The sequence below is a fragment of the Trichosurus vulpecula genome, chromosome 2 (assembly GCF_011100635.1).
Source record: "Trichosurus vulpecula isolate mTriVul1 chromosome 2, mTriVul1.pri, whole genome shotgun sequence".
Classification (NCBI taxonomy): domain Eukaryota; kingdom Metazoa; phylum Chordata; class Mammalia; order Diprotodontia; family Phalangeridae; genus Trichosurus; species Trichosurus vulpecula.
The window spans coordinates 432,347,369-432,491,547 of NC_050574.1; the positions used below are offsets into that span (position 1 = coordinate 432,347,369).

Genomic DNA, 144,179 nt, shown 5'->3' on the forward strand with positions numbered 1-144,179 from the left:
TTCACATTAAAGCACTTGTTGAATCTTTGCTATCCTTACTATGATCTCTCCTCCAGAGATCTGTACGATCTCAGTGACTTATGGCTCAAAAGGGAGAGAGATTCTATTGGGATTTGCTTCCCCAAATCCATGTTCCCCTGCACTCTTTTGTCTCTGCTCTGTCTTGATGTCCTCTTGCAGCTCCCTTCCCATTCCCCAATTATGCCACCAGACCCTCGTCCCTTCTGACGCCCCTTCCCCATCCCTTTTACTCTTCTACTCCTCTCATGCAGTTCTCCTCTGATCCCAGCAGGTGGCAGTCCTCTGGGTACCACTGCTGTCCTTCCCAGCCCCTTTTCCCTGGCATTACGCACGCTAGGCTCTTGCTTTCACTCTGTTGCTCTTCGAAATTCAGCTCTGGGGAAAAATAAAATACTCAATAAAAAAGAAAGAAAGAAAGAAAGAAACTCAGCTCTCTTCCAGCAGATGGCGCTGGGTTCTTCAAATTACTCAGGAAGCTGTTTCTAGAGGAGATAAGGCAGAGAGCATCCATCTGCTCCTCCTATGGTGAAGGGAGAAGGAAGTGTAGACATATAGACACACGAAAAAAATGGTTTTTCAAATTGGGATGAGTTCAAGCAGGGAGGAGGAAAAGGGTAGAGGAAAGGAGTTCCTTTGAAAACACATTTCTAATATACCCCAGTTAGCAGACAAAAAAGAACATGCTAAGAATGCGGATTAAATGAAATAAGGAAAAAGAGTTAACCTCATTCAGTGGATAATTTTCAGTGTCCAACAGCAGTAAGGGGCAGCTAGGTGGCTTAGAGCGCTGGTTCTAGAGTCAGGAAGACTCATCTTCAGAGTTTAAATCTAGCTTCAGACCTTTGCAAGTTCTGTGACCTTGGGCGAGTGACTCAACCCCGGTTGCTTCAGTTTTCTCATCTGTAAAATGAGCCAGAGAAGGAAATGGCAAACCACTCCAGCATCTTTGCCAAGAAAACCCCCAATGGGGTCATGAAGACTCAGACACAACTGAACAACAAATATACCCCCAGGCCCCATTTTTAGCAAACTTTTGTGGGTTATCTTTCTCCATTAGAATGTAAATTCCTTGAGGTAAAGGATTTTCTGTTAGTTTCTATTCCCAGTACTAAGAACAACAGCTAGCAAGTAGTAAGTGCTTGACAAATGTTTTCCAGGGGCGGGGAACCTGCTGCCTCAAGACCACATGTGACCCTCTGGGTCCTCAAATGCTGCCCTTTGACTAAATCCAAACTTCACAGAACAAATCCCTTTCGTAAAAGGATTTGTTCTGTAAAACTTGGACTCAGTCTAAAGGCCCCACCAAGGACCTAGAAAGCCACATGTGACATCCAGACCATTTGTTCCCCACCCATGGATTTATCTGTCTAGGGCAGTGAGGAATTCTCTCTGACCTGGAGGTTTTAGCAACAGAAGAAATATAAAGTACACACCAAACTGTAAGACCAAGCTTGGACTTTTGTCCAAGATGTTATAGGCTCTTAGCATCATAGATATAGAGCTAGAAGAGATCAGAGAGGCATCAGGAGAGGGGAACCTGTGGCCTTCTAGGTCCTTGGGTGCTGCCTTTTGACTGAGTAAGTTTTACAGAACGAATCCTTTTATTAAGGAGATTCTTTCTGTGAAGTTTGGATTCAGTTAAAGGGCCACACTTGAGGACTTAGAGGGTCACAAGTGGCCTCAAGGCCGCAGGTTCCTCAACCCCTGAGTCTAATCCAACCTCTTCATTATATATGATGAAGGAATTGAGGCCTAGTGATTTTAAATAAGTTGCCCAAGGTCATGCTAGCAAAATTAGGACCTGAACTGTGGTCCTCTGATTCTGTATATAGTGGTATTTAGTACAATTGGCAAGGTGGCCCCCAAGGCTGGACACGCTCACCTTGAGAACAATGTTCAAGGGTCTAGTTAGGAAAGTAAACAACGTTTAAAGGGAGTCAGGGGGTCAGGAGCAAGCTCATTGTTGAATTCATGAGCCCATCCTCTGAGCATAACCCTTCCTTCCACTGCCTCTATGAGAAGTCTAGAGAAAGTAGGTATCACTTGCCATCTGGAAGTGGAAGGAAGCAAGAGACTGTGTGGGAAGTTGCCTCTTCTTTTAACTAACACAGCACCCCAGCCCAATGCTGCTGAACCACAAATAAAGTTCTTCTCAGATCAGAAGAGCTGTCTGTCTCTGAATTTAGGACCATCCCTTCAAATAGGCTTGATTTTGCTTGATTTAAGAGATCCACCGGTTCCTCCTGGCTTCCAAGGAGCCCTCTTGTCCATCATGATGCCTGAAATTCTCACTAGGAGGGGGAAGGACCAAAGGTACACTCAGGGTTTGCCATTTCATTCCAAAACCTTTACAAGGCTTTGCCACTATACATCCAAGAGTGCCCAGTTACACGTATTATCTGTTTGTGAGCAAGTTGCTTAACTTACTTGATCCTCACTTTCCTTATCTGTTAGATGAGATGGGCAGACTTGCTGCCCTCTGAGATCCTTTCTAGAACTATGGTCCTGTGAATTCAAATCCAACTCAAGCAAACCTTCCCTGGGGATTATAAGACTAGGACTGCTTATAAGTTTGAACTGTTGGGATTTTCTTATTTGCACTGGACTTTTTTGCTTTGTCAATAACATTCCTGTTGACAGTGTTTGGCAATCATGCTCGTAAGAGGAGGAGCTGGGGTCTGCCTACCAATGTGTCCAATGGAGAGCTTTCTCCAGATTTCTGGGTGGGACCTCTAACCGATAGATAGGTGCCATCTTTCAAAAGCAGCCTAGTCCTTCAAGGCAGACATGTTGTTGATACAGGGATTATACTATACCCTCCCTCTTTCCCACCCTACCAGATGAAGAACTAGGTGGTACAATGTACCCTAAGAATGTTAGACTTGGATTTAGGAAGTCCTGAATTTGAATTCTACCTCAGATACTTAGTGTCTATGTGCCTCTGGACAAATTATTTAATCTCAACTGCAATTTTCTTACCTGTGAAATCAGGATGATAATAGCACCTATCCCAAGGCTGTTATGAGGTTCAAATGACATAAGGTTTGCAAAGCACTTTGCAAACCTTAAAGTACTATAAATGCTTATTATTATTATTATTATTATTATGGTACATGTCCTAATTCTATCTCTCCATACTCATCTTACCACCCCAAAGTATAGAAATACTTGACATAAAAATCTGTGAGGTTTTCCCTTATTTACTCTCCAGTAAGTTTGGGAACTATGCTTAAGATCAATAACTCCCGAAATTGTGTGACTTTAAACATATATGCTAAGGAAATGATTAGCAAAAGAATAATTTTAAATTGATGTAACAGAAGAAAATAGAAGTTTCACTTGTATGTGATGATACAGTATTTATCTTTAAGTCTTAGGCACTATATGGTACAGGAAAGAGCTAAGGCACATGCCCTGTCTGCCTTTTCAGAACACTGCCAACGAAAACAGGCCATGCAAATAAGAATTAATACAGTGGGGACAGAACATCCTTGAGAGAGAACCTATAACCTCCAACAAAGTTGGTAATGCTGAGATCAGTATTATCATTGGAATGAAGACAACATTAGCTGTGTTAAATCCATACAGGTCTTCTTAGATCAGAAAAGCTGTCTTTGAATTTGGGGCCAGCTCTACCAGTAGGGCATTTATCCTGTTTGATTTAAGGCACAATTCCCTCTAGCTTCTATCATTCCTATCCACTGTGGTGCCTGAAATCCTCACTATTAGTCACCCAATTCAATTCAATCCAGTTCAACAAACAGTAATTAATCATAAGATTGAGGAGCTGGAAGGGACCTTAAACATCACCTCTCCATGAAGAGCCCTTTTCTTTACAGATAAGGAAAGTGAGTCCTAGAGAGGAAGCACAAATTTGCCCAAGATGACAAAATATTAAATGTCAGAACTAAGATCTGAACCCAGGTCTGATGATATAGTTGTCAAAATTACTTCACCTTTGGAAGCCTCAATTTCCTCATTTGTAAAAGAGGGACTTGAACTCATCTTCCCATTCTAGAATCCAATGAAGGAATACTCATATTTAACCTAAGAGTCTTTGGGATAATAGATATACCAGAGGGGCTAGGACTGAGTTGGTGGCATTTAACACGGGATTCTTTATTCTGTAGAGAGAGCAGGTCTGGCAACCCAACTGGCACTACTTTTTTCGTTGGTACAGTTCCTGGTGAAATTCTTACAAAAATAAACACCTTTCCAAATATCCTATATTAGAGGAGTTGCTTGGTTGGATTATATTTTTATGAAAGGAGAAAATGCAAATAATTGGCATTAATGTCTCTCTAGAACTCTAACTCACTCTCTACTCTTTCTAATTTTTCCACAGAGACCCAAACTACATCATCATCATCATCATCCTCACAGATATTTATATAGTTCTCTAAAGTTTGCATGCTTTATTTTGCCTACACTATTTCATTTTTGCATTATATCATACCTCACATGAGCACCGAAAGTTCGATATCGATTATCTTGTCTTTAGCCCTTAGAGGGTGTAAGTGAGAGTGTATACTGCATGCAAAGGTAGTGAGCTTTGAGATCTTTTTAGTTTGTTTTGTCTGGACTTGTGATTTTATCACTATGGGGAACTTTCCGTGTGGATACTCCTTTCACCAGTGCAGATCAGCAATTCATCTTTAGCTTAAAGGTTTAGAGGGTTTCTTGGGATCCTGAAAGATTAAATAGCATGCTGGCAGTCACACAGTTAGTCCATGTCAGATTCAGGACTTGAAATCATGTCTTTCTAATGCCAAAGCTCAGGCCTGTATCCACTACACTTGCTCTCTTAGAAGTTCTAACCCTCCATATATAGGAACTGTTGAGTTTCATTTTAGAGCCCAGGCTACTACATTTTTTCCATTTGTTTATGTTAACACAAAATTATACACAGTCATTCAACAAATATTGATTATCTAATGTGTGCAAGATAGGAAGAAGTGAGATAATGTATAGAAAGCTTCTACTAATCAAAAACAGTTCTTTACATGTACATTGGCATGCGTGTTCTTATAAAAAAACCACGGAGATCCAAAAAAACTCTCTAAGTCAGAAAATGAGCAAGAGAATGAAAAAGTACACCGTGTATATGCTACATTTATGGAATTAGTAGAACTTTGAGGGAGGTAGAAGGCTCCCATTGTAGCTGCTATATTGTGACTTCCAAGGGTGGCAAGAGATCCTTCAGCTATAGGTACCTAAACCCATCAAGAATTCCTTGGGCCATAACTGGGACTATATGATCTTTCTCATTCATTGTAATATTAGTTAAGGTGGGACTTTTTTTTTTTTTTACTGCTTTCTCTTTTAGAATGCTAAAGTAATCAAATGCCTTTGATTGAACCTTACTAGGTGCAAAACCCCAGGCTGGTTAGCAAACTAGTTCTCTAGTTTGAGAGAGGTGGGAAGCCCCCAGGGCCCTAAGGGGAGTTGCTAAGACCAGGGCCAATAGTAGGCGCCTGCGTTCTGGTCGCTCAGATGATGTTTGATGACGTCTAAAGACTGTATAAAAAGAGAGAACAGAGTTGTTTGCTTGAGGCTCTCACTCTTGGAGGAGTGTTGATGTGGAAACTCTGGGCAGCTATAGTTAGGAGCCCTCCAGCTTGTGAACCCAGATGTTGATGGTTTCTTGGTAGCCATGAATTATAATCTGGTCTGTTTATATTGTGTATGTTTGTAATTTATTTGTATTTGCTCTGAAGTTCAGGTTGTTGGCTTTTCCTCCTGAACTAAGTGAATGATTGTTTTAACAACCCAGCTAGCAACTTCGGTGGGGGCGTAAGATCCCTCCCCCACAGCCGGCACCCAGGGGGCTGCCGGAACCCAGGAGGCTGCCGGGATGCCGGGAAAGCACAGGTTCTTTTTATCTGCTTAAACAAGGAAAGCACGGTGAAGGGGTTGACCAGCTTACTTTAATCCAGCATTCAGTTAGCATACAGACAACATTCATTTAGTTCAGGGGAAAACGCCAGCATTCAGTTAGCATTCAGTTAGCATTCAGTTAGTTCAGGGGAGCATACAGACAAGCATCAAGAGACAGACCAAATACAAATTCATTGACTTACTTCAGGGGAAAAAACCAGCACCCTGAGGTTCAAAACATTCATTTAGTTCGGGGGAAAACAAACCAGGACCCCGAACCTCAAAACCAAAATACAAACAAATTACAAATATCAACAGACAGATACAATTCATAGTTGCCAATACAATTCATAGTTACCAACATCTGGGCTCGGCCCGAGAGCAAGTGCTGGCCCAGAGTCATGTGCCCCACTTGCTCCCACACCAACCGGAAAAGGAAAGAGAGAGCTTCAAGCTGTCCTCTCCCCTCTTATAGAGTTTTTGACATCATCAAGCGCCACCTGAATGACCAGGGCCGATTGGTTCTTGACTTGGCCCCTCCCCCTAGCGTAGACCAGGTTCTGGAGCTAACACCTCCCCTCAGCCAGCCCCATGACTCATCACACAGGAAGTTCTCTGATTCCTGGCACGGTCGCTGGGCTTCCTGCCCCGGAAGAGCAAGCCCCAGCGTCCAGCGAGGCTCCATGAGGTAAGCTGAGTCATTCAAAGAAAACAAAGGCCACTCTGACTACAATGATATTTATATGTGGGATTAAAGTAAGACTGTTAACCCCTTAATATTGCTTTCCTTAGTAAAGCAGATCAAAAGAACCCATGATAGCAGCATTCTTGTTGTTGGGCTTGTGTTGGTCTTTCACCCCCACAACCGCTGTTAGCCGAATTGTTGTTACATTCATTCGTTTATATATTTACTCATAAAATATTATTATGTAACTACTGTGTTCAGAAGACACTGCTTGAATTGCATTGGGGAAGCAGATGAATGAAATGTAACGTACAATGTTTGTAAGTGTGTAAGATTAGAGAACTAACCCTGGCTATATTCTTTGTATGGCCATTAGATATTATAGATTCCAAAATCAGATAATGCCTATGGGCCCTTAAATTATATTATGAGAGCCAGTGTATAGGGTATGCTTCAGTCTCTACCCTGATGATAGCCCTTGCCAGGGCTACCATAATCATTAATTCATGTAAGAAATATGTATTGATCTCAAAATGTATTGTTATTAAGTTATTATTAAATATTAGCACTGAGCTACATGCTTAAGGAGGTATAAAGATAAGACATGGACAGAACCTGCCATGAAGTTGCTTACAAAATACCATAGTGTGGTGAGATGACATTTACAGAGATAAATAAAATAATACAGGATAGGCCATTATAAATGGAATGAGTGGAATATAAAGAGCTGTGAAATCAAATGGTCAGATGACAATGTACTTCCATCTTTGGGGGGCTAGGAATTATTTATTGAGTACACACTGTGAGTAAGTTTCAATGAGGAATATAGGACTGGTTGAGTCTTATTGGGATAGAGGGTATTCTCAAATTCGAAGATCACAAAGTATCATCAATTCCCTGTTGAACACGCTAAACTGATGTCCTAGAGGCATCTCATATTTAATATATTCAAAACAGAACTCATCCCTCCCCATCTCCCAAACCTATCCCTCTTTTAAGCCTCCCTATTCCTGCTGAACCCACCACCCCCATTCTCCCAATCTCCCAGGAACAAAAGCTAGGCATTATGCTTGACTCCTCACTCTCTGTCACTCCATATGTGTGCTTGGTTGACAAATTTTGCTGCTTCTACCTTTAGAATATCTCTGCCATTTGATCCCTTCTCTATATTCACCTGGCCACCACCTTAAGTGCAGGTTCTTAACACTTCTCGCCTAGGTTATTGAAAGGGTCTCCTCGTCAGTCTCCCTGCCTCAGATCTCTTCCCTTTCAGGTCAATTTTCCATACTGATGCCAATGTGATTCTCCTTAAGCTGATACATAACTATATCACTCCTTTTCTGAATAAATTCCAGTAGTTCCCTATTACCTATAAGATAAAATACAAACTCTTCTGTTGAGCTTTTTAAAACTCTCCACAGTTTGGCCTCAACCTGTCTTTTCAACCTACCTGTACATTACCCATCCTCCCTCACTCTGAGATCCAGTCAAACTGTCCTTCCTTCTAATCTTTATATATGACCTTCCATGTTCCATTTCCTCACCTTCGCGATAGGTGCCTCTCAAGACTGGAAGGCAAGCCCTCGTTACCTCTTTCTCATAGAATCCTCTTTTCTAAAGATTCAGCTAAAGCACCATTTTCTACACGAAGCTTTTGCTAATTCTCAACTGCTAGTTCTCTCCCTTCCAAACTACCTTCTATTTAAATAATTTCTATTTATTCTGTACATGCATACATGCATAGTGTATATATATATATTCATGTGTACTTATTGTCTCCCCACCTTTAATAATAACAATAACTCGTATTTATGTAGTGCCTTCTATGTGCCAAACTCTGTGCTAAATGCTTTACAAATATTATCTCGTTGGATCTTTGCAACAACCCTGGGAGGTAGATACTATTATTATCTTTATTTTATATTTAAAGAAAATAGAATGACTTGCCCAGGGTCACACAACTAGTAAGTATCTGAAACTGGATTTGAACTGGAGTCTTCCTGACTCTAGGCTTAGAGCTCTATCTACTTCCAAGCTCTCACCAGATGCCTTAGAATGTGAACTCCTCAAAGGTAGAGATTGTTCCAGTTTTTTTGAACTTGTATCCCCAGCACCTGGAAGATAGTAGGCACTTAATGAACGCTTGTTGATTTATCTAGTTCTCTTTATTCTAGGTCTTTACCTCCCTCTGTCTTCGCCTACAGAGGAGTGCTTATTCCCAGTTTTCCTGTGTTAAGAGTGATACTGGCTGTTTGTTAAATATTATATTTTGGAAGCATTTCTGAGCCTCCAAAATTTTGGAAGCTTATATTCCGCCATTCCCTTTCTCATGTTCTGACTTAATTATTTTTGTATCTCCTGTAGTGATGTAATATTTTTAATACTTAGTGTTGCATAGGAAATAGAGGGGGCCCTCCTTAGGAATAGGGCAGCTAGGTGGTACATTGGATAGAGCACCAGGCCTGAAGTCAGGTAGATGCATCTTCCTGAGTTAAAATCTAGCCTCAGATACTTACTAGTTGTGTGACCCTGGGTAAGTCACTTAACCCTATTTGCCTCAATCTGTAAAATGAGCTGGAGAAGGAAATGGCAAATCACTCCTGTATCTTGGCCAAGAAAACCCTAAATGTGGTCATGAAAAGCTGGACATGACTGAACAACAAAGAAGACCTTGAAATTAGCAAGATTAGCACTAAAATTGTGCCTCTGAAATTCACTTTGTTACAATGGGAAACTCACTCACTCTTTCTGTGTCCAAGTAACTTTCTATGGACAGATTGTTGATCTACAGCAGTGGAATGAATTCCCATACCGGATTTCCCTATACCAATGAAATCATAGGTCCCAATGCACCAACCATCAAAAACTAAGTTTTGTAGCTATTAAGTCTTTTATGTGTGCTATCTCACTTGATCTCATTTCACTCTACCTTGACCACAGTAGGCAGGCAATAAATATTTGTTAATTGATGGTAGCTTAATCTATCATTGTGTGGTTCAATCAATAGATTGAGGAAAACCCTCTCCTGGCTTGGCTCTGAAATGGGAACCAAGAGTTAATATCTCTTTAAAAATACACATTAGTGCAAGTTGGATTAAAGTACACCTGCCCCTTAACCCTGAACAGCATGGATCCTAACCAGGAAGGCTAGATAAGGTGGTTGAAAGGTGATATTACCTTTGCTCCCTCATTCAAATAGAAGGTCCTCTCTTTAACCAAGGTGCTTCTGCTTGCTGACTTTGTGCAGAGGAATCCTTCAATACCTGCAGCTGTCCTTCCCATTATCAGCCAAAGATGCTATTTAATCTGAAGACCTTGCTGAGGAGTGCAGCTCTCCGACAAGGAAGCCGGCTGGCAGTTCGAAATTTCCAGTAAGTGTTTGATATGGACCTTCTCTTACCTTGGGAATTTGAACAGTTCTGGTGATGACAGAAATGATTTTCTGTTCACAATGCAGCAAGAAAATTGCCTCCTCTAGGCGTTAGAGTTGGGTCCTCTTTTTTTGAGAGGGTCGTAGCTAATTAAACTGACCAGTATTTGAGTTGTTCTTTCTTTTCCTGTTTCTGCACTGATCACATTTCATTTTGTGCCTACTGTGGCAGGTACAATTGTCTGATTTTCATTTCTACCATAGCTTTGGAGCTAGAAGAGACCTTAGAAGTTCTCTGGTCCAGCCCTTTCACTTTACAAATGAGGAAACTGAAGTCCAGACAAAAATAGTGACTTGCCCATCCCATTCCAGCCATATCCAGTCCAGGCCATTCCATTCAGGTCCTTAAAATTCTAAACAACCACCTATCTCGAGAAAATTAAAGGACCCAACTTATATTGAGCTATTACCTAATATCCAAGAGGTAAGGTAGATAGCTGGCCAATTTCAAAGCCAAGGACAATGGAGTTTGTGTCCTACTTCTGACACCTATTTGCTATGGGGTCTTGAATATGTCACTTAACCTCTGAATCAATTGGTCTACTAATCAATAAACATTTATTAAGCACCTGCTATCTGCCAAGGCAATTCTAATTTGCACCTGTGGAGGGAGTTTCCACACTGGGCAAGTCACCTACAGCAATGAAATCATTGGTCCAGACCAGGGAGAAAAATCAGTTAATATTTGCTGAATAAAAGCATAGAAAGAACTATCTGATAATATACCTTTCTCAACCAACTCTAATGACTTTCTATTGTCTCTAAGGGAAAAATATGAAGTCCTCTATGTAGCTTTTGAAGTCGTACACAACCTGGACCCAGCCTATCTTTTCAGCCTCATTGGCATGATTTCTCTTCCCACTTTCTTTGATCTAGTCAAAATAGTTTCTTCTCTGTTCCTCACACATGGTACTCTGCTGGCCATCCCCCAAGCATAGAACACATTCCTTTCTTACCTTCACCTCCTAGAGTCTTTCTCTTCCTTTAAGATGCTGCTCAATGTCAGTTATGACACTAACCCAATACATGGCATATTTCCCAGGCATAATCAGTGATCTAGTATTTTTAATAGAACGTAGTTATATCACATGTATATCCTACATTATAAATTATATTGTAAAACACAATATATGTAAATATAATTTATCTCAATCTTAAAAAAAATGCTGCTCAAGTACCATGTTTTGAATGAAGCCTTTTCTGATTTCCCAAACTGCTAGCATCCTCCCCCTCAAATTTTATACCTCCCAAATACCAAGAGCTTGTATTTAATTATTTTGAGTAGATTTATATTTATTAATTTTATTTTCATTCTATGCACATTTTACATTCACTTCTTATCTCCCCCATTAGAATGGTAAGCTCATTGGGAGTAGGGATTTTTTCATTTTTTTTTACTCTGTGCTTGGCACTTGGTAGGCTTTCAATTGATACTTCATGATTGATTGATCTCACTTTAGGGATACCGATGTTCATCTAATCTTTGGATAGACTTAAAATTCTACACTAAAGGATTTAGAGATACATATTTTAAGAGGTCATATGAAGAAAACTTTCTGCCTAAAGGGAATAACATGATTTGTTTCTCATTTACATTTGAAAACTCATTCCTTAAGACTCTGGATTGTATGGCCTATATCCTTTCATATTTTCCCTGAAGTGGCTATTTCTTGATTCTGAATATTGAGCTACCAGTTGGAAGAAAGATGCTTTAAAGCAAGAATAGAAGTCATTTGGAGGAAAACTATAGTTGATATCAGAAAGATATATTTGTTGTAGGCACAATGAACCTCGAAACTGATTTTCTCTTTCTTTTTTTCATTATAAACATAATTTAGATATTTGATCTCGTCAATGTGAGTGTGATCTCTAACAATATAGATAGCAAGCCATGCATACTCCATCCTGTTCATTTTGTTCCAATCCTCCTATAACACCACAGGTCCACCCAAAACCCTGGGGACATTCTTAATAACCATAAACCAATTAAGTAAAGAAGCACAATAAGGATTAAAATCAGGTACACAAACCATAAACCCCAAACTATTTACAGTATGCCCATTCAATTCTATTCAACAAGCAGGCATTAAGAACCTATTATGGACCAGGCATTGGGAGGAGGTTGGAAGAAGTTAGGAAGTTGGAAGGGGATACAAAGTGAAAAAATATTAAAAATTCTCTGCCCTCGAGCTTACATTTTATTGGGGGATATACACAGATAAAGGAATAAAAAAGTACATACAAAGTAAATACAGATTAATTTCTGAGTGCTGAAGCATGAGAACAGCACTAGGCTTAAGGATCAGAAAAGGTCTCTTGTAGGAAGGAGATGGGACCTGAGGCACTCTTTGAAGGGAGCCAGGTTTTAAAGAGGGGAGATTAAGAAGGCAAAGGCAAACAGGCAGGAGATAGAACTTCAGAAACCACCCATGAGCTGGTTCTGTTGGAACATAGAGTACATGAGGGTGAGTCATTTGAAATCAGCTGGGAAGACAGGCAGGAACATGAATTTGGCAACTGCATGAGGGGTGAATGGGAGAGGGGAGACATTGGAAACAGGGAGACCAATTAGAAGGCTACTGTCAGGGTGCAGGAGAGAAATTATAAGAGTCTGAACTTTGGTGGCGGATTATGAGATAGAAGGGGACAGATGTCAGAAGTGGGGAGGCAGTAGCAAAAGGGCTCGGCAAAATATAGTGCTGTTGTGTTGTTAAAGTTCATACGCATGAATTTTAATGACAGAAATAACATCTTATTTATTCAGTGCCACCTTCTGATTTCCTTTTTCTTTTTTTTTTTTGTCTGTGTCCATGGCAGATTTTAAAACAACGTTTCTGTGATCAACTTAGGGAGGCAGTGGGGTGTCATTGAAAGAACAGTGGACTGAAAAATCTTTAGACCTAGAGTCTAGATTGAGCTCCACAACTGATTCACCATGTGACCTTGGAAGTGTCACGACCCCTCTAGAACTGTTTCCTCACTGATACAATGAAGGGGCAAAGACTAGGGGGTCTCTGAGGTCCTTCACAGATCTAGAATTCTATGCTTCTGGCTCAGATATCTTCAAGCAGACATCAGGAAGACCAACAGGATGTGCTGCCATTCCATATTCCTCCTCTCCCCCCCTCATTGCTTCCTCTACACACACACACACACACACACACACACACACACACACACACACACACAGAGCCACACATGCACAGACACACACAGACACAGGCACAGACAGACACACAGACATACACACACAGAGCCACACATGCACAGAGACACACACACACAGATATACAAGACACACACAGACACAGACACACACACACACAGACACACACAGAGCCACACATGCACAGACACACAAAACGATGCATGCACAGACACACACACACACACACACACACACACACACACACACACACACACACCCCAAGCCCAGCTACTGGATGACATCCAGCTAAATAAACTGAGAGCAGTTCTGTTTCAGTGAGGTCTCTGACCTTTGACATTCTCCTCATGAGAGGAAAGCTATTTCACTCTTATTTGTTAAGTGTTACATTTTAACTTCGTTTACAATCTTCAGCAAAGTGGATTTTGGCAGGAGGCTGAGAGGGTATGTTAACTTTTAATTTGATGTGTCCTCTACCTTGAAACAATAGTACTTAAAAATGTTTTTTAATTCTGAACTGGACAAACACCAAATAACTTAAACTTTCTATATATAAAAGTTACAAAGAATGATTTTTAAAGAGCTATAGGGAAAAAAAATTTAATTACATACAGCTTTGTTTTTTCAAGTATTTACCAAATTCAGCATGTTAGTACCAAAAGCATCCTGCTTTCCCATTTCTCTCCAAACTGCCTTCTGCTCTCTTCTGTGAACTAAACACCAACAAAAAAGCAGTTTTTCTTTCTTTCTTTCTTTTTCTTTCTTCTTTTCTCAAAATTCAGCTTTGATCTTCCTCCCTCCCTCTTTCCTTCCCTACCTCTCTCCTCTCCTCTCCTCTCCTCTCTCCTCTCCTCTCCTGTCCTCCTTCTCTCCTTCTTCTTCTCCCTCCCTCCTTCTCTCTCTCCCTCCTTCCCTCCTTCTCTCTCTCCCTCCTTCCCTCCTTCTCTCTCTCTCTCTCTCTCTCTCTCTCTCTCTCTCTCTCTCTCTCTCTTTCTCCTTTCACTACCTTACCCTCACTTTCTCCCCCCTCCCAGTTTTTTCCTAACCCTCCCTTGTAACAAGTTACACAAAACAAATCGATATACTGGTCATATCTAAAAATATGTTTCTCATTCTATACCTCTAACCCATTGCCTCTCTACCAAGGGGTGGAAAAGTTACTTCAGTCATTGAATTAATTCGAGTTCTTAAGTCTTGCAAAATAGTTTTTCTTTACAATGTTATGATCATTTTGTTCTCTTGGTTCTACTCACTGCACTCTGCATCAGTTCATATACTTTCTTCCCACTTTCTTTGAATCTGTTTCTTTCATCACTTCAAACAGATCAGTAAGCACTTCTTGCTTTCATATTCTTTATGTTCAGCCATTCTCCAATTTACAGACATCCCTTTAGTTTTCCGTTGCTTGCTATAACAAAAAAACACTACGATTAGTATTTTGGTATATATATGGATTTTTTCCCTATGATTTGAACACCAAACAGAGGATTTTTACATTTGATCATGGAGGTGCTAGGGAGCCACTGGAGTCTATTGAGTATAGGGGTGCCATGGTTGGACCCCCTGCTTTAGGAAAATAGTTTTGGTGATTAAATGGAGGAAAGATTTGTAACAGGCCAACTAACCAGCAGGCTAGTGCAACAGTACAGGGATGAGATGATGAGGGTTTGAACCAGGTTGGTGGCAATACCCAAAGATAGAAAGGGCCATATTTGAGAGGTGTTGCAAGGGTGAGATGGACAAACTTTGGCAACAGATTGGATGTGGGGCATGAGAGATAGTGAGTAATCAAGGATGACAACCAGGTTGTGAGCCTGGAAGACCTGGAGTATTGTGGTACCTTACACAGTACGGCGGGGATTATAAGAAGGGAAGATATAGAGAGAAAGATATTAAGTTCAGTTTTGGAAATGTTGAGTTTAAGATGTCTGTTGAGTATCCTGTTAGAGATGCTTGAAAGACAGTTAGATATGTGAGTCTGGTGGTGAGCAGAGAGGTAAGGGCTGAAGAAATAGGTGTGAGAATCCTCAGCATAGCTTGTAGATGGTCTTCTTGTAGATAGTCTTCTTCAGAAATCCACAGGATTGACTGATCCAGCAAAGATGTAGTGTTCTATGAGGGCCAAATCCAACTGAGTCATCTGTTTATTAGAAACACTACCCAGTGGGAAGCATGTCCCTAACTGATGCTGTTCTGCACCAGAGTGAACTTCATGAGGACTCTCCAGGGAAGGAAAGGAAATCAAAGTCTGAGTCCCAACTCTTGCTATTCACTGGCTGTGTGAAATTGTGGAAGGTTCTTAACTTCTTGGGCATTCAATTTCCTCAACTCTGAAATGGTAGCGATAATAATAACTGCCTTGCCTGATTCAGAGGGTTATTCTGAGAATCAAGTGATGTAGGCAAACTGCTTTGCAAACCACAAAGTCCTGTAGAAACGTGAGGGATTGTTTTGTGTTTGTCCTTCACTCTCAAAAGAGGACCATGATATCAGGGAAATGATGACATGACTTGCAGTTGACTTTGATTTGAGTGAGGGAGGGCTGTGCAAGGTCACCAGCCTCACTCTCTCCTCCAGACCCACCTGGGTCCAGTGGCCTGATATTCATCAGGACGACTGGAAAGAAGTGACTTGGAGAGTCCTGGATGATTTGATTCAGACTGAATTCATCTTAGCCTAAAGGTCTAAAATTGATGGATCAGATGATCTGAAGGAGGCCATAGAAATTATTTTGCCTCTTTCTCAGATTAAAGTAGGTTGTATTTTCCATCCTCTCTCTATGCTCCCCCCGCAACCCTTCCCCACAGTGAACATCCAGAAAAGGGGTGCTTCCTTATGAGAAGCAGACTGCAAGACCATCCCCTTCAGGGGCCCCAGAACAATAGTAATGAAGACCTAGTTGAGTAAGAAAGGCAAAAGTTAAGGCTTCAAGTCAACAATAATTTAAACTTTCTTGGTATGGTATTATCAGAGCTTTTAGGGGAAAATGGATGAGGCTTGGCTCTAAGGTCTCATTATCCAGGGGCATTTTCCCCAAGTAATGCCTCTTCTCTTATAGGCAGCCTGGGCAATATCTTCCCTCTTCAACCTCTCACAAGGGCGAGCCACATTGCCTTCTCCCCTATTAACCGTATCCACCATCACACTTAGTACCACTCACTGCTGCTCCCTCACCCCCATCTGGTTTGCCTTAGATGAGAATATTCCTCATTTACACCTCAGGGTGTGCGGAGAACTATTAGTCCAGAGGTTATGTGTCTTTTTCCTGCATTCCTTGATACTTCCTCTGGCTTGCTTTTCAGCCTGGTTCATGTTAGCTTATTGAAGGAAGTGCTGAGTTGTGGAATGTTAATGTGCTATTCTTATGGTCTTGAAAATAGAAGGTTCATTTTATGTGACTCCCTATTGCTTGGAAATTATCTTTGGAGAATCAATGATTTTTAAGCTTGTTCTCACAATGAATAGGTACAAAACCCCCACCAGGCTCCACCGAAAGCCAGATATTGTAAACAACAATGTCCACCAATAGTGAGCATATTTGATTCCCGAATAGTGAGCGCTTACGTGAGTTTCCTTTCCCTAGGCAGGTGTGTGCTGCAGCCAGCTCAAACTGCTCAAGAGAACTAATTGTTAAATTTTCAAAGTGAGCGTTTATACTTTGGAAACTGGCAAATCACAGGTGAGGGTTTGATTTGTTGTTTTGTTCAATGTCTATATTTAAGAAAATGATGGAGAAAATCTTAATAAATTCAGATTACACTTCAAAGTGTGTTGTTAGTCATTTTTTTTGAGATCCAGTTGTTAAACACCTACTACCACACTGCTGCTTGGATAGTAGTAGTGATGGAGAAAGAGAGGGAGCCATGAACAGTAATCTATTTGCCAGAACCATACAGACAACATGACCTTAACAATGCCAAGAACTATAAGACCAGATTCTTTTAAATATGACGTGTCTAAATGTTGGGCAACTGAGGTCACCCTCCAGCTTTCTAATTCCAAAGGAGAGTGTCCTAGGAGATACAGGACAACCTAACATCTGGATTCTATTCCCAGATCTACTATTTACTAGCTATGTGATTTTGGGGAAATCATTTATTCTCTTTGGGCCTCAGTTTTCTCATATGTAAAGCGGGGTCAATGATATTTACAGTACCTACTTCACAAGTTTCCAAAGTATAAATGCTTCTACTGAAAATTTGACAATCAGTTCTCTTGATCAGGTTGAGCTGGCTCCAGCACACATCTGCATAGGGAAAGGAAAGTCATGGCCAGGTCTACTTGTTGGAACCTTTTGCTCTCAATTCACATTGCCCTGTGGCTCTGAGAGTTCTTAGTGTTGTGTCCTCCCAAGCCCACTCTCGGCCCATGACTGAAATTCTCACTCAACACAGCCACTACCTCACCTTCCACACTTCTCTGTTTCTAGAACTCCTAGGCTGACTTTCAACCTCCCTGATATAGGGGGCCATCTCTAGTCATCCTGATCTACATCTTGCCACTGGACCCAGATGGCTCTGGAGGAGAAAGTGAGGCTGGTGACTTTGCACAGCTCTCCCTCACTTAAATCCAAGTCACTTGCAAGTTATGGCATCACCTTCCCAATGTCATGGTCCTCTTCCAGAATGGACAAACAACAACCCTGATATAAGAGTGATTCAAAACCCATTTCCAAAAAGCTCTCTCAGTTTATGGAGATTGATTACTCAATGCTCCCTGAATTTGTGAGGAGCAGAGTTGATGAGAGATTAGGAGAAAAAAGATCCTAGTCTTTTCATTTCTAGTTTCCAGAGAGAAGACACAGTGCCAGATTCCCTTTAGGTCCCTAAAAGGAAGGAAATTGTAAGCACCTCAATCATATCCCTGTCCCCTGCCAAGGACACTAGAGATTTGGGGGAATTTCTCCTTGGGCAAGAGATTCTTTGATGTGTTTGCTATTGACTTGGATAATGGATTTATTCACTACTCCCTATATGTATACGTCATGAAAGTGACATTTGGTGGGAAGGGAGTTAGGCCTTTAGGCCTTGGATACATAGCTTGGGGTGCTCCTTCTCAGTCAAGGGATAATGATCAGAAGCCCAATTTGAACCTAAGTATTGTTTTCCCTAGACTAACAACATCTAAGGGAGCAGATAGCTATAATTCTAATACAGCATTACCTTTCATTGAGAGGAGCAGAGTGACCAGTTTCTAGCCCCAACCTCCTGCTTTCCTTCCTGGCATGAATCAAGGTCTTCTTTGGAGAAAGGTTGAGAGATGGAGTCTCTAGGGTAAACTGTATCTCTCAGAACAATTTAGACTGATATTCATTTTGGACTATGAATATTTCTTTTAAAATAAAGTTCTATTCTATGTGAAAAGATTAAAAAAGCATTCTTAACTGATGGGTCACAGTTTTCCAACTCTGACTCTAGAGATAGATATTGTCATCTCTCTGTGAGTCATATCTACACAGACCCATGGTTCTGCACAAAACCTACCTTTGTGAACAAAAGACCGAGCAGCACACGGCTCAGTCAGTAAGCGTTTGATGAGTGCCCACTATGTGCTAGGCACTGTGCTAAATGCTAGGGAAACAGAGAAAGGCAAAAGACAGTCCCTGTCCTTGTGAGGAACTCACAGTCTAGTGGAGGAGATGACTCATAAGCAAATAAATACAAACAAGCTGTATACAGGATAAGTGAGAAATAATAAACAGAAGGGAGATTTGGAGAGGATCTTAGAGAAGAGATTTGAGTTGTGATTTGAAGGAAGCCAGGAGAGAGAAGTCAGGAAGAAGAACATTCCAGGCATGGGGGACAGCCAGTGAAAATGCTGGGAGCTAGGGATTTCTTGACAGTAAGGAGGCCAGTATCAGTAGATCCCAGAGTATTCGGTGGGTGTGGGATAGATAGCCTGGGGAGGTTATGAAGGTCTTTGAAATCCAAACAGAATTTTTTATGCGATCCTTGAAGCAATTAAGGAGCCACTAGTGTTTGATTAGGGGAATGACATAGTCACATCTGCACTTTACGAAAGTCATTTTGGTGGCTGAATGGAAGATGAACTGGGGTAGGGAAAGATTCATGTCAGGGAGACCAAGCAGCATGAGGAGAAGAGGGCTGGCACCAGGGTGGTGGCAGTAATAGGAGAGAAGAGGGCACATTGGAGAGATGGTCCAAAGGTGAAAGCTACAGGTATTTGGCCACAGATTGGATGTGGTGAGTGGGGGTGAGAGAGTCAAGAATAACTAAGTTCTAAGTCTGGTGGATTGGTGAGGTGGTGGTACCCTCGACATAATAAGGAGGTTTGGAAGCAGGGAGGGTTTGGGGAAAAAGATAGTACGTTCAGTTTTGGATGTGTTGAGTTTAAAATGTCTATACAAGGCATCCTATAATTGAATTGGTGGGAAGTAATGAGACCATTAAATGAAGTAGAATAGAGGGAGAAAAAAGAGAGAGCCCAAGACAGAGGCCTGGGGACACCTGGGGCTTTACCCAGATTAATATCATGTAAAAGATACTGAAAAGGAATGGTTGGATAGGTAGGAGAACCAGGAGGAACTTTTACATATAGGAGCCAGTCTAGAAGAATATTGATACAATTCCTGGCCACTCATTTTTTGGCAAGAAGTTGGATTAAAAATTTTTTTTTCTAAAAACTTTGTACAATTTTTTTTTCTACCTGTAGTTTCCACTGTATTTTGCCTTATGTATTTATATATGTATATATACATGTATGTATATACGCATACATACATATGTATATGTATGTACATATATTATATATGTGGGTATGGGTGTGTGGGTGTGTATACATATATGTATGTGTATATATATATATGTATGTATGTACTCATATACATACAATGAATTTTTTTAACCTAAATTGCCCTAGACTTGTATTGAGTGGCCCTTGAAATATCCAGCATTCAATTCTATGAGGCACATTATGTTTGCTTATACTTTTGCTAGCCTAGAATAAGTATTGAGGGATTTTTCCCCCTGCAAACAGCTCAATTTACAATGTGAATAACTTTGAAGGATTTCTTTTCCAAACATTGTTTTTGCTACTGGTGAATCCTGAGGACATCTGTTGTCTCATTTCCTTATCTAGCCCTTTGAACTTGAATGGGTGTTGTCTCAGGGTAATAGTCTAAGTGGCAGGAAACTCTTTTGACTTCATTTTGACAGCATTTTTTTTTTTTGCTGTGGTCATTTTTTTTGTCTCCAAAAGGGATTTTGTCTTTCCATTCTGAACAACACATTCTTGTTTGCATTTTGCAAACATTTTGCATTTTTTCTTTTATTTTCTTGCCATAGGAACCTAATTCTATTGTTCTTGATTGTACCCTGGAATGATTTTTTATGGTAACTTTTATTTTTGTTTTATGGTTTTTTTAGACATGTAATAAGGTTATCCAAACTGATTTCGCTTCATCCTAACCTGATGTTAGTGTGAAAATAATGTTGCGCAATTGCTGAATATATTGATATAGTGAATGGTAAATAGTAAAGAAAAAAATAAATAGCAAAAAGTCTGAATACTACTATCTGCATAATTAATTGCTATATATTGATTGTTGGGGAATTCCTGAAGCCAGAGGTCCCATTCCTCCTTATGAATTCTTCCCATCTTAGACTGGAGATCATTAAATCCTGAGGCAAAGCTAGAAAATAAAAATTGTACTTAGTATCAGTCGATGGGAAATTGACAATTGGATTGCCAAAGTAATAAACCAAGGGAGATACACATACATAGGATTTCACACGGCCTTAGTGCAGACATTAAATGCAGCAGAACTCCAGAGACTCTGGTGAGGCTGCTTGGCCACTTTTGTTTGGGGGACGTTTATAATAGGGATAGGACTTCAGGTAATTTTGGGAGAATGCGTTAACCTCGGGGGTGTCAGAGGCTGACAAACATCAAGTTTGTTCCAGTGGGTATGCTGTCTGTAGTTGGTCTCATCAGAATCTACTGGTGAGGCAGGAAATTTCTAAGAGAGCGGGGGTCTCCTTCAAGACAGAAATCAGCAAGGCTCATCCTGTCTTTGCTGACCTGAGCGTCTCTAGTTACACAACCTTCTAGCTTTACTTCTTTGATTTCTAAGTTACTTTTTTCTGGGGAGAAGATTTTCTCCCAAAATTTGAAGGTTACCTTCTCCAGACTGATACATGAAAAAGTCGTTGGAACTGTTTTCATGATTTGAATTCATGCCTTTTGCTTGTACTACTGTCTTGTATTGTATACACTGATTCCACAACCGTTAGTGGATGGGCAGAAACATTTACATAGCTCCTACTATGTGCCTGGCATTGTGTTAAGTGCTTTACAAATATCACCTCATTTGATTTTCACAGCATCCCTAGGAGGTAGGTGCTCATATTATGCCCATTTTACAGTTGGGAAAACTGAGACAAACAGAAATTAAGTGGCTTGCCCAAGACCACACAGCTAGTAAGTATCTAAGGCTGCATTTGAACTCGAGTCTTCCTGACTCCAGGCCCAGCACTCCATCCGCTGTTCTACCTAGCTGCCTCTAGGTGCTAGGCCACTCTTGACTTCCTGACATCCCTAAACATCCTAGAATCATCAATTTTGCCTTCTGCAATTGCCTTCATGATGGAGAGAGCCAGGGAAGCAATATTCCCATAAAAGGGTCAAAACTTGTCTCCTCCTTCTATCACACCTTCAGCATCCCTATCATCTGACACTGGATCCAAGTCTGGCGTTCTTTTCACTTCTTCATAATGATGAAAGAGTCTTTAAATTGTCTGAGCCTCCAGGGGTATTTCTGTATTTGTCTCTGTTTTCTTAGCTTTCTGAAAGGCCTCACTAGATCTATGACCTCACCAATGTGGGTATTTTCTCCCATGTGGCAGATCACAACCCATTGTTATGGGAATTTCCCAGCCTGAGTTCCATCAGAGCTTAGGGATCTCATCCACTGTGAAGTCTGCGTTACTGGGGATCAAAAAGTGAGTAGCCAAACTGAAAGGAAAATAAGTTTATGATTACATTAAGGAAGATGCTTGGGCTAGGAGTAATGTTAGCTTATTGGGATATAGATTGGGTTTGCATTGTAGCATTGTAGGCCCACTTGAAGTATACATACAATCAGCAACATTCAATCAATCAATAAACATTTATTAAGCACCTACTATGTGCCAGGTACTGTGCTAACACCTAGAATATAAGAAGAGACAAAAGATACTCCCTGTCCTCAAGAAGCTTATGATCTAATAGAGGGAGACAACATACAAACAAATATATACAAAGCAAGCTACATATAGGATAAATAGGAAACATTCGACAACGGAATGGAAATGAGGGAAGTATGCAAACTTTAGCATTGTAGGAATTGTGAAAGGTCAGGCTTGTTCCTGTGGGAAATGCATTTCTCTGAGGTTAATCTTATCAGAATTCACTGTGCTGGCAGGAAATCTCCAAGATGTTTGAGGCCCCTTTTAAAATAGAATAATTCTCACTCATCCTGTTGTTGTCAATAGGGAGGGAAGTACAGAGCAAACTCTAAAGTTCTATTTCCTTGGTCTCATAAGTTATATTATCTGGGGAGGAGATATTTCCTTACCCCAAAATTCACTAAGATAGAGTTATTCTATAATATTCTATATTCTATATCATCCATGCCTTCCCATCCCCTAAGACTCTTGTTCCTGTCCTTTCATAAAACTTCCATCCAGAGGATCTAATCAGTATGATAGCAGTCTATCTTTTGTCCTTATGTGGATACCAATGGAGTTCACAAGGTCTCCATCCCATCTGTTACCTCTCGCTTTTTTGCTATGTGAACCACCCACCTCCACATCAAGTCCTGTATCTTTGATGGCAACTTTTATGCCACTTCTGATATAATCACATCATTATATATAATGCTTCATTGATAATATGTTGAAGCCTATTTTTAGCCATCATGCATTTTTACAGTGCCTTGATAGGGACCCACATCGTGAATTCTTCCAAGACTATGAAATTCCATGATTCATAACATCACTGGAAGTGTATTGTATTAAAAGAGTGCCACTTTATTTCAGGGAGAAGCTTAGGGTCATTAAAAGAACTATCCAATCCCCAAAATGCAAGCAAACCTCTAATTCAGATCTGGGTCTAGTTCATTATCAATCCATAGTGTCTTTCTAATATATATGTACTTATTGGTCAGCTTTATGGGTTGCCCATCTAACTGAATATCATAGAAACCTTTTTTTATCAGCTTGGTTTATCTTATGTGTGTAAGTGAGGTCAAACATCTGAGTAAGGATCTCATTTAGGAGTCTCTGTAACTCTCAAGGTTTGATAAAAATCATGTCATTTACAAACAAGACCATCTGGGTTCCCACTTCTATCTGGAGTTTGCACTGGGAATCTTCCACATTAGCGGTAGGGAATTCCTCAATTTAGAAGTCCGAAGATGCTCCTTGTGAGTAATTCCTCCTACATTAGTCCATTTGACTGGAGGTCACTAAATCAGGAATCAAGGCTAGAAGATTAAAAAAAGTTGATTAGTATCAGCTGACAGGCAGTTGAAAGATGGACAGTAAGGCATTGAACCAGAGGAGATACACAGATATAGGATTTTATATAGCCTTAGGGCTGACATTAAATGCAGCAGAACTTCAGAGACTATCAGGTGAGCCTGCTCATCTTTTTCCTTATTGGAGAGGTTGAATACTAAAAACAGGATGGCAGGTGATTTGGGGGAGAATGTGTAAGCCTTGGGGTCTCAGGAGTTGCGGAAGATCAAATTCTTACAGTGGTTATGTTTTCTGTGTGATTAATCTCATCAAAATCTACTGGTAGGGCTGGAGACATCTAAGGGAGTGGAGGTCTCCTAAGATAGAGATCTGTAAGACATCCTGTCCTTGCTGGCTTGAGGGTCTCTATTTATATAATCCTCTAACTGTTTCTTGCTTTTCTAAAATTACTTTTTCTGCTTCCCTAAGACTCATGTGATGTATAAAAAGTTCTAGAAACATAGTTTCTGGGTAATTAATCATTTTATTAGTCATGCTAGCATATAGTTAATAAAAAGGGTCAGTGAGCCTCTTGAATGCCAATGACCCTTCATGGAACCCATTTAACCCTTATATGCCCTTGGAAGACTGGGTGTCCCTGAGGGTGGCAATTGACTCTGATTGGTTAAGAAGTAATGAGAAGAATGAATATTATAATGAGAGGTGGACTTATTCTAATGAGGGGATGGGGGAATGTGACATTTACTTCCAAACCACTCCCATCCTAGGGTAATCTAATCAAAGAATTTATCCCCACTTAAACAAGAGTAGAACACCAAGGCTTGTGTTCTGGGTGGAGTCTGAACAAGACTAAGGAGAAAGTTAATGCAATCTCATTAGCAGCAATGTTCTTTAGATGCTGGCTTGGCCTAGTAGAGAGTCAGATTTCAGAAAGGGATAAATCTTCTCTCCCCAATATTGATAATTAGTTATTTAATAGTCATTTCTACCCCTCACAATCTATTTTCTCCACAATGGTAAGCAACTGGGAATAACATATATCTGTTGTATGCCTTGCTTGATATTGATAATAAGAAGACATTAATAATAAATTACCTCTTGTTATAAGATTTAAGAAATCTTAGATGATTTTAATATACGCACCTTTTTGGAAGATGGCTTTTAAAGAAGCATTTTGCTCTTTGGAACCACAATTTTTTTAAGCACCAGGAAAAGGCATATTATTGTATGTTGTATGACAGGAAATTGTGGTTTTTCAGACTTCATTGTTGTTGTTTGTCCTTTATTCTTGAAAAGGACCATGACATCAGGAAAATGATGCTGTGACTTGCATGAATTGAATTTGAGTGATGGAGGACTATGCAGAATCACCAGCCTTACTTTCTCCTCCAGAGCCATCTGGGTCCAGTGGTGGGATTCAAATGAATTAACAACCAGTTATCCACCAAACCAACCTGAGGTGCTGCCTCCATTAACAACCTATTCGAAGAACTAAACCTAAAATTAGGTATGGGTTCTACCGAACCAGTGTGAACTGGCGAAATCCCACCACTGGATAAAGATCAGGAAAAGTGGAGATAGCCCCTTTTTTTTCGGACCTAGCCTTTGTCTGCCAGACTGTATATACTGTAGACCTGCCCCCACCATCCCCCCAACCTCATTTCTCCTTCCTAATGGCCCCTCCATTCTGCCCTACACCTTTAAGAACCCACTGTATCTGAGATCTTTTATGTCTGAAATCTTCTGGCTACAAAATTCCAGATTCCTATGTGAATGCCCCCACCTTTTCCCCACCCCAATCAGAGGTAGGAAATCAGTTAGATGCACCTCTTTATAAAAACACTTGCCACTTTTATGGATGTGCCTTTGTCCCAGAGCTGCCCTGACCCACAAGCTGCCCTGATGCATGGAGTGAAGGCAGACTCAGGAGCACCATTATTCTTGGCATAATGATGTGGCAAATCACAGGAACAACCTGTCTCAGGATCATCATAGGCTTCTTCCTCTTGTTTTGGCCTAAAGGCCATCATGTTCAAAACTCTCTGGAGACAGCCATGACTATATCTTTTCCCTGAACTGTTATTAGTCCTCTGTGTGTGTGTGTGTGTGTGTGTGTCTGTGTGTGTCTGTGTGTGTCTGTGTGTCTGTGTGTGTCTGTGTCTGTGTGTGTCTGTGTGTGTTTGTGTGTGTAGTGGGGTCAGTAGATTGCCTTAGTTTGAAGGGGTTAACTACTGCCCCAGCTTCAGGGATGCATGCCATCCCTGGAGGATTCACCCTTCCGTCACTTCTCCTGCCTCTTACTGGGTTCCCTTGCATGTCTTCAGTTAAGCCACATGGCTTTCTCTTCAATGTGCCCAATTAAAGGGCCTATTGCTTCCAGCATCTGGCTTTTCTGTAAAGCTCTCCCTTTAAGACCCAGCAACAGAAGCCAACAATAGTTAATATACAATAAGCACAGTGGAATTTTGTACTCTTTTAGTCAATTACTTGATTGTAAAGATATGGTCTACTATGGAATATTCTTTGGGAAAGCCTACTTGTTTTTTTTTTTTCTTACCCCTTTACTGAGGCTGACTTTGATATGTTGTTGTTACTGTTTGGTCATTTCTGACTCTCTATCCATTTGGGGTTTTCTCGGCAGAGATGCTGAAGTGGTTTGCCTTTTTCTTCTCCAGCTCATTTTGCTGATGACGAGACTTAGGCATACTGGGTTAAATGTCTTGCCCACGGTCACACAGTTAGTAAGTGTGTGAGGCCAGATTTGAACTCACAAAGATGAGTCTTCCTGACTTCAGGGTCAGTACTCTATGCACTGCACCACCTGGCTGCCTGACTTTGATTTATGTGTAGATTTGGGAAAAATAGGCATATAAGCCAGTAGTTATTAATTTTTTCTTCATTACCTTTCTTAAAGGTGATCATGTCTATTATTTTCCCCCAAGTATTTGATATCTGTTCTCTCAAATTTTTTTGAGAATAGATTCCTTCAACATCCTTATGTTTATTGTGTTACCTCCATCACAAACCTGGGTCTGAGCCTTACAGGATCATAGATCTAGAGCTGAAAGGGAGGGACTTTGGAGACCACCTAATCCAATTTTCTCTTTTTACAGATGAAAAAACAGAGGCCCAAAGAGATTCGTGCAAGGGCTCAGAAGTAGTAAGAATACTCTGTGTTTATTTGACTTATTCTAGCTGTTCTTCAGGGGCAGCTAGGTGGCATGGTGGGATAGAGTGCCTGGCCTAGAGTCAGGAATATTCATCTTCATGAGTTCAAATCTGGCCTTAGACACTTACTAGCTGTATGACCCTGGGTAAGTCACTTTAACTCCACTTGCCTCAGTTTCCTCATCTGTAAAATGAGCTGGAGAAGGAAATGGCAAACCTGCAGTATCTTTGCCGACAAAACCCCAAATGGGGTCTCAGAGAGTCAGATGAGACTGAACAACTATGACAGCTGCTCTCCTCATCTTTGCTTTCTTTAATGCCCCTCCTGGACTAGTTCCTTGTCATGCTGTTCACGCTCATCTCCTCCCACTGCTACTTTGGACTTCAACCCTGGTTCCCCAGCTTCTAACAAGGAAACTTTCATCTTATCTTTCCAGGAAAAAAGACCTTTGTACCACTTCCTTCCTACCATCTCTAAATCATGCTGCCATGCATGTACCCAAGCCCAGATCACTTTCCAGCTTCCCTTTATATGTTGTCTCCCTTCATTAGCACATAAGCTCCTTTAGAGTAGGAAATGTCTTGCTTGTTTCTATTTGTATCCCTGACACTTAGCACAGTGTCTGGCACGTAGCAACTAGTATGTCTGTCTATCTATCTATCCATCCATCTATTTCCACCTACTTCCCTACAGTGCATTGGAGACTATGATGTCAGAGTCCAAATGTGGAAGCTGTATTGTGTTTGATGGAAAAAATAATTTATTATAGAATTTTTTTCAACTTTTCATCTGTTGATTGCCTTCCTTTCAGATTTATCTTTTAAATGTCCTTGTGATGTTCTTGCTTAAATGTGTCCCTTGACAAGCTTTCTGTAAATGTTTTTTTTCCTCTACCACTTTTCACTCTTTATGAGATTATGCTCATAACCTAGCACTATGCTTCAAAAGATTTTATAAACGGTTTTCTATCCTAAACAATTTTCTCGCTTTTCCCCCTAATTTTAGCTGCATTGGTTTTGTTTGTGCTACAACTTTTAAAATTTTATATAATCAAAATTATCCATCTTATCTCCTGCAGAACTCTCTGTCTTTTGGTTGGTCATGAACTCTTCCCTTATCCAGAAATCTGACAGGCAATTGCTTCCATGATCCACCCATTTTCTAATGATATTATCTTATGTAACTAAATGATGTACCCATTTTCTGTAATATATCTTGCTTCATGGCATGAGATGTTCTATGACTTGTTTCTGCTAGTCTGCTCTTCAGTTTTCATGGCAGTTTTTGTCAAATAGTGAATTCTTGCCCCAATAGCTTGGATCTTTGGGTTCCTCAAACAGTAGTTTACTGTGCTCATTACTCCTGTATACTGTATACCTAATCTGTCCCTCTGATCAACCACTCTATTTCCTACCCAGTTCCAAATTATTTTGACAATTTCATCTTTATAGCATTTGAGATCCAGTATTGCTAAGCCCCCTTCCTTCCAATTTTTTTTCCACTGATTCCTTTGGTATGCTGGTCCTTTGTTCCTCCAGATGACTTTTGTCATTTTTTTCTAGCTTTATAAAGTAATTCTTTAGTATTTTGATTGGTATGGCACTGAATAAATAAATTAATTTAGGTAGTACTGTCATTTTTATTATTGACTTGGCCTATCCATAAGCAATTAATATTTCTCCATTTATTTGAGTCTGTCTTTATTTAGATGAAGAATGTTTTATAATTGTGTTTATATAGTTCCTGTGTGGGTCTTGACAGGTCAACTCAAAAGTATTTTATACTATCTAGTTATTTTAAATGGAATTTTTCCATCTATTCCTGCTGGTTTTTTTTAATAATATATAGGGATGCCGATGACATGTGAGGGCTTATTTTCCATACTGCAACTTTACTGAATTTTTAAATTGTTTTAAATTTGTTTTAAATTGTTTTTAGTTGATTCTTTGGGTTCTCTAAGTAAACCATCATATCATCTGCCAAAATTGATAGTTTTATTTCTTCTTTGTTTATTCTTATTCTTTAATTTCCTTCTCTTATTGTTATGGCTAGATATTGAATAGTAATGGTGATAACAAATATCCTTACTTAACCCCTGATCTTATTGGAAAGGCTTCTAGTTTATCCCTATTATAGATAATGCTTGCTCTTGGTTTTAAATAGATACCACTTATCATTTTAAAGAAAGCTCTATTTATTTCTGTGCTTTCTTGGGTTTTTGACAGATATAGGTGTTATATTTTGTCCAAAGCTTTTTCTGCAGCTTTTGAAATAATCATGTTTTCCTTGTTGTTTTTGTTATCAATATGATGAATTATACTTAGAATTTCCTAATATTGAATTAGTCCTGCATTCCTGGTATAAATTTGGACTAGTCATAATGTATGATCTTAGGAATATATTGCTGTAATCTCCTTGCAAGTATTTTATTGGAAATATTTGTATTAATATTCATTAAGGAAATTGATCTATAGTTTTCTTTCTCTGTTTTAAATCTTCCTGGTTAAGGTATCTGTATCAACAATCTTGCTAGCAGCTACTGTGGCTGTGTAAAACCAGCAACAACCAGCACACAGAAGGGCATTAACAGGTTCTTTGATCTGCTTTACTAAAGAAAGCAACATTAAGGGGTTAACAGTCTTACACATATCATTCACTTAGTTCAAGAGGAAAAGCCAGCACCTTGAACTTCAGAGCAAATACAAACAAATTACAAACATACACAATATTAACTGACCAAATCACATTTCATAGTTACCAGGAAAGCATCAACAGCTGGGTTTACAAGCTGGGGGCTCTTAAAATGGCTGGCCAGAGTCCCACACCACTCTTCCAGTGACCGAGAGCCCCAAGGGAGAATGCCAACCTCTGGGTTTATATATCTTATTCAGGGTCAAAGAACCTCATAATGTGCGACTCAAACCCACATGACCTAAAAGCTGTCACAAACCTGGGACTCAAACCCACGTGGCCTAAAAGACTCTGGCATCACAAACCTGTCACTCAAATTCATGCAAACCAGGCTTTCCCTTGAGGCATGGAGGTCATCAGAGACTCCTAATTTAATCAAAGAAACAAAGGCTGGACTCATCAAGGGTGCTTGATTAAATGAGTACTCCAAAAAAGAAAACAGTAAAAAAAAAGTCCCACCTTAATTAATATTACAGTATCCAAACCATATTTGTGCCATAGAAGGAGTTTGACAGGCCTCCTTCTTTATTTTTTTCTGAATAGTTGTATTAGAACTAATTGTTTTTAAATATTTGGTAGAATTTGCTTATAAATCCATCTGTTCCTAGATTTTTTTCTAAGGAAGTTTTTTATGGCTTTTTCAATTTCTTATTTTCTAAGAAAAAGTTACATAAGTATTCTGCTCCCTGTTGTATTAATCTGGGCATTTATATTTTTGTAAATGTTCAGTCAATCAATCAACATTTATTAGGCACCACTATGTGCCAGGCACTGTTCTAATTGCTAGGGATACAAGAAGAGTCAAACATTAAAGAACCAACCAATTTTTCAAATTAACAATAATTTAGTCAACAAATTGGTTAATATGGTGATAAAATAGGTCAAAATGGCATTCTCACTTCTTAAGGACAAAGCAAGCGAATGAACTTTTTATTTTTCTGGTGGACTGGGTGAAAGCAGTGCAAGTTCTTAAAAGCCCAATCAAAGACTTTGCCATCGGCAGAGGTAGCTTGTGCTTCCCACTGGGGCCAGGGGTTAATAGTTAGCCTTTATGAGTGCCATTAATATACAAATTTTAGTAGATGTGATTTGCCTTAGTTATGCTTAATTTTCATTGACAAGCGATAGCAATCACTGTCAAATGGGAGCTACAATGTAACAAAGGAATAAATTTTCCCAATTAATAGATGTTGCCCTATTAGCAGCATAATTATTCACTCTCTCCTTCACATTCTTCCTTTTCTTAACTAAAGGAAATATTAGTTCATTTAAATTCCAAACCATAGCTCTGCTAATTATATTTAAATACATTAACTTCACAAAATCAAAGGACAATCACTCTAATTTATTGTGTTGCTTCTCAAAAAAAACAAGGGATAAATCACTAAGGTTTTTTTAAAGCATTTTTTCCTTTTTTTTTCCGTGCAGATGTGGAAAATCAGTCCAAAGTAATGTCCAGTTGAAAGGACGTCATCTCTTAACTCTAAAAGATTTTACAGGAGAAGAAATCAAGTATTTGCTCTGGCTATCAGCAGATCTAAAGTACAGAATAAAACAGAAAGGAGAGGTATGTCAAACTTTCAGCTTACTGACAAAAAGATTACTCAATAGCAGCCTTCGCAGTAAACCCTGGGAATCAAATTCCCTCTATTATATAGCCAAGGAATGAAACCACTCAGATAAGATGATTGGTTACTTTAGAATGGAAAATCAATACCCTGTGGGCAGCAAAATGAGTGACTTAATGATAGATTACAGGATTTCATTTGTGTGAAATATTCAAGTTCATTTTTAGAAACTAGATCAGAACCTAAGGAAATCATTTGTGGTGAAACATTTTCTTTTTTCTTACATTAGCTGTCTTCTCTCATATCCACCTGCATCCTACCAAATGAAAACAAGAAATATCCATTTCTTTCATTCTCTATATTTCATTTTCAGATTGTATATAACACATATGAATATATTGCTACACACACACACACACAGACAAACACACACAGTCTACTCGACTTCCGTATAGATCTCCCTGTTTAGAAGTTATTCTTTACATCAAAAAGAAATTTGCCTTCTTTCCACTTCCACCTATTACTTCCCTTGGGACCAAATAGAACAAGTGTAACCCTTCTTCCATAGGATAGTCTTTCAAGATAATGTATCTAAAATGATCTGTAAACATTAAAGTACCGTATTTCCCTGCATTTCACTTTCAAATCGTATACATACAGATGTGTATATATTTGCAATTATATATGTCTACCTACACACACATAAATGTATGTATATATATATACATATATATGTGTACACAACACACACACACATATACTTATTATACCTGTCTGCACTTTGTCAAATTATTTAAACTCCATAGGCCCCAATTTCCTCTGTAAAATAGGGATAGTAGCACTTACTTCACAGAACTGTTATGAGAACCACAGAAGCACTGAATTTCTTTTTTATAAAGGTTTTTATTTAACTTTTGTTTTTCATATCTTCATAGTTTTCCCCAATATCCTTTCCCCTCCCCTTCCCAGAGAGCCATCCTATATTAAAGACAAAGGAGGGGAGATAGAGAGAGGGAAAAGGGGGAGAGATAGAGGGAAGGAGAGAGAGAAAAAAGAAGAAGAACAGGAAAAACTGATCAATACATTGAAAAAGTCTGCAAATATGTACAACACATAATGCCTCTGGACATCCCACCTCCATGAAGGTGGCAGGGGAGGGGGTGGTTTAGAGGTGTCCTCTTTATCTCTTATTTTGAGTCATGTTAGAGCTTTTGCTACGTTATTTTTTGTTATTTTTGTACGTGGTTCTTTCTATTTGCATTGTTGTAGTCATTGCATATATTGTTTTTTGGGGCTCTGCTTACTTTACTTTTATCTTTATCAATTCATGTGAATCTTTCCACGCTTCTCAGTATTTATCATATACATAATTTCTTACAGCACAGTAATATTTCATCACATTTGTGCATTATAATTTATTTAGTCATTTCCTAATTGATGAATATCTACTTTGCTTCCAATTCTTTGCTATCACAAAAAGTGCTATAGATATTTTGGTGTATATGAGGACTTTTCTTCTTATCAATGGCTCCCTTGGGATATAAGCCCAGTAATGGAATCTGTGGGTTAAAGAATATGGACATTTCAGTCACCTTAGTGGCATAATTCTAACTTGCTTTACAAAATGGTTGTGCCAATTCACAGCTTCAACAATATATTAATGTGCCTATCATCCCACACGACTCCAGAATTGAGTATTGCCATTTTTTGTCATCTCTGATAATCTGTAGGGTCTGAAAAGAAACACTGGAGTTGTTTTGATGAGCATTTCTTCTATTAGCAATTTGGAGCATTCTTTCATGTGGTTGTAAACACTTTGTAATTCTTTCGAGAACTGTTTATTCATATCCCTTGACCACTTACCTATTGGAAAATTGCTATTTGTGTGTGTGTGTGCACATATATACATACATATACATATACATGTACACACACATATATGTACATATATAATTACTAATTATTTATATATCTTGGATATGAAACACTTATCAGAGAAATTTGATACAAAGATTTTTCCTCATTCATGTAATCAAAGTTATTTTATCTTTTATAATTGCCTCTCTCTCTTGTTTGTTTAAGAATATATCTCCTACCCATAACTATGAAAGGTATATAATCTGCTCCTCTTTTAGTTTTTTTAATAGTATGATCTTTAGTATTAAGGTTGCGTATTCATTTAAAATGAATTGTGGAATGTGATATAAGATGTTGAACTAAGTCTAATTTCTGCCAGACTACTTTCTAGTTTTCCCAACAGTTTTAATCAAATAGAGAGTTTTTGTAGGTAGGTTGGATTTATATCAGGGATGCATGGATGGTTCAACACGAGGAAAATGTTATCATATTAAAAACAAAAACATCGAAACTAGACTATCTCGACAAATACCAAAAAAGCCTTTGACAAAGTACAAGGCACTCTTTATGCTAAAAAAAAAATAGCCTGTAAAATATAGGCATAGTGGGATCTTTTTTAATATCATAAAAAACACCTGTTTAAAACCAAAAGCAAACTTCATGTGCAATAGGGATACACTAGATCCATTTCCAATAAATATGGGAGTAGAGCAATGATATCCATTCTGTCCATTATTATTTGATATAGTTCTGGAAATACTAACAACAACAATAAAACAAGAGAAATGAACTAAAGGCATAAAGATATATAAAGAGGAGACAAAGCTATCCCTATTTACTCAGCATACTTATAAAACCCTAGGGAATAAGCAAACACACTAATGGAGAGAGCAGTTTCTGTAAAGTTACAGGCTGTAAAATAAGCCCTCAAAAATCAACCACACTTCTAAATAGGAACAAAACACCACAAGAAATGATAGAAAAGGAAATTCCCATTTTAAATAGCTACAATATGCATAAAGTATCTGGGAATGGATCTACTAAAGTACACAAAAGACTTGCATAGATTAAATTACAAAGTTCTTCTTAAAGAAATAAAAAAAAAACTTGAATAGTTGAAGAAATGTTCAGTGTTCATGTCTGGGCCTTGCCAATATAATAAAAAAAGACAATACTACCAAAGTTAATTTGCACTTTTAATGCTTTACCAAGGGGATACTTTATAGAATTTGATTTAAAAAAAAAGAATAATTCATTTGGAAAAACAAAAGATCTGGAATATGAAAAAGAATGAAGAGAAGGAGGGAGAAAGGAAGAATAGCACTTCCAGACCTCAAACTATATCATAAAGTAGGTGTCATCAAAACCATCTGGTATTGGTTAAAAAAATAAGGAGAGCGATCAATACAACAGACTAGACAAATGAGAATCAGAAACAGTTAAACTCAATAACTAACTGTTTGATAAGTAAAAACACTGAACGTCAGAGTCGTAAGGAACTTTGGCAGCCATGCAGTCCAATCCATACACTATAAAATTCTCGCTACATTTATGGGAGTAGTTATTAATATTATTGTTATTAATATTATATTCTGATATTTATTACACATACAATTAATTCAGAAGAAAGCTGGAAAAAAAAGGCCAGTATTGCCACATGCATCCAAAAAGAAAGAGAAAGAAGTGGGAAGAAGTGGAACTGGGTGCTTAACAATTATCTTTATTTGGAATTTACATAACCCTTTATGTTTGAAAAGCATTTTAGGCAATCTTTACTCACAACTGTGGCTTGACAGTCTACAGTTAGGGCTTTTTGACTTGGAATCTGGGGACTGTCCCCAATGACTCCATGGGGAGATTTCAGAAGGTCTGTGAACTTGGATAGAAGCCAGGGAGAGGGGGCAGGAAGGGAGGGGCAGGGAATCATATCTTTATTTTCACTAACCTCTAACTAAAATTTAGCATTTCTTTCAAGTATGAATGTAGGCAAAAAACATTCTGAAAAGGGATCTGTAGGTTACATCAGACTGCTAAAGGGATCCATGACAACTAAAGTGTTAAGAATCCCTGGTCTAAATAATAGCAAAAGCATTATCTATTCCAAGCCTAATTAATTCCAAGTGTTTGAAATATTTTTTAAAAGGGTTCCTGAATGAAAAACAAAAGTTTAATGGCAATATACCATGTCATTAAACAATATGTGTGTGTGTGTGTTTGTGTAGAGAGAGATACACACACACACAGACAGAGAGACAAAGACAGAGAGGGGAGAGGGAGTGTTTACTCCTAAATCTTTCAATTCAAGTTTCAGAGACCAGAAGCAGAGCAAACTTTTGTGGGTTGGGTTTCTCATGTAGGTCAAGATGCACGGAGGTCAAGAACCTTGGCAAGTGTTGGCATTGATACCTTATCCTTTTTATAAGTGGCAGACTAGTAGACTGGTAGTGCTCTTGGGTAGTCTTCCCCAGAAAGGATCTTAAAAGGGAAAAAGAAAAAAAAGAGAGAAAAGAAAAAGCAGAGGCTATTATCTATGCATAGAACAGGAAGGAGGAGCCCCTCCTATCTCCCAAACAGTTCTTTCCAAACACATGTAAACAAGCCCTTTCCCATCCCAAGTTAAGGTTTATACAAAGTTTATCTGAAACTCTGTAGTTTAGACATTGACGTAAATAAGAGTCTGAGCTTGTTTCCTGAGCTATAGAGAAGGCCTACAAATGAGAAAACACTAGCCCATTAAGTCATATTACCTTTTTAGGGCAGCTCCAGGAGTGGGATATCAATAGGATGGGCAGTAAAGATCGCTTATTCTGAGGACTTCAATCTATAAAGCACTGTGTTTAAAATGCAACTGATAATTTTGTAATTCACTTTCTTATCATTGGTTTTCAGTATTTGCCTTTGTTACAAGGGAAATCCCTCAGCATGATTTTTGAGAAAAGAAGCACAAGAACAAGATTGTCAACAGAAACAGGTGAGTCTCACTGCGAAGGACAGTCCATTGTCTAAGGCTCCTGTGGGGGAGAACACAGGCCATCATTCTAAGAAAGTCGTGGAAATGTCAGCATCCCTATTCTGCGTGGCGGGTGGAAGGATGCGCAAGGACCATTCTCAACACAATGTTTTCTGTTGGAGATGAATGTCACTGGGAATTCCTCTCTTCAGAGAAGACTGTACCTGCTCACCGTCCATATCATTTCCTCTTTGTCAATAGAAGTGTCCAAGCCTTCTGTCATACATAGTTTGCCAGCTATGGGGATTGGGGAGTTTTGTCTTATAATGTACTGATATGATAGATGAGGTCATGTCAGTCTTCTGCTCAAGATCCTTCAATGGTTCCCTATTACTGACCGAAAAAGTCCATATTCTTTAGGCTGACATTTAAAGCCTCCCATAGTATGTTACCAAACTTTCTTTCCAGACATATTTCACCTTATTCCACAACACCTGAGCCATAACCAGCATGGCTCCATCAGGGCTTACCCTATGGTGTAGAACTTAGAGGGTACTGGATACAAAATCTGAAGATACGCTTTCTTGGCCAGCAGCTGCCTGACTTTCCAAGTGGTCGCTTTGAACTGTGAAATAGTTTTTCCTCTGTACAGATGGGAAATTCAGAGGGCACAGGTAGGAACATTATGGGTTTCTTCTCCCCCAGGTCCCTGAAGCTGTCCCTCCACTCCCCACTCCCAGCCAAAGACATTTCCTACCCTTCCTTGCCCCCAACCATACTCCCTTCTGCCCCTCACTCCCCAGAAGTGATTGGTCTTTTAGTAATTCAACCTCATGGTGTCCTGGGCGGGGGTGCTTCTATTCCCAGGAAGTCCAGCTGTACCCCAAATGAGCATCTTCCACACTACACCTTGACCCGTGCACAAAATGGACTACTTACAACTTTACATCATATCCTTGAAACCCTAGTCAAATGGCACCGTTAAACATTCCACATGTCCCCACTGTGCCTGAAATATCTGTCTTCACCTCCATTCATCAAGCAAGCAAGCATTCATTAAGCACCTGTTACGTTCCAGGTACTGTGCTAATGCCCGTATTTCTGCCTACTTCTTTTTAAGAGCCTGTTCAAATACCACCTCTTCAATTAAGCCTTCCCAGATTCCTCCAATCAAAAATTAATCTTTCTTTATTTGGTCCTCACATAGCACATTGTTGTTTTTTTTCTTTCATGTATTTATTATGCTTTATTTTACATGATGCTTATTTCTATATGGATATCTCTTCTGCTAGATTATAAGCAAATTGACGGAGGAAGCCATATCTTCTTATCTCACATTTTTATCTGTTCCAGAAATTAGCAAAATATTCAGTTTTTGGTGCATACTAAGCATTTAATAAATATTTGCTGAATTGAAATAAGTAAGTGTTGAATCGTCATAATCAGCCATGGAGTCATGGGTTAAAAGTTGGAAGGGACTTTGAGAGGCAGGACCATTTTGTTTGTGTCTTTGTATCTCCAGGAACTGTAGGAGGTGCTTTCTAAATTAAATGATTAGGCTAGTCTAACCCCCTCACTTTGCAGACACAGAAACTGAGGCCCAGAGAAATTAAATGATTTCCTAAGGTCGTATAGATAAAGCATAGCAAAAGCAGAATCTGAACCAGGATCCTGCAGCCCCAAGCCCAATATTTTTATCCTTGTACCAAACCCTGAAGTTATACTTGACACTTCATAGAAAAATTTAGACAGATAATACTCTGAGTTATGTCTTAACCTCTAAGCCTGGTTTTGAGACATCTCTAATTATCAAGGCTCATCAATGCAGTTCTCAAAACAAAATTATTTTCAGTTCATTTGGGGGTAAAAATTTAAATATGCCATATGGTAATTTCAAATATTACCATTTTGGCAAGTAGATTGGAAGGAATTAAGAAATAAATCACCCAAAAAGGTGTTTTAATTAATTTTAATTTCTAAATCCTCACCTATATTAACAAAGACAACATTATAAGGATTTTAAATGACTAACTGCTTTGAGTTTCTTGGAACAAAATCTGTTTAGGATGGCTTGTTAATATCTCATGTAAAAAAAAAAAAGACATCTCAAACTTGATAGTCATTTGATTTGAAAAGGCCATTTGGATTAAAGCTCTGGCCCTAATAAAGTTTGAATGGGCTGACTGTCAACATTCATTTAATCAATCATTCTCTGGGGGGAAAAAAAGGGTTGGAAAATGCATTTCACTAAAAAAAGAAAGAATGCTGCAGTGAAATCCGTTCTTCAGTGTTGTTCTCATGTGACAGTCAGTCAGCACTGAAAACCTAGAAGCCAAATTAGATGGATAGCATTAGAAATATAATGGAGATATTATTGAATTTATTTAGAGAAGGAACACAAAACTGTATTTTTGGAGGAGAAATTTTTCTCCTCCAAAAGAAGAAGTTTGAGGGAGGGAAACTTACCAGCATTAAAGGAAAGGGGTAATGGGTTGTCATTGACAGGGTCAGGAAATTTAAAAAGAGAAACTTGTGGAGGGTAAGGAGGAGATGATTAGTTCAGTTTGCATCTGAAATGACTTTAGGTCCTTCAAATGGAAATATCCAGCACGCATAAGTGTAAACTTAAGATCTAGACTAAAGAGACAGATTATCAAACTATCTGCACAGTGGTGAAAGAGGAAGCCGTATGAATCAATAACCTGTGAAATAAACTAGAGAGAGTGAAAATGCCTGCCACTGTGGTTGGATACAAAGAAGTATTTGATGAAGTCTGTTGTCCTCAAGACATGTACATGGTTAATCAAACTTTATTTTATCACACCTATCAAGTCTCTGCAGACTCCATAGCCCACTTGATTAGAGATTTATACTGAACTATATCAGGAAGTCCATTGTATAGAACTTTCCAGTTTTTAGCATATATGCTGCAGCCAAAATCGAGAATATGACCCCTCTGAATAATATTGTTGATTTAGTCCATCTTGTCAACAAGTCCTAATTATAAAGCCCACCCAAATTACTTACCAGGGTACAGAAGGAACTAGTGAAGGTGACTGCTGATCCATTGCCAGTGAATCTACTATTTATTACCTGTGTGACCTGGGAAGTCATTAAGTTTCACAGGGCTTCACATTCCTTGTCTATAAAATGAGTGACTTTTTTCCCTCCCTAACTCCCTTGGTGATCTCTGTGGACCCTCCTAGTTCTAAATCTATAATTACTATGCTTTTAGTTGATATTTTAAAATAGTAATTTGCTCATTGGTAGTTTAGCAGCTAGATGACTCAATGGATAGATCACAGGGCCTGGAGTCAGGAAGATCTGAGTTCAAATATGACCCCAGACACCCGCTAGCCATGTGACCTTGGACAAGTCACTTAACTTCTTTGCAAAGGAGGCAGCTAGGTAGCTTACTAGCTGTGTGACCTTGGGCAAGTCACTTAACCCCTGCTTTCCTTAATCCACTGGAGAAGGAAATGGCAAACTACTCTAGCGTCTTTACCAAGTAAATCTCATGGACAGTATGGTCTTTGAGCATCATGGTCCGTGGGGTCATGAAGAGTAGGGACAGGACTGGACAACAACTGTTTAGCATACTAAGAAAGTTAATCACTGCCTCCACCCCTCAAAAATGACATCTAGATCGGAAGGATAAAACTCTTAGGATTTTAATCCATTTCTGGCTGACCTACTAGGAGCATATGCACCTAGTAGGTACTCAATTGCTGTTGTTTGTCTTTCGTTCTCAAAGAGGATCGTGACATCAGGGAGGTGATGCCATGACATGCAATCAATTGGATTCAAGTGAGGGAGGGCTGTGCAAAGACACCAGCCTCGCTTTCTCCCCTGGAACTATCTGGGTCCAGTGGCAAGATATAGATCAGGACGACTGGAGATGTTGAATGGATGATTGGATAAGATAATCAAGGTAGCTGCCAACTGGGCAGAGCACAGGCCTCTAATGGATCTTCATCTCAGCACCATTTTATCAAGTTTAAATTTTGTTTTGAATGCTCGTTTGGCTCAGTAATAAAGATTAAAGGGTTTGGTATTGGAAAGGACCTCAGAAATCGTCTAGTTCAGGGGTTGGCAAGCTATTCCCTGAGTGGCCCAGCGCTTGATTTTTATACAGCTGAGGATGATTTTTATATTTTAAAATACAATGGCCCACAAGCACTTCATCTGCTGACCTCTGATCGACTCTAATGCTCTCATTTTGCAGAAGAGGAAATGGGAGGTTAAGTGAGTTGTCCAAGGTTACACAGGTAGGCTGTAGCAGAGAAGGGCAAGATCTTCTGGCTCTGAATCTATTTATTTAAGAAATCCCTATTTTTTCCACACCCACTAAATTTATTACCATCATTAGTTCTTTCCTGGCAGTTATTTTTGCCTTATTCTCATCAAGATCGAAGGCATAGTTGGGGGAAGGGGGGAAGAACATATTGTTCAAGGAGAAAAGAAAAAAAAAAACCACATTTTGTGCATCCATAGACTGAATGACTCCTTTCAAGTGATTACAAAGGTGATGACCAAGATACATTTTCACATCAATTCTGCCTTCCATAATTAAGGGGGGAAGTGGCCCCACTTAGATGTCAGCAAACTAATGCTTCCAAGTGTTGGCCTGCGTGCATCAGTTGAAATATGAACGGGGCCTCTCTGACTAGGGATTGTAAAAGGTGCCAGAAGCAATTTTCAAAGGAAGAATAATTCCATTTCCTTTCTCGCTCAATGCCCAGCTGGCTAAGTACAGCGGGAAGAAGCCTCCTGTGTGCCGGCCTGCCAATGATTACAGCCTTTTTACTTGAGACTAATTGAGTGGATTCAGGACACATTTGGTGTTGACAAAAAAGTACAGGAGCTGATAGAAAAGGGGAGGAGAATCCTGAGAGAGTCTGTTCATTTAGCACTTGTGCTCCGCTTTCAAGTGCTTCACAAGCTTTTCAACATACTTAGGCATCAATTTAATCACTCCTTACAGTACCCACATCAAGTAAATTAGTGCTTCGCTCTCACCCTGCAGGTGCGGGAAAACAAAGCACAAATAGGATGAACCTCCTGCCTGGGTTCACCTAATACGGAAAATCAGCCACAAAATTTAAGGCCCTTAAGTCTCATGTTAATGATATATACTTATTTATATTGGTTCTTCTAAGGCATGATTTACACACATTTGTAAAATTTGTTTAGCCAATATCCTTGTGAGGAACAACGAGAAGAGGGCACAGATGTTATTTATGTTTATACAGGTAGGGAAGTGAAAGATTTAGGGACCTTTTGAATGTCGTGTAACAAGAGAATTTGATTTCATCTCTCCCCTGATGAAGTCCACTTGGATCTGGAATCAGAAGACTTGGGCCCTTCAGCTAGTTCTGTAATTTACTAAGTATCTCATCTTGATTGATTGTCGTCCTTCATTCTCGAAGAGGACCAAAATGACATCACCGTGCTTGAGTCAAGTTTCAATGTGTCCGACTGTGGCTGATCAGACCAATACGAGCTTGGAATACTCTACCACAGGTCGGGCACAGAGAGTCCCTGTGAACATTGGGATGGCTAGGTGACACAGTCTGGGCTAGAGTCAGGAAGACTCAGCTTCAGGGGTTCAAATCCAGCCTCAGGCATGTACTAATTGTGTGACCCTGGGCAAGTCACTTAACCCTGTTTGCCTCAGTCTCCTCATTTGTAAAATGAGCTAAAGAAGGAAATGGTGATGGGTACTATCTGAGCTTACCCAGAGGTCAAGGGAGGTACTTCCCTTACCCATAAAATGAGGGGGTTAACTTTTATAATCAGGGTATTCCCTTCCCATTCCAGTTGTCATGATTCTATACTGCTTTTTCTTTTTACTAGAATAATTGTGGTAATTAAACTGGACCCAAGGGACCAAGATTAGCTAGCTGCATGACTGGACAAGATTACAACCTCTAAGCTCCAGCTTTCTAACATGTAAACTGAGAATAATGATACCTGTACTACCTCCTCAGAGAGTTGAAGGAGAAATTATATATAAAGCTTAAAGTCATATACAATTCTGGGTTATTGTCAGAGCTGTAACTAGGGTGAGGTAACTGGGCTTTCTGTCAGGATGCCAAAATTTAGAGGGCTCTGAAAACACTTTTATAAGTTCATCATGTAGAGACAATTAAGTTTAGCACCTAATGGGCTGTTTTTCAGTCATGTCCAACTCTTAGTGACCTCATTTGGGGTTTTCTTGTCAAATACACTGGAGTGGTTTGCCATTTCCTTCTCCAGGTTTGTTTTACAGATGAGGAACTGAGGCAAACAGTTGACTTGACCAGGGTCACACAGCTAGGAGGTGTCTGAGGCCAGATTTGAGCTCACCAAGATGAATCTTCCTGATTCCAAGCCTAGTGTGCTCTCTGCTGCTCCACCTTGCTGCCCTAGGGAGCACCTAATTAGCATGGATAATTAGTTAAAATAGGAAGCTACTAGGTGGTGTGTTTCTTCCTCCAGCAGCAACCTGGACCAGAATCTTGGATAGTTTCCTGAGTAATGTTCAAAGAGCTGGAGAAAAGAAGGCAGGGTCTGGTGTTCCAAGGTCTGAGGTTTATCTTGAAATATTGATCTGAGGGTGTTGTTAATGCCACTTGCTTCTGAGACTTTTGCTCTGGCAATTTCCCTCTCTCGTGACAATAGGTTTTCCTTTTACCAGTTCTTGCAATGATGTTTACCAGGAAAACTTTTATTAGAGTTTATTAGCTTTTTTGTTTCTTACTTATTTTTTAATTTATTTTTATTTTATTTATTAGCCTTTAAGATTAGCCCATCCTCTTAGCTTCTTGCTGCTTCTTCCAAAGTGTATCTGATGAAGACTACTCTCTCTGATTTGCTGTCACCATCCAATTTTTTCTCTCTTCATATTTGTTCCCACTGCTTGGTTTTCCATTTACTATTCCCCATTTGAACTAGCCTTCGTACTCTGAATCATAATAGCTTACATTTACATAATGCTCCTCGCTTTCCAAATTGCATTTCTATCCTTTATCTCCTTTGATTTTCGAATATCCCTGTGAAGAAAGTTAGGTCTGATTATGCCTTCTCCAGTTGAAAAATCTGAAGTGACTCATTATTGCTTTGGGAATCAAATACAAACTCTTTAACCTACCATTTAAAGCCCGCCACAATCTGGTTCCAACCTACCTTTCCAGACTTATTTCATATTATTCTCCTTCATACTGTCTACATTTCAAAGTGGCCCAACTTCTGTTCCTAAGCTTGATACTCCTGCTCCTGTGTCCATGCTTTTGTAAAAGTTGTCCCCCATTCCTGCAATGGACCCCTTCTACATCCTCGCCAGTGACAACCTCTACTTCTTTCAAGGCTCAAGCCAGGTACCACCTTCCACATGAAGCTTTTCCAGTATTAGGCTCTCTCTCTTCTCCTTTTCCTCCTCTCCCTCTTCCATTTCTTCTCCCTCCTCTCCCTCTCCTTCTCCCTCTGTCTCCTTTCTTCTCTCTGTCTCTGTCTTTGTCTCTCTGTCTTTCTCTCTGTGTCTCTGTCTGTCTGTCTCTCTCTCTCTCTCCCTCTCCCCCTCTCTTTTCTCTCCCTCTCCCCCTCTCGTTTCTCTCCCTCTCCCCCTCCCCTTCTCCTTATATCTGTTAGTCTGTTTACATTCTGTACCCCACCCCCACCAATCGAATGTAAAAACCTTGAGAACAGAGACTCTGGTTTCTGTCTGTTTCCCTTGTACCTAGAACACAGAAGTTTCTTAGTAAACATTTGTTGAACCAAATTGAAAGTCACACAAGGTATTATAACACACATTTGATACATGAGGAAACAGACACAGAGAAGTTACTGACTTCCTAGTTAATGTCCGAGCCAGAACCAACATCTAGGTCTCAGATTCCCATGAACCTAAATATTCATAAGATACTTATCTAAGAGGCTATTTAAATTTTTTAAGTAATTAATTTATTGGTACTGATATATTTTGTTTTTTACTTTACTTCGACTTGTGAATAATTTCCTTCCCCCTTTCTTTCCCCCGGTAAGCCATCCCTTGTAACAAAGAATAAACAATAAGGAAAAATTTTAAATGGCCTTTCAGCAAAACTAACCTCCATACTGACTTTGATAGTATATGCAATTCCCCACAGCCATAGCCCTCCAGCTTTCTGATGAAGGGCGAAAGGAACATTTTTTCACCAATAATTTTGTGTCAAAAACAATGTGTTCTCTTTGTGAAAGAATTTTCTTTGTAATGGAGATACAGTACAGTGGAAAATAAAAGTCTCTGAATCAGAGAACCCAGGTTCAAATCTCAGCCCAATTTTAAAAGGCCTGTGACCTTGGACAAAGACACTTAACTCTAAGCTTCTCTTTTCTCATCTATAAACTGGGGATAATAAAATTTGTACCCTGTATACTTCTTAGGGTTTTTGTGCTCATTTATGTACTCAGCGACACTGTAGTGATCCTGTAAGGAGAAACGTTTGGCTCCATGATAGTCTATTTACATTTGTAAGCAAACAACTAATATGATCTAGGTGGTTGAAGTGTTCTGAACTTTGACCCATGGTTCCAATGCTTGATGATCCCTTTACTACAGAAAAATTGGAAAAGATCAGTGTTATTAGAGGCTTTAGAAATGGAACCCAGGAAATAGAGTTGTTGAGATAACTTAGCTTAAAAAGGAAAGATTTAAAAAAAAGTAATTTCCTGGTCTATGTATGAAGAGATATAAAAATAAGCAATGGAAAGATGTTTTACGGTAACAGCTACTGAGTTCATAAGTTTTAAGAAAAAAAATTGATCTCCTTTCTATTGTTTTGGTAATTTGTTGTACAGTAGGGAGAGAGCCAGCCTCTGAGTCAGGAAGACCAGACACGCACTGACTGTGTTACCTGACAAAGTTACCTCAGTGCCCCAGGTTGCTTCCTTATTCAATCCTCACAACAGTCCTGGAGAAGTAGGTGCTAAGACTATCATCTCCCTTTTACAGAGGAGGAAACTGAGGCAAGCAGGTTAAGTGACTTGCCCAAGATCACACAGCTAACAAGTGTCTGAGGCTGGCATTTAAACTTAGGTTTTCCTGACTCCCGGCCCAGATCTCTATCCACTGTGCCAACTAGCTGCCCAGCCAGATTATTTTCTGAGATAATAAATTTCAGAACAGATCTTCATGGATAGAGGGAGTCTCTTCACTGGGGAAGTCCCTATAGCAATGAAATCATAAAGCTATACTAAAGAATAATACCTGACATTTTTATGCATAGCACATTTAGGATACAATGTGCTTTATGTATATTATCATTGAGCCTCATAGCAGCCCCGTGAGGCAGACACCACAAATAATAGAACACTGGGGCTCCGAGGGGTTAAAGAACTTGACCACAGTCGCCCAACTAATAAATGTGAAAGGTAAGATTTGAACTCAAGTCTTCTAACAGCAGTGCAGAGAGACAGAAAACTCTCTTGGAATCCTAGGGCCTAACCCTAAGTATTTTATGGTTTAAATTAAATATATTGAATTGAACTTGACATAAATTGCAAACCACTTAGCATCATCCTTCATGTGAAAGAATATCAACGCTTCCTACATCAATAATTTAAATACATTCCCTTAGGAGTAAGAACTCATTAGATTATTACCGCATCCCTCCTCTCAAAAATTGTATATTTCATTGATATAGACACATGAATTATATATCAAGATTATTTTTGGAGAAATTCAGTCATCATAAGACGTATGAATAGCTAATAATGAGTTATAAGTTTGAAAGATAAGTTCTGAAGATTTTTTCATTTCATTTTTACTTTAAGTATTTTAGGGATATAAACGTCCCTCATGTGAACCAATCATAGTACCCCCAAACTCAATGGAGCAGTTAGGGGACATACTTGTAAAGTGATTACAGAAAAGCAATTGTAAGGGAAAAATTGAGTAGGTAAAAAATATTAGAAATGTTGGTGTGTAATTGAATACAATCAACAAATATTTAAATGTCTAATGTGTACCAAGCATTGTTAGGTTCTAGGAATACAAAAAAAGAAGTAAAACAATTCCTGCCCTCAAGGCACTTATGTTCTAATAGGGAAAACAATATGTACGTATATATAGAATATATACAAAATATACATGTGTAACAGTGGATGAGGGTTAGAGATGTCTGGCTAAAGAGGAAACCCACAGAGGAAATTATTAGGAAAGTAGGGCAGCTAGGTGGTGCCATAGTGCATAGAGTGCCAGACCTAGAGTCATGAAGACTCACCTTCCTTGGTTCAAATCTGGACTCAGATGCTTACTAGCTGTGTGATCCTAGGCAAGTCACTTCACCCTGTTTGCCTCCGTTTCCTTATCTGTAAAATGAGCTGGAGAAGAACATGGTAAACCACTCCAGTATCTCTGCCAAGGAGACCCCAAATGGGGACACAAAGAGTCAGATAGGATTAAAAACAACAGCAACAACAAAGACAACAAACAAGCTCTGTCAGGGTTCTGTGAAGATAGGGTGTGGGTTAGGAACCTGAGGTCAGCAATTTGAGGTGTTGGCAGGAAAAGTATTGGAAGAGGCAGAAAATTTCCCAAGGCAGGATAGTTACTTGGTCAAAGAAGTTCTGAGGGTTTTGGTCTTGGTTTCCTGGCCAGGTGAGAGTTACCTAGTCACTCTAAGCCATCACCAAACAGAATCTTCATGTCCTAATGACAGCTGGGATGCCTTCCATTTCCTTCAGGGTTCCTCATCTGTAGTCATAGAACCTGAGTTGAAAGAATCCTCTGCGTCATCTGGTCCAAGCCGGAACTGAAGAGGAATCCTTTCTACAAGATTCCTGAAAAACGGTCATCAAACGTCCAGTTGAGAGATGAAAGTTTGTGGTGGAGAACCCAAGAAGGGTGGCTCTAATTCTAAGGCAGCTTTTCCTTAGGGGAGTGGAAATCTGCCTCTCTATAACGTTCACCTACTGCTACTGCCCCCGGGACAGTGTTATTGTTCAGTCATGCCTGACTCTTAGTTACTTCATTTGTAAAGATATTGGAGTGGTTTGCCATTTCCTTCTCCAACTCATTTTACAGATGAGGAATCTGAGGCAAACAGGGTTAAGTGACTTTCCAGGGGTCACACAGGAAGCCAAACTTGAACTCAGGTCTTCCTGACTCCATTCCCAGCACTCTGTCTACTGTTCCACCTAGCTGCCCCAAATTTATCTTAGTGTCACCCATATTCTATGCAGTTTTTAAAATTTAATATATTTAGTTTTTTCAGCATTGCTTTTCACAAGAGTTTGAATTACAAATTTTCTCCCCATTTCTACCCTCCCCCCCCCACTCCAGGATGGGATATATTCTGGTTGCCCTGTTCCCCAGTCAGCCCTCCCTTCTGTCACCCCATTCCCCTCCCATCCCCCTTTCCCTTCCTTTCTTGTAGGGCAAGATAAATTTCTATGCCCCATTGCCTGTGTATCTTATTTTCTAGTTGCATGCAAAAACTGTTTTTTTTGAACATCTGTTTTTAAAACTTTGACTTCCAAATTCTCTCCCCTCTTCCCTTCCCACCTGCCCTCCCTAAGAAGCCAAGCAATTCAACATAGACCACATGCATATCATTATGTATAACCCTTCCACAATACTCATGTTGTGAAAGACTCACTATATTTTGCTCCTTCCTAACCTATCCCCCTTTATTGAATTTTCTCCCTTGACCCTGTCCTCTTTCGAAAGTGCTTGTTTTTGATTACTTCCACCCCCATCTGCCTTCCCTTCTAACATCCCCCCCTTTTTTATCTTCTTCCTCCTGTTTTCCTCTTGGGTAAGATACCCAATTGAGTATGTATGGTATTCCCTCCTCAGGTCAAATCTGATGAGAGCAAGATTCACTCATTCCCCCTCACCTGCCTTGTCTTCCTACAGAACTGCTTTTTCTTGCCACTTTTGTGTGAGATAATCCACCCCATTCTATCTCTCCCTATCTCCCTCTCTCAATATATTCCTCTCTCATCCCTTAATTTGATTTTATTTCTTTTAGATATCTTCCCTTCATCTTCAACTCACCCTGTGCCCACTCTCTCTCTCTCTGTATATATACACATGCATATATATATACATACACACTCACATATACATATATATATATATATATATATATATATATATATATATATATATATATATATATATGCCTATTCCCTTCAGCTACCCTAATACTGAGGTCTCATGAATCATACACATCATCTTTCCATGTAGGAATGTAAAAAAACAGTTCAACTTTAGGAAGTCCCTTGCAATTTCTGTTTCTTGATTACCTTTTCATGCTTCTCTTGATTCTTGTGTTTGAAAGTCAAATTTTCTATTCGGCTCTGGTCTTTTCACTGAGAAACCTTGAAAGTCCTCTATTTTATTGAAAATCCATATTTTGCCTCGGAACATGATACTCAGTTTTGCTGGGTAGGTGACTCTTGGTTTTAATCCTAGCTCCATTGACCTCCAGAATATTGTATTCTAAGCACTTCGATCTCTTAATGTAGAAGCTGCTAGATTTGGAGTTATTCTGATTGTGTTTCCACATTATTCAAATTGTTTCTTTCTGGCTGCTTGCAATATTTTCTCCTTGATCTGGGAGCTCTGGAATTTGGCAACAGTATTCCTAGGAGATTTCTTTTTGGGATCTATTTGAGGAGGCGATCTGTGAATTCTTTAAATTTCTATTTTACCCTGTGGCTCTAGAAAATCAGGGCAGTTCTCCTTGATAATTTCTTGAAAGATGATATCTAGGCTCTTTTTTTGATTCTGGCTTTCAGGTAGTCCAATAATTTTTACATTCTCTCTCCTGGATCTATTTTCCAGGTCAGTGGTTTTTCCAATGAGATGTTTTACATTGTCTTCCATTTTTTCATTCCTTTGGTTCTGTTTTAGAATATCTTGATTTCTCATAAAGTCACTAGCTTCCACTTGCTCCAATCTAATTTTTAAGGTAGTATTTTCTTCAGTGGTCTTTTGGATCTCCTTTTCCATTTGGCTAATTCTGCCTTTCAAGGCATTCTTCTCCTCATTGGCTTTTTGGAACTCTTTTGCCATTTGAGTTAGTCTATTTTTTAAAGTGTCGTTTTCTTCAGTGAATTTTTCAGTATTTTTTTGGGTCTCCTTTAGTAAGTCATTGACTTGTTTTTCATGGTTTTCTCACATCCTTCTTGTTTCTCTTCCCAATTTTTCCTCTACTTCTCTAACTTGCTTTTCCAAATCCTTTTTGAGCTCTTCCATGGCCTGGGACCAGTTCATGTTTTTCTTGGAGGCTTTTGTTGTAGGCTCTTTGACTTTGTTGACTTCTTCTGGCTGTATGTTTTGGTCTTCTTTGTCACCAAAGTAAGATTCCAAAGTCTGAGACTGAATCTGGGTGCGTTTTCGCTGCCTGGCCATATTCCCAGCCAACTAACTTGACCCTTGAGTTTTTCAGTGGGGTATGAATGCTTGTAGAGAACCATGTTCCAAGCTTGGGGGATGCACCAGCTCTGCCACACCAGCACTCCTCCTTCCCCAAGAACCCCCAACCTGGACTGGACTTAGATCTTCAGCAGGCTCTTCACTCCTGCTCTGATCTGCCACTTAATTCCTCCCACCAGGTGGGCCTGGGGCCGGAAGGAACTGCAGCTGTAGTTCTGTAGCTGCCCCACCTCCACTGCCCCTGGGGTGGTAGCCGAACTGTGAACTCCTTCCACTCCCACAGCTTTTCCCACTGACTTTCTCTGTTGTCTTTGGTGTTTGTGGGTTGAGAAGTCTGGTAACTGCTGCAGCTCACTGATTCAGGGCGCTAGGGCATGCTCTGCCCGGCTCCTGGTCTGGTTGGTCCGCGCCACCCATGCTGGGCTCTGCTCCACTCAGCTCTGCTCCCAGGTCCGTGCGGGATAGACCTCACCCAGAGACCATCCAGGCTGTCCTGGGCTGGAGCCCTGCTTCCCTCTGCTGTTTTGTGGGTTCTGCAGTTCTAGAATTGGTTCAGAGCCACTTTTTATAGGTTTTTAGAGGGACTCGGTGCGGAGTTCATGCTAGTCCCTGCTTTCCAGCCGCCATCTTGGCTCCGCCTCCCCTGTGCAGTTTTTTCAAGTCCATTGAAGACTTTACAATTATCTCCATTAACTTTCACCAGGTAATGTGGAAGAGTGGATAGCAAGCTGGCCTTAGAACCAGGAAGACCTGAGTTCTATTCCAGTCTCTGAGGGATATGTGTATATATGTGTATGTGTATGTGTATGTATGTGTATGTGAGTGTATATATGTATGTGTCTATGTGTGTGTGTATATATCTATCTATATCTATATCTATATATATATGTATGTATGTGTGTATGTATGTATATATATACACACCAACTGTATGACCCTGGGCAGGTGACAGAAGTTTTCAGTTCCCTACATAGCTCTCTAAGGTGTTTAAGTGGCAGAGAAGGTGCTGGCCAATATTGGTAATGAGATTATTTTTCATCTGGGGGCTCTTATGCCAATGGAATCATGGGTACGGTCTCTATCCCTGCCCCTACTGCCCTAAATTTGACCTATGGTAAATAGGACCTGTCCTTCTGGTTTTGGTCAAGGGCTTTTGGGTTACTGATTTTGTGGCCAATGTTAGATATTCCTCCCAATTTTATGTATCTGCAGATTTGATATATGCTCCCTTCCTATTCTGTAGGAGCATTCATGTAGGCATCTGAAGACAGAGTGACATTGTTTGGTGAGGCTTGGGTGAGACCCATGCTATGTCCATGTGTGGAACCCACAGATTGTTGTGGTTGTTTGTACTTCATTCTTGAAGAGTGTATCAGGAGGGCAGAGTTTATAATCTCAAAAAGGATCATAAACATGTCTGAAAGGTTCGGAACCGCCGGATATAAGAAACTCTCAAAGTAGAAGGCAGAAGAATCAAAACATTTATTTAGGCTCCACAGTAACCAACCCATGAACCAGAAGCCCCATTTTGATATGTTGATCAAAATCTTCCAGGCCCAATAAGTACGCCTTGCAAGAGTAACCAGGAGGCTACAGAGAAGCATGATTGCGTAAAGCAAAATCATGCTTCCCCCTCGATGGTAATAAGATTACCCACTGGCCTGAAGTCTTTGTTCAGCTTCCTCCCGTAGATCAGCTCTGCTACTGGCAGCTCCTGCTTCAGCTGTGGCTGTAACTGACGTAACTGTCGTAACTGCCTCTGTAACTGCCTCTGGCTCCAACTGTCGCTGTAACTGTCGCTGTAATGGCCTGAAGTCTTTGTTCAGCTTTCTCCCGTAGGTTAGCTCTGCTACTGGCAGCTCCTGCTTCAGCTGTGGCTGTAACTGACGTAACTGTCGTAACTGCCTCTGTAACTGTCGTTGTAACTGTCGCTGGCTCCAACCGGAAAAGGAAGAGAGAGAGGATCTTCAAGCTGTCCTCTCCCCTCTTATAGGGTCTTTGACATCATCAAGCTCCGCCTGAATGACCAGGGCTGATTGGTTCTTGAGTTGGCCCCTCCCCCTAGCATAGACATTAACACCTCCCCTCAGCCAGCCCCATGACTCATCACACAGGAAGTTCTGGTCCTGCCCCGGAAGAGCAAGCCCCAGCGTCCAGGGACTCAATGAGGTAAGCTGAGTCATTCAAAGAAAACAAAGGCCATTCTGGCTACAAAGAGGAAAATAATATCAGGAGGAAGGACATTCCAGGCATGGAGGGTAGCTTGTGTGAATTCAAGGCAAGGAGAGATGGAACTTCAAATTTGTGGAATGGCTGGTAGTCTAGTTTTACTGAAACATAGAGTATATGAAGTAAAGTAATATGACATAGCACTGAAAAGATAAGTGGGGGCCAGCTTGTGCAGACATCTAAATTTGAGGTTGAGTTCTCTGTATTTTATCCTAGAGGAAATAGTGAGCTATGGAAGAATTCTGAGCATGGTCAGACTTGGGCCTTAGTAAGATATTTTTAGCAACTGAGGATAGAACAGAGAAGATGCTAGAAGAAGAGTGACCAATTAGAAGCTTCTAATAGCAGTAGAGGCAAGAGGTGACAAAGGCCTGTGGCCTTTAGAGTGAGGAGAAGGTATTCTTCACTCAGCTGCCTTCCCAGGCCTCCCCCTAAAATCCACTGAGGAGGAATCCGAGGCTGCAGCAACTTGACATAGCCAGGCCTTACAGAATACCCACCTTCCTGTGTACCCCGCCAAAAAAGGTTTTGTGAAGTCGTGGTTAAAATAATAAAGTGAAGGAGACACAATGGACAAAAAGCGATTATTCTATTTTGCAGGATAGCAGGAAGAAACACAGACTTCGTATGAAAAATAAGCAGAATGCCAAGCTACTATCTGAATTTCTCATTTTGTTTTGCCGGTGGTGACAAGAGTGATAGGATGAATTTGCTGGTAGTATTGTCTTTCTCATAGATGGAAACATATCTTAAATTGTGACTTTGCCAAGGTTGGCAGTTTTATTTCCTCTACAGGCTTCTTATTCCTTTTTATGTGTCTCCGTCATGTTTGTGCCTGATTTTTTAAAATTTCTTCCTAGGGTTTGCTCTGCTCGGAGGTCATCCTAGTTTCCTGACAACCCAAGATATTCATTTGGGAGTGAACGAAAGTCTCACAGACACTGCACGGTTTGTAAACAAATCTTTACTAATCTTTTCCAAATGTGGATTTAGAATATATGTCTGGATCATACTCATGAAACAAAATTATTGATGCCTTTGTAAGCAATTTTGACAAGGTGGTTTTGTTTATGCCAGAGTTTCAATCGGTTGACAAGCATTTATTAAGTTCCTACCATAGCACTGTGCCACGCTGAGAGATATAAGAAACAAAGTCAAATATTTTCTGTCCTCAAGAAGCTTATATTCTATCAGGACAAGCAACATATACATACATAAGGCATACAAGACACAGTTTGAATCAAATGAGAGATTCAGGCAAGGCTTTGTATAGCAGAGGTGTTCTCTCAACTCTGCCTGTAGGTAATATCAAAACTGAGTAGCAGCTAATTGCAAAAGCTCTTCCACTGGAATAGAGGAGTCAAATAGTGGGGAGGAGGCTGGTATACACTATGATGAATATTTAATGGAAGTGTTGCCGGAGAGACTGTTTGATGCAGGCCATTCTACTTTTGGACAGCTCTAATTGTTAGGAGAGGTGTATGGAGTGTTCAGGAAAACTAGCACTCCCGGTGTGAGACCTTGCCCAGCCCTCTTCAGGGCCACTCACCCACTTTTGGTGTCCATCTTTCACACAACTCTCACCTGTGGCTCCAGGAAGCTGTAGCATGAGCAGCAGCCATGCTCTGGTAAACTGTCTCAGCAGATGGGCTAAACCATGTTGAGGGTAACCAACAGGCTTCCAACCCATCAGTGAGTTAGAGGGATGTCTACCTCAAGTACGTGAAGATTTTTCCTGCCAGAATGGGTGTATGAGGACAATTTGTTCCAATGGCCCTCAAGGTGGCTGAAGGAGCCACTGGGAAGCACTTAAAGCTTGGTAAGACATTGAAAGGTCTTCCTTTCAAGGTCATCCACTGCATCCCGGACCATTGCCAGTCATCTTGACTTTTGTCCTGCCACTGGACTTAAATGTCTCTGGAGTAGAGAGCAAGGCTGACAACTTTGTACAACTCCGCCTCACTTAAATCCAATTCGTGCACAAGTCAAGGCATCACATGGTGATGTCATGGGTCCCCTTCAAAAACGAAGGATTAACAATAATTGTTAGGAAATTTCTTCTGATGTGAGGCCTGAATTTGCTTCTTTGCAACTTCCATTCATTGCTTTTGGCTATGCCCTTTGGGGTCAAACAGAACAAATGGAATTCTCCCTCCATGACAACCCTTCAAGTAGTTGAAATCAGTTATACTAAATCCTGAGTCTTTTTTTTTTTTCCAGGCTAACCATGCCCAGTTCTTTAAATTGGTTCTCATATGATACAAACTCAAAGCCCTTCCTCATTCTGGTAGCTTTTCTGTAGACATTCTTCAGTTTATCAATATCTTTTTTAAACAGTGATGCCCCAAATAGGACATTCCAGAAGAGGTCTAATGAAAGCAGAGAACAGTGAGATCATTATCTTCCTGCTCCCTCTAAATGCATGTCGTATTAATTTTTTAGCTACCTCATCACACTGCCGACTCATGTCTAGCTTGCAGTTTATTAAAATCTCTAGGTTGTTTTGTTCTTGGCAGAAGGGGGGGTATGATTGCTGGCTAGATATGCCTCCATCATTTCATACTTGTGAAGTGTGGTTTTTTTTTTGTATGACTACATTTTTGGAGTTCATCTTATTATATTCAGCCCAATGTTCTATCGTACTGAGATCCTTTTGGATCTTGACTCTTTCATCCAGTGGGTTAGACTGCCCTCCTAACTTTGGGTAACTGCAGATTCAAAGAACATAATATCTATGTCTTGCTAAGTGTGTTAAACAGCACAGGGCCAATATGGATAGAAGCCTGGGTACTCCACTGGAGACTTCTTGCCATATTTATACTAGATACCTCCTCTAGCCATCCGACCCAGCTCTGAATCCATCAAATTATTACTACCTAACCCCTATCTTCTCCACAAAAACAGCAGGAGATACTTTACCAAAAGCATTGCTAAAATCTAGCTTGGGTCAGGTTGTTGTTGCTTGTCCTTCGTTCCTGAAGAGGACCACGACATCAGAGAGGTGACGCCATGACATGCGAGTGAATTGGTTTTAAGTGAGGGAGGGCTGAACTTAGGACAGGTAAAGAATTTATAAAGGACTTATGTGCTAGCCACTGTACAAATACAAACAAAATGAAAGACAGTTTCTGCCTTCAAGTTTATGTTATATTGGGGGGAGGGAGGGGAATAACCTAAAAAAGAGAGCTGGAAAGCAAGGAGGCAGAACAAGACACCAGGGTGGGGACACGATGTAAACATTCGTGACCACCAGATTAGAAGTGAGCATGGCCCAGTCTCTCAAATGACAGTCCCAGGCAAGAACTCATCAGTTAAGAGAGGAAGCAACTGAAGGGGTCAAGGCATCTCCAAATAAGAAGGGAAGATGGATGGGGTGGGTGTATAAAAGTCAGGAGAGTCCAGAGCAGAGTCAGATTAGAGATCAACAAACTGTTTCCACAGAATTCCCCTCATTTGCTAGTTTTCTCTTAGAACAAAAAGTGAGGCTAGGCTGGAGGAAGATGAGAATTCCTGAAAACAGAAAGAATAATAAGAAAGGTTTGAGAACCTAAATAACATGTCACAGAGAAGAGATGTCCAGAAAGGAGAGAATTTCAAGGTCAACAGCAACAATAAGACAAGAAGATTGAGAATAAAAAAAAAAATAGTAGTTTTTTTTTTTTAATATTACATGGAATGTCCCGGCATGCACTCTGTTCCACCTTTGCTCTTCCTCAGTCTCTGCCTATTGGCATTTTGAGCCACCTTCTCAGAAGGCTTGCAGGATAGAAAATAGCTCTGCTGCAGCCTTTAGCTTCCTCTTCGGGGAGTCGAAAGACCTTGTGGCATTTCCACCAGACAGGAATTCCACTTGCTGATGATTAGAAAAACCCTGAGGCTAGGGGAAAGGTAATCCCCTCCTGTGGCTAAAGTGGAGCAAGCATAAACTGAGACACTAGGCTGCCTTCAGACCAGGATGTTTGTGGAACATAAAGATCCGGTGCTGACAGATGACGGAGTTGGCTGTCTACAAGAGACAGAGCTCTGAGAGTTCATAGGGGAGCAGGAAATTAAATTGCAGGTGGTGCGAGGTAGATTAATTCAACCCAATTCCCCAGATTTTTGTCTTCTTATTGTGATAGCCTAGATCCCCACCTCTTCCTGACATCTCCAGAAACACTAATTGCCTTTGCTGGATGAGTCTGGGAGAAATCTGATTCAGCTACCCCAAGCTGGTCCAAAGACACATTGTACTTAAATGGTCAAACTTACAAAGATGGGGATTTGTTCATTCATTACACTTAGCCTTACCTTTTCACCTGTCGGGTTGACCCCTCCTACAGACCTACACTTTAATTTTCCACATCTTTTCCCGAGAAAAAAGAAAGAAAAAAGCATGATGCACTCATTTTTCACCAGTACTTTGAAGACTCATTTTACATAATTTTCAGGTTTTCTTACTCATTTGTGTCAATAAAAAGCCTACTCTGGGGTGCAGAGGATAGAAAAGTGCCTTTGGAGTCAGGAAGGCCATAAAATCATAGATTTAGAGCTAGGAGGGACCTTAGAGCCCTCCCCTCCCTGTTCTCCCTTCCCTTCCCTTCCCTTCCCTTCCCTTCCCTTCCCTTCCCTTCCCTTCCCTTCCCTTCCCTTCCCTTCCCTTCCCTTCCCTTCCCTTCCCTTCCCTTCCCTTCCCTTCCCTTCCCTTCCCTTCCCTCCCCTCTCCTCCTGCTGCCATTTCACAGATGGAAAACCCAAGGTCCGAGAAGGTTAAGTAAATTGTCAAGGTCACCCAGGTAATGTCAGAAATGATTTTTGAAAAACCAAAGTTTTTTGATTCTTAAGTCAGTGACCTTTTATTGGCTTCAAATCCAAGCTCTCTGACATTCTGGTTGTGTCATCCTGGGCAATTGTGGGCCCCAGGTGATATGTTAATACTGTAAGTTACCAACCAATCTACATTGGTAAATGGGAGTTTCCTCATTTGACTTAATGAAATCGCAGATCTCACCTAAAACCAAACAAATCATTCTCTTTTCTGTGCTTACGCAGCTCTTCTTACCTGAACTCGGATACAACCTGTTGTTTTTTTTTAAAGGTTGGCAGCTTCTTCAAAGTGCCAGGAAGTGTTCTAAGCAACCAAAGCGAGTTGCCCATTATTCTGCCACACTATATTAGGGAGCAGGATGGGCACTAGGTGAGCTTTTAAGGCCGCTGAATGGAGTTTTCAAACACAGTGCTTAAAGCCCTTGCCTTGAAGACAGGGAGATCTGAGTTCCGATTTTACTACTACTTACTGGCTGTGACCCTGGGCAAGTCAATGAACTTCCGTTTGTCTCCATTTCCCCATCTATAAACTGGAGATGATAATAGGACCTAGCTCACAGGGTTGTTGTGAGCCTCAAATGAGACATTTATGAAAGCATTTAGTATGATTCCTGGCACACGGTAGGCACTATATAACTGCTTATTTCCTACTCCTTCACCTTCCCTTTCAATTCAGTGGAGTGGCAGCATTTTTGACCTGACTGTCGACAATTTGGCTCTGAACACAGAGACAGAACCCTCAGTTTCTAAGCTGTTCAGTCAGGTCCAGGACATATGTCGATCTTATATACAATAAAAGGAATATAAAAAAGAAGAAATAGAATGCTTATACCTTGTGAAATCTTTTAGCATTGAAGGAAGATAAGATTAATACTATCTGTCCTTGTTCCCCTTATGAACTCATTCATCTAAGCCTGAGACCATAACACTTTGTAATAACCATGCTGTGCAAATTATTCTGTAGTTCTATATTTGGGTTAGGAGGGATAATGCAAATGCAATAAACATAAGCAATGAGACCTAGTTTTGCTAGTGCTGGTGAAAGATGGCCATGATCACCTGAAGGTGGGTGTTGCCCCATGGGCAAACAGATTCTCATTCTCTCTCCCTCTCCCTCTCCCTCTCCCTTCCTCTCTCCCTCTCTTTCTCCCTCTCTCTCTCCCTCCCTCTTTCAACAAAAATGAAAGTAAACAGAAGTAAGGGCATCACGAGGAGGGGGAGGGGGAACGGAGTATTTAAGCATGTACAACCTCTCATTTGTAGCACTTATGAAAAAAGAAGCTTTCACAGCCTTTAAGAGTTGTGTTTTAAATTGATGGGAGATTATATAAAATCCAGATGACTTTTAATGTTTCCAGAGCCCTGCTGTAGTTACGTTTGTCAGTGTTTCCTATAAAAGGTCATTAAAAAAAATCTTTAATAGTCCCTACTCCAAATTCTCAATGATTTATAGCATCTTTGAGTGAAATAAAATTAAAATGCATTTCTGCTGACAACACAATAAAGTAGTACTTAGCATTTAAACCTCTGCTGCTAGTTAATGAGTCTCATTTATTGCGGGAAAACAACTTGAGGGCTACCCCATGCTCTTCATAAGCCCCCAAGATCTCATTTTCATATCAGCAGTATATTGGAACAGAGAAAACATTGTCACATGCTTCAGTGGCAAAGATAGAGTGATAAGATTGTGAGAAACGTGGTTTTGGGGATCACTGGGGATCACTGGACTTCCCCAAATTGTGAGAACATGCGGCTTAGGGGATCATGCGACTTCCTAGGCAGGGCCAAAGTCCTGAGGAAGAACCTTGTGATAATCCCTAGGGAAGGTTGTACAGACCACAGGACTCCCAGAGGAAGACCAAGTGGTAGCCCCCCCCTTAATCTGTGGGGATCACAGGGCCTCCTAGGGGTCAGACCCTAAGGAGGACCCAAGTGATGGCCCCTTAGGACAGCGGTAAGATCACAAGGCTCCCAAGACAGGGCCGGAAGTCCCAAGTGATGTCCCCTTAAGAAGGCTATGCAGACCACAGGGTTCCCCAAGGGAATCTGGAGTGGTAGCCCTCCTAACACCGCAGTGGGGAATTACAGGACACCCCAAGACAAGATCGGGGAGTAAGCCCAGCGAGCTTCCACTGCCTATTGCTTCCCTTCACTTGACCTTAGGAAGATCCATGTGATTTGCCCATTCTCACTCAAAGAACTCAAGACCAGAGTGGGCAGAGGAAGGCATTTTATTACACTTCTCCAGAGAGTGGGTGTAGTGCTCCCTGGAACCCTCACACTGATACAGCTTCAGGAGCAAGGGTAACCATTCCCTCCACTCCTGCTAGAGTTAACGGTTAGTTTACAATCTTTATTTTTACATAGTTTTCCTAGGTTATACAGTTTGTATAGGTAGGATAATAAGGATACAGAAGCAAAAGTGAAGTTAATTAGATTTTCCTTGTCTTAGTTTAGGATTAAACTACATTCTTTTACTTCCCCTACTTTCCCTCTTTAACATATGCTAATTATGCAAATCAGTAGGCCTGGATTCTGGACCAAGACCAGACCCTAGATAAGCTTGAACTGGTTCAAGTGGTTTGGCTTCTCTAATTCCCCTGACTGCCTTCTCAAAAAGTATGCACATGCGTACAAGCCTCTGACCTCTCACCTGACCGACCTTGAGGCCTGGTCTCTGCTAAAGCTGGGGTGGGGGAGGGCGGGGAAGCACACCTTTAGTTCTGTGGGAACAAAACTCCTCCTCCCGTTTCTTACAAGATGGTCTGGGACTTCGTCACCCTGGACTTAGACTCAAGCTCTGTAACCAACACCCTGGAAGACTTTGAGATCTTACTAGGGATAGTTTTATTTCTCTTCCCACTCTAACTAGAAGACCAGTCATTTCACCATCTGGCTCTGTCACCAACTACGTTTACAACCTTCTGATTTGGAATTTTCTACTCTTTCCACAACAATCTGTTTTTTATGATGTTAGTGAGAGTTATTTGATAAACATGAAGCACAATTTAAATGAATGGTAGGAACCTACATTTGTATATATGAACTTGGTGTTCATATACCGCTATAAAATTTCCAGATCACTTTCACATATGATCTTCATAAAAGCCCTTTGAGGGGGAGGCAAACATATATTCCTATTCCTGTTTTATAGATGAGGAAAGAGAGAATACAAATTGGTCAAGGGCCTTGTCCAAGTTCACCTGGAAAGTATATAGCAGGTCTAAGACTAGTAATAGCATCTATGCATAATATATAATACAAATATACATAAATATTATACATAATAATATAAATATAAAAATACAAAATAATTTGCATTTATCTTTAGATCTTCACATATAAGGTAAGAAGTAAAAATATTATTCCCATTTTATGGTTGGGGAAACTGAGGATCAGTGAGGTAGAGTGATTTTTTTAAGGTCATGCAGCCTCAAACCCCACTTTTCATTCAACCTTCAATCAACAAACACCTGTTAAATGTGAATGCAAAGAAGGAACAAATAAAGATGTTTTCCGAGAATAGGATCATTATGGACTAGTTGAGAATAGAGATATAATGACAACAAAATAAAGGAAAACTTCTTGGGAAAGAGTGCAGCAAATGAATGTTACTTAAAATAGGATGTTAGAGGGGAGTGGGAAGAGAAAATTTTGAAATACATTCCCAAATAAGCAGGAAAAGAAGGAGGTCAAAAGAAAGAGGAAAGATAGTTGATTAAGTAAATTTTAAAAAATTTAAATATAATATCAAGAACTAGATACAATGTTCTAGATTTAAACTGACTACTGCAGAATGTAGACCATCTTATTTTCTGCGATCTGGATAGCATGATTGTTTTAAGGTGCATTTTTATCAGTGATGTTACACTCATGACGTATGACTGGCTCAATTAAACAATCCCATCTTTTTCATATGCAGAGCCAGAACCAGCACGGGTTGAACAAGGCTTTGCCTCAGGTGCCAACACGAGGCTAGTGCTTTTTCCCTGGGAGAGCACACTTTCATGTTTCCTCATATATATACCCGCACCTTGCCTCATATTCCTTCCTTGAAGCATGAGACATAATTGATCTACAATACTCTCTGAGGGTATTCTGTCCCACCCAACAGCGGGACCTTCCTATACGCTGTCATACCTATGCCACCTGGTGGCTCTCTGCCATCATTTTTCCTCCGCTGTTCATTGTTACCATCCCCTTCCTTCCACCTAAATTTGCCTCAGGCATGTTCAGTATTCAGTCATGTCCAACTCTTCATGACCCCGTGGACCACAGCTCGGCAGGCCCTTCTGTCCTCCACCGTCTTTTGAAGTCTATTCAAGCTCAGGCTCCTTGTTTCCATCTCATCCTCTGTCATCCCCTTCTGCTTTTGCCTTCAGTCTTTCCTATCATCAGGGTCTTTTCCAGTGAGTCCCATCTTCTCATTATGTGGCCAAAGTATTTAAACTTCAGCTTCACTGTTTGATCTTCCAGTGCTTCAGGTGTAATTTTGGCTAATTATGGCTGTAGCTGTATGCACTGATGCTAAACCAAGTCTATTCATGCCCTGCATTTGTATATTCTTCCTTCCTTCCTTCCTTCCTTCCTTCCTTCCTTCCTTCCTTCCTTCCTTCCTTCCTTCCTTCCTTCCTTCCTTCCTTCTTTCTTTTTTCTTTCTTCCTTCCTTCCTTCCTTCCTTCCTTCCTTCCTTCCTTCCTCTCTCTGTCTCTCTCTCTCTCTCTCTGTTTCTTTCTCCTAAATGGTGGCCTGGAGATCATAGAGCTACAAGGGACTTTCTAGATCCATTTAGCACCTATTCCTTGCTACATTGCCCCTTTCCCCACTTAGCTCTGTTCAATATGAAGATCTGAAGGTCAATGAAAGGTTAGTTAATATCCCTATGGCACATGGTAGCATGGCTGCGAAACAACAACTACAATGAAATAAACAAGCCTCTAGATTTCCACTGCATTTAGTTCCCAATTCACCCTCTTACATGCATCTCTGTTGAGTCCACATTGTTGATATCTAACCAGAATTCTATCCTGTCAAGATCGTTTGGGATCTTGATTTTGTAATCTGCGATATTGGCTGTGCCTTCCAAGTTTGTGTCAGCTGCAGACCTCATGAGCATCCTTCTAGGTTGGAACACTATTGCTTTTGGACAAAAGCCATTGTAAAATTTTCAGATCTAGAAAAAGGTTCATTGTATTCCTTAGGAAAAGGTTACAAAACTCCCAGAGAGGACGATGATAAAGTTTCTGAGTGTGGTGATATTTATGTCGAGGTGGATGTTTGTGAGTAAAATAATCCACATGTCACAGTGGCAAGGGTACTGGATGGAGTCGGAAGAATTGGCTCACATCCTTCTTCTGTCATTTGCTACCTGTGTGACTGGGGAAGTCATCTAACTGCTTTGGGTCCAAGTTTCCTCTTCTGCAAAACGAGCAGGTTAGATTAGATGGTCTTTTTACTTCTAATTTTATGAGCCCATGGATCATATCCCAAATTCAACGCAGTATCTAAAGTCACATTAGAGGCTAGAATGAGCTTTGTTGTTGTTGTTCAGTTGTTTCAGTTGTCAGACTCTTCGTGACCCTTTTTGGGGTTTTCTTGACAAAGATACTGGAGCGGTTTGCCATTTCCTTCCCCAGTTCATTTTGCAGTTGAGGAAACTGAGGCAAACAGAGTTAAGCGACTTGCCCAAGGTCACACAGTTAGAAAGTGTCTAAGCTAAGGAGGACAACAAAAAGGGCTTTTAAAAAGGTTTGTTAGGAATAAAAGTTGAGGATCATAAACAGGTTAGGACTGCTGCTTGGGAAGGATAATAATAGATGACTGTGAGGAGATTGACATACTTAAATCATTCTGCTTCTGGCTTCTCTGCCAAGAAAAGCAATCTTTTGGACTCTGAAGACTAGAACAAAAATAGTTGAGAGGTCAAACCCAAGAAAAAAGAGGTGGTATGAAATCACCCAGTTGCGTTCAATGCATTCAAGTCACCAGCATGAACTATATCTTTGGGTACTGAATAAACTAACAGATGAAATTATTGAGGCTCTGGTACTGATCTCTGAAAGATCCTGGGAACTGAGGGAGGCCTATACCATAGTCCTGGAGAAGGATAAATGTCATGAAGGGAAGAAAGTAGAATCTTGACAAAATTCTATAACATATTGTTAAAAGGAATGTTTGCGAACATTTAGAAGCGGAAGCAATGATCACTAAAAGCTGGCCTGACTTCATTTGAAGTATGAACTTCATCACCTTTTTAAAAAAAATCCACTTATTTATTTTTAGTTTTCAATATTCACTTCCATAAGTTTTAAATTTTCTCCCCCTCTCTCACCAAGGTGGAGTGCAATCTGATATGGGCTCTACACATACATTTCTATTAAAAACATTTTCACATTAGTCATGTTGCATAGAACAATTATAATGAATGGGAGAAATCATAAGAAAGAAAAACAAAACAAAACAGAAAATAGTCTGCTTCACTCTGCATTCTGACTCCATAGTTCTTTCCCTGGATGTAGATGGCATTTTCCATCTTGAGTCCTTTGAAATTGTTTTAGGTCCTTGCATTGCTGAGAAGGGCTAAGTCTATCAAAATCAGTCATCTCACACTGTGTCTGCTACTGTGTACAATGTTCTTCTGGTTCTGCTCACTTCACTCAGTTCATATAAGTCTTTAAAGGTTTTCCCAAAGTCTACCTGCTCCTCATTTCTTACAGCACTATAGTATTCCATTACTTCCATGTATCGCAACTTGTTCAGCCTTTCACCAACTGATGGGCATCCCCTCAATTTCCAGTTCTTGGCCACCACAAAAACAGCTGCTATAAATATTTTTGTACATGTGTGTCCTTTCCCCATTTTTATGATCTCTTTAGGATACAGCCCTAGAAGTGGTATTGCTAGGTCAAAGGTATGCACATTTCTATAGCCCTTTGGGCGTAGTTCCAAATTACTCTCCAGGATGATTAAATCAGCCCATAGCTCCACCAATTAGTGTTCCAACTCTCCCACATCTTCTCCAACATTTACATTTTCTTGTTTTGTCATGTCGGCCAATCTGATAGGTGTGATGTGGTACCTCAAAGTTATTTTGATTTGCATCTCTCTAATCAATAGTGATTTAGAGCATTTTTCATATGACTATATAGATAGCTTTAATTTCTTCCTCTGAAAACTGCCTGTTCATATCCTTTGACCATTTATTAATTGGGGAATGGTTTGTATTCTTATAAATTTGACTCAGTTCTCTATATATTTTAGAAATGAGGCCTTTGTCAGAGACACTAGTTGGAAAAATTCTTTCCCAGTTTTCTGCTTCCCTATTAATCTTGGTTGCATTGGCTTTGTTTATGCAAAAACTTTTCAATTTAATGTAATCAAAATTATCCATTTTGCATCTCATAATGTTCTCTGTCTCTTGTTTGATAATAAATTCCTCCATTCTCCATAAACCTGATAAATAAACTATTCCTTGTTCCTCTAATTTGTTTATAGTATTAACCTTTATACCTAAATTGTGTGCTCATCTGGACTTTATTTTGGTATATGCTCTCATTGCCTTTTTTGACATGGTAACTGGACTGGTAAATCAGTTGAATGCTGTAGGCATATTGTGCTTAGAATATGTATGGTTTTGTGGAAAGAGCTCTGTATTCAAAACTAACTTCTACCCCTGCTACTTGTTGGCCTTTGTGATTTTGATCAAGTGTTTGTGCCACAAGCAGGTGTTTGTTGGTCTACAGGAATAGGGTGCTATGGAAAGTCGGTATTAGGTGGTGGAAAGTGGCTATGTTTATACATCACCTCTGACACTTACTGTCTCTGTGACCCTGGGCAGTTACTTCACTTCTCAGAGATATTGTCCACTCATCTATCTATGTTGTCTATATACAAATATATATTTGTTAAGTCATTTCAATTGTGTCCAACACTTTGTGAGCACATTTGGGGTTTTCTTGGCAAAGATAGTGGAGTAGTTTGCCATTTCCTTCTCTAGCTCATTTTACAGATGAGGAACTGAGGCAAATAGGGTTAAACAACTTGCCCAAGGTCACATAGCTAGTGTCTGAGACCAAATATGAACTCGGAAAGATGAGTCTTTCTGATTCCAAGCCCAATGTTCTATCCACTGTGCCACCTAGCTGCCCTGTCATAAATGTATGTATTTATGTATATTTATACATATGTATACTCTGTAGAGGGGTGTGTGTATATAAATAAACTATACCCTTCCAAAATCGTATCCTGGCCATGGGTCTCATTCCACCAATGTTACCTATGAGGTCACATTTATCTGCTTTTAATGGGGTCTCTAGTTCATTTTGCTTCTTATTCATACTTTATACATTTTTTTATATACATCTAAAGTAATAGATTTTGTTACTGGCTCCTTTCTTTACGTCTTTATCTCTTGTGAATTTCTGTGCATCTCTTCTATCAAATGTGACGACACTTGTTAAGGTGCTATGTAAATGGTCTCATTATTATGGTGACTAATAATGATACTATTATTATTATTATTATTCTGCAGTCCTTCTCCCTACATAATAGTTGCTATTTTTGATATCTATCTCAGTAGTTACAAGTACTTTTCTTTCTTCTCTGTCTTTTTGGCTTAAAGCTGCTTTGATTAAAGTTGCAAAATTCCAGGCAAATTTATTTTTCTAGCCCTTGTTAAGAGCACTTCATTCCTGGGTAAGAGACTGTCATTCCTACATTCTTAGACCTTAGTCTGGGAGCACAAATTCCATTCTCAAATATCATCTTCTTATATTCTTTGTTCACTTTCAAAATCTGTCTTTCTCTTTGGAAGTTCTTGCCTTCGTTTTTCAGCAACAGTGAAAACACGTCCTTACTTTAGTTTTTTGTCTTGATTTCAGTCCTTGTGTGAATGTATGAAGCAAAACTTTCTAGATTCTTCCTGAAAATATCATTTGTCCACATGTGGATAAGTGGAAGTGAATAGGAATCATCAAGTTTCTTTTTGCAGGAGATAATCAAGCATATCCCGGATGCAGTGTGCCTCTATTATATAGAGTAGACGATACATAAACACAGTATTATTAATTTTAGATAGTGTGAAAATCACCAAATGACCATTTGGCTGTAGTTGGGGAGGGTATCCATTTACTCATAACAGACCTTTTTTCTGGAGGGGGGGGTCTGAGAGGTAAATGTTAAAGCATTTTAGGAAACTGGTTCTGGATCTTTTCCAAATTGGTGATTTGTTGTCTATCAACTCAGTCCTATACCACTGCTTCATAGACTTTGAGTCATGGATGTACAATGGAAAAGCTTCAGAATAGGAGAGATTGAAGTGGCCACTTTTCATGTGGCGGAGTTTCTATATGGGAACTATAGTTTTAGTGGCTATAGTGTTTGTTATTTCATTGAAAGTTGTGTGGAAAGTGTTTTATTGATATAATTCCTAGGGACCCTAGCAGAAACAGAATGGAATTACTGGGAAGTCTGGCAAGATAGCGAACAGCTCATTTGTAAGTTTCTATTAGTTTGTTGTCCTCTTCATCAGATCATAAGCTCCTTGAGGGCAGGGACTGTCTTTTGAATCTTGTTTGCATCCCTAGTGCTTAGCACAAGGCCAGGATCATAGTAACTAAATAAATGTTTATTGATTAGCTGGTTATTTCTTGGGGTATATACAAAGAGGAACTTTTGATTCCCCTTAGTTCCTCAACTTTTGACCCCCTAGAATGGTAATTACTACTACTTCCTTGGGTTGGGATAGTTCCCCATTTCCACTGCTTGGCAGATGAATGATAAGGGAAGAAAGGTGTCTCCAGGCAGGGCCATGTATTCTTGGCATTCCAAGATGCAATCCCAAGTTCATTTCCATCAGGATCAGTATTAAATATGGCACTTAGATTCTGTGGTAGTACTACTATGCTTCAAAGTGCTTAATGAATTAAATAGGCTTTTGAGGGTTGGCCTGAGACTTTGTGTTATCTAGAAGATTGTTATTTGCTAGTGTGTGTGTGTGTGTGTGTGTGTGTGTGTGTAAGAAAAAAGTGAGATTTCCCATGGCTTTTGCGAACAATGGAGATAGATTTTTGTTCAGCTTTCCTGACAGGCTGTATTTATGGCCATGCTTCAATTAAAGTGCATTTTCATTATTTCTCTAGCCTTTCCAGAAGGAACCTTTGGTGCTAATAGTTATTCTGTCTGCGGGAATTAGAAGAGAGACTGCTTCCATATTCAGCAGCAGTCCTAGTTTTCTTTTTTTTATCCTTTTTTTCCTCTTTTTTTATTTAATATATTTAGTTTTCAGCATTGATTTTCACAAGATTGATTTTCACATTACAAATTTTCTCTCCATTTCTACCCTCCCCCCCCACTCCAAGATGATGTATATTCTGGTTGCCCTGTTCCCCAGTCAGCCCTCCCTTCTGTCATCCCACTCCCCTCCCATCCCCTTTTCCCTTCCTTTCTTGTAGGGCAAGATAAATTTCTATGCCCCATTGCCTGTGTAACTTATTTTCTAGTTGCATGCAAAAACTTTTTTTTTTTGTTTTTGAACATCTGTTCCCTCCTCAGGTCAAATCTGATGAGAGCAAGATTTGCTCATTCCCCCTCACCTGACTTCTCTTCTCTTCCTACAGAACTGCTTTTTCTTGACACTTTTATGCGAGATAATTAATCTCATTCTATCTCTCCCTATCTCCCTCTCTCAATATATTCCTCTCTCATCCTTTAATTTGATTTTATTTCTTTTAGATATCTTCCCTTCATCTTCAACTCACCCTGTGCCTGCTCTCTCTCTCTCTCTCTCTCTCTCTCTCTCTCTCTCTCTCTCTCCATATATACACACACATACATATACACTCACATATACATATATATACATAAACATCTATTTTATATAAATATATATATATATATATATATATATACACACATATGCATATTCCCTTCAGCTACCCTAATACTGAGGTCTCATGAATCATACTCATCATCTTTCCATGTAGGAATGTAAACAAAACAGTTCAACTTTAGTAAGTCCCTTGCAATTTCTTTTTCTTGATTACCTTTTCATGCTTCTCTTGATTCTTGTGTTTGAAAGTCAAATTTTCTATTCAGCTCTGGTCTTTTCACTGAGAAAGCCTGAAAGTCTTCTATTTTATTGAAAGTCAATATTTTGCCTTGGAGCATGATACTCACTTTTGCTGGGTAGGTGATTCTTGCTTTTAATCCTAGCTCCATTGACCTGCGGAATATCATATTCCAAGCCCTTCAATCTCTTAATGTAGAAGCTGCTAGATCTTTGGTTATTCTGATTATGTTTCCACAATACCCAAATTGTTTCTTTCTGGATGCTTGCAATACTTTCTCCTTGATCTGGGAGCTCTGGAATTTGGTGACAATATTCCTAGAAGTTTTCTTTTTGGGATCTATTTGAGGAGGCGATTGATGGATTCTTTCAATTTCTATTTTGCCCTGTGGCTCTAGAATATCAGGGCAGTTCTCCTTGATAATTTCTTGAAAGATGATATCTAGGCTCTTTTTTTGATCATGGCTTTCAGGTAGTCCAACAATTTTTAAATTATCTGTCCTGGATCTATTTTCCAGGTCAGTGGTTTTTCCAATGAGATATTTCACATTGTCTTCCATTTTTTCATTCCTTTGGTTCTGTTTTATAATATCTTGATTTCTCATCAAGTCACTAGCTTCCACTTGCTCCAATCCCATTTTTAAGGTAGTATTTTCTTCAGTGATCTTTTGGACCTCCTTTTCCATTTGGCTAATTCTGCCTTTCAAGGCATTCTTCTCCTCATTGGGTTTTTGGAACTCTTTTACCATTTGAGTTAGTCTATGTTTTAAGGTGTTGTTTTCTTCAGTATATTTTTCAGATTTTTTTTGGGTCTCCTTTAGTAAGTCATTGACTTGTTTTTCATGGTTTTCTCGTATCCTTCTCATTTCTCTTCCCAATTTTTCCTCTACTTCTCTCACTTGCTTTTCCAAATCCTTTTTGAGCTCTTCCATGGCCTGAGACCAGTTCATATATTTCTTGGAGGCTTTTGTTGTAGGCTCTTTGACTTTGTTGACTTCTTTAGGCTGTATGTTTTGGTCTTCTTTGTCACCAAAGAACGATTCCAAAGTCTGAGACTGAATCTGGGTGCGTTTTCGCTGCCTGGCCATGTTCCCAGCCAGCTAACTTGACCCTTGAGTTTTTCAGCAGGGTATGACTGCTTGTAGAGTTAAGAGAACTATGTTCCAAGCTTGGGGGAATGCGTCAGCTCTGCCACACCAGCACTGCTCCTTCCCCAAGAACCCCGAACCCGGCCTGGACTTAGATTTTCAGCAGGCTCTTTACTTCTGCTCTGATCCGCCACTTAATTCCTCTCACCAGGTGGGCCTGCGGCCGGAAGTAACTGCAGCTGTACTTTTGTAGCTGCCCCACCTCCGCTGCCCCCAGGGTGGTAGCCAAACCGTGAACTCCTTCCACTCCCACACCTTTTTCCACTAACCTTCTCTGTTGTCTTTGGTGTTTGTGGGTTGAGAAGTCTGGTAACTGCTGCAGCTCACTGATTCAGGGTGCTAGGGCACTCTCCGCCCGGCTCCTGGTCTGGTAGGTCTGCACTGCCCACGCTGGGCTCTGCTCCGCTGGGCTCTGCTCTGCTCCGCTCCCAACTCTGTGCAGAATAGACCTCACCCAGAGACCATCCAGGCTGTCCTGGGCTGGAGCCCTGCTTCCCTCTGCTATTTTGTGGGTTCTGCAGTTCTAGAATTGGTTCAGAGTCATTTTTTTTATAGGTTTTTGGAGGGACTCGGCAGGGAGCTCATGCTAGTTCCTGCTTTCCAGACGCCATCTTGGCTCCCCAGCCCTAGTTTTCATTTGAAGTAGAATTAAATATTCATTTGTGTGGTTACTTAAATCAAAAGTAGCTGCTGTATATCAGTACAGCAACATTCAATGTTCCTCTTTTTTATTTATTTTTTTTTTGTTTTTTTTTTGTTTTTTTTTTTCTACTGTTCAAAGGTTGCACCTTCTAGCTCTTCAAATTCCTTGGCTTTGTTGATGACTGAATGTTCCTTCTCTTTTATAAGGGATCGATTCTTATCTTGTTTGCAGTGCCAACAATCTACTTTAATCTACTTTACAGCCACATATCAGAACAAAATCATGTTCTGTTGAACAAAATGAGGCTGTTCCTCTAGTAAGTCCCCTTTTATCCTTGCAACTTTTAAACATCATCTTAAGATAGTTCTTGCTGCTGCCCTGTTAAGTGGCACATCTGGTTCTCATTATTCAGTATTCCTTATGTATTCAGAATATCTTTCATTTATTTAACTTTTATATTTGCTACCTACAGGGTGCTGTCAAGCATGACAGATGCCATACTGGCTCGTGTGTATAAACACTCTGATCTGGACCACTTGGCCAAAGAAGCCTCAGTACCAATAGTTAACGGGTTGTCAGAGATGTACCATCCTATCCAAATTCTGGCTGATTACCTCACTCTCCAGGTATGCTCCTTCTTAAAATATTTCTTTTTGTAGTCTTCAAATGAATTGTTCCTCAGTCACTTGAAATAAAATATACAGGATTAAAAAGGAAACAAATTATGCTGAAATATATTTATAAAAAAATTAAGCAAAGTAAAACAAAACAAACCCAAGTTCATGGATTCCAGGTCAAGAACCCTTGCCCTAGTATGAAAAGAACCTCTGTGGTGGCTTTCAGCACCCTCCCTTGAGACACAATCCCCCTAAAAAGATGATTCAAATACCAGCAAACAATTGCTTTGTATTAGTGGCAGTGTGGAAAAAAATCTTTGATTTTACTAATGAGGATCTAAAAATATTTGACTGCTTGGGTTGAATACAAGCATGATACAAAGCTAGATCTGGGAGGAGGGTTTGAGTCCTGGCCCTGCTACATACTACTTCTGTGACCTTAGGGAAAACACTTAACTTGAATTTCCTCATTTGTAAAATGGTTGGATATGATGACTTTCAACATCCTTTATAGCTCTAAATCTGTAGTCCTTGAACAGGTGTTAGTGTTAATATGGGCATTCTACTCAATCTGATGCCATGCTTGGAAGGAAACTTAGATAAGATTGTCAGTCCTTTTGTGAAATGTTTATCTTCCAAGCAAGTTGAAATGACTCTAGAATGGTGCAATTAACATACCTTAAGGGGGTGGCCCATCTCCCTGAATCTTAAAATCCATCTAATTCATAGCAGCCACTTGTTTCTAGACATGTAACAGCTGGAAAAATCCTGAAATACTTCTCTGATTACTCTAGGGCTGCTAAGATGACTTCCAAGTAGAATGAACCAAAAGTTCCCCTTGTAGGATTCATTTAGCCAACCAACGAAGAGAGGAAAAACTCTAGGCCCATATGCAGTATACCTGAAGTGTGCCTCGGGCTTTCTCCTGTCTCCGTTTCTGTCATTTCCACTGCTGCCGAGGTGCCCCTAGCTTCCATTATGGTGTACTGCCAAGGCCTTCCCTGGACCTACCATCGCAGAATTTTCTTTTCTTTTTTTTTTTTTTTTTTTTGGAGGGAGGAAGGCAGAGCAATTGGGGTTAAGTGACTTGCCCAAGGTCCACAGCTAGTAAGTGTGTCAAGTGTGTGAGGCCAGATTTGAGCTCGGGTGAATCCGATGAACCAGCCAATGGTAATATATTAATGGCTGATTATGAAGGAGCACATCACCTTCCCTTGGGCTATTTGTACTTTAACAACATTTCTGAAAACACAAGGGCTTAATGGAAAGACGGGCAGTTCCAGTGCTAAAATTACAGGCATTAATTGTAAGCTGCTGAGTATATAATTTCAAGCAAGGGATCACTGAAGGTGGTGCAGTGGATAGAGTGCTGGGTTTGCAGTTGGGAAGACCTGAGTTCAAATGTGGTCTCAGATACTTACTAGCTGTGTGACCTTGGGCAAGTCACTTAACTTCTGCTGGCTTCTGTTTTCTTAATTGTAACATGGGGATAATAACAGCACCTAGCTTTCAGGGTTGTTGTGAAGATCAAATGAGATAATATTTGTCAAGTGTTTAGCACACTGCCTGGCACAAGTAAGCACTATATAAATGTTAAAAAAACTAGGGGCAGCTAGGTGGTGCAGTGAGTAGAGCACCAGCACCGGAGTCAGGAGGACCTGAGTTCAAATCCAGCCTCAGACACTTGACACACTTACTAGCTGTGTGACCTTGGGCAAGTCACTTAACCCCAATTGCCCTCTCTTTCCCCCCTCCAAAAAAAAATAAAAAAAATTATACCACACGGGTGGTTAGCCATATATGTATAAGGTCAATAAGCAGATATACCTGTCATCAAACTTGGGTCATGCTCTTCTGTTAAGACTTGAATAAATTGCGCTTATTTTTGAGAGACAAAAATAGTAGAAGTTTATATGCTGTGTAACTAGCAAGGCTCTCTGCTTGAACTTCTTACTAACATGAATAGAAGTGATGATGGGGCATGTAAAAGTATTGGGAAAAGATACTACTCTTTCTCCTTTTTCCAGTGTCCCTGGACAGCCAAGCGATCCATCGTCTTTGGGCCAGCCAATAATGGCTGACAACAGCTGACTCTGCTGTTGATCAACAGAAGTGTGTGCTATTATTTAGGAATTATTGTTTAGGAGAAATAAATGATGCTCAGTTAAAGCTAAGGGGATTTAGAAGAATTGAGTCTCTTCTCTTTTTAAAATTGATTTTAATGATAGTTTTTGTTTTTACATCACCTAGATTTCCCCCTTTACTCCCTAATCCTCTCCCTTCCAAAGAGCAATACTTTATAACAGATAACTTTTTTAAAAAGAAGAGAAAAAAATTCAACAAAACCAACACACACACACACACACACACACACACACACACAAATCTGGCATTATAAGCAGTGTTTCACACTTGTTGATTCCCCCACCGATGCAAAGGAGAGAGGAGGTGCCCTGTTGTATCTTCTCTCTGGAGATAAGCTTGTTTCTTTGTAATTTTGTAACACTTTTAAAAAATTATTATTGTTCTATGGGTGCTGTTGTTTCCAATTTCATTGTTGTAGTCATTTTGTATATCTTCTTGGTTCCACTTACTTCACTTTGCATCAGTTCTTATAAGTCCATGCTTCTCTGTAGTCATCATTTCTTACAGCACAATAATTATTACATTACATTCATGTACCACAATTTGTTTAGCAGGTAGGTGGTGCCATAGTGCATAGAGCGTCAGGCCTAAAGTTGGGAAGACTCATTTCTCTGAGTTCAAATCTGGCCTCAGATACTCACTAGCTGTGTGACCCTGGGCAAGTCACTTAATCCTGTTTGCCTCAGTTTCTTCCTCTGTAAAATGAGCTGGAGAAGGAATGACAAAGCACTCCAGTATCTTTGCCAAGAAAACATCAAATGGGTTCACAAAGAGTCAGACATGACTGAAATGACTGATCATCAACACTTTGGTTCCAGTTCTTTGCTATCACAAAAAGTGCTCCTAGAAATATCTTGATGCACGTGGAAACTTTCTTTTTGTCAATGACATCCTTGGAATATATGCCTGCCAGTAGAATCTCTGGGTCCAAGGATATGGATGCAGGGATTTCTAGATGGCACCTGAGAGTCCCCTAGAAGCCACAATGTGGCTAACATCCTATCTCATAAAATCAATCAAAATAGTATGAAAAAACAAGTGTGAGGTTTGAGATGGGGAAAAAAATACACAATCCTCTTATTGCTGTCAGGAAATAGGGTTATTACTGTAAAAAAGAGAGGTTATTTATCCATATCTAATTGAACCATGATGGATTGTGCTTTGATGCCACGAATCTCCAGGGTGCGAAGGAGCACATTAAGTCATAATCTGGAGTGGAAAAGAACTTGTGAAAAGTTCAGACTGTGGAAGTAGTTTAAATGGTGACTCCTTTTCCACCAGGAATAGTGAAATAATAATTTTGTGATGTAAGTTTTCTTCTTAATCTAAGATATGGAGGTGACCCTGGTTTTCAGAGACTATCAATAGCTGTCTTTCCAAGCCAGAAATACTTCCAACATTGACCTGGTAACAGACTATATGTTGTACTTCTGCTGTCTTATCTTAACTAAATTCAGAAAGGCTCACTGATAGGTTGTCTGCAAAGTGATAAGTCATCAGTCATGGCAACCCATGAAACCTTTAACTAAGGCATAGAAAGACTGTACTCTGAAGTGGTAGAGTGAATGGCTATATCATGGATTTCTAAAATTTGAAATGACATTTTAGAGTATAGGTATCGATATGGATGTGGACAGTATCTAGTACCAAGTGGCTAAGATCCAAGCTGGAAATGTTTCTTCTATTTTCGGGGGGAGTGGGTGAAGGAAGAGAAGGAAACCCAGCATTTCCAATTGATGGGTTTCCCTTTGTCTCCTCCCAGCCATAGTCTGTTACTCACATCACTTGTTTTACAGGAACATTATGGTTATCTGAAAGGCCTCACCCTCAGCTGGATCGGTGATGGGAACAATATCCTTCATTCCATCATGATGAGTGCTGCTAAATTTGGAATGAATCTGCAGGTGGCTACACCTAAGGTAGGAAAAGATGTCTGCTAATGGGAGGGAAGGAAAATTTATTTTCCTAAAACAACATTGGGGCAGCTAGGAGGCTCAGTAGATAGAGCACTGGACCTGGAGTCAGGAAGACCTGAGTTCAAATCTGCCCCCAGACACTAGCTGATGCCTCAGTTTCTGCAACAGTAAAACGGTGATATAAATAGCATATAATAGGATATAAATAACTTAAGTATCATTTAAGTCATTTAAATTCTGCAAGCCTTGCATGAAGAGGCTGAGCAAATAATCTCTATGGTTTCATCTAGCTTCCAAATCATGCAGTCTTATGATTCAAAACTGTGTTGGAAATAAAAACATAATTACAACAACATACAGTTGAATAATAATCTATATAGCACTTTAAGTCTTGCAAAAAAGGACATTCTTTACGTCTCTGTAAACTTGGTAGTGTCCAAAATTTTATTATCCTTCATTTGTGGATGAAAAAACTGAGTCTCTATGCAATTCTAAGAGGCTTGCACAATGATCGCATTAACAGTGGCTGAGGTAGAATTTAAATTCCAGTTTTCTGACTATACTTCAGCTCTCTACCCACAATAGAAGCAGTTAAGTGGTGTACTAGATAGAGCCTGGAGTCAGGAAGAGCTGAGTTCAAATTTATCCTCAGACACTTACTCACTGATGCTTCAGTTTCTGCATCAGTAAAATTGGGATATAAATAGCACCTATCTCCCAGGGTTATTTTGAAGATCAAATGAGATATTTGTAAAACTCTTTGCAAATCTTAAGGCATTGTACAAATTTTCGCTGTTATGACTACACCAACCTGCCTGTGACCAATAGGCTTGATGGGTGACCCATTAAATTAGTTTATAAATGGTGTGTGTGTGTGTGTGTGTGTGTGTGTGTATGTGTATGTGTGTGTGTGAGTGAGAGAGAGAGAGAGAGATGGATAGGAACTATAAATGGACTACATGAGCTTCAGGGCACCAACAAAGATAATGGTAAGACAAGTAAGACATAAAACGGAGGCAAATAGATGGCATCATTTTATGCGATGAAAAGATGGCTAGGTTTGGAATCAGTTGGCCTGGTTGTGAATTATCCCTCCCCCCGCCCCCAAACTCTTTCCTCTTCCTAACTTCTCTAGTACTGATGGGAGTACCACTAACCTCCTAGTCACCCAGCCCTGCAATCTAGGTATCATCCTTGATTTCTCCCTCTCTCACCCCATATACAATAAGGTCTCTCATTTCCACTTTTGTAATGTGTCTCGTATGTGTTCCCTTCTCTCCTGATCCTGCCACTACACTGGTTCAAGTCTTCATCAGCTCACCCCCTCCTCTTCTCAGCTACTGATGTGATCTTCCTAAAGTGCAAGTCTGATCACATCACACACACCGCCCTCCCTTCCCCCTTCCCCATACACATTCAATAAACTGGCTCTCTGTTACCTCCAGGTATCAAATATCAAACAGATGCCTGGGTGTGAATTATTTCTCCCCCTCAAATGCTCCCCATTTCCTGACTTCTCTATTACTGTTGGGGGTACCACTAACTTCCTAGTCACCCAGCCCCACAACATGGGTATCATCATTGATATCAAATATGAAATCTCTTGGCTTTCAAAGCCCTGCATAACCTGGGCCCCTTCCTTCTTTCCAGTCTTCTTACATGTTATTCCCCTCCTCCCCACCCCCACTGACGTAAATCTTCCATCCAGTGACCCCTCCTTCTGTTTCTTGCACACGACACTCCATTTGATATATGAGATATAGTTCATCTATATGACTCCAAATGTTTTCACTGTCTGTCCCTGATGCCTGGAATGCTCTTCATCTTTGCCGCCTGGCTTCCCTGGCTTCTTTCAATTCCACCCTCTGCAAGAATTCTTTTCTAGGTCTCCTTAATATTAGCTTCTCCACCACCACCACCACCACCACCACCACCACCACCACCACCCTTTTTATTCCCAATTTATCTTGTATGTAACGTGTATGTAATAAGTTGTTTGTACTTCAGTTATCTCCACCATAAGACTGTGAGCTCCTTCAGAGACTGTTTTTTTCTTTTTTCTGGCTGGGGGGAAGGGGATTCTTTATTTTTTGTTTTTTTGCTTTTTGCTTTTTTTGTATCCCCAGCGCTTATCACATGAGGTTCTTCATAAATGCAGAATTGACCTCCACCTTCTAGAATTTTGAGCTTCCTTCAAGGGTTTTAGATTAGGTACCACCTCCTAGCCCATATCTTTTCTTTTATGTCCCTGAAGAGAATGTAAGCTCCTTAGAAACAAGGACTAGTTTTCATTTTTTTTTCTTTGGGTCCTTGCAGAATTCTTTTCACATAGTACATACCTAAGAAATGCTTATTGAGTTGAAAATGAAAAAAAAAGAGTTTAAAAGTAACAAAGTACAGCCATTTCCCCCACTAGCACTGCTGTCTACACTAGATACATGAATGGATTCCCTGCCAAGCTACATAAATTAGCCCTCACATAGCTAAAACCTTTGCACAGCCTACTGTGTTATAAAAAAAAAAAAGTTAAAAAAAGTCCCCACTGTTCTACGGAGAATAGAAACTCATCATTCTTTCTTGAGTTCCAGACATTCAGTCACACATGACAGGCAATGTGAAGTGTAAGTAATGTTGTACGACAGTTGGAATCGTGCAAAGATAAAAACGAGTTTCTGTGTCTCATCCTCTACTTTCCTCTCTCACTATTATCCCTGCACTCACTGGGCCAGCACAGTAATGACAACTTGTTTAGTCGTTTCAGTTACATCTGATTCTTCATGAGCCCTTTTGGGGTTCTCTTGGCAAAGATACTGGAGTGGTTTGCTATTTCCTTCATTTTACAGATAAGGAAACTGAGGCAACCAGGGTTGAGTGACTTGCCCAGGGTCACACAGCTTGTAAGTGTGTGAGACCAGATTTGAACTCAGGTCTTCCTGACTCCAGGCCTACCCCTCTATCCAGACAAAAAGAGAAATGCAACTGTTGGAAGCTTCACATTTGGGAAATATCTAGCTGATGCTCCCTGTCCTAACAACATAAACTTAGCTAAATGGAAGAATCTGGATTTGAAAAGGTTTGTGAGGGAAGCGGGGGCAAGGAGAGAATAGAGGTAAAGATAATGCCCACATTCAACATGAAGGAAAAAAGAAAACTCATTTAAAAGTCCTTGGAATCCTACTGCTTAAGTGCAAGATTTGCTATTAGGTTTGTTTTTATTGACAAAATATACATATATAACATTTATTCTCATGGATAAAATTTATGAAATACTTTATTTGGAAAAATTAGAGTTTAAACATTTTATTGAGTGTCAAAGGTCTTTCATTACTACTGAAAGAAAAAAAGTCCAATATTACAAATAATTACAGCACTGTTTTGAGGCAGAAACTCATTTAAATGATAAAGAGCATTAAAAACTAGCTAAATCTTTGGCCAGGAATTTTGGTTGTTGTTGTGGTTGCTATGTTCGGGTTTGTTTGTTTTTTTTAATCCCCTAGGAATTCAAATAGTGCTGGAATGGCTCCATAAATTTGAAAGGCAGCATTTATTAGCAGTTCTGCTTTCTTTAAAGATAAAGCCAGAAGATTTATTGCCTCACCAAATACTGAAAGGCCTCTCTGGCCATAGTTAATCTGCCTCCCTGCATCACTCTGACTTAGCATAGCTTACACTGAAAAGCAAAGCAACTTAAAAAATCAGTTAGGGGACGGTGAGGGAGCCTCAAAGCCAGCAAGACTCGAGTTCAAATTCTGCCTCCAGTTCATCCTAGTTGGGTGTCATTCGGTTATTTTCATATGTGTCTGGCTATTCATGACCCCATTTGAAGGTTTCTTGGCAAAGATGTTGGAGTGGTTTGCCATTTCCTCCCCCAGCTGATTTTATAGATGAGGAAACTGAACCAAACAGGGTTAAATGACTTGCCCAGGGTCACATGGCTGGTAAGCGTCTGAGACCAGATTTGAACTCAGGAAGAGGAGTATTCCTGACTCCATGTCCAACACTGTATCCACTTCAGCACCTAGCTGACCGTTACTGGCTGGGTGACCCATGACAAATCATTTACCCTCCACTTGCCTCAGTTTCTTCATCTTTAAAATGGAGACAACCATAGCACCAACCTCTCAAGGTTGTGAGGCTCAGTTAAGATAATATTTGTGAAGTCCTTTGCAGATGTTTAAGTCTATGTAATTGCTTCCTATTATTATAATTTATGTAATATATAATAATTATATAACAATTATTATTATTACCCTTACAATGTTCTAGACTCTAAGATCTCTAAGATCACAAATTGCCAGGAACGTGCTAATCTATATTGATAGGGGGGAGTATCCTCTCCTCAGAGTTCCCTATCTCAATGAAATCACAGGTCCAGTCCCCATCCTATCATTTCTAAAACGTTGCCCTAACCTACGGTTGATAGCAATTTTTATATTATTGTAAATATGGAAAAGTTTGACTGACATGAGCTTGATTATCAGTCTTTATCTGGTACCTTCATCTGCATACAAGGGTCAGTAAAGACTTCAGCTTTCTAAGACAAAGTATGAGAACTTCTATTTTCAATTGTGCTCTGAACTACCCTGTGTTGGATGGTTTTCTCATTTTCAAACCTCTTCAGCTGTTCTTGGAACACTTATTGATTCTTGTCTTGGGATGATCAGTCAGTCAATAAGCATTTTATTAAGTGCCTACTCTGTGCCAGGCACTGCACTATGCCCTAGAAATATTAAGAATGGCAAAAGACAGTCCCTGCTTTTGAGGGGCTCAGAGTCCAATAGGGGAGATGACACATAAACAAGTATGAAAAACTATATTCAGGATAAATTGGAGATAATCAACAGAAGAAAGGCACTGGTGTGTAGAGGGTGAGAGTTTATCTGTAACTTGAAGGAAGCCAGGGAAGACAGGAGGTTGAGATAGGATTCCAGGCATGGGAGTTAGCAAATGAAAATGGCCAGAATCAGGACATGGAGCATTTTATGCAAAGAACAGTGATGAGGCCAGTGTCCCTGAATGGAAGAGCATGAGGGGATACAGAGAGGTGTGGGAGAAGAGCCAGATGTAAGAAGACTGAAAAGGTCAGTCTGTCAATCAACATTTATTAAATACCTGCTATGGGCCAGGCACTGTGCTAAGTGATGGCAATAGGAGAAAAACAAAAGGCAAAGACAATCCCTGCTCTCAAAGAGCTCAAAATTTAATGGGCCAGAAGAGTCTAGGTTGCAAAAAACTGTGATTGCCAAAGAGAGAGTTTTATATTTGATTTTGGAAGTGATAGGGAACCTTTGAAGCTTTATTGTGGGGGTGAAGAGGGGTTTGGGATGGGTAAGGAGTGTTGAGATTAGACCTAAACTTTAGGAAGATTACTTAGGCCCTTGAGTGGAAGACTGACTAGAATGAGGAATAGTCTTGAGGCAGAGAGACCAATAGTCCAGGTGTGAGGCACAAGGCTAAGTGGCACAGTAGAAGACTTCTCTTCCTGAGTTCAAATCTGGCCTCAGACACTTGCTAGCTGTATGTCCCTGGGCAAATCACTTAGCTGTTTGTCTCAGTTTCCTCATCTGTAAAATGAGCTGGAGAGGAAATGGCAAACCACCCCAGTATCTTTGCCAAGAAAACTCTCAATTGGATCACAAAGAGTTGGACATGATTAAACAACAATGAGGTGGTGACAGCCTTCATTAGAGTGATGGTAGCATCATTGGACCTCATTCCACTTCTTAACCTCTAGGAAGCTTTTTAATTCTACCCCCTTCAAAATAGTCATTTATTGCTTTGTGCCTACACTTCCCAATTGCCATTATCACCTTTGTTACTAAACAAAAATAAGCAAATTTATTTTGAAACATAGCCTAGAATCAGACTGGAGAATTAAGCAAACGTCTCAACTTGTGGCGGTTTTAAGAAGGGAAAAAATTAGCACAAGCTAGTAAGAAAAAGCAAAGTGTTTTGTCTTAGCAATCTAGGTGGCAAAATTATTAAGAGGATGTAGGAGAACCAGCTCATTTTTAAAATAATTTAGAAGCAACATCAAGGTTAGAAAATCTAAAACTTCTATATTAGAAATGGCCAGATTACTTGGATTTATCTTAAAGTGATCGAGTGTTTTATTGAATTGGGTATCTTACCCCACAGGAAAGGAGGAAGAAGATAAAAAAGGGGGGACGACAGAAGGAAGGGCAGACAGGGGGAGGAGGTAATCAAAAACAAACACTTTTGAAAAGGGACAGGGTAAAGGGAGAAAATTCAATAAAGGGGGATAGGTTAGGAAAGAGCAAAACATAGTTAATCTTTCACAACATGAGTATTGTGGAAGGGTTTTACATAATGCTACACATGTGGCTTGTGTTGAATTGCTTGCCTTCTTAGAGAGGGTGGGCAGGGAGGGAAAAGGGGAGAGAATTTGGAACTCAACATTTTAAAAACAGATGTTCAAAAACAAAAAAAAAGTTTTTGCATGCAACTAGGAAATAAGATACACAGGCAATGAGGTGTAGAAATTTATCTTGCCCTATAAGAGAAGAAGGGAAAAGGAGATGGGAGGGGAGTGAGGTGACAGAAGGGAGGGCTGACTGGGGAATGGGGCAACCAGAATATATGCCATCTTGGAGTGGGCGGGAGGGTAGAAATAGGGAGAAAATTTGTAATTCGAATTCTTGTGAAAATCAATGCTGAAAACTAAATATATTAAATAAATTAAATAAAATTTTAAAAAATGAAAAACTAAAAAAAAAATAAAGTCATCAAGTGTTTTAATAATCATTTGTAGTTGTTGTTCACATACTGGAATGGTTTACCACTTCCTTCTCCAGCTCATTTTACAGATGAGGTCCTTAGAGAAACAGGCTTAAGTAACTTGCCCAGAATCACATACAGCTAGTACGTGTCTGAGGTTGGATTTGAACTCAGGTCTTCCTGATTGCCAGACCCAGTGTTCTATCCATAGCTCCACCTAGCTGCCCCTTAATAATCATAAACTACAAAAAAATGTGGCAATTTATAGCATCAAATGCACAGTTCACACTTCTTTCCTATAAAGAGTTTATTCCATTTCATTCTATTGGAGAGGACTGGACCATTAAGTTTACTCACCCTGTTCGAAAGAATCATGTAATATGTCATTTGTGAGGGGGTAATCTTCTTTGCTGCATAATTTGTTTTAATCCTAACTCCAATGAAAGATGAGTCCCTAGGAAACCCATATGTGTCACACACACACACAAACACAGATACAAATTAACAATTCAATCTGTTTTTTGACAGGGTTATGAACCAGATCCTGGTATCACCAAACTAGCAGAGCAATATGCTAAAGAGGTATGATGGTCTCACATATCTATATCTACATCTACATCCATATTTATATCTATATCTGAATCTGTATCTGTATCTGTATCTATATCTATACCTGTATCTGTATCTATATCTGTATCTGTTTCTACATCTATGTCTGTATCTGTATTTATATCTATTTCTATATCTGTATCTGTATCTATATCTGTATCTGTATCTCTATCTCTATCTATCTATATCTCTATATAGATATCTCTATCTATCTATCCATCTATCTTGTCTTCATATTTCAAGGGCCATTAATCTGCTCATTCATTTTGCTAGCATGGTACCAAGTTATCCCTGACTTTTGATCCAATGGAAGCGGCCCAAGGGAGCAACGTCTTAATTACAGACACATGGATAAGCATGGGACAAGAGGAAGAGAAGAACAAGAGGTTACAAGACTTTCGAGGTTACCAGATAACAATGAAGGTACGAATCGATGTTTTTCTATAGGTTCATTAATTCCATTTATAAAGGCAAGAACCATAAAATTACTCCTTCACTTTGAGATCAGGGTGTCTTTCTCCTCTCCATGAATAACTCTTTGTCCTCTCTCAGTTTAGTTGTGCCCTTTGCAAAGAGATTTTTGTATGGATGTAGCAAAGCTGGGGCCCAGGCAGTAGAGAGAATTTTCACAATTATTTAAAAAAAAGTGTCATTATAAGGCATTAGGAGACTGAAAAAAATACATCAGTGACATTTTTTGAGCCACATAATTTCTCGTAATTTTTCTTTCATTATAGTCTTATTCTGTATTATGTCTACTTTCTTAAGTCCCTTGAAGATCAGAATGGATTATTCCAGGATCATGTTAGGAACTATAATACCTTCAGTTGCACTCCTGATCTGATCTTGGGGTATTTCCTAAATACCTTGAAGGAAATCCAGTGCCAAATTTGGTGAAGCGATCTCCCTAGAAGGAATCAACATGGGATCTTAGATTTAGCCCTGAGCTAGACCTCAGATGTTATCTAGTACAATCTCCTCCTTTTATGGACAAGGAAACTGGGATCCTTAAAAGTTAAATAACTTGTTCAAGGTCACACAGGTAGTTAAATAGGCAAAGCTGGGGCTTAAAATCAAAAGATTATACACCCAGAGCTGGGGGTTCATTTTATGTTAATATTTTATTTGCCCCCCAATTACATGTAAAAACAATTTTAACATTCTTTTTCTTCAGATTTTGAGCTCCAAATTCTTTCACTCCCTCATTTTTTTCCCTCCTTCCCCCATTGAGAAGGCAAGCAATTTGATATAGGCTATACATGTGCAGTCATGCAAAACATATTTCCCTGTAAGGCATGTTGTAAAAGAAAACACAGACAAAAACAACAAGAAAAGTAAAGTAAAGAAAAAGTATGCTTCAGTCTGTATTCAGACTCCATCAGGTCTTTCTCTGGAGGTGGATGACAGTTTTCATCATGAGTCCTTTGGAATTACCTTGAATCATTGTATTGTTGAGAGTAGCTAAACTATTCATAGTAGATCATCATACAGTGTTGCTGTTACTGTGTACAGTGTTCTCCTGGTTCTAGAGCTGGGAGTTCTTTACCTTTCTTTTGTGTCATGGACCCTTTTGTCAGACTAATGAAACTCCTTCTGAGAATAATAGTGTTTTTAAATATATAAAATAAAATATTTAGGATTACAAAGGAAACCAATTATTTTGAAATATAGATGTAATTGTTTTCCAATATTATAGTCCTAAATTCTATCAATAGACCCTTTGGCAGGGGGTGGAGTGGTGGTGGAGGGGAACATAGGCTACAGATTAAGAACCCTTGATCTAGACCTAGAAGGGCTCTCAGAGATTTAGTCCAATCCCTTCCTTTTACAGATGAAGAAAGAAACTCAGAGAGATTAAGTGACTCTAGAGTCTGGGCTCATTCTACTAGTCCATACTTCCTCTCATAAATCTATGCTTCCATATGGGGAGATCATTAATTGACCCTACTCCAAACTGGCCACAAATTACAGGGGATCCCTCTGGTGTTGAATAGTAGGGTTTGAGGGACAGAAAAGCACAAGATTTTAGAACAGGAAGGGATTTGGGTGTCTGTCTAGTCCAATATCCTTCATTTTACAGGAGATGAAACTGAGTTCCAAAGAGTTGATGTCACCTGCCTATAGTCCCACAGTTAGTAGCAGAGTAAACATTAGAACTCAAGTCCCTTAATTCCTAGATAAATTCTCTTTTCACTTTTCTCTATATTTTATATTCAGCTTAATGATATATATGTGGGGTGTGTGTGTGTGTGTGAGAGAGAGAGAGAGAGAGAGAGAGGGAGAGAGAGAGAGAGGGAAGGAAAGGGAGAGGGAGAGGAAGAGGAGGAGGGAGAGGGAGAAGGAGAATGAAATATCCTTTTCCATGCCAATCCGTCAGTATTTCTGGAGACTCAAGAAAAAAAATGTCTTGAACTTGGAACTAAACTAGTAAGGACAATATAAATCTCGTTTGGAAAGCAACAATTCTAAGATTGGGAGAGATGGTAAAAATGTGATTTTTTTTTTCTTATGTAAGGGAAAAGCCAAGTTAATAGCTTTAAAAATGTAATTTCAAGAACTAAATACTAAATAAAATTAAAATAATCAGGATGAAAATGGAAAATAATCAGAACTATAATCTAAGTACTCATTTTGTGAATTATTTAAACTAATATGCTTAATGTATATAAAAGGCTAGAATCAAATATTTAGAGACTAGATCTATACATGATGACCAAAACAATCTTCTTATAGCTTTGGATGAGTCTCTTGCAATTGGTCATATATTTGTTATTGTTGTTCAGTCATTTTCAGTTGTGCTGAAACAGTAAGTCAATAGTAACAATATAGATGATAATTGTCAAAATGCTTATGTGATTCTGTATCACAATGTATATGAGACTCTCCACATAGAAGGTAGAAGAAGTAAACCATTTATTCAGACAGGAGAGAACCATATCCTATAACCAAATGCTCAGCTCCCACAGCCAGTCAGTCCACTTCATCATAACAGCAAGGAACCCAAAACATTCAATGTACAATGTAACAACCTGGAGCCTTGCCATCCCAAAACCTCTCTGACCCCCTGCTGGGGCCTTCCCCAAAACAAACTCACATTACAGCCAAGTCAGCCTCTTCAGTTCTAACAATCACAAAGGTGGCCATTAGCAGCCATTAGTAGCCATAACATCTTTCTTTCTCTCTCTCTCTCAGCATTTTCTTGATATAACTTCCTTTTCCTGTCAGGAAGCTCCTCCCACCACATATGTGTTAGGTTTCCTGTGACATAAGCAGGTCACATGGCCTATTAATGGGTGGGAAAGATCTTCAAATCTAATTGCTATTACACATGCCCAACTCTTTGTGACCCCATTTGGGCTTTTCTTGGTAAAGATATTGGAGTGGTTTGCCATTTCCTTCTTCAGCTCATTTTACAGATGAGGAAACTGAGGCAAATGGGATTAAATGGCTTGCCCAGTCTCACACAACTAGCAAGGATCTGAGATCAGATTTGAACTCAGGTCTGCCTGACCTCTTTATGTACTATGTCACTTAACATTGGCCTTAAGATCATCTCTTCTAGTAGAGGACATATCATACATTTTAGTGATTTGAAACTTACCCTGGGAATAAAGATAACTCAATTAATCAATAGGAATTTACTGAGTACCTATTATGTGCTGGGCATTGTGTTAGGTGTTTTGACATGGACAAAGACAGAAATGAAATAGTCTCTGATCTCAAGGAGCAAATTAAAAGTGTACACACACACACACACACACACACACACACACACACGATTCAGAGATCTCCTTTTTGTATTGACCTCTTAGAGACACTTCCAACCTCGTGTGCTTGTTGACTGACCAACCAGATATTAAGGAATACAAGTAAGCCTATACACATGGCCTGCTCAGCCAAAGTGTACTTAGTCCTCACTTACCTTTTCTTCCTTTTTTTTTTTCTTAGACGGCTGGAGTTGCTGCTTCCAACTGGACATTTTTACATTGCTTGCCCAGAAAACCAGAAGAAGTTGATGATGAAGTATTTTATTGTCCAAGATCACTTGTATTTCCAGAAGCTGAAAACAGGAAATGGACAATCATGGTAAGAATTAAGCTGAGTTTAGCCTAAGGGTTGATGAGATGAAGTGATTTACCCATAGTCACACACTATCTACTAAGTGTTAGAAGCAAGATTTGAACCCAAGTCTTACTCTAAGTCCAAAATCACATCAGGCGTTCTCAACATATCCATAGATTTGTAGACAGATTTCAGAGTGAGGGCAGGGAGTCTATGAACTTGGATGGAAAAAAAATAACATCTTTAGTTTCATGCTGATTGATTTCCATTTTGTTCCTATGTATGTTATTTATACATTTGAAAACATTCCTTTTAAGTGTCCAAAGGCTTCACAAAACTACCAAAGAGACCCATAACACATAAACAAATTAAGAACACTTGCCCTATAGACTATGTTGTCTTTCTCATCCTAGTGATGTGATTAAGATACAGTACATGCTCAACTCACCCTACTATAGCTCTTTTTGGAACTAAAGTTTGGGTGCCTTTGCATGAAAGGGAGAATTTTGGTATTTTGAAGTTCTAAATTTATGTACTAGATAATAAGGATAGTCTTTTGTTCTTGCTGGACTTAGACAGAGACAATTATCTGAATTTTGAAAAAAGAATGTGTGCCTAACCATATTAGCTCAATAATGCAAGAAGTGACATAATAAATGCTTTTATTTTTGTCAGAAAATAATTGGAACACCAATGATGACACAGCCTTAATAATTTTTTAACTTTGTCTTCCTTAGAAATTGAGAAAGGAATTCTGGAAAATAATAAAGTGTACTACAATGATATTTATATAGAGATTGGCCATTTTTAGCAGGAGAAATAACATATTTGAACCCTATTGCATTAAGAATATTTTTAGTTAATCACACTCAGGAGGAAATATTGTCCACCTGATTCTTCTCAGCCCTTGCACACAAAACCACCACCAGGGCCAGCTTTGCTAACATATACATACACACACACACACACACACACACACACACACACACACACACACATATATATTCTAAGGGCTCAAGTCTAGCTTCTCTACAGAGGTAAGCTCCGCATGTAGTCTCATTTGAACAGCAGGGGAAAATGTAAGGGAAATCTCAATCTGAGCCCTTGTGCTGAGATACCTCTCATGGTTAATACATGGTGTTTTGTAAAAACATGATGAAGAGCTGACTTTCAAGTGCTTGTAAATCGCTTTAAAGCAAAGATGCTGACTTTTAACACCCTGGGTAGTTTCATAGCTGGGCACGATTGGGCACATTCAATTCGCTGTAATGTAAACTATTTTGCTCCGTCCATAATAGTCTATGTGTGCGTGTGTGTGTGTGTGTGTGTGTGTGTTCATGTGATCATGGGTATATATACATACAATGTAGTGTTATTGATCAATAGCTAGTCCATATTCTAACAGATATATAGTCCTCAGTTAAACGCGTCTCTAGGGTCGTTTGAGGCATGAAAGCTTAGTTTTTTCTTGTACAATGAAAACCTTTGACCCTTTGACAATTTCCCTGCCAATATGTTGCAATGGAAATATCTCTGGGTCTGGAACCAGAGGATATGGATTTAAATCCAAACTCTGTATGTCTCTCACTACCTGTGTAACTTTGGCCAAAGTATTTCCCTTCTCTGGGCCTCATCTATATTTTCCTCCTGCATGAAATGTCAGGGTTGATCTAAGGATCTCTAGGTTCCAGACCCAAATCTATGATCCTATGAGAAAGACTGTAACCATCCCAAAGTGGCTGTTAACCCAAATAACATCCTTATTCTCTAAATCAGAGGTATCAGACACATGGCCCATGAACCACATTGTAGCCCACGACATTCCTGAGTGCAGGCCAAACCAGACCAAAATGTAATTGGGAAATATTTAACAAAATATTGAACAAAACATAAATAAAATAAAAATATAGTAAAACATAGATAATATGACATTTTAAAACTGAGTCAATATATATCCCCACAGAAATCATTGTGTATGAATTAGTGACCCCCATTTGTATTTTAGTTTGATATTCATTGCTCTAAAGCATGACACATCTCTTTACTCTTTGAGATTATTTGGCTTTTCCCAGCAATAAGGGCTGTTGCCAAGGAAGGCAGCATCTCCCTATCCCTGAGGGACAGAACAGGGCAAAGTCAGCAGTCCTGACAGACCTCAGATGGGTTTGTTTCCTTGCCAGCAGATTTTGCCGTGACCATGAAGCATAAGGCAATTGGACAACCCAGTGGAAGTCTGATTCCAGAAAGCACTTCAATGTGGATGCCAAAAACACACAGCAACATAGTGGAGAAAATCAGTCACATTTTATAGAACTCCCCGAGCGCTCATTTCTGAAGCCATTAAAAAAATATGAGACGTGATTCCTAGGACTAATAAAAAGAGGTTATAAATTTCACATAATGTGATAGGCAGGTCACCCACAAAATAATCAACTTATACTAATACTTTAAATATATTGTCCCTTAAGTACTGTTGCCATTTTAATAAAACATCTCCCCTGTGAAGCCTTTCCTAATCCTACATTCAATATTTTTGGAATGTGTTGCACAAAAAGAGTGATGAACTTGGAATCCGCAGGGACCTGAATTCAAATCTTATGTCTTCCATTCGCCGTGTTATTTTAGGCAAGTCACTTAACTTTTCTGGGCCTCAGTTTAATCATCGGTAAAATAAATCAAAGATATTTCCCCAATATGGAGCTATAACCCTAAGATATAGAATGGTAGAGGACCTTTGGGAACATCCAGTCCAATCCTCTTGTTTTACATGTGAAGTTGTTTTTCGGTCATTTTTCAGTCATGCCTGACTTTTCATAACCTCATTTAGGGCTTTCTTGGCAAAGATACTGGAGGGTTTTGCTATTTCCTTCTCCAGATCATTTTTTACAGATAAAGAAACTGAGGCAAACAGGGTTAAATGACTTGTCCAGGGTCTCACAGTTAGTAAGTCTCTGAGGCCAGATTTGAAAACAGGAAGATGAGTCTTCCTGACTCCAGGCCCAGTGCCTTATCCACTGTGCTACCTAACTGTCTTTACAGATGAAAGAAAGATTAAATGACTTGTCCACAGTAATGTGGATAATAAGTAGCACAGCTGAGATCCAAATGTGGGTCCACAGATTTTGAATTCAAGAGTTATTCCACCATATAATGTTCTCACGTACTACTTTGTTATATAGCACTCTAACGTATTTATCATGTGGTATTTTATGTTATTATATATCATATTTGTGATTATGTTTTATGGCAGCCAGGTGGAAGAGTGGATAGAGTACTGGACCTGGAGTCAGGAAGATGAGTCTTCCTGAGTTCAAATCTGGCTTCAGACACTTACTAGCTCTGGGACCTTGGGCAAGTCACTTAACCCTGTTTGCCTCAGTTTCCTCATCTGCAAAAAATGAGCTGGAGAAGGAAATGGCAAACCACTGCAGTATTCCCCACCAAGAAAATGCCAAGAAAACCCTAAATGGGATGACAAATAATTGAACACTATTGAAAAATGACTTAGCAGTAACAGCTTATCTTATAACTAAAGTAAATTCCATGAGGGCAAGAATCATGTCTTATCTGAACTCCCACAGCACCTTAAACACTGCTCTACACGCATTAAATATTTGATAAATTTTTAAAATAGAATTTGAATTCATGTTATTTTGTAAGGAACACAGTACTCCGAAAGCATGGGCTTGCATCCCAGCTCTGGTTCTGTCCGCTAGGTGTCACAGTGGATAGAGACCTGAGCATGGAGTTGGGGAGATGTGAATTCAAAACCAGCCTCAGACACTAGCTGTGTGACCCTGGGCAAGTTACTGAACTTCTGTCTATCTCAATTTCCTCCTCTTACAAGATAACAGCACATACCTCCCAGGGTATCAGATGAGGATGGAATGAGATCATGTTTGTACAGTGCTTAGCATAGCACCTGAGGCATAATAGGCACTGTAGAAATGCTTGTTCCTTCTCTTTCTCATTTTGTTTTTCCTTCTGTCAAATGAGTTCTGGATTAAACCATCTTTAAAATCCCTTACCAGCTCTAGCTTGCTGTGATTCCTCAGAACTGAAATTTAAAACATTCACTTTTTTTGGTTCAGTTATTTCAGTTATGTCAAACTCTTTGTGACCCCATTTAGGGTTTTTTTTGGCAAAGATATTGGATTGGTTTACCATTTCTTTCTCCAGCTCATTTTACAGATGAGGAAACTGAGGCAAACAGGCTTAAGAGACTTGCCCAGGGTCGCAGTGTCTGAGGCCAGATTTGAACTTAGGTTTTCCTGACTCCAGGTCCCGCTGCTCTCTATCTGCTGCTCCACCTACTCCCCTCAAGGAAGGAGTTTACAACCCAAGAAAGAGGTGGATAAAGGATTACAGAGAAAACACAGGAACATAAATGTTAAACCAATCCATGAACAGATAGATCATGTATAGGTCAGCGATAGGTATATTAGGTGGAAGACAAAGATTCAAGAGACGGCTGGAGTGGATAGCAGGGAGAGAACCTTCCAAAATCCTTGTTTTGTGCAACTTTTCATAGGCAAGCTGACAGTGAGTGCTGGTGAACCGCAACTGGCATTTATATAACACTTTACAGTTTCCAAAGATTTTCACATGTGCCATCTCTTTTTACCCTTACTATAACCCTGGAATAGTGCCCGAAAATGGCTAGAAAGCCTTAGATGAGGCCTCAAACCCAAGCTGTTTCTCTGCTTCATCACTCTATGTACAATACGATCACCCAAACCCAAACTGGCTGGCCAATCCCAAGCAAATTTGCTTTTTGCTGATCTTCAATTGACCCCCTCAAACTTCCCTTGATCCATACTGGCTGTAGTAAGTGTCACGGTGAACAACAGTCCTGTGATGACCCATAGAACTTCACCAGCTAATCTCTTGAAGGCCCTCAAGGTTGCAAAAGTCACTCATGGATGAGTGTCTTTTTCTTCTCTATTCAGCCCTAAAATTATTCCTTAGGAACCACATGGATCGCCTGTATAGTTAGGCTGGTCTGCTCCCTCTTGACTCTTCCTCACCTGCATAAAAACAAATGTAGTGCAGAATCATCCCCTTATCACTTCAGGTGTTTCAGCATCTTGACAAAGCACAGTCTGAATTATGATTTGCTTGAGAAAGCTCATTTTTATCCCCAGCCCATTCTTTTCCCTCCACCTGGTTCTCGCACCACATTCACTTCTGATGTGTATTAATTTCTTTCTTTTCCTTCTCATCTCCACTGCAGGCTGTCATGGTTTCCCTGCTGACGGATTACTCACCACAGCTGCAGAAGCCTACATTCTGATGCTTCGGTTCTTTCCAAGGGGGACAAATATTTTGTAGCAACAGTATATTCTGGTCCATGGGGAGGCAGAGGGAGGAGGAAGGGGATTAAAGAATTGAGCCATTCCCTGATATAGCCAATAGATGGATTGTACAATATTGTTTTGCCACTGTGAAGCTCTGTCATTTGTATTTTTTTTTTTTGCTTCACTGTTTAAAGCTCAATAGGGTTTGTATTTGGCTTATACTTCTTAACTGTCATTTAGTGAATGAATTTGAGCATTCCTTTAGAGATTGTTGGGGTTTGCCACTTCAGCATGAGAAAACAACTCACAAAGCAGGTTATATGACTTATTCGTGATAGCTCAATGGATCATTACCTGCAGTGATTTGCACCCACTATCAGCTGTTCGGTAGGTCTGTAATAATAAAATAATAATAACATTGTGTGTGTATAGCAGTTTAAGATTTATGGAAATGTTTTCCCCATAATGACCTCTTAAGCTAGGGATTAGGCAGTGAATACAGGTTGCTTTCATGCCCTTTCAGAAGGACACAGCAATCCTTGGCTACCAGCAAGGCCAAATAATTCTCTTCTCAAATACATTACACTATTAAGGATACCAGCAGGACAGACCGGACGTTCTGTTGTGGAGGAGGGGGTGGTAATAATCCTAAGAGGCAGCTTAACTATAGCCAAACTCTGCTGTTCCTTGCCAGGACTTCCAGGAAGGCGGGGGTTGGATATCTTTAAAAACAGAAATCTAGCTACTCTTAAAAGAATGTTTAGAGTTACCACACTGGGCTAGCCCTTGCTAGTAGAACATCTCTGTTTACATAACTAAGTACACATGTCCCACCCAGGGGAGAAGCAAAAACTTATAAACAATTGACAGCCAGCCAAGAGGCTAAAATGCCAATTTTTTTCCTTTGACTTTATGTTCCTTTCCCCTAAGTTCACATCCTTCTGGCATTAGCTGCTTAACTATGGACAAAGACTTCTTGAGTCTCTATTTCTTCTTCTGTAAGATGATGATAATGATACTCATAGTACCTATTTCTGAAGGTGGAAGGCTCCAGTGAAATGATGTTTGTAAAGCCTTTGGCAGACTTAAAGCTCTAAGTGTGTGCCAATCATTATTATTAATATGACTCACCTCCAGATATTCCTATAGAACTATTACAGCTTGAGACAGTTCTTTCTCTAGTTTCTCTCTCTGTCTCTCTATCTCTGTCTCCATATATATATATATATGTATGTATATACCTAAATATATATACATACACATACACATACACAGACACATGGCACTGTGTTGCTTTCTTAGAATCAAAATCAGATTCATGTGTTTTGAATAATTGTAAAATATCAGACCTCAAAAAGTTAAGTGCTTCTTCATAAGGACATTTCACAAAGAAGAGTAAAACAAGTGAAATCACTTCCTTGGCATTCCACCTACATGGTATTACAGTTGTAGATTGGCCAGCTGTGACCTTAACAAATCAGCAGGAGATAAATTATGTATGAGATGTTCAATGAAGAATCCATAAAATTGTTTGTGCAAAAAAGTCTGGTGCTGTTATGTGTAGTCAAAAAAAATCTCCTATAAACTGCCAAGGGTGACTTTGACTTGTATAGGGTTTCAACAAAAGCTAGTTACTGGAAAAAAATGAAAAGACCATAACTGGGCTGAATTTCCACAAGGAAAAGTGTAACCTGGGCTTGAACTGTGAATCTTCTCATGGCTCTCACTGTCAAAGGTAACTGCTGTTTAGAAACGACAGTATCCAGGATTATTTTCCAATTAGGAAAACACTTAAATGCCAAAACTGTTTCTAGGGACCACTGAAACAAATGGGCAAGTACAAATGCCATTCCTGCCTTTTGCTGGACATTTCAGGGTACTTTGTCTCAAGGGACAGCCCTTTGCCCATATGTTGTTTTTTTGGTCTATTTACCTCTTCTAGTTTGTCCTTGGAAACTCCTCCTCTCTCAGGACCAAATTCCCCTAAGACCTCTTTTTCCCATAGTCTTTCCGTTTCCTCTTGTTTAATGAAACCTGGATCATTTCTTATAACCCCTCATCCTTGGCTACCTTTGATGTTTCCCACCATGAGAGGCTATAAGAGAGAGTTGGCATATTCCTCCCCATTACCACTTCCATGCCCTCCCTTGGCCACCATTATTCAACCACTGCTCCATCTGTTGACATAATTATGTCCAATCCCTTGGAATTGAATATTTGGTTCTGGAGGTAAGAGAGTCACTATAACTTATCAAGCAGAGAGGGGACATGGTCAGATCTATATTTTAGAAAAAAAAAGGAATTTGATCCTAATACTTTGCTCCTCCAGCCCTCCAGTCATGTTCTTTCTTTTCTTAAAGGAGTTCAGCACATGGATCATAATTTTTCTTTTCAAAACCAACACCTGTCCTCACGTTTGAGTTCTTCACTTCTCATGTTAATGTCCAGCTCAAATATCTTAGCTTCCCAGTTCATCAGCGTTTTCAGCTTTCAAAACCTGCATCTTCAGTAAATCTGTCTCCCACAGGAATGGCCACAGCTTATACCTCAGCATCACCTCAGACTGCACCACTTATGTGATTCCGCACTCTGAAATTCTCCTTGTCAGTCAGAAGGTGAGGAAGCATTTATTAAGTGTTTACTACATGCCAGGCGCTGTGTTAAGCACTGGGAATGCAAAGGCAAAAAATAGTCTCTAACCTCAAGGAGATGACATGTAAATAACTAGGTACGGCCGTGGTATGTATGAAGTATGTGGAAGCGAATCCGAATGGGGAGGCAAGAGCTGGGAGGGGAACTAGGAGAGGCTTCCTGAAAAGAGGTGGGCTCCAAGCAGAGTTTGGAAAGAAGCCAAGAAAACCAGCAGATGGAGATAAGGTAGCAGGGCATTCCAGAGATGGAATGGCATGTTCAAGACCTGTTTGCTAGATTTTCAAGTATGTGGAAAGGAATAAAAAGTGAGCATCCCAGAGACATAGTAAAGGGACAGGTAATAAAGTGTTTTAAATGCCAAACAGGATTTTATATTTGGTCCTGGAGGTAAGAGAAAGTCACGGGAGCTCATGCAGGGGAGAGGTGACATTTTAGAAAAATGATTTTTATCATAATTTCTTGTTCTTTCATCATTCCCTCTGCCTCATTTCTCCTAAATCTTTTCTTTGTCTTTTCCATGACCACTAACCCCACCATCCCTCCCTGTCTATTATCTGGGTTCTGGCATCACTTTCTTCTCATTGCTTGACCCCATTCTTGACCTCACAGCTAGTCAATTCAATTGGACACTGTCTTCTACCAGGTATTCCTTTGTTCTATTGTCCTCTTGTTCATGCCCTCCCAATCCTCAAACTTGGGTTCTCTCCACCATCCATCTTCTCTGCTGCTACTTCCACGTGACCGGATGTTGCTGGTGGTAGTCATGAAACTGCTTACTGGATCCATGAAAAAATAAGGTTATTTCATTTGAATTGAGCTTTCACTGCTGAAGGGCAATGTTTTTATTCTTCATTGATTTAGTTTATTACACTACTTGGAGTGGCTTTCCCAGTCCTCCTTCTTTCTCTTGGAATCTCGCTCTTGTCTCTAAGCAGATGACTCCACCTCTTTATTTACTGAGAAAATAAAGGCCTTCTCTCATAAGTGCTCTCCTCTCTCTAATCCTTCATGTATTATTTCTCCCAATGCTTTGTCTCAGAGTAAAATATCTCTTCTACTTTCCCAAGCCAACACCTCTACTTGAGTTCTTGATCTTTCTCCACTTTCTCTGGGAGCTGGTTCCATCCATCATTCCTATTCCCAATTTCATATTCAATCTGTACCTGCTTGCCCTTCCCTGATGTCTACAAACATGCTCAGATTTTCAATTTTGTATTGGTACTTAGGATTCATTCTTCCAGAGCGAAGTAAGCTATAGTTCCCTGTTGGGGTTCTAGAGGTGTCCCCTGAGAGTCAGTGGGGTCCCAGCATGTCGTCTGGACTATGAGTCACCAGTTAGTAGCACCCTAGCCCCAATTAAGATGGCTTTTTTATTATGAGATATTTGCTTTAAAGATGTAGTAAGCACAGAAATACAAGCATTTCCCTTAACACCTGAAATATACTCTCCCCTATGCACTCTGGAGATGTCTCTGGAGAGAGTGAATGCAAACCTGATACAGTTTTTACGTTGCATTCACCCCACTGGGTTCACTTCCAATTTGGCAGAACGGATGGGTGGATAAGTCTTCACATAGCCTATTTTTAGACTGGGCCAGGCAGGCCACTCCGGACATGACTTCTCACTTCCTGGGTTTCAGCAAATATAGGCAAGGACATAGATACTGGGCTTCTTTCTTATGGGTTAATCTTCTGACTTTTGGAAGTTCACAAGGTCCCAATGACCCTCACCTAAAACAAGACTCAGAGGCAAAGATACACTGTCCAAAGAACAGGGCCATATGTCAGCCTTGGATAAGGAGGGCCCAAGGCCACCCTCCTCTTGTCATCGTCTCTCTTGACTGGCAGGAGAGAGAGCAAAGCAAGGGCTAGGATAAATGCTTATTGGAATGAACTAAGTTGAATTGGTCAGAAAAAGCTTCATGAAGACAGTCAAATCTGAGATGAAACTTATTTAAGGAATGGTAGGAAGGAAGAAGGGCAGGCAGAGAGAAAGGGGAGTGCATTTGTCAGGGTAGTAGAAGGAGAGAGGACTTAATAGGTAGGTGAGATCTGACTTGTGGAGTACGTTTAAAGTTCAACTTTATCCTCTAGGGCACAATAAAGTAGGAAACCATTGAATGGGTTGGGGCAGGAGAATGACATAAGGGAAGTGGCACACTGTGAAGAGCCATGTGACTGTGGTAGGCGAGATGGACTGGGTGGAGGGAGACTGGTGGTGGGTGGAGCAGAGAGCTATCACAGTCCTCTAGCCATGAGATGACAAAGTTGCCACAGAAGGATTGAAAACAAGGGGACATTTCTTTTTTTTTTTAAGTTAAAATGGTATGTTTTAATCTGCATTTGGACTCTGTAGTTCTTTTTCTGGATGTGGATAGTGTTTTCCATGAGTCTTTTTCTGTAAGTCTTTTGGAATAATCTTGCTGAGAAGAGCAAAGTCTATCATAGCTGATCATCAATAGTTCCAAGTTGCTCTCCAGAATGGTTGGATCAGTTCACAACTCCACCAACAGTGCATTAGTGTTCCAATTTTCCCACATCTTCTGCAACATTTATCATTTTCCTTTTCTGTCATATTAGCCAATCTGATAGGTGTGAGGTGGTACCTTAGAGTTGTTTTAATTTTGTTTTCTCTAATCGCTGGTGATTTAGAGCATTTTTTCCTATGACTACAGGTAGCTTTAATTTCTTCATCTGAAAACTGCCTGTTCCTATTCTTTGACCATTTCTCAATTGGGGAATGACTTGCATTCTTATAAATTCGATTCAGTTCGCACAAAGAGACATTTCGGTTTTTGGGTTTTTTTTTGGCAGGGCAATTGGGGTTAATGCGACTTGCCCAAGGTCACACAGCTAGTACATGTGTCAAGTGTCTGAGGCCGGATTTGAACTCAGGTCCTCCTGACTCCAGGGCTGGTGCTCTACTCACTATGCCACCTAGCTGCCCCCAACAAAGGGATATTTCTAAAGAACAATTGATAGGACTTGGTAACTGCCTAGAAATGAAAGAGAAATGAAATAGGAAACTCTAGATAAAGAACCCTTACTAAGCTGAATGACTGAAAGCAAATCAATTAACATCTTTGGGCTCCTCTGTAAAGGGGATAACAAAATTTGCTTTCTGCCTTCTTTACAGGGATGGGATGAGTCTAAGTAATCACCACAACTCACCATTGTAGAGAATTTCAAGTCTTACAAAGTGCTTTTCTCACGTCCACCCTAAGAGTTAGGTAACACAAATCTTATTATCCTCATTTAAATAGAGGAGAAAAGTGAGGCTTGGAGATGGTAACTGCCCTTTTGTGGTTCTATGTCTAGGATGGGGAAGGGATGGGATGCGAAACACATGTCCTCGCTCCATGTCCACAGTGCTTGGAAAGCTTGGCCAAGAAGATATCCTAGAGATTGAACTAGAACTGGGAAAGGTCATAGAAGATAGTGGACCTACAGAGTTATTTTTTCAGTCTTGACTTTCAGAGGAATACATCTACCAAGCACAGAGCTCCTAAGTGCTTTTCAATAGCTCCTCAGTAGATGTGAGTGATGAGAAAACCATGAAACTGACTGTTCTTAGTGCCCTCCCTGCCCTTCTCTCTTCATCAGCCAAATTCTCTAAGTGGTGTTGGTGGAAACTTAGAGCTACAGACGTCACCATTAATTTCTTTGACCATGCTCTTCAATAATTAAATTATTAGTCCTTTCAATGTCCTTGTGAAGAGGTTATAAATATTTAAGTAAGAGCGAGCATTTATTCTCACTATTTAAATGCATGGCCTTTCACCTCCATCAGGATGGAGGGCTGTGTAATCAGTTAGAGCCCAGAAGAAGCGCCCTAAAAGTGGGAATCTCAGCCCCTCCTCTCTCTTAAAAACAGAGAGATGGCTAACCTGGTTGACCTCTGTGGGGAGGTGAATCAAGTACCACTCTACTGTAATGGGGAGTTGATAAGGAGAAGTGCCCACTGCTGTTGCTTCAACAAACCCTATTCCAAGGAACTAGAAGCACTTCATAGGTCATATACAGAAAAAAGAAAAAGAATTATCATTACATCTCTGTGAAATAGTGGATGGTGGAGTTAGAACCTTTCTTGAGACCTCCAAATAGTGATCCTTTAAGTGGTGGTCTCTGCCTCAACCCCATTCCTTTGACCACGTTGCACAATGTGAGCTGTTCTTCCCCTTCAGGATGCACAAATATAACCGATACTTTTGTCTTAGGGGAAAGAAAGGGAATAGGCATTTTTTTAAGTGCCTACAAGGTGCCAGACACTATGCTAAGTACTTTACAAATATCTCATTTGACCCTCACAACAACCTTGTGAGGTAGATGCTATCCCCATTTTACAGTTGAGGAAACTGAGGAAGACAGAAGTTAAGTGACTTGTCCAGGGTCCCACAGCTAGTAAGTGTCTGAGGCTGGAATTGAACTCAGATCTTCCTGACTCCAGGCCAGCGTTTTACCCACTGTGCAGCCTAGCTGCCTGGAAGCTATACCAGGACCTAGGTAGAATGAGTTTGTCCTGAATTTGGGGTGTTTAGAGGTTGAAGACAATCCTATGCATAGGGACGTGATGGTCACTCTTTAGACGTAAATTTGAATTTAAAACTTATAGTGCCCCCAAGAGGAAAGTCACCATTTACCATACATATTGAGTATTTTTTTATGGTGGGAGGAGTCCAGATCCAGGATTTCATCAGTTGAGGGAACTCTTAATGTGGAATCTCCCTCAACTTATGCATAAGACAATTTATGTGTAATTGATAGTCTACAAAAGATGCCCAAAGCACTGAATGGTTAAGTAGTCACATATCCTGTATGTGGCAGAAGCAGGACAAGAACCAGGTATTCTTGACTCCAGGTCATACACTCTGTTCCTTAGGTCACATTGACTCACTCTTGTCATCCACAAACAGGAACATCTGAGGCATCCCATGATCTCAATGACTTTAATGTAAAGGTGCAAATAAGTAAAGATGATAAGAAATATGTCAAAATGGGTCAGGAACAAGAAATGAGAGAAACCAAAGATGTGTAGACCACACAGAAACCTCATGCCTCTGTATTATAGACATTTTCTTCAAGAAAAGATTGGGGAGAGAGAGCTCTAGACATCAGAGTAGGAGGAAGCAGTACAGTCCACCTCCCTCCTCAAATACTCCAATCATTATCTAAGAATTGTGGACTGAGTAGAGAATAGGATATTGAAGAAGAAACTACAATGGGTTATCTTTCTAGTCCAAGATCACAAATTTGCTCTATAGGCAAGTGACCTGATTACTATGGCCATTTACCACTGTGTATTGTGTACCTAATCTATTCCACTGATCCACCACTATATTTTTTAGCCAGTACCAGATGGTTATCATGATTACCACTTTGTAAAACATTTTGAAGATCTAGTACCACTAGGCCACCTTCCTTCAACTTTTTTTTCATTGATTCCTTTGATATTCTTGACCTTTTGTTCTTCTAGAAGATTATTTTTTCTAGCTCAATAAAACAATTCCTTGGTAGTTTGATTGGTAGGGCACTGAACAAGTAAATTAATTTCAGCAGAATTCTTATTTTTATTATATTAGCACAGACTACCCATGATTAGTTAATATTTCTCCAATTGTTTAGAACTCTATATGTGAAAAGTTTTTGCAATTATGTTCATATAGTTCTTGGGTTTGTCTGCCAGGTACTCTCCCAAGTATTTAGTCTGCAATTATTTTAAATGGAATCTCTCTATCTCTTCCTATTGGACTTTGTCAGTAACATACAGAAATACAGATGATTTATGTGGGTTTACTCTATATCCTGCAACTTTGCTAAAGTTGTTAATTGGTTCAACTAGGTTTTTTTAGTTGATTCTCTATGGTTCTTTAAGTATACCATCCTATCATCTGCAAAGAGTAACTCTGCAAGAGTTTTGCTTCCTTATTATTTATTTTTAACCATCCAGCCCTACCCACCAGCCATGTGGGACAAGCTATCCTAACCCCACTATGGCCTGAGCCCAGATTGGTTGTGAATAATTAGGATAGATAGTCACAATGAGAGGGAAGAGGAGACATTTATCTAGTTCTGAGAGGGGGAAGTTGAGGTTGTCCACTAGTATAGTTTTGCTGTCTATTTCTTCCTGTAACTCGTTTAACTTCTCCTTTAAAAATTTGTATGCTAGGCAGATTTCAGAAAAAAACCCAGAAAGACTTATATGAACTGATGCTGAGTGAAGTGAGCAGAACCAAGAGAACGTTGTACACACTGTTCGATAACCAATTTTGACAAACTTAGCTCTTCTTGGCAATACAATGATCTAAGGCAATTCCAAAAGACTCATGATGGAAAATGTTATCCACATCCAGAGAAAGAAATATGGAGTCTGAATGCAGATGAAAGCATACTTTTTTTTTCTCTCTCTTTTTTCTTTCTCGTGTTTTTTTGCCTTTTATTCTGATTCTTCCTTCACAATATGATGAATGTGGAAATATGTACATGTGTAGGCTATATTAGATTGCATGCCATCTTGGGGAGCGGGGAGAGAGGAGCAAGGGAGAAAAAAATTTAGAATTTAAAATCTTGTAAGTGAATGTTGAAAACTAACTAACAAAATACATGAATGCTGATTGACTAACAAAAAAGAAAGCATATGTATGCTATACCACTTGGTGCATAGATGTTTAGTACTGATATTACTTCATTGTCTATGGTACCTTTTAGCAAGATGCAGTTTCCTTCCTTACCTCTTTAATTAGATAAATGTTTTTGCTTTTGCTTTATCTGAGACCATGATTACTACCCCTGGTATTTTTAATTTCAACTAAAACATAATAATGTTTTTAAAATATATTTAGAATGAGTAATAGAAGGGAAAGTTGGAATTTAAATGAGAAACATGGAGGAGAGTCTTGGAAAGTCAACAAGCATTTATTAAGAGCCTACTGTGTGCCAGGCACTGTGCTAAGTCCTGGAAATACAAAGAGGCAAAAAACAGTGACAACAACAACAAAATAGTCCCTGCTGTCAAGGAAATCATAGAATAAAAGGGTAGACAAACCACTCTACAAACAAGATCAATACAGGATAAACTGAAGGTAATCTCAGAGGAAGGCACAAGGTTAAAGAAGACTGGGAATGTTGTCTTGCAGAAGGTGGGATTTTAGATGGGACCGGGAGGAATCTAGGGAATTCAGAAGCTGGAGATGAGAACAGAGAGAATACCAGGCTTGAGAGACAACTGGGAAAAATGCCTGGAGATGAGTGATGGAATGTTGTGTGGGAGGAACAGCAAAGAGGCCAGTGTCACTAGACTGAAGAGTACATGAAGGGGAAGACTGGAGAGGTAGAAGGGGCTGGATGACAAAGGGCTATAAAAGTTAAATAGAAGATTTATTTTATGTTAGATCCCAAAGGCAATAAGGAACCACTGGAATTCATTGAATTGGAGGGTCTATGTGAGGTGCACTTTAGGAAGATCGATTTGACAGCTGCATGGAGGGTGGACTGGAATGGGGACTGACTTGAGAAGGGGACCAACAGAAGTCTATTGCAGTAGTCTAGGAGTGAGAAGATGAGAGCCTGAGCCAGAGGGTGGCAGAGAGGAGAGAAGGGAAAACACACCCTTTCAATGTTATGCATTAAGAAGATTATTTCCATCATCCAGGAACCACCAAGTAGCTAATCGCAGCTCAAGAAATGATCACAAAAGTAATTGAGCAAGAAATATAGTTTTCTTACAGCATAGTTATTGAGATAATTCACAAAACAGTGACAATCCTTTATAAGACCATTCAGAAATGCATAGCTGCCATTCACTGGATGTGTCCTAGGAAGTGTGTATGGATACGTATGTGCGCACACATGCACGGACACACACACACATGCGCGCATGCACGCACACACACACACACTTTCTCCATTTCTGAAAAATGCAATAATTCTAGATGATAACTACAGCTATTTCTGTGTAAAATTAAATTCATACATTTTGGAGTTTAGACAGTAATGGGCCTCAGGTAAAATATATTGCTGTATCAAACTTTCTCCGTTATATTAATAGTGCTTTGCTATTTGGAAAAAGGTCGATAGCTATCTCTGGGTAAGTGATTCAGAGACAGGTTGTTTTCCTTTCTCTGTTACTGGGTGTGGAAACAATGCCTGTTAGTGTTTTGTAAGACATTTAATTTATCAATAAGTCAGCCAGAGATTCCTTCAGACTTTGTATGGTGCCTGAATATTTCCCTTTCTTTTGTGAGCCTTGAATTTTTTCCCAATTGCATGTAAAAACAGTTGTAACATTCTTTTTAAAAAATGTTTTTGAATTCCAAATTCTCTCCTTTCCTTATCCCACCTCCAGTGAATGGCCTGAATATTCTAAACCATAAGAGAGATAAGCAAAAAATAGCATCTTCATCCACCCCATTTTCTGAGGTTACATTTCCCTGGCTTTCTTTCAGTTAACAAACATTTATTAAGTGCCTACTGAATGCAGAACACAGTGACACATGATGAGGATATCAAGTTTAGATAAGGTACAGTTCTCTATTCTAATAAAGGTTAAGTCTAGTAAGGGGATAAAACATAAACAGATAACTACAATATAAAATATTTGCAAATAAAAATGATGGGGGATGAGATTCACACTGGACCCCTAAAAGGAAAAGATCATACCTTTGGAACATAGCCCCCAAGTCCCCTGAACCCAGATATCGGGAGTTTGCCTGAGGCATCTGGCCCTTCCCAGTCAGTAATCCTTTTAACTGCCCTTTCATTGTGGCCCTCATTGTCCATACCTGGCCCACCCCGGGCTACTTGCCACTTCTTAATCCCATCCAGATCTTCCCACAGTCTTTCTGTATAAAAGTGACCATCTTGCTCCCATTAAATTGCTCAGATTATTAAAATTGGTGACACAATAAACCTTTTCTCTGATTAGAAGAAGGCTTGAGTGGTTGAATTCTTTCAAGGCAGACCTATGCCTTTTGCCCTGTCATTTCAGGGTTCTTAGCACCCCTAGACTGCCATAAAGTTAGACATCCAGAATGAAGCATAATATATGAAGTCCAAAGAGGAAAGCTGTAAGTGAAGATGGGGGGTGTGGAGTGGAGGGATAAATAGGGAATAATAGTATAAATGTACATGTGAGCCCAGAAGGGGAAGGGAAGTAAACAAGCATTTAAAAGTTTTTTTTAACATTTTTATTTAAAATTTTGAGTTCCAAATTTTATCCCTCCCTCCCTTCCCTTTCCTCCTCCCTCCCTGAGATGGTAAGCAATTAGATATAGGTCATAACTGTGTAATTATGTAAAACATTTCCATATTAGTCATTTTGTACAAGAAAACCCAAATAAAATGAAAAAAATGAAAGAAAGTGAAAAATAGCATGCTTCAGTCTATATTCAAACAATATCAGATCTTTCTCTAGTGGCCGGCAGTATGTTTCATCATTAGTCCTTTGGGATTGTCTTAGATCACTGTATTGCTGAGAATAACTAAGTCATTCACAATTCTTCATCAAACAATATTGCTGTTACTGTCTACAGCGTTCTCCTGGTTTTGTTTGCTTCACCATGCATCAGTTCGTGTAAGTCTTTCCAGGTTTTTCTATAATCATCCTGCTAGAACAAGCATTTATTCATTGCTTACTATGTGCCAGGCACTATGCAAATCCCTTTACAAATATCATTTGATTTGCTCCTCTCAATGACTCTGGGAAGTAGATAATATTATGATCCTCATTTACAGGTAAGGAATCGAGGCAGACAGGTTAAATGACTTGCCCAGAATCATACAGCTGGTAAGTATTTGAGACTGGATTTGAATTCAGGTCTTCCTGACTTGAGGTTCAATGCCCTATCCACTATACGACCTAGCTGAGACTCCTTAATGGGGGGAGAAACTCTAGCCTCCTGTAATAGCTCTGGTTGGTTGTTATTTCTGAAATAGGAATGTACATACCAGCCTACAGTTTACCTAATGTCAAAGCTAAGGAAGCTTCTTCAAAGAAGGTTGAATCCTGAGGTGGCCATATAGGCTGATGAGATGTGTTTTTCAGATTTTAGGTAGTGAAAATGCTTTATAAAACCACTCAAAAATGCATTTCTGCCATTCACTAGAGGTATTCTCAGTCACACACACACACACACACACACACACACACACACACACACACTCCATTTCTGAAAAAAATGCAGTAACTCTAGATGATAACTTCAAAGTATTGCTGTATAAAATTAAATTCATGCATTTTGGAATTTAGATAGTAATGGGCTTCAGGTATTGACTGGCGGGAAATATAGTTGGGAATAGGAGTCTTTCCAGTGCTTTTCAAATCTCAACTAAGTAACTGCTTAATGATCCCATGCATGGGAACAACCCTGTACCCAAAGGGCCTTTTAAAAGATTTTCCATAGATAAGTAGCTGGTTTGGGGAATGTGCCAATGCCATGGTGTGCTAGGCCGTTGCAAGGCCTAGTTGCCCCAAGGAGAGTCTCTAGGGGATGAGAGACAACAAGTGGTGTGGAAGGAGGGAGAAAAATCACCTACATGTCTGAGGAGAAAAGGACAGCAGAGATTGTAGTCACCATGTCTGAAATTGTGTTGGCAACTGGAATTTGCTAGGAGATGTAAAGGGGGAATTATTCCAGATTCCTGGGCAAAAATCCTTGGGGCCAAAAGTTGGTGGAAAAGGTAATAGCTCGGGGAGAAATTCTGTAAGTAGTAAGGTCCTTATCTGATATTGCCTTAGAGCCAGCTGTGACACGGAGAAAGAACTGTATTGGGTTATTGCCTTATGTTATTGATATAGAACCCTCAAAATGGACTTCTCTTTCCAAGAGTTGTGCTTGACACTCTGAAATGACAAGGGGGAGTGATGTTGAACAAGACAGTACCTTCTGGGAGTTGTGAGGACCTCCCTTCCCACCCAGGAGGATATAGAAGCATCTCCTGCTGGAAGCTTTGATCAGTCATGACTTCAATGTGCATTCTTGGGGACTGGAATGCTCACAAGAGAGAGTCTGTATTTTTTATGACCTCCCTTGTGAGTCCTGCCTTATTTTTTTCTACTTGTAAATAAAATTCTCCTACATTGAGCTTTCTACATGATTGGATTGCAAGAAGAGTTGGTGTCACCATATTGGGTACAGTCGTATAAAGCAGTGTTTCCTATATTTTCAGAGGAAGAGGGATGAGTAAAAGATAAGAGAAGTTCCCTGTACTGTACCTAGGGCTTGAAGAAGTCTTATATTTTCTTTGTTGTTCAGTCATTTAGTCATGTCCGACTCTACCTCATCGGGTTTTCTTGGCAAAGATACAGGAATGGTTTGCCTTTTTCTTCTCCAGTGTGTCCTCCTTTTTACAGACAAGCAACTGAGGCAAATAGGGGTTAAATGACTTGCCCAGGGTCACACAGCTAGTAAGTGTCTAACTCGGCTCTTCCTGACTCCAGGCTTGGTGCTCCATCCATTTATCACCTAGCTGCCTTACATTTACAGACATTACAAACCAAGCTCCTCACCAACACACACACACACACACACACACACACACACACACACACACACCCCAAAGAGAGAAACGGGCAGACACAGAGAGAAAATCACTAGTCATATTTAAAGTTACTTTATTTCTTTGCTTCTCGTTAATCATATGAGCTAAAGAAAATGGAAAATTGGCCTATCTACTTCTCCAGGCTCTCTCAAGTCACAAGGCATACAATGTCTGTTTGCTCTCCAGAGGCAGCCTGGAAACTTTCACAGCCTAAGGTGATCCCTTGGTGAATTCAACACCCAGGCTCTTGTTGGAATTAAACCAGAATGGCCCCCTTGACACTAGTGTTGTGAATAAACACAGCCTTGTTTACCCAGTTAAAGAGGGTAAACAGCTCTGTCCCTCGGTGGCTCTGCTCTGAGACTCTGCAACTCTGAGACAGTCGCACCTGGTCAAAGTTACAGCTAGGGTGAAACTGAATTAGAAACTCGGAAAGGAGATAGAGGATCAAATATCTTGCTATAAGCTATCAGGAAGTATTATTCCTCTGGCAAGAAGGTGAATGACACAATCAGCATTGCCAGTACAGCCTAGCCTCTGAGTATTATTTCTAATAGGATGCAGAGATTCAAAAGGACTTTGGAGCAGGACATTTTTTACTAATGTCTGGTTATTTTTCTGTCAATGGATTGTAGGAAGGGGGCAAATTAGAGAGGGTAAAGGATCTACCCAAAAAGAAATTCTCACAGAGGGTATTTATAACCCAATTTCTTTTCCTCCCCTTGAGCTCAAAAGGCTTAAATAGAATGTAAATTCCTTGGAGGGTGAGGGAGGGGACAGAATCTTTTAGGTTTGGGTGTTTTTGTTTGTTTGTTTTTATCCTCAGTGCCTAGTATAGTTCCTGGAACATAGTAGGCACTTTAAAAGGTTTTGTTGACTGGTCAACTCAGTTTTTAAGTGAAGGAGCTGTCAAAATAATTATAATAGAAAAGTGGTCTTAAAAAATTTCTGAAGTGTTGTAGACTCTATTTCACACTTATAGAAGAAGAGGTAAAACTGGAATACAAGATATTCAATTGACAATAACTAAGTTCTGCTTAGATGATTGTGTGATAACCATGGAAAGAATCTTGGATTTGGAGTCAGAGGATCTGGTTTGAAATCAAGCTCTGCTACTTACTACCTTCCTGAGTTTGGGCAATTCTCAAACTTTCTTGAGTTTAGTTACTTTATCTCTAAAATATAGGGGCTATCCCAAAGACCATCTCTATGATTCCTTCAGCACAAAACCTGCTACAAGAAGTTTTTGTGGTGAGGAGTGGACAGATCAATGCATTATGCACAGAGCAAGAAGAGACCCTAAAGGTAATTGAGTTCAACTGTTCTGATTTACAGATGAAGAAACTGAGGCTCAGAGAAGTTGAGTGACTATTCCAAGGTCACAAGGATGATAAGTGGTAGTAAATATGATGATATGGGAACCTAGAAGTCCTTCGAATGTAAAACTTAGAGGAGTCTGAACGTGGGGAATACTCTCCTATTACAAAGTTATTGTTGTATTTACATACAAATTCATTCTGTTATCATATCTACCTTGTTTTGCTTTGTTTTAGTTCTAAATGAAAAGCTCTCATTAGTGGTTTCTAAATTTAATTTAATTTTCAATTTAATTTTCATTTCACAGTTAAGGAGAGATTTTATTCTTTGATATGCTGTAACAACGTTACTTGCAGCTACTGTGGCTGCGTAAGACCAACAACACCAGCACCCAGGAGGGCTGCTAGCACAGGTTCTTTGATCTGCTTTTCTAATAAGGAAAGTAAGTTTAAGGGGTTTACAATTTCACTTTAATTAAACATACATATTATTCATTTAGTTCAGGGAAAAAGTCAGTGCCCTGAACTTCAGAGAAAACACAAACAGAAATTGCAAGCAGAAATTATATAAACAGAGCAACATAACACTAATTGGCAGACAGGCCTCTAGCTGTCTGATCATAGCAATGCATACATAATTACCAGAGAAAGAAGCACCAGCATCTGGGTTTTTCAAAGCCAGGGGCTCCAACGGCTACCGACAGTCTTGTCTGGACAAATCACCCAACACTTTTCCAGTGAGTGATCCCCTAAGCAAAATGCTAACCTCAGAGTATATACATACATATGTATACATATATGTATGTATGTATGTATGTATATACTTCTTCAGGGTCAGAGGGCCTCACAACCATGGGATTCAAACCCATGTGACCTAGGCCTTCCTGTGACTTAAGCAGGTCATCAAAGACTCCCCACTCAATCAAAGACTCTTTATTGAAACAAAGGCAAGACTCAAAGGCACTTGATTGCCTTAGCGCTGAGAAACACTACAAAAGACAACAAAAAGTCCCATTTTACTTGCCATTACATATGCCAACATCATCAAAGAAGGCCATTCAAGTACTGCCCTAATCCATAGGATGCAACTGACCCATTAACTGTGTCTTAGAGAGAACATCTCCCTTTAGGTAACTTCAAAGAGGAGAACAATGTGGGATTAGGATTCTGGTGGGGTTTTGGTTAAGTCTTTTGGGAAAGGATCAGCCTTATTCCAATGAGACATACACATCATCCAAAGATGGTGGTCTGAGTCCTGACAAATCCCTCACCTCCCAGGCCTTTGGTTTCCTTCTCTCAAAATAGGGAAAATACCTGCTGTAGTTACTTCCCAGTTTTTTTTAAAGGAAGTACTACAGAAATGCAACCTATTATTATTAATAATAAATATACACTGAACTGAAATGAATGCAAAGCCTCAGGGAGTAAACATTGCCTTCTTCTGCGTGGGAAGCACATTAAAATAAGGTCCAAAGTATAGTCTATATTATGTTCATTTACAAACATTTTTAAGTGCTTGGAGCTTCTGAACATGCATTTTGGATGTGGGTAAAGAGCTTTCCAGCAATGAGATCATGTTGCAGCTGAGTTATAGCAGTGTTCCTGGTAACGACCTTAGGCAATATTTACATGGGGGAAGGGAAATCCTCACAACAACCCTGGGAGGTAAGTAGTTATTATTCCCACTTTTACTGTCAAGGAAACTGAGGCCAACAGAGGTTGAGTCACATGACTATTAAGTGTCTGAAGCTGAATTTGAACTCAGTTCTTCCTCACTCCAAGCTCAGGATCCCATCACTGTACTCACCCAACCATTTATCCTAATGTGGATAAATTCACCAAATCTTCCAAAACTTTGCAAAACAACCTACTAATTATTCTCTCACTTCCACACCTCTTAATGTCTCTACTTCATAAATATTAAGATTCTGTATTGAGGGCAAAAGTAATTTGGTGGCTTTAGGTTAAGATCTCAGTGTCAAAACCAAGATAGAACGTGACAGCTGAGCGGCAACATAAAAATAATATAATCAGAAAGTTAAAATCCAAGCTTTTCTTCTATTTAAAACACCCTGACTTCAGTCTTTTGCAAAAGCATAGTTTCAAATACAACTTTAAGGAAAAAAGAGAGTATCTTGATTTTGACACATAATTAGAGGAGAAAAACCTGACCTTTAGAATCTCAAACACCATGGTAAATTTCTAAGCTTAGCATATTATTAATCTTTTTTCCTCCAAGGAGTAGCAAAATGAGCATAATAGCATGGGTTATTGTTAAAGAGGGAGCATGCATTCATAAAAGCATTGATATAGGAGAACCCTAGCATGGGCACTCTGTGTGGCCTGAAAATTCTTTGTGATTATTGGAGCCCAAACATTTTCTATTCCTCAACTGGGTTTATTCTGAGTGGAGACTATCACTGATACCACTATTTCTGGTGATTTTAAATAGTGGACTAACACATTCCCTAAATCATTCTGACCAGTCACCTAGACCAGGTCCTGCCTGGCCAAAGAGTTGGCTGATAAAGAAAGAAAGATAGTAGGATCCTAGCTCATGGCCTTAGTAAAAATGTCTGTACACACATATAAAGGTAGCAACACCAAGCATTCATGTGAACACTTGTAGAAATGCAAAATAGCTCAACAAACACAACTGCCCTGAAATCCTAATTTGGCTAGAATTATCCCAACACCTCCCTCCTCACCAATACATACACGCACATCAAAGACTTGTATTCCTTTTACTCTCTCTAAAATAAGTCACGATATCTTAGAATTGGAAAGGGATCTGCATCTATCTTGTCCTTGGGACCTGGGGTGCCTTTCTTGGAATCATTTTCCTCATCCCCAAGGCTCTCTAGAGCAGCAACAAAAACAATGATAATAACTGTGATAATAAATGCCAGTGTTATGATAAACCCAATGAAGACCTCCCCGAACAAAAATGATGATGCATTCAGACATCCTTAAGAAACCATTTTTTGAACTATCCAATCATGTACTCACTAGTATCTGAGGACACTCTATGTCCCTGTCAGCTTCACCAGCTAAAGCTAGGTAGCAGTCAGTACTGCTTAGACAATCACTGTTGGTCCTTCATTCTCAAAGAGGACTGTGACATCAGGGAGGTGATGCCATGGCATGCAAGTGAATTGGATTTAAGTCACCAGCCTCACTTTCTCCTCTGGAGCCCTCTGGGTCACATGGCAAGATACAGATCAGGAAGACTGGAGATGTCCCTGGATGCAACAGGAGACCCTGGCCTTGTTAAGCTAAGGTCTTTAGCTTGGTTAATTAAAGAAGAGACTAGAAAATGATGATAAACTCCCTCACAGGGAGGAAAAACAGGAATTTAACACTAGTATGATCAGAAAGGCAGGGCCTAAATCATTGACATCTTCCCCAAAAATGTGTCCATCCTGAGGCACATGTGTGTCCTGGAAAGTACAAAGATAACATTATCTTCCCCATCCCCAATATTCTCTGACCCCTTTCATTTGGCATTAATTTTATAGACTCAAACTATATGATAAGCAAATATTTATTTGTAAACAGTAGTTGAGGGAAGCACATTGGCATCCACTTTGAAGTATATAATAATACACTCATATTTTCAATATAGACAGCATTCATTCACCAATCCTAATAATTGCTAAAAGGCAAAAATTTTCTTTTTTTAAAAGCAAATTTCAATGGCTATGTTTAGTTTTTATATCACCTATATTTCCCAATGTATCACTCTCTCTTATAGCAACCACAAGTCAAGATAAAAATTAAAAGAGGAGGAAAAAAATTCTTCAAAACTAACCAAAATAGCAAAATAAACAAACAAACCAAAACTCCAATGTTATATGCAGTGTTACTCACCCGTAGTCTCCCTTCTAACACTGCTACAAAGATGTTGTAGCTACCTTTGTAGCTACCTTTGTGCATCTCTTTTGGGGAGGCAAATGCAGTCGTTATAATTTTGCAAGGTTTTAGTTTCACTTGTTTTATTTTTTTAATTTACATTGTTGTATTCAATGTGTATATTGTTTTCCTGGTTCTGCTCACTTTACTTTGCATCAGTTGCTGTAAGTCTTCTCATGCTTCTTTGTATTCATCACATTTGTTATATCTTACAGCACAAGAACATTGTATTACATTCATGTGTGGCCTAATAGGCATCCATTTTGTTTCCAGTATTTTGCTACTACAAAAAAAATTTTGCTGTAAATATTTTGGTGTATATTTTGACCTTTCTTGTTGTCATCAACCTTTTTGGGGTAAATAGCCAGCAGTAGAATCTATGGGTCAAAGGGTTAAATCCCTAATTGCTTTCAGAATAACTAAAGCAACTGACAGCTCCTACAATAGTGTACATATGTTTATCTTTTTGCAACTCTCCCTTCATTAACTGTTCTCATCTTTTGTCATCTTTGATAATTTGTTGGGAATAAAGTGAATCTTAAGAGTTGTTTCTACTTGCAGTTCCCTTTTTATGAGTGTTTTGAAACAATTTCTCATATGTTTGTTTATAGTTTGCAGTTCTTTTGAGAAGTGTTTGTCCTTTGACCACTTAAATATATAGGCATGAGTGCTGCCCTAACACATTTCTGATAGCTGCTTGAATATTTTGGATCCAGATCTTTATCAGAAATATTTCATACAAAGATTTTTTCTCTCAATGGACAACTTATCATCTTATCATAGTTGCACTTATTTTGTTTAGCTAAAAGCTTTTTCAATTTATATAATTAAAATTATCTACTTTGTCTTTTGTAATTATTTCTATTACTTGTTTTGTCAAAAAGTTACCACCTAGCCGAGCTAATATAATAAAAATGACAATTTTACCTAAATTAGTCTATCTGTTCAGTGCCATACCAATTGAACTACCAAAAAATTATTTTACAGAGCTGGACAAAATAATAACAAAATTCATCTGGAAGAATAAGAGGTCTAGAATATCTAAGGTATTGATGAAAAGAAATGCTAGAGAAGGTGGCCTAGCCGTACCAGATATTAAATGGTACTATAGAGCAGCAGTCATCAAAACTACCTGGTACTGGCTAAGAAACAGAGGTGTGGATCAGTGGAATAGGATAGGAATACAAGATGGAGAAGTCAACAACTATAGCAATCTATTCTTTGATAAACCCAAAGAGGCCAGCTTCTGGGCTAATAATTCACTATTTCACAAAAACTGTTGGAAAAATTGGAAAATGGTAGGGCAGAAATTGGGCATAGACCAATATCTTACACCATATACCAAAATAAAGTCAAAATGGCTTCATGATTTAGGAGTAAAAGCTGATACTATAAGCAATTTGGGAGAGCAAGGAATAGTTTATTTATCAGATTTATGGAAAAGAAAAGAATTCATGACTCAAAAAGAGATAGAGAGCATTACAAAATGCAAAATGGATAATTTTGATTATGTTAGATTGAAATGTTTTTGTACAAAAAAAGCCAATGCAACAAAAATTAGGAGGGAAGCAGAAAATTGGGAGAAAATCTTTACAACTAGTGTCTCTGATAAAGGCCTCATTTCTAAACTATACAGGGAACCGAGCCAAATATATAGGAATACAAGTCATTCCCCAATTGAGAAATGGTCAAAGTATATGAACAGGCAGTTTTCAGAGGAAGAAATTAAAGATATCTATAGGCATATGAAAAAATGCTCAAAATCACTACTGATTAGAGAAATGCAAATCAAAACAACTCTTAGATACCACATCTCTCCTGTCAGATTGGCTAAAATAACAAAACAGGAAAATGATAAATGCTGGAGAGGATGTGGGAAAATTGGAACATTGTTACATTACTGGTGGAGTTGTGAGCTGATCCAGCCATTTTGGAGAGCAATTTGGAACTACACCCAAAGAGCTATAAAAATGTTCATACCCTTTGACCCAGCAATACCACTTCTAGGGTTGTATCCCAAAGAAATCACACAAGTGGGAAAAGGACCCATATGTACAAAAATATTTATAGCGGCTCTTTTTGTGGTAGCTAAGAATTGGAAATCAAAGGGATGCCCATCAATTGGAGAATGGCTGAACAAGGTGTGGTATATGAAGGTAATGGAATACTATTGTGCTATAAGAAATGGGGATGGTACAGACTTCATAACAACCTGGAAAACCTACACGACATAATGGTGAGTGAGCGGAGCAGAGCCAGGAGAACAGACAGACTTCGCTCTTCTTAGCAACACAAGGTACAAAGACAACTCCAAAGGACTCACGATGGAGAATGCTATCTACATCCAGAGAAAGAACTATGAAGTATGAATGCAGATTGAGGCACACTTCATGCTAGCCTTTCCCCCGCCCTCCTTTTTTTTTTCCTTTTCTCTCTTTTGGTTTTGTTTTTGGGTTGGGTTTTTTTTTTTTGGTCCTGTTTCTTCTTTTGCATGATTCATTTCGTTGATCACAGTTCTTCTCCATAACTTGACTAGTGTGTAAATTAATTGAATGCGAAGCTATACGTGGAAGCTATATGGGATTCCATGCCGTCTTGGGGAGGGAGGGGGGAAGGGAGGGAAGAAAATCTGGAATTCAAAATTGTGTAGAACCAAGTGTTGTAAACTAAAAATAAAAAAAAAAAGAATGAAAAAAAGTTACCACCTAGTCAAAGCTGAGAAAGACACTTGATCTGTTTCTCTTCTAATTTTGGTGTGGGCTTTATCATTCACATCAGGTATCTACTTTTAATTGATTATGGTAAATTGTGTAAAATGCTACTCTGAAGTATGGATTCGCCCCCAACAGCTTTCCTATTACTTCTGTCAGACTGCGTTTCAATTTTCTTAACAACTGTTGTCAAATAGGGAATTCTTTCCCAGGTAATTTATGTTTCAGGGCTTATTGAACAGTGAGTTATTAAATCCAATTATTTCTGATTCTTCCATGTTTAAACTGTTCCATTGATTTACTTATCCACTTTTTTAGATAGTAAAAAATGGGTTTTATTATTAGTGCTTCATAGTCTAGCATGAGGTCTAGAAGTACTATTTACCATTCATTTCTCTCATTTACTTTCCTTTACTTTCTAGATCTCTTGTTCCTTCCAATGAATTATAATTTTTTGGCCTACTTTTCCAAAGTATCCTCTTGGCAGTTTAATTGACATAGCACTAAATCTGAAAATTAGTATGGCTCAGTCATAAGCACTGAATAGCCTTCCAGATATCTGACTTGCTCTTTATTTCTTTACAGGACGTGCATCATTGTTATTAATTCAGGTCTCTCCTACTCTACCACTTTGGTAGTTCCTTTCTGGATAATCCAATTTCCTGTTCTGAAATAAAACTGTTTAAGATCTCTATTAATTGAGATATTTTATATTTTTATAGATAATCTTTTATTTTCAAATCTATTTTGTTGGGATTTTAGGTTTTCTTAATTCTTTTTTGTTTCTTTTCTGTCATAATTTTACCTTGTTAAATTTTTAAATTTTATTTTCCTTCTTCTGTTTAATCAGGTTGGCTAAGGGTTTGTCAGTTTTGCTAGTCTTTTCAAAGAACCAGATTTTAGTCTTGCTTATTAGGTCTTTTAATCCTTTTTTATTTTCCAATTTATGGATTTTCCTTATTTTCAAGATCTACCATCTTGTGCTTATTTTGGGTTTCTTTATTTGTTCATTGTCTAATTTTTAATTGCATAATCAATTCATTCATCTTTTCTTTTTCTATTTTGTTAGTACATGTTTTAAAATATAATTTGCCCTTTGAAGACTGTTTTAGCTACATTCTAGAAATTTTGATATATTATTTCATCAGTACAACTGCCTTTTACGGAGATATTGTTTCTTTGATTCTTCTTTGACCCACTCATTGTTCAAGATGTTTTTATTAAGTCTTTTGCTCTCTATGTTGACTATTTTTTTTTATTGTGTGATATCGTGTGCTTTGTGGATGTTTATTTTTGCTATGTCTGGTTTCATGATTCCAACTCCTACTTCCTTGGATTCACCCAATGCATAATATAATTTGTTCCAGCCTCTTGTTTTGATTTTGTATTCCTTTGTTCTTTTATATGTGCTTCTTGTAAACAACAGATTATGATATTTTATTTTCTTATTCATTCTCTCTTTTGTTTGCTTGCTTAGTTCATTCACATTTAAAGTGATGAGAGGTAGGCTTGAGAGTTTATTCATTTGTTTCTTTAGTATTTTCTTAGTATTAAAAAAAATCTCCCTCCTCATTAAGTTAATACTTTGTTTCTGTGATTTGTTTTGCCTAAGCTACTTTGATGCCACCCTTATTTTCAAAGGCTGTCTTTTACCACCCAATCACCATCTTGCTCATGTCTGCCTACCCTTTTCCTAATTTGGAGATTTTACTTAAATTATTGGCTTATTTTTATTTAGTGAGTCTTCCCCTCTTTTATCTCTTCTGTTTCCTGTCTCATTTAATCAATTAGTTCAAAATCTCCCTTCTTTTCTTCTTCAACTTCTTGTGTCAGTTTTCTTTTCACTATTCCTTTTTCAGAGATTTTGTTTCTTTTAAAAATCCATTACCTTTATAATTTATTCTAAAATTTTATTATGTGATTCATGGGTTATATCCTGTTTATTCTTTCAATGTCTCCGTGGTCCTCATGGTATTAAAATTTCTATAGTACCAGGTTTGAGCTCACTCTTCTAGACCATTTCTTTGTTATTGTCCTCATGAATTTTGTTACATCATTCCTTTCTAGTACAATGGCTAACAAGGCACCATTTGCTGAGGCCACAGGGACTGGCTCCTGGCACCCAACTCTATCCATTGCACTGTGGTTTGCCTTGGTTCATTGCTCCAAGGTTGCCTGATTTCTTGCAAGGGTGGGGAACCTGAGGCCTAGAGGCCACATGTAGCCCTCTAGTCCTCAAGTGTGATCTAGCCTAGCCTAGATGTGAAGTTTGGATTTAGTCAAAGGGCTGTACTTGAGAACTAGAGGGCTACATGTGACTGAAGGCCACAGGTTTCCCACCCCTGGAGGGAATTCACATATATTTTGGTTCCTCATTCTACCCCAGACACTCCCATATAGGTGGCAATTCAATTTTAGGGGGTGGGGGTGGGGCTGTAGTTTATGATTCCTTCAAAGGAGGGAATAAGAAATTATTCAACACATAGCATAGATCTGCCACTTTTCCCATTCTCCTAGAATTGTTGAGATTCTTCTTGCTGAGAGACTATAGGAATCACTATCCCGTTACTCTTTGCCCATGGACTTAGTAAGGGTGCTTCGCCATTTTTAAAAAATCCTCTACCTCTCTTTGTCCCATGTAGTCAGCCTCCCCCTCTACAATTCTGTCCCCATAAAACATACTGATTCCCCTGTAGGGGTATTTGTATGGACACAGTGTGAGATGTTTCAGTTATGCTTTTCTAATATTATTTTTCCTCTTTAAGTTCTTTAGGTCTATATCTTTATATTCTCAGCTCCCCTCCCCATTTATCTCTGTGATCTCTTATTGTTTTATTTATCCTGTAGTCAATCTTAACCTCTCTTTAACAATGAAAAAAAAAAAACCTCTGAATTTGTCATTACTTGTTCCTTCCTCAGTAATTGTGCTTATTTGCACTTGTGTTTCTTTTTGTGTTTCCATGTTTTGGATGTTTGTGAGCTGAATGCTCTGTTTGTTTCTTGGTCACTTCCTGGCTCCTGCCACTTCCCAACAATCTCACTTTGCTGTTGGGTCCTTCTGATAGGCTAGGTTGAAAAATTTCTCAGCCTCCTCATGTTGGAGGATACTGTATTCTCTTACCTGTTTTCTTATCCTAAGTATTCTCTTTAGGTCTTGGACTGGCCCCAACTGAGTCCCCTTTCCTTCAGGTTTGGTATAGCCATGCACCCCAATTCCTGATCCTCCACTCCAACTCCTCCCTTGGCTCTTTTCCTATCCTTTATATTTCTAGGTTGAATTAATAGCTGCTACTTTTTGTGGGGTAGAAGGAAAGGGAGGGAAATATTTTGGGCAGAATAGCTTAGCCCCTAACTTAGGATCATCCCCAGTCAGAAGACAAAACCTTTTTTTAAGCCCTTTCTAACTTTATCTTCAGCTACAAGTGGTTGTCCAAGGATAGGAGTGAGGGTTCCAGAAGATGCCATTTATTTAATTAATTGCATTGTCTTCACTAGGGGCTGTGTTATCCTGATTGTGTTTCCACAATACTGAAATTGTTTCTTTCTGGCTGCTTACAGTATTTTCTCCTTTGTCTGGGAGCTCTGGAATTTGGTGACAATATTCCTAGGAGTTTTCGTTTTGGGATCTTTTTCAGGAAATGATCGGTGGATCCTTTCAATTTCTATTTTACCCTTTGGCTCTAGAATATCAGGGCAGTTCTCCTTGATAATTTCTTGAAAGATGACATCTAGGCTCTTTTTTTGATCCTGGCTTTCAGGTAGTCCAATGATTTTTAAATTATCTCTCCTGGATCTATTTTCCAGGTCAGTGGTTTTTCCAATGGGATATTTCACACATCTTCCACTTTTTCATTCCTTTGGTTCTGTTTTATAATATCTTGATTTCTCATAAAGTCACTAGCTTCCACTTGCTCCAATCTCATTTTTAAGGTAGTATTTTCTTCAGTGGTCTTTTGGACCTCCTTTTCCATTTGGCTAAGTCTGCCTTTCAAAGCATTCTTCTTCTCATTGGCTTTTTGGAGCTCTTTTGCCATTTGAGTTAGTCTATTTTTTAAGGTGTTGTTTTATTCAGTATTTTTTTGGGTCTCCTTTAGCAAGTCATTGACTTGTTTTTCATAGTTTTCTCACATCATTCTCATTTCTCTTCCCAATTTTTCCTCTACTTCCCCAACTTGCTTTTCCAAATCCTTTTTGAGCTCTTCCATGGCCTGAGGCCTGTTCGTGTTTTTCTTGGAGGCTTTTGATGTAGGCTCTTTGACTTTGTTGACTTCTTCTGGCTATATGTTTAGGTCTTCTTTGTCACCAAAGAAAACTTCCAAAGTCTGAGTCTGAATCTGAGTCCGTTTTTGCTGCCTGGCCATATTCCCAGCGAACTACTTCATTCTTGAATTTTTCATCTGGGCATGACTGCTGGTTGAGTAGAGAGTACTTTGTCCCAAGCTTGAGGGGATGCACTGTTATTTTCAGAGCTATTTCTATACAGCAAGCTCTGCCACACCAGCTCCTCCTCCCCCAAGAACCGCCAACTGGGACTGGACTCAGATCTTAAGCAGGCTCTGCACACCCACGCTGATCCCCCACTTAATTCCTCCCACCATGTGGGCCTGGGGCTGGAAGCAACTGCAGCTGTAGTTCTGTAGCTGCACCACCTCTGCTGCCCCTGGGGTGGTGGCTGGACCAAAAACTCCTTTCACTCTGACCCCGAAGCTTTTACCACTAACCTTCTCTGTTGTCTTTGGTGTTTGTGGGTGGAGAAGTCTGCTAACTGGCACAGCTCACTGATTCAGGGTGCTAGGGCCTGTTCCACCCAACTCCTGGTCTGGTTGGTCCGGGCACAGCCCATGCTGGGCTCTGCTCCCAGCTCAATGCACAATAGACCTTACCCAGTGACCATCCAGGCTGTCCTGGGCTGGAGCCCTGCTTCCCTCTGCTATTTCGTGGGTTCTGCAGTTCCAGAATTTGTTCAGAGTCATTTTTTATCAGTGTTTGGAGGGTCCTGGGGGAGAGCCGTAGGCAAGTCCCTGCTTTCCAGGCACCATCTTGGCTCTGCCAACTTACAGTATTTCCAAGATGTTTTTGAAGGCCCCAAATCAACCATAAAAAAACATTTTTATTTACATGTAACAAAAAAAAATTATGGTAGGGAGATTTGACTTGATTTTTCCCCATATCTTTTCTTTTTTCTTCTTCTCCCTTCCCCCACCTCATGCTATTGTGGCCCTGACTGGGCATTGACAAGGAGATCTGGATGCTGGAGATAAATGCCTACCACGCCTAAATCACACTAGCTTCTCCTTCCTTGATTTCTGGTTCCCTAAGGAGTTTGCTCTAATCTGGGAACTGTTGGAGATGGGGGTGGAAGGGTGGTACTGAAGTGACTCATAGATATGCCCTCCCAGGCTGAGACATTGTGGGTAGCTAAAGCTGAACATGAGTGTGTGTTTGCTGGCAGAACAGAGTTCAGAAGTAGAGAGGACAAGCCGAGCTGGAGGGGGGAACAAGGGAAGCTGTGCAGTGAAACCATAACAACCATAAGACCCTCCGCTCTGCACTCTAAGAATAGGACTGCAGGCATATGGATCATGAAAGAGGTGTATTGGTATTGATGCTTTGCTGCCAGAAATCCCTAGAATGACTACCCCCTCAAGGCAGTCCTCAACTTTTCCTTCTCTCTTCTTCCTCCCTCTCTCCCAAAAGGGAGTGTGCTTGTTTCCTGAAACGTATCTCTGTTTCTTGAGTTATTTTGTCTTTTTAGCATGACAAATGTGGTTAACCATTGCATTGCTCATCTATGTATATCCTTGCTCAAATGAAGCAGAGAGGGAAGGGATGAGAGACAGATTGATGACTACAATATATTTACCAGAGTTGTTTTCTAGCTGGGGGCTCAGAGCTGATGAGAGAGGATAATTGATTTTTTTTTAACAATCTCCCAGAGAAAGTAAATACTTATGGCAGGATGTCTAGGCAGTGAATCAATAGTCTAGTAGTAGGGCTGTGATTAATTGGGCTGATATTAGAGACAAGGCTGCTTGGCTGCATAAGTCCCACCCTCCAACCCCCAAGAGGAGGAAACAAGGCATTGGCAAGGGAAGAGTATCTCCATCTACACACACTATGAGAGACCAACTAGGAGGACTAACAACTGAGCTCACTAGCACAATGAGTTGTACACACACAAGGAAACCCCACTACCCCTACTACAACCATCACTACTGTTACGCAATTCCTCGCAGATTCTGCCAGTAATCCTGAGTAAAGCTCAAGGAGCAAAATATTATGCATAACTCAGTTACCTCTCTGCCCAGGCCAGATTCAGAAGCCTTAGCTCTTTCTGCTTAGACTGCCAACAAAAGTCCTGATTCTTTACAAAACAGCTAGCACTATCATAAAAGATGAATATCAAAAACAAAACAATTGGCAATTCTATGATACCCTAAAATCCAAATCTATTTAAAGACTGAAGCAATTAATTTTACCTGAATCCTTAAGTTTGAAGGTATTATGGCAAACACTAGGATGGGAACTTACAGTTTAATTTAGCAACATTTTGCTGGTTGCTTCAACAATCAGGCTAGCAGCTGCTGTGGGGGTGTAAAACCAATAGCAACCAGCTCACAGAATGCTGCAAGCCCAGGTTCTTTTGATCTGCTTTACTAAGGAAAGCAGTGTTAAGGGGTTAGCAATCTCAATTTAATCCAGGGTACAAATATCATTCACTTAGTTCAGAGGAAAAAGCCAGCACCCTGAACTTCAGAGCAAATACAAACAAAATACAAATGTCAACAGACAGACCAAATACAATTCATAGTTACCAACATCTGAGTTCAGCCGGGAACTTGATAAGGGCTGGCCCAGAGTCACACAATATTCCTGCTGTGGGTCAGAGCTCTGAAAGAGAAAGCCAACCTCTGGTTTTATATCTTTTTTAGGGTCAAGGGTGAGTCACACATGCGACTCACCCATGTGACCTAAAATCGTCACAAACCCACATGGTCTAAAAGCCTCTGATGTCACAAACATGTCACTCAAACCCATGTAAACTAGGCTTTCCCTTGAGGCAAGGAGGTCACCAAGGACTCCTAATTTAATCAAGGAAATAAAAGCCAAAATCTTCAAGGGCAATCGGTTGAATTAAGTGCTAAGAACCCATTTTGATTGCCAATACACTGGTCTGAAATGCATCAACTTTAATAAGACAATAACAAGTCCAAGCATGGTGCCGTGGAAAAAGCAGTGGCTCTGGAGTCAAAGGATTTGGGTTCAAATTTTTTTCTTATACTTATTACCTTCTTGTCTTTGGGCAAGTCATTTAACTTCCTTGGGCCTCAGTTTCCCAATCTATAAAATGAGGAAGTTGGATTAGAATCAGTGTGGGGAACCTGCAGCCTCAAGGCCACATGTCTCCTTACTAGGCCTTACTAGGTCCCCGGATGTGGCCTTCTAAGTCCAAGTCTTACAGAACAAATCCTTTTATTAAGGGGATTTGTCCTGTGAAGTTTGGATTCAAAGAGCTGCACTGGAGGACCTAGAGGACCACCTTTGGCCTTGAGGTCACAGGTTCCCCAACCCTGGTCTAGATTGCCTCTCAGGTCCTTCCTAACTCTAGATCTATGAGCCCATTTAATTTTGTTGCTTGTACAGCGAATGCATATTCATAAGTAGCCCAATGCATATTACCGAAGATGAAAAGATTTTATTAAAAAAAAAACAGTGGTCAGGCAGCAAGAATGAGGTTTTAATAGATGGAAGTATTGCACTTGTATCTGCAGAATGTTAAAAAGAATTGGAGAGAGGTCCTCCAATATATTGAGAGTATCCCTATAGAGTATTTAAGTAAATGTGCAACAATCTCATGAAATGAGGTTCGCTGGTTTAAAGTCTGTCCCAGTGGAGGGGCATCTACGCTGCTGACATCACAGATGCTTGAAGTATTAAGGTATTTCATTCAGCTTGATTGTTTTTATGAGAAACTAAAGAACACAGTGGGTTTATGCTGATGTCCTCCATCTTTGGAAATCACTAGTAGAAGATATATCTGTCCCAGGCGTGGGAAGCCTGCAGCCTTGAGGCCACATGTGGCCCTCTAAGTCCTGAAGTGTAGTCCTTTGACTGAATCCATTCAGATGCACTCGAGGACCTAGGGGGCCACATGTGGCCTTGAGGTTGCATGTTTCCCCACCCCGATCTAAGCTTTCCCTTTGTGTCACCAGCTACTGTCGTGCTTTTTAAATGAGATTCACTGGAAATTAAGTTTTCAGCAAGAGATTCTCTTTGACCTAAGTTTTTCAATCACATGATCTATAAGAAGCTGTGTAAATGAGCCCATTTTTCTGACTAATGGCTTCCAAAGGATAGGAAGAACATAAATATTACATTCACTCTTCTAGGTCCACTGCTAATTCTACCAGTATAATCTAATTTAAAGGAAATGCTGCTATGTTTATTGAGGCTAGAACATTGTACCCAATTCCTTTTTTGTATTCAAGTATAAGAGTTGGGCCTAGTTTATCCCTGGGGAACCTACTCTTTAATGAGATAGGGCCTAGGCTTCCTGTTCTCATGCTTTTCTTCTCATTAAACCACAACTCCAGAATGCCAGGGAAGATTTCACTTAGAACTTAAATTATGACCTGTGGTTAGGATTCCCCCCCCAAAAAAAGGGAAGTAGAAAGATACTCAACGTACCACATAAATCAGTTATGGGACAGCTAATTTATCCTCATGCAAAAAAATGTCAAACATAAAAGATTCACAGTATCCATTAATAGATTGACTTAAAAACAAATTTTAGTAATAAATTAAAACTATAGCTAGAATCTTCTTGGGGGGGGGGAATAAATTGGTTTGTAATACTTCTACTTAGGCATTTTACATTTCACCTTGACTCTTTACTATCTTAGAAACTGTCTACTATTAAAATGGTCAGACGAACTTCCTGGGCTAATCCTCTTGTCAGTAACGACCCTCTCCCAGACTTCTGGAGCAGTTTCTGAGAGTTCCTCCTCATCTACTATTTAGCCTAAATCATATGGGACTCAGGACTTCCAGACTATTCAAATTTATGAGGTCTCCTTCAAGCCTGGACATGTCTATCTTGGGACAGATATTCATTTACCTAAGATTAGGAAATGTCAAACACAAAAGGGGAAAAGGAAATCAGAGACCTGGGTCATGATTGACTAGTTGAGTCTCCCTCCAGGAGCTATCGCATGGACACGGTCACCATGATACTGAGGTGGAGAAAGATTACACCTTCTCCACACTTCTATTAAAGTTACATGATGCCAGGGGGAGCTAGATGGCACAATGAGCAGAGCACCGGCCCTGGAGTCAGGAAGACCTGAGTTCAAATCTGGCCTCAGACACTTGACACATGTGCTAGCTGTGTGATCTTGGGCAAGTCACTTAACCCCAATTGCCCTGCCAAAAAAAAGTTACATGCTGCCACCTAAAAAGTCAAAGCAGGAGAGCAAGTTAGCAGCTCCTTCTTCTTTTAACTGATTTGGCATTCTGTATACTCTCCGACTTTCACTGTCACAGAATGGGGGACATACAAAATACTATTCAGCCCTTTCAATGCTGGGTCACCACATGGCCAGAAGCATGTCCCAAAGTTCCCACATGGTCCTCTAGAATCAGGAGGGCTAATTGGGCATGTTCTATACAATGGCCCTTCTAACGGAAATAGACTTGATGAGTTACTAAGAAGTAAAGGAAGCCCTCCAAAGCATTAACTTTCAGGTGCCGTCAGTTCCTGGTGTCCCTGGAGCCATATAGAGATCTCTGGACCCCAAAGTAACTATGATAATGAATAAATATTATATATGTATACATATATAATATATTTCTAATATAATATATTATATGTACACAACATATTTATATAATTTGTCATAAATTATTAATACTAATTAATCATACATTAATATTATATATTATTTGATAATTTTAATATTATTTGTGTTATTTATATAATATAAAATTATATGCTATATGTATATGTATGTATTTCATAATGTATTCTAATATATTAAATACGTATTATACATGTGCACATTCATATCTTAGGTGAAAAATTTATTTCAATTAATCCAAAAAGAAACTCTAGCTTTTTACAAAATTCAAAAGAAGCAAATGGTCCCAAGACATAAAAAAATGGGTAGCCATTTCATTATTTTAAACTAACTTTAATTTTTTTTCAATCAATGAAGATCTAGCGGCTTTCTTCTCTACTTCCCCCACAACTGAGGAAAACAACAGCAACATTATTTCAAACATGTTTAGTCAATCAAAACAAATTCCCAATTGGGCATGTCCAGAAATAGGTATCAACCTTTCCTTTGAGTCCATCATCTCTCCCTCAAGAGGTGGGTAGCGTGCTTCATTGAGAGTCCTCTGAATTATGGCCGATCGTCTCATTGAACAGAGTTCCTGAGTCTTTCAAAGTTGCTCATTTTAATAATGTTGTTGTTATCGTATAACTTGTTCTCCTGGTTCTGCTCACTTTGAATCAGTTTATGCAAATCTGCCCAGGTCTCCCAGAACCCAGCCCTTTGATCATTTCTGACAGGACAATAGTATTTTATCACAGTCATATATCATAACTTATTCAGCCATTTCCCAGCTGATGGTCACATGCTCTGTTTCCAACTCTTTGCTGCTGCTAAAAGAACTGTTATAAATATTTTTGTATGTATGGATCCTTTTCCTCTTTCCTTTATCTCCTTGGGATATAGACCTGGCAGTTATATCACTGGGTCAAAGAGTTTAATAACTCTTAGAGCATAGTTCCAAATTGCTTTCCAGAATGGTTGGACCAGTTCATAGCTCCATCAACGATGCATTAATGTACTTATTTTCCCACAGGCCTTCCAAAATCTGTCGCTTTCCTTTTTTGTCAACTTTTCCAGTCTGTTGGATGTGAGGTAGCACCTCAGAGTTGTTTTAATTTGTATTTTTAAATTATTACCAACTTAAAGTATTTTTATATGGCAGCTAAGTGGCATGGTGGATAGAATGCTGGTCCTGGAGCCAGGAAGACTCCTTTTTCTGAGTTCAAATCCAGCCTCAGACACTTACTAGCTGTGTGACCCTGGGCAAGTCACTTAACTCTGTTTGCCTCAGTTTTCTCATCTATAAAATGAGCTGGAGAAGGAAATGACAAACCACTTTAGTATGCTTGTCAATAAAATCCCAAAGGAGTCATTAACAGTCAGACATGACTAAAAAACTACTCAACATCATCATCGCTGATAGCTTGGATTTCTTCCTTTAAAAACAAACTTGTTCCTATCCTTTAGTCATTTATTTATTGTGGAATATAGCCATGTGATTATTGTCCAATTGACAAGAGTTGCTAGATCCAGAGTCTAGGTGAATCCTACTTTTGTTGTGTGAGAGACAAGTCACATGGTATAATGGATAGAGTGATGACCTAGAAGTCAGGTAGATTTATGTTGGAATCTTGCCTCTCATATGTAGAAGCTGTGTGATCATGAGTAAGTCATGTAACCTCCCAGAGACATTTCCTCATCTGCATAATTGGGGGATGACTTCACGCCAATAAACCTTTATTAAGATCCTACTATGTGCAACATACCGTGCTGAGCTCTGGGAATATAAAGAAAGGCAAAAACTAGCCAGGCTCCAATGAAATAAAGAATGCAAAGTACCACATAAATGTCAGCTATTATTATTATTTGATGATGTAACCTCTCTGGGCATCAGTTTCTCAATTTGTAAAGTGGTGATAATAATATCCGACTGGCTCATTTTATAGAATTATTATGAGGATCTAATGTATGTGAAAGAGCTTTCAGAAAGTTATTACTCAACTCCCATATCTGATGTCATATTTCCAGACATTTGAACCACCCCCCACACACATTCACATACATGCAAACACACACCAGTTCAGTTGTGTTGCAGCTGATGTTAGTTAAGATTTTCAGTTATCTATTTTTCATTTATTGCCCATAAATACACACCAGTTGTGTTGTAGCTGATGTTACTGAAGAGTTTCAGTTATCCATTCTTCATTTATTGCCATGGAATGAGAGAAGCCAGTTTGGAGAGAAAAGAAGATGGGAATGGATTGGAACAACACCTAGCCTCATAACATACTAGCAGAAGCCTGTGGGTTGGCTGAGACAGAGTCAGTCTGTCACACAGGGCCCAGCAGAACAAACACACTTCATGTAAAACCACTGTTCTCTGATCCACATGGAGGAAGGTGTCTGTCTCTTGCACCATTTACTGATTCAGGGGCTGGCTGTAGCCATCAATTCCCAGAGCTCACTGCTGTGGGAGAGATATTTGTCAGAAGAAATAAGTCTTCTTTTAGCAGAGAACTCAGATAAGGAGCTATTCTCTTTAACCTCCTTTTCTGAATGGTATACATATTTTGTGCATCAGGCAGCTTTCTGGTTTGGAGCTGATTGCTAAAAAGGATGGCTGTTCTGAGGAAGTGAAGTTTAGAACCTTTGCCTGTTTTTAGATAAGTGATATACTTTGGAGGGAGAAGAGAATCAAATGAAAAAAAAAAGTATGCCACTGAATTGTACTTAAGAGATCATTTGTGTTTCCCAAATCAAGACAATAGATTAATTTAATCAGACAAAGTACTACAGTTATCCCTTCCACATCATGGGGTTAGGGACCCTGTGCTCCAGTGATCTGGAAAATCCACATAAAAATTTTGACCCTCCCTTTGTAGCAGAGAAGAAGTCTGAATTTTTTCACTTTTTTATGGGCTATTTACGGTACCTTATTGTAAAATGTGGGTTAAGTATTTGGTCATAGTCTTTATGTAGGTCAATGTTCAGTAAAAATACTAGCCTTTATGTGTCATCTGCTGGCTTTCATGTTCCTTTAAAAGCAAACTTTAACTTTTTACTTATTTTAACTTTTAAAAAGAAATTGGGTATATGTATGGTATTAAAAGACAAAATATGTTGAAATTATATAATACTATATATATATATATATTATGCATTTCTGAATTTCTAAACTTTTTCTGTGTCATCTGCTGGCCTTTACATGTCATCTGTGGCTGCCTCAAAACTCTCCCCAAATTCCCATTTAATTTTTTATGCCAACCCATGATGTATTGAAACTGAGATAGGGAAAGTCACAACGTGGAAGGGATAACTGTAGTTGTTTCTGGACCTAAGTCCAAGTGCTTCCTACTACATCAGGTGTTAGCACCCCTCTTCCCTCAAGTTACTTTGTACTCAACATAATCCTCAACTTTTGCAATGGTAACATTCCTAGAAAATGGCACAAAAGTAAAAAATGTGAATGCTGATTAATTGAACGTATGGGATATATCACATTAGGTTCCTATGACCACCAAAAACTATAATCTTTTGCTACGGATTGTTTGTTTATTTTTAATTTCCTTTCAATATATTAGGATATGGGAAAAAATAGGGATTGTACTAAGAAATTGATAGACAGAACTAGCCTTTTTTAATTCAGCTAAGTTTTAAACAACTCAAAATTCTAATTGACCTCAAGGTTACTTCTAAAAATGTCTTACTTTCTATTTTCTTTAAAAACTTCTTTTTTTCCTCTCCTGTCCCCTCCCTCACAAAAATAGACCTCTCATGTAACAAATAAGCAGGGTCAAGCAAACAATTCAATAAATTGGCTATGTCTGGAAATATGTCTCATTCTTCTTTCTTTCAAAAGGAGAGGGAGAATGTTTCATCTTTAGGCTTCTGAGGTTATGACTGGTCACTGCATTAATCAGACTTGGGTGATTTTTCAAAGGTGTTTCCTTTATATTATTGTAATCATCATAAAAATAATTCTCCTGGTTGTGGTTATTTCCCTCATCATTTTCATGCAGGTCTTTCTGGATTTGTCTGAACTAGTCATATTCATTTTCTATTTTAAGGCAATAATATTTCGTCACATCCATATGCCACAGTTTGGTTCACTATGTGAAATTTGTACATGACACCAAAGGCTGTATCATTAAAAAAATTAGAGAAGTGAAGAAGATACCTAACATAGCTACAGCTATTAGAAGATTCCCGACTAGACAAGGGATAGAGTTGCTCATAGGATACACAATCTATAATTTCACTTACACAAAATGGAAATGCCATTTCACGAGCAAAATCAAAACACTTGGAATTGGAAGGAAAACAGTTATCTTCTGTGATAACCTTTATTTCTTATCTAGTTAGAATTTCTCCTCATAACCATAATTGTGAAAGGTATTTTCTTCCCTCCTCTGACTTGAATTTTATGTGACATTTCAATATTTTGTATGTCCTTATATGCTAAAATTATCTATTTTTAAAAATTCATTTTTATTATTATGAACTTGACACATTTCCCTTTACAAAGAAGAACCAAAAAAGAGGACTGTGTAGGAAATCACGAACCTCTACTATATACTGCTTATGGTATTTTTTTATATTTCAAATTTAATGTGGTAGGTCCAATACTGCTGTGTTTCTCTGTGTCATTTTGCCTTTTTTCTATTTTTAAATGATTCATTTTCTTTTCTTTCTTTCATTTTTTTACGGTATCTCTATCATTATCCACCACTCCTCACTAAACTTCCCCCCTATAAAAATAGAAAAATAAAAGCATTCGCTTGTAACAAATGAATATAGATACACATACAAAATCGCCTCGATGGCTGTATCTGAGAATGCTTGTCTCATTCTTCACCTCCAGTCCATTATGCCTCTACCAAGAGGTAGGAAGCATGCTTCAGCATCATTCCTCTGGAGTCCTGATTTGTTACTGCATAGACCATAATGATAGTAGCTAGCATTCATAAAGGACTTTTAGGCTTTCAAAGAACTTTTACAAATGCTGTCTCATTTTATCCTTGCAACAACCCTGGGACATAGATGCTGTTATTTTCCACATTTTACAAATGAGACTATCAGATGTTAAGTGATTTGCCCAGGATCACATAGCTGGTGTCCGAGGGAGGAACTGATCTTAGGTCTTCCTGACTCCAAGTCCACCTAGCTACCACAGAGTCCCTTAAGTCTTTCTTAGTAGGTTTCCTTTATGAAGAAAGTGCTCACCTGGTTCTTCTCTCCTTACTCTGTATCACCAATTCATACAGGTCCTCTCAGATCTCTCCAGATTGTACCATGTCTTTATACAATAACTGTTGTTCAACCATCCCCCAAATTATGACCACCGTTATGGCAAGCAAAGTGGGACGTTTTGCTATTTTTTCTTTTGGAATACTTCTCAGCACTAAGGCAATCAAGTGCCTTTGATTGCTTCTTGCTTTTTTTTTTGAATCAAGAGGCTTTGATTGAATCAAGAGTCCTTGATTGGAAACAGTATATATACTCTGAGGTTAGCATTTTGCTCTGGGGCTCACTCCATTGGAAGAGTGTTTGTGTGATTTGGCCAGATGCAACTCTGGGTAACCATTAAGGAGCCCCTTGGCTTTGAAAGCTTCTCTCTCTGGTAACTATGTATGTATTGCTATGGTCAGACAGTTAGAACCCTGTCTGTTGATTTGCGTTATTTTCTCTGTTTGTAATTTCTGTTTGTATTTGCTCTGAAGTTCAGGGTGCTGACATTTTCCTCTGAATTAGGTGAATGATATATGTATCTTTAATTAAAGTAAGATTGTTAACCCCTTAAAGTTACTTTCTTTTAGAAAAACAGATCAAAGAACCTGTGCTAGCAGCCCTCCTGTGTGCTGGGGTTGTTGGCCTTATACCTCCATGGTAGCTGCAAGTAACATTGTTGTTACAGGTACCTGCTTTGTTCCCAGTACTTTGCTATAACAAAAAAAGGGCTGTTTGGCTTTCTCCTTTTGAGAACTATCTTTATTCTTTGGCCATTTATCTATCGGAGAAGAGCTTTTGTTCCTATACATGGAATGGAGAATTAGGACCTCATTGGTTATCTCCCCACCAGGAGGCCCACAGCATCTTGTCCTCCTTACTCCAATGTAACCAGAGAGAGAGAGAGAACAATTTGGGGTGGGGGGTGAGAGGTAGAGAGGTAGTATTGTCTTCTTATGCACAGAGTTCTTGCTTAGCAACCCATCAAAATGTCTTTTTTTTTTTTAGTGACATAGTAGGTAGACAGGAATAGTCAGAAAAAGAAACAGGCTCATATGACATTGTTATGTATATAATGTATGTATGTATAATATTATTAGATATATATATACATATATATATATACATATATATATATATATATACTTCCATGACTGGCCCATTCTATTACATGTATTTGTATCAAATCTCTATATTTCTTGGATATCATACCTTTATCAAAGAAATTTAGGGCAAAAATATGCTTTTTGCCAGTTTCAATTTGGCACAGTGGATAGAGGGCAGGGCCTGGAGTTAGGAAGACCTGAGTTCAAATCCAACATCAAATACTCAGCAGCCGTATGGCCCTGGGCAAGTCACAACTTCTGCTTCCCTCAGTTTCCTCACCTGGAAAATAGGGAAATCAAAAGTACCCACCTCTCAGAGCTGCGAGGATCAAATGAGATAATATTTGCAAAGTACTTAGCATAGCGCCTGGCACATAGCAGGCACTTGTTAGCTATACGACCCTGGGCAAGTCCCAACCTCAGTTTCCTCACCTGGAATATGGGGAAAACAATAGCACGTACCTCTAGAGGTTGTTGTGAGGATCAATGAGAAAAAATTTGTAAAGTGTTTAGTACAACACCTGGCACATGGTCAGCACTTAATACTTATTTCCTCCCTTCCTTCTAATATTAACTGAGTTGGTTTTGCTTGTACAAAAGCTTAAATTTTGTATAATCAGAATTTCCATTTTATTTCCTGTGAACCTTTCTTTCCCTTCTTTAGTCAGGTACCGTTCCTCTGCCTGTAGCAGTGAAAGGCATTTCTTCTGGTTCTCTAATTTGTTTACGATACGACCTTTCATATCTAGGTCATGAGTCCATTTGGAGCATACAGGTGTGACGTTCCATTTTCTGTCCTTGAGTTTCTCTTCCTCTGTCTTGCCATGTCAAAGGATCCTTCTCGTGGGCAGCCCCTTAGGAATAGAAGCAACGTCAGGCTTGAATATCTCAGAGACATACTAGACAACTATTTATTTTGGTGGCAGGAATTAGGGAAGACGATACTCTGCTAACATGTGTCATGTCAAATAGATGTTTACTGAAGTAAGTAGCTAATAATAAGCTGAATTTTAACTGATTCATATTCAGATTCAAACATTAGGTTTCTACTCTTTGCCTTAAACACCCGTGGCTCAGATATTCCTCCCCAGACTCACTGAGCTCATAACAGAGAAGATGGGATATAAAAATTTACAACTAAGCCTAGTATTTGCATGGCAATGACTCACAGCACATTAAGTGGCTACTTCCCTTCAGATATGATTACCAGCCACCAGCTGTTGTGTTCGTAAAGAAGAATATTTAAGAGGCTGCAATAACCCGCGATGGCCTCTACACACCAAGAATGTGTTTTTGTTTTTAGTTTTGTTTTCCTTGCACATTGAGGGACAACCAAACATGGGAACCTAGCAGAGCTTTTGAGAAAATATCTGTCCTTAACAAGAAGAGGATGCACTTTGGAGGCTGTCAAGCTGCCTCCCCGGAGGTTGGGACTCCACCAAAAAGAGGCTGCTGCAGCTAGAGGCCTCAAGGAGGTCTTAGATGGCCTGGGCACATTTAGGACAACAACAGTGATAACCCTATGGGCAGCTAGGTGGCGCCATAGTGCACAGAGCACTGGGGCTTGGAGTCAGGAACACTCATCTTCCTGAGTTCAAATCTGGCTTCAGACACTTACTAGCTGTATGACGCTGGACAAGGCACTTAACCCTGTTTGCCTCAGTTTCCTCATCTGTTAAGTGATCTGGAAAAGGAAATAGCAAACCACTCTAGTATCTTTACTGAATAACAAATGATAACCATGAGCAGGAGGAGAAAAAATGTAGGCTGTAGCAAAAACCCCTTCCTGAGTTCCTTATTACATTTACAATCAGTATTACATGGTTTGAATCTTTAATCTTTTTTCCTCTAAAATGATTTATTCATGCTTTTGTTTTGTTCTTTTTGACACCATATGTATTTCCTAATACTACCCTCCTCTTTCCCATTGAAGCCTCTCTGTAAGGAAGGAAAACAGTTATGCAAAACCGGCTAACAAAATTACACCATCTGATAGTGTGTGTGAAATTCTGTATCCAAGGGCCCCCACCTCTACATCAAGAGGCAAGTCAAAATAGGGAAATACATTTTGCATGATTGCGCATGTACAACTTAAATCCAACTACTTACCATCTCAGGGGGTTGGAGAGAGAGAGAAAGAGAATTTGGAATGAATGCTAAAAATTGTCTTTACATATAACTGGGGGAAAAATTTTAAAAAGAAAAAAAGAGTTGAGTCAGTAAGCATATAGTAAGAGGAGGGAAAGAGGCTTCATTGTCTGTTTGTCAAGACCAAGATTGGTCATGGTAAGTCCAAATTGTTTCTTGTGAATAAATCTTGTTTTGTCAGTAATGAAACCTTGGGTAGTTACATTCATAGTTAATAAACATTTATTAAGTGCTACTCTGGCAGTTAGGTGGTGCAGTGGATAGAGAGCCAGAGGTTATGTATCCAAGGGTATGCTAGTAAATGTTTAACAACCAGCTCTTCAAAAATGCATAACGCACTTTCAAGTTTAATTGTAATTTTCTCCATCACTTTCTTAAGCTCAGATAAGCAACAAAACAATAAATCAAGCCCTGATTTGTAACTGTTTGCCAATTTCCAAAGAGTAAAATGTTCACGCTGAAAATTTAACCATTAGCTCTAGGAATGGTTCCACTACACTCCTGACTATACAGGAAATTCTTATTCAGGTAAAGGTCAGACTAGGTAATATCTAACGTTCTTTCTAACTGAGATTTTATGATTTGGCAAGAAATATGAGACTATGACCACATAGTAGGTATCTTTTTTAGGGGGATGGAGTGGGTGGCAGGGAGGGAGCTAGATCTATGGTGTAGATTCATTGGTGTAGGGATTTCCTAGTGAAGAAACTACCTACACCAAGACAGATCAGTAAGGGCCCTACAAGTTACAGCCTCAGAGAGTTACCTGAAGACACTAGGAGTTTAATTGGCATGGCAGAAGCAGACCTTGAACCCATATCTTCCTGACTCCAAGACTGGCCCTCATTCATTCCCTTCCCCCCACCCTCCCCCAGCCCTATTCCTGACTTTTTGAATTTCAAGACCATGCCTCCTCTACTGCTGGCTCATCTTGTAACTTCCCCAAGTTCCTGGAGCCTCCTCACCTGGATCACCCTTCTTTCCCTATAGCCTGCTCACTATACAAGGCTTCTCTCTCTCCCCTTTCCCACCCTCTTTCTTCCATTGGTAGATTTCTCCTGGAGTTTCCATTTTGTGGAAGGGCCCAGGCTGATTTGCTTTCATTCCTTTCTTAGCCTTGTTCCTGACTCTGGACTTCAAAAGGTACCTTTATTTCCAGGACAACACCAACACTCCCCTGCACCCCCTTTTCAGCTTCCTTTTGTGTGTTGTCTCCCCCCATTAAAATGTAAGTCCCTTAAAGTGAATGTCTGTCTTTTTTGTTTTGTTTTTGTTCTATTTTGTTTGTATTTGTATTACCAGAGCTTAGCACAGTGCTTAATTCTTCCCTCCTTTTCTTCCTTCCTCCCTTCCTCCCTCCCTTCCTTCCCTCCTTCCTTCCTATCTACCTCCCTCACTTCCTCCTTCCCCTCCTTCCTTCCTACCTTCCTCCCTCCCTTTCTTCCTACCTTCCTCCCTTCCTTTCTACCTTCCTTCCTTCCTCCCTCCCTCCCTCCCTCCCTTCATCCTTCCCTTCCTCCTTTCCTCCCTCCCTTCCTGCCTTCCTTCCTACCTCCTTCCTATCTTCCTTCCTTCCTTCCTCCCTTCCTTCCTTCCTTCCTTCCTTCATCTACCACAACATGCTGCCTCTCCCCTTGCATGACTTGCTCCTGTAAATACCTTTATAATAAATGATGATACAGAAAATTGCCTCAGAGAAGTGAGGTGGCGAGAAGAGAGTAAAAGGAACCATTTTAAACACTGAAAGCTGGTAGCATTTACATAAACAGTGGAAGAGGAAGAAAGAATGGAAATCGAGCTAAATGGAATTCAAATGTATCTCTGTGTTCTTGGGCCTTTCTCCATTTATCATCTCTTATGAATGATCTAAAGCTCTGAGCCTCAGAGAATGAAAAGATGTGGTTTTTATCAGAAGCCTTCTAAACTTCACAACCAACAGGCAAGTATGATTCACCTTGCTTTGTGACAGGGAGCTGAGACATGGTGAAATTAAAGGACTCAGCCACAGTAGTATTTAAGTTCTTTCTTTTTTTTTAAGACTGAACCTCTTCATGTTGCCTAAGCTATAAGTACAGGGGCTACTTATTGGCCAACACAGATCTGACCTTCTCTATTCTGACTTATGCTGTTTCACTCCTGCAAACAACCTGGTGCCTACACACACACACACACACACACACACACACACACACACACCCTGGGGGTTCACCATATTGATGGAAAACTCAGTATAGGCACTAATCAGCATAGCCTAGTGCAGCTCAGACTTCCTGACTTCAAGTAATCCTCCATCTCAGCCTTCATCTCCCTTCTAGGGAGCTAAGATTACCACGTGTTTATCACCATGTTCAGCTAAATTAAAAAATGTTTTATTAATGACTTTTTAAAAAAAAATCACTGTTATTTTCAATGATTGCCCCATCCCTAACCTTTACTTATAACAAAGAAGTATACAGTGAGAAATCACAACAAACCAATGCATTCACAATGTATGGGTCATGCCTCCCATGCCTCTGCTGAGAGGAGGGGCCATATTGGAAATGTGCCTGCTCTGGAGGCAAGATTGATCATTCGACAGCACTTTCACAGTGGTACAAGAACAGACTTCAGACTTTCTGCTCCCTGTCCCTCCTGTCCTCCCTCCTTTAGTAGCTCACATTTGGATAGGGAGGCCAGATGATTCACTCATTAAACAAACATTTATTAAGTCTCTGGGATGTGCGGTAATGTACCCTTCAAGGAGTTCTGAGCCGTACAAAGATAACGACAAAGTAAAGATTCAGTTTCTGCCCTTCAAAGAGTTTACAAAGATGTAAATAATTCCAGGCCTTTCTCTTTCCTCTCCCTTCCCCCTATATTTGGGGATTTTCATGTAGTTAGAAAAGTCTTTGTAGCTCTTTGGCAGGAAATCAAAGTCTTCAGGGTTACCTTAAGGCCCATTAAATTATGCCTATTAAGACTTCTGTGGTCGGAGCATAGGGAGCTGCATCTATTTAATAGTAGATTCCCCAACCTGGAAGACAAGGTCAAACTGGTGGATTATTCTCCAAAGGGACTTTACAACCTTAACGACTCCTGGGCCCCAACTCCCTTTCTTCAGCTGGCATAGATTCAGAGATTACAAGTTAATTTTTAATATTAGACAAAGCAAAACAATGGAAAAGGCAAATCTCCTGGTGTCTCCCACTGTAACTCTTCCTCCCCTCATCTCACCAAAAAAAAAACCCCACACAACGATAACTACCTACTACGTTATGTTCTAAAGACTGACTAAATGGGAGGCAGTGTGATTTAAGAGCATTGTAGTGGGAGTGGGGGGATCTCAGAATGTCAGAGTTGGAAGGGATCTTGAAGGCTATCTTGTTGTTCAGTCATTTTCAGTCATGTCCAGCCCCTTGTGACCCCATTTGGGGTTTTCTTGGCACAGATACCAGAGTGGCTTGCCATTTCCTTCTTCAGCTCATTTTACGGGTGAAGAAACTGAGGCAAACAGACTTAAGAGACTTGCCGAGGGTCACACAGCTAGCAAGGGTCTGAAACCAGATTTAAACTAGGGAAAATGAATCTTCCTGACTGCAGGCCCTGCATTCTATCCACTTCGACACCTAGCTGGCTTCAGAAGCCATCTGTGCCAACCCAAAGCATTCTCCTTTATGACATTCCTGATTCATTCATCCTCCACCAAGATACCTCTAATGATAAAGAACTCACTACCTAGAGAGGTTTTTAGGTAACTCCAACTGCTGCCATTGTCTTGTTCCTTACATTTAGATAAAAATCTTCCTCATGGCCCCTTCTATCCTTTGCTCTTGGTTATGCTTTCTTGGGCCAAGTAGGACACAGCTCTATGACTTTTGGATTCAGCATCCTGTTGAATTATCTATGTCAGCACAACAAATTAGGAGTTGACCATATTGGGTACTGCATAGGTAGAGAGAAAAGACCATTGGACTCAGAAAATCTATGTTCTAATCCCAGCTCTGTCATTAATTACCTGTTTGCTTCCATTTCTCCATCTCTCAAATGTGGATAAGGGTAATTATGCTGTTTGTCTTATTGTGTGCTGAGCCTAGACTTAGGAAGACCTGAGTCCAAGTCTAGCCTCAGATACTGTGCAGCTGTGTAACCCTGGGCATGTCACTTAATAACTTATCTGTGCCTCAATCTCCTCAACTGTAAAATAAATATAATAATACCACCTTCTTCCCAGGGTTGTTGTAAGAATCCAATGAGATTTTTGTAAAGTTCTTAGTAGAGTGCCTGATGTGTTGTGGTTTGTCCTTCATACTCAAAGAGGACCAACGGTGTCACAATGTCTTGACTATTGAGTGAATTGTATTTAAATGCACAAAATCATCAGTTTCACTCTCTCTTCCTGAGTCATTAAGGTTCAATGGCAAGGCAAATTCAGGATGACTGGAGATGGCCCAGGGTGCAGTGGATGACCGCAGCATCTTTGATGTTTGACCACAGTCGTGCTTCAGGCCATTGGCACAAATTGTTTTCATCTGACCATTCCACAGGGGAAGTCTTCACATGTTTGGGGTAGACATTTCCCCAATTTTCCATTGGGTTCGAGACCCCTCTAATACACTCAACCTGGTTTAGCTTATCTGCCTAGATGGTTTGCTGGCTGTGGCCACTGAGCATGCTACAGGCTCTGGGATCCATAGATGAGAGGTGGGTGACAGGCTCTGCAAGCCTTTACACCAGAGGATCTGATACTCCCTGAACACCCTATATAAGTCTAATACATAGTAGGGACTCAATACATACTTTTTTTCCTTCCTTCCTTTCCCTCTAGAATTTAAGCTTCTTGAGGGCAGGGACTCTTTCATTTTTGTCTCTGTGTTTCCAGGACCTAGCACAATGCCTGGAACATAATAGGGGCTTAATAAGGGCTTAGTGATCGATCCCATAAACTTTGTAACTTTAAGAGTCAGGGCAATATAGAAGATTGAATCACACAGACAAGGACGACTTGGGTTTAAATATTGCCCCTGACACCAGATGTGAGACCATGAGTAAATTAATTAACCGCATTATGTCCAAGACAACTCTTTAAGGTTATAAATGTCTGGGCAGCTCAGTGGTGGAGTGGATAGAGCATCAACTCTATATTCAGGAGGGCCTGAATTTAAATCCAGCCTTAGATGCTACCTGTATGACCCTGGGCAAGTCACCTAACCCCTCTTGTCTCAAAAAAAAAATTATAGATCTCCGATAAGTTGTTGATCTGTGATCTGCCTCTGTAGAGTGGATTTTAATACCAGGAGTTTACCATATTAAAGAAATTACAGGTCAGGATGAAACCTCAAAGTACTATGTAAATGTAAATTTTTGTTATTAAACAGTGAACTCGGAGGTATCATTTATTTCTATTGAATTATTTGTTTCTGAACCATCCTCATGAAAGAGTCCCCTCTGGTTCCATTCCTCATCAATCAGGGACCTTGATTCCATCCATTTGCAGCCCTTTTAGCTACCAGTCAGTCAGTAAACAAGTATTATTAATCACTTTCTAGTTGGCAAGCACCCTGTTAAGAGTTGGGGTGGGGGGGGGACAAAGATAAAAGCGTGGTCTCTGCTCTCAAGGAGCTCATCATTTAATGGAGGAAACAAAATGAAAATAACTATGTATGTACAAGATAAATGGAGAATAATTTTGGGAAGAAGTGTTGAGGTTTAGGGGTGTTAGAACCTCAAAATAGCAATACCCAGTCCTACCTAGAAAGAATTCTACCCAAGGCTTCTTTCAGCCAAAGACAAGGTTTACTAGAACACAGGTCAAGGTGGGCATGACTGATTCTAAAAATCTGCAATATTCACTAGACTGAACTGGCTAGATTCTTAAGGAATCTGAGCACTTTAATGGCAGCAAGATGGATCTTTTATACAGAAGACTGTGGGAACAGAGAAGGATCTAAGAGTGGCCAAGTAATCTGTGGTGACTGGTAGGTAACAGAGAAGGCCCCAGAAAGGCCCGGTCCGCTAGGCGAATGCCAGAGACTTGACCCTGTGGGAAAATTCACTGAAAGTTCAGGATGAGTGTGGGGTTTCCGAGGGACTGTACCCCTTCAGACAGAAGAAACTGGATGGTGGGAATGGAGAGGCCTACTATAGAGAGTGGGATTTAAGCTGAGTCTTGAAGAAGGCCAAGGAAGCTAGAGTTTCTGACACTTTCCATTGGAACTGCTTTTTCAATAAGTTTGCTTCATGCTAAATTCTACATTAACAAACAAATTTATGATACATGTGTTTAAATTTTTCTTCACATTTAATGCTTGCATTCATCATTATGAGAAAAACATTGTTCATTATAAAGAAAAAAAATTGCTTTAAGAAGATGAATAGGATGAGAATATGGTAAAGACATTTCCCTTTTTCCAAAATTAGAAACATCCATAACCCAATGACTCAGAATATTGTATTTTAATTCTAGGAAGATTCATCCTCACATTGATTAGAAAAGCACACAAAACACAAGAGAGTTAAAAGAGGCTAATGTGTCCGAAAGTTCATGGCTCTGACACAAGGCAATTCATAATAGTTCACAGCTTTTACTGGGTCAATTCATTCCCTCCTCCTACTCAGTAACTAGGCCAGAGTCACCATCTGTAGGAGAGAGGAGTATTATGTGGGTGAGAAGTAAAAACCCCTCTGAGAAAGCACATTCAATAGCAGGAGACCAATTAGACTTAGCTCTGTAATGACACTTTTATTCAGCCTACCATCTGTGAAGGAGAGGCCAAAATACTGCTGCATTTGCTTACTGCAATGTGTAGTCTTTTAAAGCGGGATTTTAAATTACCATGTCATAAATGAAGCATCCAGACAATAAGGCTTCACATTAGCAACAATTTAGGGGGGGAATAATCTGGAGAAGAGGTAAAATGCTTTTCCCCCGACTCACTGGAAAAAAGCGGGAAATGAATGAATCCTTTTATTTCCATTTGATATGACAAATGTGTTGCCGTTGACTTCAACAGCAGCCATTATATCAACATCAGGGATATGCATTGAGCGAGAACATCAATAGAATAGAATACAAATTTAAATGATTTTTTTTTTAAAAAATGAATCAATGATCATATTGAGTACCTATTCACAAAATTCCACGCTGGGCCAGGGAGTATAGAAATCTCTAGGATATGATTCCTGCCCTGAAAATCTTCAAATCTAATTGGGAGAACATGATGTGTAAAGATGAAAAGGTAATTAACAATATAAGTTAGTGCATGATTAGTGCCAAATGAATAGCCTAAACTGCAATTGTTGGAGGAGTTCAGAGGAGGGTGAGACCACTTTTGCCTACCTTGGTTAGGAAGGACTCCATGGTATTTGAATTGGTATTTTAAGGACTAGGAAGTTTGTATCAGCAGACTGGAGCATAAAGGGGAGCCTCACATTCCAGTTTAAGGTTTGGTTGACAAAATCTCCATACGAAAGATCAAGGAAAGATCTAACACAACCCCCTGTGCTTAGCTTTATCTCTGTATCTTTTCCACCCCCACCCCTCTCTATCTACTTGGGACAACTAAAGACACTTAGGTTTGAAAAACTGGGGAACTCAAAATTTCATTATTTTCTATCTATTAGGCCCCCTAAAAATCACGTTTAATAGTCTAGCTTTCAGAGGCTAAGATTGAGAGATATGCAGAATGCTCGATGTCAACTAGAGAGAGGTCTCTGATAGAGTGACCCAGACTGCTGGATCAGGAAAAGATGTTCAAAGGAAAAAAATAGGATTAAAAACATTAGCTGGCACTTAGACTGAGAGTCTTCTGTTGGAGATCAAAGGTTTAGCCAAGACTCTGATGGGAATAACACAGGAAAACATGAAGAAAGACTTTTTATTTGTCAAAGCAAGGATTTCTGCCTTTTCTGAAAGAGTAAGAAAAAGCCTTTGGAAGTTAAGCAAAAAGAGCCTAGCAGTGCCTGCTCTTCCCTTGAGGAAGATACAGCCAAGAATTTCAGCTGATCCAGAGCTAGAGGTTTCCCAGCCATACATTCAGCTGAGCAGTGTTAGGCAAAGACTGAGATCAGTTGATAAAGACTATAGGAGCTGCTATGGAAATTTTTTATTTTCTTTTATTCCTCCTGCATCTTTTGCTTAATATTAACCTATATATAATGTAACCTATAATATTAACTAACCAAAACCTGTCCTACAAGATGTAAAATTTTACTCAAGAACCTTAAGTATTCCTTAGATAAGAAGCCAGAGGAAGAATCTCAACTAACTCCTCCGCAACAACCTAATTGTGAAACCTCTAAATGTAGTTTAATCTGTAACTTGATTGACATTGAAGCAAGTATAGGATTATGTCTCTATCTTCTCTTTATCTTTTATGGCCTAAAGGAAAGGTACAAGATTGCAATATATAAAAGAATTATTTCTCTGTCCCTCTGATGTAATTTTTCCTATAAGAAGCCTTGTCAGAATCCTCATGCTTGTTCAGGTTTTCTCTGAGGCTTGAACTTATGTTCGAGCATAATACTAAAACCTAGATATTTACCTCCATGATTTCTGGGTTCTGGTAAATATATATTTGGCAGCAGTAACCTACCACATGAACTCAGAGAGCATATATTTCTCCCATAACAGACCAGTGCAATGACATTGCTAAAAGATATCAATAACCCTATAGATTAAAGATTGAAGTTGAAGAGTCTATGTGTATATCTGGATACAGGTGTTCCTTATGTGTGTGCCCCTCCACACATGGTTCCTCTATTTGTCCATTCTTTCCACTGATTTACACGTATTCTTGAGACAGTGTGGACCAGTTAATGAAGTAAATGTTTTGTTGCTATTTTCTGGCTATGCCATTTCATTACATAACTTTGCTCTACACTAATTATATCCCTTGGCTATTAGAGGTAAAATAGAATGGTGGAAGCTCATTAGTTATTTAGGGCAGACTATCAAACTCCTGGCCCTCTGGCCCATGCAGTCCATGACACTCCCGAGTGCTGCCAGAACCAGATTAAAATGTAATTGAGAAATGTTTAAAATAAAAATACAATACTGTACAGATAATGTTAATTTGTGGTTTTCTAAGTCAATATGCTGGCAGCAGGGATCTATTTCTATTTGAATCTGACACCACTGACCTAGGAGATGTGGACTCACAGAGTACCTTGAGCCTAGGGTACTATTCTTTGGGGGATCTGCCCTTAGAATTAGGAGGCCCATCAGATGCTATAAGAGGAATCAGATTTTCCTAGAGGATGGGAAAGTGAAGTGTGAAAAAAGACAAGGAAATGGAGGGACACAATATATGTTCTGAGGCCAACAGCTAGAACAATTTGACTATAGTGGAGGGTTTGTGTGAGAAATTAGTGATAGAGAAAGCTAGGAAGTCAAGTTAGGACATGATCACGGAGAGTCTTAAATGTCAGGCAAAGGAATTCTGATTTCATACTATAGGCAATGGAGAGCCAATTGAGATTTTAAATAAGAGAATGACATAAAGAACAAGGTGTTTTAGACAGATAAAACTGCCAACTGCCCAAATTCTACTCTGCTACCTCATGCCACAGAAGTCACCCTGGTTTCTCATAGACAAAATCAATGGAACATAAGCTCAAGTAGGTCCTACCAAGGCACAAAGATTTTGAGTATACGAGTCTGTAAGACAAAGGATTGTATACTAATTGTCTAAGGACCAGCCTGGCCATGTGAAGAGAAGCTCATAAATAGAAAATTGGCCATGAGGCAATGATTTTTTGTGGACACAACAATTTATTTGCATTTACATAAGTAGAGAAGGGTTACGATCCATGTAAGCGAAGGGGTTTTCCACAATGAAGAAATAATAAATACCTGAAGCATTAAAGACAGTAAACTGGCAGCAGTGTGCAGAACCAGGAGGCAAGATCAAGGATATTATATAGGTGCTTATATAACAAGAGAGTAAATTTCCAAAAAATTTTCATTGATGAAATTCAAACTATAAAAATAAGTGAGTACAATTCTTTAGAGGTCCACTCATGAGAAGAATGGATTTAAAAAAAAAAAAACATTTCACTTAATTGGAATTCACAGTTTGTGTTTCCTATAATCAAAATTAATTGGAAATTTTCATCTGTTCATGCAGATCCACAACGAGATTTTACGTATTTTATCTTTGAAGATGCCTTTTCACAAACAGACACTGTCAAATATTGGTATCTGTTCATGGGCATGTGGTTTTAATTGCGTATATTCATCTTTTGGAAAGCATTTACAGAATTCTATTAGAGTTTTCTCTTATTATTTGCCTTTTTGTATGCCATTACAATGCAGATTAATCACTTCCAAATGAAGGTTAGGTGGAAGCTCCTCAATCGCATAGTTAAATGGATTTTGAAATTTGGAAATTGTATTTTGCATTTGAATGAAGGCCCCCCAAAATGCTGCTGAGACTGTAGTTTGAGGTCAGAAAATATATTCACTGCAAACTTGTGTGGGAATGGAGATTCTTGTTTTAACCATACAGCACAGGAAGTGTATAGAGTATCTTATATTACCTGTGATTCAAACAGATGTTAGTTGCCATCAAATCGACTTTACCCCAATGTATGTTTCACATATAAGCACCATTTTGCCTTGTAATTTTAGGCTGAATTTATTAAGCAACATTATCAAGTCTGCAGCAAAAGCTAATTTCCAAGGCTATTCAGTATTCAATCGTAGTGATTGAAGATAGTTCTTGTTCAGAAAAATTTCAGTTTTAGCCCTGACCTTAAAAAAATGCTATAAAACTTCTTTTTCTCTTCTTGTTTTGACATGATAGGTATACACTGATAACAAAAATAAAATAAAATGTCACTTTACAGTGATACACATGGCACTCAAAATGCTGTTAACAGTGTCGCTGTGATTTGTAACATGTCCAAGCAGCATTTGAAGTGATAAGAGCACCAGCGTACTATAGGGACTAATCTGTTCTGCTGGTGAAGCAGGAAAGTAGCCAGCCGTAGACAAACGATATGTAAACAAATGAGCATGGCCAAGTTCCAATAAAACTTTATTTAGAAATTTAAATTCTTAGCTTTTGAGTGGCAATGAAAACAGATGTGGGTCGAATTTTTACTCTTGCTTTAGAAAGTAGTTATTTTTCCGGGAACCCACATTTCCATGGTCAGCAGCATGGCATGGTGGGAAACCACTAGCATCCGGGATCCCTGTGTTTTAATCCCAGTTCCACCATCAGCCTTCTGTGTGACTTTGACCAAGTCATTTGACTTTCCTAGGTTTATGTTTCCTTATCCACAAAACGAAAGGGTTTGGAAAAGGTGATCTCGAAATGTATCTTTCTGAATCACTATCCTCTTTATCCCTCAGGGATATCTTCCACAAATTTGAGAAAGTGGAACTGTGCCAAGATTGATAATGAAGTGGAAAGAGGCCTGTACAGGACTGAGAACCATTCTGGGTTTTAATATGTTTCAGAGATTGACAAAGCCAGAAATTCATGGCCACACAATCGGTCTTTCTCTCCTAAGCTAAGCTGGTTCTTAGAAAGCAGGCATAGCATGTTGCCAGGGACCACACTCAAAGCTTCTCCATCATGGTAGGAACTGCTGGAGTTTGCTCTCCATTTTACCATAGCTTTTGAGAACCCAGGGTGACATTCACATCTTAATGAGGTATCGAATAGTAGCTCTTCACAGGCAAGAAAATTCTGTAAGATGTGCAGAAGAGAACACAAACAAAGCAATTTATGACTAATAATAAAAACTAGCATTTACATAATGTTTTAAAGTTTATAAAGTACTTTTGTTGTGTTTGGCCTTCGTTCTCGAAGAGGACCATGACATCAGGGAGATGATGACATGACTTGCAGTTGACTTTGATTTGAGGGAGGGAGGGCTGTGCAAGGTCACCAGCCTCACTTTCCCCTCTAGAGCTGTCTGGGTCCAGTGGCCAGATACTCATCAGGATGACTGGAGATGGCCCAGGATGCATTGGGAGATCCTGGCCCTTTTAGACTAAGGAACCTGATAAAGTACTTTAGATATCTTTTGGTACTAAAGTTATGTGTATGTTTCTCTTAAAATATGTAATAGCATTTATATACTGTTTTAAGGCTTGTAGAATAATGTATATTATATGTAACATTGAACACATATATTATATATGTTTAAAAATATATATCAGCATTTATATAATATTTTCAGGTTTGCAGAGCAATATATTATATATTATATATAATATATTATATATAGTAAATCTTAAAACATTATATAAATACTATTGCATATTTGAAAAAGGAACAATATATGATATACATGTAATATATACACATATTATGTAGGTATATATTATAACACAAATATTAAATATAAAATTAAAAAATTGGCGGGAGTTAAGTTTCTTGCATAGTCCTCTTCCCTGTTCTTTGTGTCTTGATATATTTGTGACTGTTGATGATTATTGAATTCATTATATAAAAAAAGAACATTAAAAAAGAAAAGTGGACATTGGAAAGCGTAGCTGGTGAGAAAATATGATTTTGACACATATTGCATCCATTAAGCTATTTTTCAAAATATAAACATGTACCACGATAAAATAACTTGGCAACGTTGTAAAACATCCTCCCTCTCATGTGTTTTTGCTTTCTCTCATTCTTTCCAATTTTCTTTCCAAACACTTACATAATTATCTAATATTCAGGCACGTGCACAAGAAGAAAATTGGATTGATTTCAGATTTTGTTCAGGGTTATCTTATATAAACTTTGCATCACCAGAACACCAAACTTTTTTTAGGCATCTTTCTTCAGAATTGCAATTCTTTAAAAAACAAAAACAACAAAACTCCCCCACTTTTCTTCAATTTAAGTTTTAAAGTCTATTCAGCAATTTTTTTTTCTCTTAAGAAATGTTTGATATTCCAAATTCATTTCAGGCTATTCATAGCTTGTTACAAATTCCTTGAGAGTAATTAAACCGAATGCTGTCATCTAACTTTTTTGTGGCATATATAGAATTTAGCACAGTATTTTGCACCCAGGAGGTCCTCAAGAAGCACTAGATTAGTTTTGAAGTCATTATTTTGTATTCTGGAATTTTCCTTCTTTCCTCCTAAAATAAATAAGTCAATTCTGTTATCATTAGGCCCAGGTAGAGTCGATGTAGTTTTTTTTTTGCCCCCCCCTCTAATTCAGATGTG

The 144,179-nt window shown here is 39.4% G+C and overlaps 1 protein-coding gene across 2 annotated transcripts; it reads left to right on the top strand.

Annotated features, from left to right (window-relative positions):
* The first annotated feature begins 9,737 nt into the window (after positions 1–9,737).
* Positions 9,738–90,990, top strand: OTC (ornithine carbamoyltransferase). 2 transcript variants are annotated; one of them, XM_036744326.1, is made up of 11 exons: positions 9,738–9,954; positions 22,044–22,139; positions 30,946–31,084; positions 35,832–35,913; positions 52,387–52,474; positions 69,661–69,814; positions 73,747–73,869; positions 81,133–81,186; positions 81,487–81,636; positions 85,162–85,299; positions 90,509–90,990. In XM_036744326.1, the coding sequence occupies exons 1-11, from the start codon at positions 9,878–9,880 to the stop codon at positions 90,566–90,568; spliced, it is 1,161 nt and encodes a 386-aa protein (XP_036600221.1). In that variant the 5' UTR covers positions 9,738–9,877; the 3' UTR covers positions 90,569–90,990. The 2 variants fall into 2 exon arrangements, with proteins under 2 accessions (XP_036600221.1, XP_036600222.1); XM_036744327.1 differs by lacking the exon at positions 22,044–22,139 and having other exon boundaries at positions 9,740–9,954.
* The last annotated feature ends 53,189 nt before the right edge of the window (positions 90,991–144,179 follow it).

Coding starts and splice junctions, on each gene's coding strand:
- OTC (XM_036744326.1), top strand. CDS start 9,878: ATGCTATTTAATCTGAAGACCTTGCTGAGGAGTGCAGCTCTCCGACAA. Junction 22,140..30,945: donor GCGTTACTGGGGATCAAAAA/GTGAGTAGCCAA, acceptor TTTTCCGTGCAG/ATGTGGAAAATCAGTCCAAA. Junction 81,637..85,161: donor GTTACCAGATAACAATGAAG/GTACGAATCGAT, acceptor TTTTTTTCTTAG/ACGGCTGGAGTTGCTGCTTC.